Raw genomic sequence first — 127,022 nt, forward strand, 5'->3', positions numbered from 1 at the left:
TAAGAAGCTTAGAGGATTAAAAACCAAGGCAAGGCCTTTCACTTCTGGAACTGGTGAGGGTAGGTATTAAAACCTACCTGGGCTCACTGGTGCCATGAGTCCTGGTCCGGAGTTTCCCTACAATGGCCTAACCACCCTCACACTAGTCCCCTCAGAAATACTGTGCTAACAGAATCCTGCTTAATCCCCCCCCCCCAAGCCCTGCACCATGTGTTTGCTTTAGGGTTCCTTCTCCCTCCCCCTAATCAAGGCACCTGTGCCTTTAACAATAACATGAAGGGATCTGTTCAGCAGGTAGAGATTTCTCTAGTTACATTTGACTATAGATTGATTTCTATTGCCCTAGTCGGGCATTATGTAGTACGTGCGTACAGCGGTCTGCACACATGGACATGTTTTGTGTCAATGGCTGCATGTGCATTCATGTTACACATGAACCTGGATGCCAGCCCCCTCAAATTCAGAATTTGGACAAGAAGTGTTTTACTATACATACATTGAACATAATGTGTGAATAACTGTATGCGCATACAGATATGTACATGTGTACACTGTATACAAATTGAACGTGTAAACAGGAATCCTGCTAGGAAACAGGAGATATTTATTTGTTTATTTGTTTGTTTGTTTATTTATTTAATTTTTATACCGCCCCTCCCAATCTGGCTCAGGGCGGTTAGGGTTAGGGTCACCTTGACCTTGACCTTCACCTTGTTTATATGCTATGTTCAATGCACATACAAGCTGTGTACAGTGGACATACCTATGCATGGTGTGGAACCAGTATTAGCCACAGTCAGTATTTCCTGGTGACTTCCTCATAACTGGAGCAACATTTAAACTGACCCTCAGTGACTACAGGAGAGGACTTACAGAGGATTTGATGGAAATAACCGTTTGTGCAAAATGTTAGACTTGAATCAGAACCTCTCACCTCTTTTCAAAGCTATGGTGGTGGTTTGCAAAGAAAAGAAAAGGCTTTTGTCTGTTTGTTTAATGTGCAGGGCTGCCTGGCATTGAAATCATTTGATGTCCGCCCATAATTGTGTCATTAAGAAGTGTCTGTGTGGGGTACAACCTGCTGTCTTGGCCATGGCTTTGTGGACTTTATTTACTGCATATCAGTGGCATGACTACAGCATACAACACCTGCTAACTGAGCAAGGACTGGAGGCAACTTTGGCAGTGGTGACTTTCTTATATTCAGCTGCAGAGGGAGAACACCTGTCCCTCTCCAGCCTCAGCAGAGCATCCTTCCAGTGGCTGTTGCTGTTGTCTCCCTTTGGGGACAGGGAATCAACTTATTTCTTTGTCTATTTAGCCCACTTTGTGAACTTGTTTTGCTAAGAAGTGCTATGAAAATATCCATTATCATCATCATACACCAGTGGATGATATCACAGGATGTTTGATGTACCATCCTGAATGAGGATTTGAACTCGGGTCTCCCCGGTCCTAGTCCAGCACTCTCACCACTACACTACACTGGCTCTCATCAAGGCCGTGACCTGTTCTGATGAGCCTAATGTCCCCATCGTCTCCTCCCCAAACCCTGAAGAAAAGCACCAAGAAGAGAGAAGCAGGAGGCCTGAAGGATCCTTGGGCCCTCTGCTGCTCGCATGGGAGAAAAAGGATTACAGGGGGATTCTGGCCCAGGCATGCAAGTTCCTTCTCATTGGCTGGGAAAGCCTCTTAAAAGTGAAGTGGTTTCTGCTAGATCAGCGACCTATGATTCTTTAGCGACTTTAAAACATAAGCAGCTGCTGACCCACATCCACACGGTGAACACCTTGGTACTCAGACTACCGGCTTTGCTGTGCGGAGGGACTCCTGAGGGGATCCTGAGGCAGCTGGAGATCAGCGTATGAGGCTTTCAGGACCTTTGCCTAAGTTGAAGGGAGACATTTGCTGGCTAAGAAAAAAGAATGCAAGGGACCGGAAAGCTTCTTCTAGGGGTTCCTTTGGGATGTCTGCCATGGATTGAGCTCTGAAAGATCACCCCCTCCTCACTCAAACTGACCTACTCAGAGAAGCACTGCTTGGATCTGTCTCCTTGGAAGGGGAAGTCACAGTCTCATCCCAGGTCTGTATCGTTTATTCAGAGCATACTTTTCTGTTTGTTTGGCTAGATGTTAGTAAGACATTGCAGCGTAGTGAGCTTTCGAACATGTCCAACTGGTTTCAGTTCAGGATACGTACTAGTGTCATAGCCTATTAATCTGGCCGAGGTGTGCCAGGAAAGTCTGCGTTTATTTGTCCGGAATGCTTCCCTCTATGTTGCCTGTCTCTGTGTTCTGCTGTTTTTTAGGTGAGGGAATGCCAGGGACCAGAGGTCTCCATGGTTTTGCATCTCACGTGGCATTCAGAGTTTGAGAGTGTGGTGGTGTGTGAGTCTTATGTCCTGAATATTCATATGTTGACTGGCTCCAGAAAGGACATGTGCCATGTTGATAAGCTGACCTAAAGGGAAATCACTATATTCCCAGAATTTCCTTTTTTTCATGGGAACCTTTGCGCATATATTTGTTTGTAGATATATGGACATGCAGGCATGTAGTTAAGAGGGGAGAGAGCTGCTCTTGTGGTAGCGAGCATGAAATGCCCCCTTTGCTAAGTAGGGTCTGCCCTGATTTGCATTTGGATGGGTGACTACATGTGAGTGCTGTCTTCTGTCAGACACCCCCTTAGGAGATGGGCTGTAGGTCAATGGAAGAGCATCTGCTTTGCATACCGAAGACTCCAGATTCATTTCCTGACATTTTCAGGTAGGAATGGGAGAGACTCCTACCTGAAACCTTGGCAAGCCGTTGCCTATCAGTGTAGATCATGCGGAGCTAGATGGACCAAAGGTCTGACTGGGTATAAGACAGTTTTCTATGCTCCTAAGAAAGGACTTGGGAGGTACATTGTCCTCTTTTTAAAATAATCCAACAGAGAATCAGGTATCTTTAAGCCCATTGAAATCAATGGGTTTATACATGCTTCATTTGGTACTGCCCTGTGGCCATGACTTTTCTCACACATCCGAAGATCGCAGTCTGAATTTTTCTTAGATGAGAGAGAATTTGGACTTCAGAATCAAAACTGTAGACACCTCAAATGCTAGTATCTGAACTTAATCATTGGAGAGAAGCAGAAGGCTTTGATATAGAGAGATAGACAAGAAAAAATGCATTTCTCTTGAGCAGCAGTTAGGGTATGCGCTTCTTAGAAAAATATCTAAGGGCCAACTGGCCATCAGTACGCATACACAAATGATCAAGACGATTGAAAGTTCTACACAGGTAGCCAAAAAGGAAGCACTAAATGAAGCCGCTTCTCTTGTTATATTTTGTATTGGGTTTATTCCCGGGCTCAGCACATATATTAAAAAATGGCTGATTTTCCTTTTAAAATACATGAAAATACCCAAGTACAGAGTGCAGTATTACAGTAAACCGACAGTTGTGAAAGGGACATATAGTTCTTTAGATTGGAAGTTGTGTGGTGAATTGCCATGGAGACCAGATATCATTCAGTGTTGGTCTGCGCTATGGGTGATAAAACCTGTGAAAGGTAACATCAGACCTGAGGGTCTTATATTTGGGAGTTCTGTGAATTGATGTGGTTAATGAGTCTTGCAGGACCAATTCTCAGGGTCCATGCAAAGTTCTTGAGAATGTGTGTCTGTCGTAGTGGGGATGGTCATGCCAGGGTAGATTTCATTCTGATAAATGCATCAGAAAGGTTATCTTTCCGTTGATCCTGGTATATATTATCACAGGAAAAACATTTCTGCAGGGATTCCTGCCTTGCATGACAGTCTCGCACTTCCTTCAAATTTGTGCAATACAGGGACTGCAATGTAAGAAGATTCATGCTGCTACATATTTAAGAGACTGCTTCTTCCACTGCTTTTGTAAGATGGCACAAACATCCCCTTAACAATATAGTCCACTAGTATTTTTAAGCCCGTTTCAATAACGGGCTCTAGTGGGGGGGGGTGCTGCTCTCAGCCTCACCTTGGGCTGCCAGCGGGCCCAGTCCCCCGGACTTGGGGTGGTTTTGTTTCGGCATGGGGGTGGTGGGTTCTATTTAGGGCGGGGGGGCTTTACTTACCCCTCCCGCGCTTGAAGCCCCCTGCAGCTGCCGCCCCCTTAAGTCTCGGGCCGGACTGACCGGGCGCTCTACAAACGGGTGGGCAGCGCGGCAGCAGGATGTACTCCCACCCGCCCCCTTCCCTGCCGTGTCTCTGCTCTGCAAAAGTGTTTTGGAAGGAAGCCTTCTGCGCGCGCACGCGCAGAAGGCTTCCTTCCAAAACGCTTTTGCAGAGCAGAGACATGGCAGGGAAGGGGGCGGGCGTACATCCCGCTGCTGTGCTGCCCGCCCGTTTGTAGAGCGCCCGGTCGGTCCGGGGCGCTGGATCAGGCCCCCCCTTCTTCCTCCTCTCGGCCGCCAGCCAGGGGCCATTTTTCTCGGCGGCCACCGCCAGCAGGGCCATTTTTCTCGGCGGCCACCACCGCCGCCAGTGGGGCCAGTTTTCTCGGCGGCCGCCACCACCGCCAGCAAGGCCAGTCTTCTCGGCGGCCGCCGCTGCCGTGAGCGGGGCCAGGCTTCTCCGGCAGCAGGGCCAGTCCTTCCTGCCACCGCCGCCTTTCCCTGCTTAGAGCCAACATGGCCACCCGTCTCTGGGCGGCCATATCTCTTTGGCCCGATCTGGGCATGCGCTCCGCTCCGCGCATGCCCAGAATGGGCCAAAAAGACACGGGCAGCACGGCCGCACGCCGAAGGCTTTTATGGTATAGGATGCGCCAAGTCAGTACATTAAGGGCATGGAGAACAAATATTTCTGAAAGAAGCTGGATGGCTGCCCCACAGCTATGGAATCCACCCCACTGGAGATTTGCCAAACTTTTAGGAATGTTGTAAGGCTTTATTCTTTAAACCAGGGATGGGGAACCTTGGCCCTCCAGCTGTTGTTGAACTACAACTCCCACTGGCTGGGGATGATGGGAGTTGTAGTTCAACAACAGCTGGAGGGCCAAGGTTCCCCACCCCTGCTTTAAACTGTCTCTCTCATACTCACACACATGCACCATACACAGGTTCAGCAGTGTTATGTTTTAGCAGTTTTACTTATGTTATTTTATACTGATTTCTTATTGTTACATGCTCAGAACCTTTGCACTAATGCAACCTATGTACTGAATAAAGCAAATGTTGGCATAATGTTTCTGGAGCAATGAGGGCTAGCAACGTGCAATGAAAGAAAAATCCCCGAGATTCTAAGATTGACTTGAATGTTACAACTGCCGCCTGGAGGCAGTTTGAAAGGGTGGCTCTTATGCATTTTTGTGGAACAGCTTATCACATGGTTGAGATGCTTTTTATCATGCCACTACAAATCACCCAGACTGGAGTTACCCAGACTGTGGGTAGTGGGGGACTTCAGTCTTCACTTTGGGACCGGGTGGGTCTGACCAGCTCAGGAGTTCATAGCAACCATGACAACTATGGGCCTATCCAAAGTGGTCTCAGGACTGATGCATGATGCTGGTCACATGCTCAATTTGGTCTTTTGCGCTGATCAGGGTAGTGTTTCGTGGGTGGGGACTCCCGTTGTCATGGACGGACCACCATCTGGCTGATGTAGGACTTGCAATCACAATCCACCTCCCCAGGTGGTGAAGGACCTATTAGACTGGTCTGCCCAAGTAGGTTATTGGATCCAATAGGATTCTAAGAAGCCTTGGAAGGGTTTCGAGTTGATTCTGCCAATGATTTTGTTGATGCGCTGGTGCAAACATGGAATAACGAACTCACTAGAGTAATTGACACAATTGCTCCTAAGTGTCCTCTCTGACCTGCTTCAAAATTAGTACCGTGGTATTTGGAAGAATTACAGGAGCTGAAGTGGCAAGGTAGATGACTAGAGTGCAAGTGGAGGAAGACTCAACGTGAATCTGATAGTTTATAACACAGAGCACATTTGAAGATCTATGCTCTGGCAAGGCAGGTGGCAAAGAAGTGGTTCTTTTCTGCCCACATTGCTTCCACAAGTTCATGTCCAGCGGAGTTGTCTAGGGAGGGTTGTGAGGTGGCTAGTATGTGCCCCCTCCACCTTGAACTCAAATTTGGAACCTTCTATTACCCGCTGTGACATTTTAAATGACTTGTTTTGCTGATAAAATCTCTCATATTCAGGCCGAAGAGGATTCCACATTTATTGCAGTCTACTAGGGAGGTGTCCAGCAACTCCTGTTATGGGATCAGATTGGATCACTTTCAGTTTGTGACTCTTGAGGATGTGGATACGCTGCTTTGGACTGTACATCCTACCACCTGTTCTCTTGACCCTTGCCCAACTTGGCTAATTTCATCTGCCAATAGTACTATCAGAGAGGGTCTGGTACACATTATAAATGCTTCTCTGAAGGAGGGCAGAATACCTCCTTGACTTAAGGAGACTATTATTAGACCTTACTAGAAGAAACCTGCACTGGAGCCCTCAGAGTTAGCCAATTATAGACCTATCTCCAATCTTACAAGGTTGGGCAAGGTGATTGAGAGGGTGGTGGCCTCTCAGCTCCAGGCAGTCTTGCAGATTATCTAGACCCATTTCATACTGGCTTTTGGGCAGGCTATGGGGTTGAGACTGCCTTGGTTGGCCTGATGGATGATCTCCAATTGGGTATTGACAGAGGGAATGTGACTCTGTTGATCCTTTTGGATTTCTTGGAGGCTTTTGATACCATCATCCATGTTATCCTTCTGGGTCACCTGAGGGAGATGGGATTGGGTGGCACTGTTTTACAGTGGTTCTGTTCCTACCTCTCTGGCAGATTCCAGATGGTGTCACTTGGAGGCCGTTTCTGTGCAAAGCAGGAATTAATGTATGGAGTTCCAAAAGGCTCCATACTGTCTCCACTGCTTTTTAACATCTACATGAAACTGCTGGGAGAGATCACAAGGAGATTTGGTGCAGGGTTGTGGTGAATTGGTGTGGAAATTTCCTTTCCTGACTCTGGTCAGTTAATGAATAAACTGGCTGAACCAGTTTTAACCAGCTCTTAGCAGCCTTCTCAGTCACCTAGCTCAGGAATGACTCCTATCAGCAATGAGTCATTTCCTCAGCATGATCAGAGAAGCTGCCTATGAACATCCTTAACTTTCAAAACCCAGAAAGCTAAGAAAAAAATTCTGATAAACCCAGACGTTCTGGTAGGTTACTGCTGCCACCAGATATCTCCTACAGTCTACTCTGAATGGGCATTGGAGCAATCAAAGATCCCTGTTTGCCTTTTCCTCCTTGCTAACAAGCAAGTGTATAAATCCAATTGTTCTCCTAGGAATCTGCCTGCATGTGGAGTTAATTGTTAATTTGGCCAATCTCCCATTGAGATGTGTTTTGCACCAGAGAAATCCCTCTTCTGCCCCCTCTTTCTCCTGCTGTGTTAATAACCAGCCCTTGGAAACTTGTAAAAAATAAAAAGCAAATAACAGAGGGGAAATATTTTTTTATTAAAATTACTACAGACTATTTCCACCCAAGGCATTTAGCTTTTTAGATGCACTTAAAAATACTCAGTTGCTTACAGGAATACTTCAAAAGCACCCAGATTATTCTGGGGTGGCACACTTTGGAATCTTAGTTACTCAGTTGCAAAGAACAGATATTTAGGACAATGCAAAGCACACACAGAAATAAATATAAATTCCTGACGCCAAGTCTGACTAAACACTCTTTTCCTATGCTAAATTCCCAAAGCCAAAGCCCTGGCATCATGTCCTTGAACTCACCAAACCCCTGATGAGAATCAAGCCTCATGCAATCCTGTCTTACAATGATCTACAGTCATCCTGCTGCAGCAAACTCCATTAATGCATGTTCTCCATGCTCCCAGCACAGACTTCATCCTCTTCCCAGAAATCCCAGCAACAGCTCTCTGGGTCCCACTCAACTGGTGGACTGATTGGTTGCCCTGGAGTTCACCAGCCTGTTAGTCAAGGCAAGAGTTCACTTCCTGTTAACTCTTTAAAGTGTGGGGAGACCGGTCACTACAAGGGTATTATCCATATGCGGATGACCACCCAAATCTATTTCTCAATATCAACATCATCAGGCATTGGCATAACTTAACTAAATGCCTTCCTGGAGATGGTAATTAGCTGGATGAAGGATACCAAACTGAAGTTGAATCCAAATAAGATGGAGGTACTGACTCTGAGAGGTCAGAACTCAAGAGATAGTTTAGGTCTCAGGCTGTTTTTAAAAAGACCCTTAAGATGTATCTGGTTTTTTTCCAGGCTTTTAATTAATTTTAATTGGTTTCACCTCATAAAATTGTTTGCATAATTTTATCCTGTTTTTTTAATATTTGTTGTATTTTAACTTATGTACACTGCCTAAGGATGAACATGTCAGGTGGTATAGAAATATAAAATAAATAAATCCTTGGTGTCTGAGACATGCTATCTCCTTCTAACAAGATCCACGGAGAAAATCAACATGCTTTTGGCCTGCTGCATTATTTGTGTTCAGGCAAAGGGACACCCATGCCCATTCGTATCTAATGCAGAAATGAATAGCCTCATCAGAGGCAGACATTCTAACCGACTGAGAAATGAGAACAAGAGTCCTGACCAGTGTTCCTTCTAACAGGGATCCCCAGGTGTTGTTGACTGCAACTCCCAGAATCCCCTGCTGCAATGGCTTTTGCTTAGGGGTTATGGGAGTTGTAGTCAACAACCTCTGGGCATCCCTGTTGGAGGGAACACTGGTCCTGACATGGTATGACACAACACCAGTATGGTATGGACAAGGTCTGCCTCAATAGTAATGCAACAGCCCAGGGAGCTGCATTCATCCTCTGGTTACGGCACAGGAGTGCTTCTTAAGAGCACTTGCCATGCCGGGGCAGGGCTGCAATATTCTTTGGTGTTGGTCTCACAAGTGCTAGTGCATCCCAGTGTATCGATGTGTGTGGAACTTAGTAGGAGAGGTGGGCAGCAACAGGAACAAAAACTCAGTAACACGGGGGGGGGGAGGCACAGGAAGTGGAGCCCTTCAAATTCCTGGAGGCTCTTCAGTGGCGGAATGAGGACGCCGGTGGCCCCTGTCCATCCCGCTGCAGGTCCCCGCCACCCAAGCCAGACACCCCGCGACTGACATCAGATGGTGTCTGGTGTCATGCGTCCAACATCAGATGAACCTGCATCTGGTGCCACGCTAGCAAACAAGGCCACACACACACACACACACACACACACACACACACACACACACACACCGTTTGTAAGTAAACTTTGGCCGGCACTACATTGGCAGCACAGCCAGTAGTGCCTCTCCCTGCTTGCGAAAGGGAAGGAAGGGTGGTATAGAAATTGAATAAACGAACGAGCCAGTGTGGTGTAGTGGTTAGAGTGCTGGACTAGGACCGGGGAGACCCGAGTTCAAATCCCCATTCAGCCATGAATACTTGCTGAGTGACTCTGGGCCAGTCACTTCTCTCTCAGCCTAACCTACTTCACAGGGTTGTTGTGAGGAGGAACTCAAGTATGTAGTACTCTGGGCTCCTTGGAGGAAGAGCGGGATATAAAATGTAATAATAATAATAATAGTAATAATAATAATAATAGTAATAATAATAACAACAAACAACAAACAAACAAAAGCAGAGTGATGCATTCCCCGCTGTGCAGCTCCAGTTTTGAAAGGCTTCCGCCAGCGCTGAGTTCCCAGCCTGCCCAGGAAGAGGTCTCTCTGCTTTTGCAAGCAGGGAGAGTCACTACCATCTGCACTGCATATGCGGCACTGGCCAAAGTTTACTTGCAAATGGGGAGTGTGGCTCCACTAGCTAACAGGGCCACACCCCCTGTATCTGCTGTTAGATGCAGGGGGCGTGGCAGAAGTGCCAGGCACGGCCCCTGAGCATGGCAGCCCGGGTTCTTTGAACCCCCGGCCCCCTGCAATGGTGGCTCTGCCCCTGGGGCCCTTCAAATTCATGGAGTGCACTAAATTCATGGAGGACAGGTTTATCAATGGGTACTCGTCTGGTGGCTATAGGCCACCTCCAGCCTCAGAGGCACGATGCCTCCAGTTGCCAGGAGCAAAAGCAAGAGAGAGGACATGCCTTCACCTCTTCCCTGTAAGCTTCTTGGAGGCATCTGGTGGGCCACTGTGTGAAACAGAATGCTCAGCTGGATTGGATAGGAATGGGCGTGATCCAGCAGGGCTTGATATTGCAGCATGGAGCAGGAGCAGGAGGGACTCAGGAGGATGTTGAGGTTGTCTTCTCTAATAGAGAATAGAGGACTTTTGTTATTGACTGAGTCCTGCTTGATTTTTAAATGAGAACAAACCTCACTTGGAAACACCCAGTGTCTGGCCTAGTGCCTGGGCTGGTGGCAGAAGGCCAAATGGCACACTATCTTAAATGCATCATTTGGCCATGTATTCTTATTTCCCCCCTAAGGCAAATGGTGGTGCTGGGTGTGTGGGTGTGATGGTGATGATGATGAGATGATGATGATGATTGGGATAGTGCTTTGAGGAGGCTTTAGCCCTTTGCCTCCACCATGGTCCCAATCTAGATTAGTTACCCTGGTTGTTCCCGAGAGGGAAGCTTCCTTTGGCACCGATAGGAGCTCCCCTTCCCACAGAAATAGGACTTGGGGGGTTCAGATCAGGAGCAAAGTAGGGGGAAGGGTTAAAGCCACTCCCCACCATGCCACAGTCCCAGTCCTGTGTCATTTCACAGTTGCTATTTACTTTAGAAAAAGGAAGCAGACAGGCACCAACTGTGCATGTATTATAGTGTGTAGTTTTGCTCACAGTTTCATTGGCACAGCCATGTTCAGTCCCCAACCAGGTGAATTATCAGCCCTCTGGGCTTGGGACAGGTGAAGCGAGAGAGAGAGAGAGAGAGAGAGAGAGAGAGAGAGAGAGAGAGAGGAAGCCAGAATGGGGCAGAAAGGGAGAATCACACATCACACCTCTGGCTTATTTTCTACCCCACTCCTAGTTGTTTGTATTGGCCGCCACTGCCAAAAATAGTCTACCATAGTATACGACAGTCACACATGCTAATTGCTGGCATTGCCACAGCCAGAGAGCAGGTCTTGTGGTAGCAAGCATGAATTGTCCCCTTTGCTGCGCAAGATCCACCCTGGTTTGCATGTGAATGGGAGACTACATGTGAACACTATAATATATTCCCCTTAGGGGATGAGGGCCACTCTGGGAATAGCATCTGCATGCTTGCACGCAGAAGGTTCCAAGTTCCCTCCCTGGCATCTCCAAGAGAGGGCTGAGAGAGACTCCCATCTGCAGCCTTGGAGAAACCACTGCCTGTCTGTGTAGACAATACTGAGCTAGATGGACCAATGGTCTGACTCAGTATATGGCAGCTTCCTATGTTCCACTGCACTGAAGTCCCATGGAATTGGGCTGCAGGGGTTCCTGTCACTAATACTATAATAATTTCCCAGTAGCTGATGTGCTCAGTATCACAAAGGTCATGACTGGCACCCTAATTCATGTTGGAAAATGGGAAAAACAAGTGCTAAGTTGGCTACTGTGAATGACATTCTTGACCAGCTTAAGGCTTTGAGACACTCTCACTGCTTTCTCTCAATCCCTTATTTACACCCGTACGGTTGTACATGGCCATGGCACTAACATGCAGACAAATAATCTGTCTGGCATGCACCAATGCAAGCTTTTCTTCCTTTAGAATGTCTCCTCAGTGTTTGGGGCAATAGGCCATGTGTGTGTTTAGCCCTTTCAGAAGAATAAGCCATTATTTTCTGAATTATACTCCCTTGCCGAGCCTCCAGCAAAGATTGTATTCCTATTTTAAACCCAAATAGCAAAGCGAGAGGCTTGTCCAAGCGTACTTCACAGTTTAAGGACTAAATACGGACAAAGAGTAGAAAGGGGAAACAAAATAAATAACCGGAGCCTGTGTGGGTTTTTGCTTGTGCAAATAGCAAATGCAAGGGCCATGATCTGTATCTGGACCACAACAAAGAGCAGAGTTAGAGCCCTACTCTGCCATGCTTCTGATTAGGATCATGCTTTATGGTGAGATGCATTGGGAATACTGTGAACAATTCTGGTTGTCCCCTTCAAAAAGGATAACATAGAGCTAGAAAAGTTTCAGGAAAGGGCAATCCAAACGATCAAAGGGTTGAATATGTTTCCTAGTAAGAAAAACTGAACTGTTTTTAGAGGGAAAAGACTGGTGGGGTAAAGTTTTATAAAATTATGCATGGTGTGGAGAAAGTGAATAGACAGATAATATTCTCCGTGTCATAATACGAGAACTCAGGGCCATCTAGTGAAATTGATTGGCAGTAGATTCATGCCATTCAAAACAAAACAAAATCTTCTCACATAGTGTTGCCATATTCTGGCTTTCCAAACACGGGTGCCTAATTTGCATATTATATAAATTGGCTTGAAAATAATTTTGCGTATGCTAGAGCCTAGCTTTAAAAAAAGAAAGAAAGCAAACTGGAATCTGGGTGAATCCAGGTGGGCTAAGCAATTTTTTTTTAATTGTTACTGATTTTAATGGTTTTATTTTAATTGCAAATCGCCCTGACCACTTTGAGAAAGGGTGGTATAAAAACTGAATCAATCAATCCAGGTGAGATGCTTAAAATCTGGGAAAAACCCAGAATCCCAGAGCGGGGGCAAGGCAACTCTATTCACACAACACATATTTGCCTTGTTCTATATGATCCCCATCACACATTGAGGTCATCTGGAGAGGGCCATCTCCAGTTACCACCAGTGTGGTGTAGTGGTTAGAGTGCTGGACTAGGACCAGGGAGACCCGAGTTCAAATCCCCATTCAGCCATGACACTTGCTGGGTGACTCTGAGCCAGTCACTTCTCTCTCAGCCTAACCTACTTCACAGGGTTGTTGTGAGGAGACACTTAAGCATGTAGTACACCACTCTGGGCTCCCTGGAGGAAGAGCAGGATAAAGAAATGTAGGGGGAAATGTAGCTAGGTAACTAGGTGCACCTCTGGTTTTAAGCCGTTTGTTTTAAATTGTGTTTGTGTTTGTTTTTTACTTGTTGTGTACTACCCAGAGCCTTTGGATGGGGCGGTATAGAAATGTAATAAATAAATAATCAGCGTGGACTTTTATTTTATTTATTACATTTCTTATCGCCTAATCCAAATGGCTCTATAACATCAATCTAAGAACAAGCAAACACAATTAAAACAAATAGCCAATTAAAACAATTAAAAGAGTTAAAGCAATTTAAAAGCCACTAAAGGCCAGACTAAACAAATGTGTTTTTAGGTCTCTTTTGAAGGCCATTACAGAAGTTAGGCTTCGGATGTCTGTAGGGAGTACATTCCACAGCTCAGGAGTGGCTGAGATAAAGTCGGACCCTGGCGGCAGCAAGAAGTGGCAAAGGTAGCTTAGATGTCTTTAAAAGGGGATTAAGCTAATTAATGAAGGAGAGATCTATCAGCAGCTATTAGCCATGCTAGCTAAATGAAATCTTCAGGTTCAGAGGCACAAAGCTTCTGAAAGCTGCTGCAGGGGAGGCACAGTTGTTACTTTCATGCCCTGCTTATGGCCTCCCTTGGAAGAGTGAAAAGGCCTTTTCAGAGGCCTTCTGCTTCCAGGTTCTGACTCCAAGATGCTGCGAAGGAGAATGCCACCATCATGCCTTATTTGTGAACGTCTCCAAAGCATCTGCTTTGCCATTGTCATGCGACAGAATGCCGAACTAGGTGGGAGTTCGGCATTCGGAACTTGACCTTGGGAGTGCATTTTTTAAAAATGCTGTTTAATTATGTTCTGTGGGCAGTTCTATAATTTCTCAAGGGATGTTAATTCAAACCAATCTACTTCTGATGGTCTAGAGTTCTTGGGAAAGTTGCTAGAGGAAACTACGCCGGTTTGTTCTGCAGGTTGCCTGGATCTTGCCCTGGATTGCTTGGAGTGAAGCTTCTAGGGTGCTTCTATCATGAGGTGAACTGAGGCAACAGCCTCAAGTGGTGAGTGGTGCACTTGCCACCGGAGGCTGTTGCCTTGGTTTGCCTTGGTCCGCCTCAGAAGCACCCTAGAAGCTTCACTCCAAGCAAACCAGATGCAAGCACAGGTGATAGACTCAGGTGGTGAGACTCAGGTGGTGCGTCTCAGGTGGTGAGTGAGGGCACCCAACCTTGCCTCCCCCATCTCTCAAGCCCCATCCTCTGGGCCAGAGCCTGCTGCCACAGCTCCTCTCCCTCTCCACTGTTGCACCACCCTTCCTGCTTCCGCTTGACCCTCTCCTCCTCTTCCTGGGCACTCTGTGTCCTCTCTGCCCCCTGGGACAGATCCCAACAGTGTTGTCTGTAAGAGGGATTCCCAGATGTTGCTGACTACAGCTCCCATAATCCCCAGCTGCAGTGGCCTTTGGCTGGGGGATATGGGAGTTGAAGTCAACAACATCTGCGAATCCCTCTTACAGGGAACACTGGAGCCCACTGCCGTCATCCATTTTCCCCTCCTGCCTCAGCCTCCCCCTCCTGGGAAGCTCTCTGGTGGCCACTGCTGTTCCAGTTCCGAAGCAGTGTCTGGCTTTGCCTGTCCATGACCCCTGGGCTCACTCACTCACTCACTCACTCACTTGCTGGCCCATCCATCACTGCTGCTGCTGCTTGGGTGGTCCTGGTTGATGACAGCAGCAATGGATGGGCCAGCAAGTGAGCTGATTGCTGCCGTTTGAGGCTACACCTCACCACCACCAACGGGTGAAAGAATGGCCTTGGATGGGCAAAGCTAGACATTGCTTTGGACCCAGAACAGCAGCGGCCAACAGAGCAGACCGTGAGGGGGAGGCAGGAAGGGAAACCAAGTGGCAGCAGCGGGCTCTGGCTCAATGGGCAGAGCAGGCAGAGCATGCCGAGGTGGCCTCAGAGAGGGCAAAGCAGAGGCGGGGAGGGCAATGTGACAGCATAGAGGAGGTGGGCTGGCACCAGGAGGGTGGCCGTGGAGGAGCAAAACAGCAAATTGCTCTTAGCATCAGGCATCTTGTTTGGGCTACCACTGGAAGCTTCTAAAATCTAATAAGATGCATTCCAGGCCAGCCAGTGAATCATCTCCTCTGTCACCACTACATTTCCCTCAGAGTGGCTGCATTCATCTTAAATGTTCCCGACTTGTCCTTGCAGTTAGCATGTTGGTAAACATTCTGTGACATCACAGAACGTAACGGCAGGGTCTGAGTTCAGTATCCGTGCCAGGTTCAAAGGGACCTTCAAACAAATGCCTTTCCAGGCCCTGTTTGTAGTGGAGATGGGCAGTCATGTTGGTGGCTGTCATGGTTTTTTAACCTATAATGCAATGCTCTATAATGCCATTGGTTGCACAATCAGATGCAACAGCAAGATGGAGACATTGCATCCTCTATAATAAGATGCCTGTATCCGTCCGTGGACACCCAGGCATGTGTCCGTGCCTCCCTCGGCCATTCTGGGCATGCGCGGAGTGCATGCCCAGAACGCGCTGAGGGAGACACGGCCGCCAGTACCAGGCGGCCATGTTGGATGGCCAGAAGCGGCCGCCGCGAAGAAGCCGGGGAAGCTCCACAAAGCCAGGGAAGAGGCGGCGAGGGAAGCCGGCCGAGGCCTGGCGGCGCCGCCGAAGCCGGGCAGGAGGGAAACTTTGGGGCCCTTGCCTGGCCGTGCAGACCAGCCGCGGCATGGAGGCGGGCGACAGCGGCGGGAGGGGGAATGGTGGCGGAGGCCCGGAGCTCACAACTGCACTAGTGCCCGTTATTTAACGGGCCGAAAATCACTAGTTATTCATAAAAGAAGATGGTGGTCACCAATATGGCTACCAAAGAGCACTCCAAATCACCCTCACTGAGGTAAGCTCCCCATATGTTTGGGAAGGCTTATTTTGGTGATAGAGTGCTTCTTGGTGGCTGCCATTTGTTCTCACCGAGGGCTTTTTGATGGCCCCACACCCTCTAAATACCAGTTGCGGGGGAGCAACAGCAAGAGAAAGGGCATGCCCTCACCTCTTCCCTGTGGCTTTCTCAGAGGTATCTGGTGGACCACTGTGTGAAGAGGATGCTGGACTAGATAAGCCTTGGGCCTGATCCAGCAGGGCTGTTCTTATGTTCTTACATTGATGCCAGCCCTGTAACAATTCCACAAGGCTGATCAATTTTTGCATCTGCCTCCAAAGAGTTATTGCTCTTTGGAGGCAGTTATTAAGAGTTAACGGTTTGGGCCCGGGGTATCTGAGGGACCGCCTGCTCCCAAGGGTTGCTGCCTGCTTGACAAGGTCATCTGAGGGGGCTCTGCTCCTGGTGCCTACAATGAAGGAGGATCGTCTGTCGTGCACTCAGGACAGGGCCTTCTCTGTTGCTGCCTCCAGACTTTGGAATGCTCTCCCAGTGACCATTCGCTCCTTGGACTCCATCACAGTTTTTAGAAAGCTTCTTAAATCTTGGCTTTTTACCCAGGCTTTTATATGACTGTTTCTACTGCTGCTTCTATGTGTTTTTACTCATTTATAGTTTTTATGCTTGTATTTTATAGTTTTTAAATTAGATTTGTTTTATATTTTTAGCTTAATATTTTAATTGTCATTTTTATTGTATGTTTTTAACTTTTGTAAACCGCCTTGGGGTTGTTTTTAATGAAAGGCGGTATATAAATTCAAAAATAAAATAAAATAAAATAAAATAAAATAAAATAAAATAAAATAAAATAGCTCTGCCACAAGTTTAAGATGGGAGGGAAGTGGGTGGGTGGTGCAGGAACAGAAAAGAAGCAGCAAAGCCAGAAGTCGAGATGGTAGCTGCTTATTTATATCTGTGTCCTCTGTGTTCTTCTTTTCCTGCAGGCCTTATTGTCCTGCCTCTGCTGCATACACACCTCACGTGCATTTGGGTTCCTCCCCCAGGCTAGAAAATGGGGAGGGGAGATGCAGAGGAGGGCCAGATGCCTGAAAGAGTAAATCCCCCAGATGGCGGCTGGGGCTGGGTTGTGCTGCTGGGTTGCTTTGTCATCACTGGCTTTTCCTATGCCTTCCCAAAAGCTGTGAGTATCTATTTCAAGGAACTGATGTATGACTTCCATGTGGGCTACAGTGATACAGCCTGGATCTCATCGATCATGCTGGCTATGCTGTATGGAACAGGTAAGGATTCTATAACTCCACCCAAAGTAGTAATTTTATCTTTAATAATGATTCCTACCAATTTACCTGGAACAGTTGCTAATTTTGTGGAACCCCTTTAAAAAAACAAAACAAAAAACCTCCCAAAAAACCAGAGGTACTTTTGCGACTTTCCAGGCCTCTAGTTTAGAAGCTGGTTTGAGGAGTAAGTTACATACAGTGGTCAAGAGTTTTCAGTCATCCAACATTTGGGTGGGTATTCCTTATTTCCAAGCAAATAAACCCTTTTTGGAATTCCAGAGAAAACAGGCACTGTTGTTTTCCAGAAATCTGCATAACAGAATGCACTATTTGCAGCTCTTTAATATCTCCCATTTTTCAAAATCTGAACTTCTGATCTTAGGCTCAGCCACTGCTAACCCACGAAAACAAGAATCCACATCAAATCTCCCGCTCGGTAACACATATCTCCAGGGGCATACTGTAGCTAGGGAGAGGGGGCCCATGTTCGCCCGTCTCTCTGGTGGCCCCTCAGAGTGAGGGAGACAAAGAAAACAGGGAGGGGTGGAGCTGGGCGCCCCTCAGAAGCTGGTGGGCCCGGGTTCTGTATACCCATCTGCTCAATTATAGCTACACCCCTGCATATCCCTCATTGTTGGGATCAGTTTTCTTCAGAAATGGCATATTCTGTGTTTTCCTGTCCTTTAAATGGCTTCCTGTCCTCCAGATAAACATGTAGTGGATGGCCAAGATGTCTTCTGCTGCTCACAATAATCCAACCAACTCAAGTTGCCAAATGGTATCAGGCAGGGCTGGAGGCCCCACAGCATGACACACACAAAATTATTCCAACAAAAATTACAATGAAATTAGAAATAATAAAGCTTTATTTTTACTTGGCAAAGATGCAATGAAAAACGTATAATCTAACAAGAACAGCTATCTTGCAATATAAGCCTTTTTGCATTAGAAATATCTTTAAATGAAAAAATATATATTGAGGCTATTCCCACGATCAAAATTGCTGGTGGCTAGGGAGGACTGCGGGGCAGGCAGGCAGGCAGCTTTCCTGCCTCCTCTACATGAGCAGACGGGTGCTAGAGCTCTGCTGCACTGTGTGTCTACTCGACTGGCCTGGCAGAGCTGAATAGATAGGGGATCTGGAGGCGGAAGTCCTCCAGTAACCCACAATGCATTGCAACTGAGAGGCTTCCCACAACAATGCTGCAGCTCCCAGCTGGTCTGCTGGGAGCTGCAGATCACAGCCCCACTCGCACATACGATCGGGGCTTGCAAAGTTAGATGGAGCTTTGGTCCTTTGACCTTAGTTAAAAGGTAGGCTAAAAAACAAGGTAGCCCTACTCTCAAGCAGTGGGGTGGGATCGGGTTCCGAGGCTCCACATGAGCCTCACAACCCAGGTTTTCCCGCTCCTGCCCTGCTGCAGCTGGTTGTGAGAAGGACCTTAATATGCAAAATTCAAAATTTAGTCATTTGTTTGTATTCAGAGGCCCCTCATAATGTGAGGCCCTAAACTGCAGCTTACTTGGCTTGTGCCTAAATCCAGCACTGGTATCAGGAAATAACTGCTTCAGTTGTCCATTCCTTTTATCTCATTCTGGTCACCTCTGCTTTCTGATTTCTTGGCTTCTCTGCAGGACCTGTGAGCAGTATTATGGTGAACCAGTTTGGGTGCCGGCCTGTGATGCTTGTTGGGGGTCTCCTGGCTTCCTCTGGAATGATTCTTGCCTCCTTCACCACCAACATTATTGAGCTGTACCTGACAGCTGGTGTGCTGACAGGTTAGTGTTTGTGAAGTGCAGAAGAAAAGCTACATCATTCAGGCATGCACCTAGAAGCCACAGGTAGCACGGGAAACCACCAGAAATTGAGTAGACAACACAAGGAGAAGGACAGCACATAATCCATTGTGCATTTTTGTACACATGTCACTAGAAGTGCCTTTGAGCCTCTCTCATCCTATTTGCACACATGTGCATATTGTTATATTATTTAAATATTTATATACCACTTTTCAACAATGGGAAGAAAGTGGAAGATATATAGGCTCAAAAGTGGAAGTAAGACACCAGAAGTGCCTTTGAGCCTCTCTCATACTATTTGTACACATGTGTGCATGTTATTTTTGTTATGATTTTATTAAAAATATTATATACTACTTTTCAACAATGGGAAGAAAGTGGAAGAGACCCATTTTGAAATCAAATACAGGCACTCCCCTACTTACAAATGACCCTTACTTACAAACAAATCTCCATAACATATTAAATGAAGTCCTCAACTTACAAATGCCAGTCCGCACTAACAAACAGGTCATCCCTTATAGGAACTGTGTGTGTTTTGAGTTATGAACATCCAACTTACAAATGAACTTTTGGAACACAACCCGTTTGTAAGTTGGGGACTCCCTGTTCTAACCAATGTAGGTTGTGGTTTTGTTTTGCACCGCAGACAAGCACATGAATAAAGCAAATATTTTGAAAGAAAAAAGCATTATTCTTTGCTTTTAAGTGATTCACTGTGTAGGGCTCAAGTGACAAAAAGCTATCCATAAATATAAAAAATAAATGTTACAGTGGGCATTATCTTAAAAGAGAAATTTCTTCCTGGGTAGGAAAGAAGAAAGAATGCTTCTTTTAAGATGATGTTATCATCCATGCCTTTTATAAATACTTATGCAATGTCAGCCTACTAACATTGAATGCATGCAAGTTGTACAAATGGTATTGCACAAGAATAAGCCCATTATTTTCAACGGGCTTACTCATATGTAATGTCATTTGTGCAATTTTTGCATCTGCACAGCTTGCAAGTATGCACCGTAACTAGACTGATGTACAGTTGCACAATAAGTCATCCATTAACTTTTATAAAAAATATTGCTGTCCAATTAATCAGGGACACCTTATTAATTAAACGTTTTAATCAAATGATCTAAGCCATCAATCCTCTAAATCAGACCTGCTCAACTTTGCCCCCCCAGCTGTTTTTGGATGACAACTCCCATAATTCCTAGCCAGAGTGGCCAATAGCCAGGGATTGTGGGAGTTGTAGGCCAACATCTGCAGGAAGGCCGAAGTTGAGCAGGCCTGCTCTAAATGTTGCAGCAATAGTTTCAGTGGTTGACATGATGAGGAAAAATTACTGAAAATAAAAGGACACATTAGGCATTGTCTAATACATTGGTTCTCAGACCTGAGTCCCGACTCCAAGATGTTGCTGGACTACAGCTCCCATGCCATGCTGTAGGCCTAAGGTCATTTTGGCTGGGGATGATGGGACCTGTAGTCCAACATCATCTGGGGACACAAGTTTGAGAACTCCTGGCCCAATGGATCCTTTAAATTTCAATAAGACTACTTTCAGTAATTGTCCTCATCATGTCAGCCAGTGACAAAATAATTTAAAATTAACTGCCATAAATAACTGTGAAGTGCTAAAGGTAAAATTGCATGGATGAGTTTTTGGATTTAGAATGCAGAAAATGCCCTGGTGGGAGACTTAAGGAAAGCTGCATTCACAGGAATCTTGGTACACTTTAATGTTAAGGCCACCATCATTTTCTCTCTCTCTACCATTACTCTCAATTCTTTGTACCCTCCAGGTTTAGGTATGGCTCTGAACTTCCAGCCTTCTCTGATCATGTTAGGCTCCTACTTTGACAAGCGTAGACCTCTGGCGAATGGGCTCGCTGCAGCTGGAAGCCCGGTCTTCCTTTCCGCCCTCTCTCCACTGGGCCAAGTCTTGCTAGAGAAGTTTGGCTGGCGAGGGGGATTCCTGATCATGGGAGGCCTCCTACTCAACTGCTGCACCTGTGGAGCCATCATGAGACCTCTCACCATGAAGAAGACGACGACGGAGAAAGCACAGGACAAATATGAAGCCAAAGAAATGCTGCCAATGGGAGGACAGGCAGAAGAGGTGATCAGCACCACGGACAGCACCAAGAAGTCAAAAAAAGCCAAGAAGAAAAAAAAGCCCAAGAAAGGGAGAAAGCTATTAGATTTTTCTATCTTCAGAAACCGAGGCTTTGTCATTTACGCCATTGCCAAGTTCATCATGGTCTTGGGCCTCTTTGTGCCCACCATACTGCTGGTCAACTATGCCAAAGACTCAGGAGTGCCGGACACAGAGGCTGCTTTTCTGCTATCCATCATTGGTTTCATAGATATCTTTGCCCGCCCATCCTGTGGGATGCTTGCTGGACTGAAATGGGTGCGGCCCCATGTAGCTTATTTGTTCAGCTTTGCTATGCTATTCAACGGCTTGACAGATATCTTCAGTGCCAGAGCCAGCAACTATACGTCCCTCGTCATCTTCTGTGTCTTCTTTGGCATCTCCTATGGGATGGTGGGCGCACTGCAATTCGAAGTGCTCATGGCCATCATTGGCTCACAGAAGTTCTCCAGCGCCATTGGGCTTGTGCTGCTGATTGAGGCCTTCGCTGTGCTCATTGGACCACCCTCTGCAGGTAAGTCCCCTGATACTTGTCAGCTGGAAACCTCCCTCGAGCCAGGGCTCATCAGGGCTTAACCCAAGAGCCAGTTTCCCATGCCATGGCTCAGTCCTAACAAATCCTTGGAAATAAAGGCTGACATGCTGTGCAACATTCTGTAGGCCTTTTAATTAAATGTGTGTGCAGTTATGCAAGGGCGCACTTGCGCAAACACAGGGAATTGTGCAAGTAGAGTTGTGAGAATAACAGCCATTGGAAATAATGTTCTTCTATCATGTCTGTGTTTGTGCAATTTTTGCATTTGCACAAGAGAGCTCTTAATGCAACTGTGCACACATTTTGTTGAAAGACACTTAAAACATTGTACAGTATGTCAACCAATGATAAGTATGTATGCCATACAAAACATATAACAATATAATATAAGTAATAATAACAATAAGCAGTATGTCAGCCAATAATCTGAGAGTGTCTGAGCAGGCACAGAATGCCCATACTATTGAGAAATCACAGGAAGCCTCAATGTCGCTGGAGTTGGGACTTTCAGGCTTTAAAAACATATTACTTTTTATCCTACCCTTTCTCCTCTAGGGAGCTTGAGACAGGATACATGTTTTGCTTCCTGTTTCATCACCACAACAACCCTCTGAGGTAGGTTAGGCTGGGAGATATTGACCCCAGATCAGTCACTGAATTTCATGGCTGAGTGTGGTTGAAACCATATCTTCCCACTGCTAGTGTGACTACTACACCACTGGCTCTTTGGTCTGGCATGTGTAGAGAGACTTGGTGACATTTTGATATTTCACTAAGCCCTTCAATGTAGATTGACTGACTGATTGATTAAGTGCTGTCAAGTCGGTGTCAACTCTTAGCAACCACATAGATAGATTTTCTCCAGGATGATCTGTCTTCAACTTGACCTTTAAGGTCTCTCAGAGGTTCATTCATTGCTTTCATAATCGAGTCCACCCACCTTGCTGCTGGTCATCCTCTTCTTCTCTTTCCTTCAACTTCCCCCAGCATTATGGACTTCTCAAGAAAGCTGGATCTTTGCAAGTATGATAGTTTGAGCCTGGTCATTTGTGCCTCGAGTGAAAATTCTGGATTGACTTATTCTGTGATCCATGTGTTTGTTTTCCTGGCTGTCCATAGTATCCTCAAAAGTCTTCTCCAGCAGCACCAAAGTTCAAAAGCGTCAGTACTTTTTTTATCTTGCTTCTTCAAAGCCCAGTTTCGCATCCATAGAGTGTCACAGGAAAAACCATGACTTGGCAACATTTTGATATTCCACTAAGCCCTTCAATGTACGTGTTTTGAAAATGTCTGTTTCTGCGAGCACTGTAAGATATTACTCTTTGGGGATGGGGCCATAGCTCAGTGGAAGAGCAGCTGCATGCTTGCATGCAGAAGGTCCCAGGTTCAATCCCTGGCATCTCCAGACCCCTGCCTAAAACTCTGAAGAGCAGCTGCCAGGCCGGGTAGACAATAGTGTTAGATGGACCAATGGTCCAACTCTATATAAGTCAGCTTCCTGTGTTCCCAAGTGTGAACAAGTCGAAAAATGGACTGATACAATCTCATAGTTAAAAAAAAAAAATTAAAATGTTATTCCTTTTTCTCAAGGACTCAAGACAGCTTACAAAATACAAATTTTATCTTTCAATGATGCACAATGCAACTCTGGCATTCCCCATCAGCTGGCGTTGCTGTGCACATGACCGGCAGCCCCAGCAGTGTTGCAAAGATGGGCAATTGACAACTCCTTAAAACTGCATGGTTTCCAATGGAATTAGTGCTGTGCAACTGCAGATGTGCAGTTCAAAGCCATTGCGCAACTGCCTGTTTGCACAACACTGCTGGGGTTGCCTGTCACATGTGCAGCAGCACCAGCTGATGGGTAATGCCACATGGAAGGATGGAATACTATAATACAGATATGCTATGCTGAGCTGGTCTTGTGGCAGCAAACATGAATGGTCCCCTTTACTAAGCAGGGTCTGCCCTGGTTTGCATTTGGATGGGTGACTGCATGTGTGCACTGCTGTAAGATGGGGCTATAGCTCAGTGAAAGAGCATCTGCATGCAGAAGGCCCTGGCATCTCCAGGCAGGACGGAGTCTCCTGCCTGAAACCTTGGAGAGGTGCTGCCAGTCAGTGTAGACAATACTGAGCTAGATGAACCAATGGTCTGACTCTGATTAATGAGCCAGCTTGAATAATCATAGGCTTCCTATAATACGGATATGCTATCCTTTTGTTTTTAAAACCTTAGGTCGCTTGGTGGATGCACTCAAGAGATACGACGTTATCTTCTACGTGGCTGGCTCAGAGGTTTTGCTGTCTTCTCTCTTCCTGGCCATTGCTTCCTACTGCTGCCTGGGCAGGGAGAAAAAGAAGACCCCTCCGCCAGAGAATCCTTCTACAGGAGGAGGTGGCAGTGAGACCGAGGAAGCAGAGTCAGATGCACAGGAAGCAGAGGATCACCCCAGCAACAATCACCGCTTGTCCCACAGCATGAACAACACTGGGGGCGACGCAGCCAATCACCTTGCCGAAAACAGGAATGCGGAGGGAGTTGGGCGGCCTGAGGGGGAAGGGGCCGCTTTGGTACCAGGTGGTTGCAATGTTGACCAGCCAACAGAAAGAGACAGTTTTTAGCTATGGGAAAGTTCATTTTGATGTATAGGCAATGCTAGTGCATGGGGCCTGTCCTGGCTTAACGAGAAATGTGTAGGGAAAGCAGATATGTTCGGATGGTGGAAAGCGAGGAGTCCCCAGAATAGCCATTTTTCTATGTATAAAAGCATAACGGTACATGAACAGAATTATCTAAGGAATACAAGCCATCGCATTCTCCAAAACAGCCTCCAGAATTCTCCATAATTCTTTCCAGTGCTGCAGTGGGAACCTGGTATTCCTCCTGGGCACAACCGAACACTTAAATTAGGGGCTCTTAATGACTGGGCTGTTGATTCTACACTTTTTCTAAGCAACTTCTTCAGGCCCAAAGCCCAGCAATAGAGGCCACTACGTAATAATCATAACCTCTGAACAGAATGTTGCTTGTTATGGCAAAGGTGTAGGGGTGTGATGATTTCAGTACCTACAACAGCAGCAAGTATACCATACAAGGTGACAATCTATGCAGTCCATGTTGGAAGAGTGACCAAGTGCCAAAGCTTCAGTTTGAGTCTGTATGTAAGGAAAGACATGTCCATTATTGGACACATTTGTGCTGGGAAAAGATAACAGTGTTTAATCTTCCTAGGCTACTAACCAGGTCATTGCAGTGTTGTACAGACAAGAGTAAAAAAGAGACAGGTTGTCAGTTTGTCTAAAATGTGTGTGTGTGGGGGGGTGGAGAATAGCATAATGAACTCCCAGAAGCCTGATTTTGAGACATGCCAAATAAATTACCAGTGCAAATATTTCAGGCAAGTCATGCTTTTAAGCACAGCATGAAGCAGCATCTACATGTTGCAAATCAAAAGTGCAGCCTATTTTATCTAGAAATTAATTTTGATGGAGGAGATTATTTTTTATTTATCCTCAGATTTATATCCTGACTTTCAGCCTTAACAAGGACCTTCAAGGCAGCTTGCAACTATATAAAATACCACAAATCAAATATATAATAATATATTTAAATAATATAACAAATCAAATAATAATAAATACAATATAAAACAATTACCACCACAGCAGACACCTCCAAGAAAAAGGGCTTCCTTATAGGGTAGCCACATTCTATCCAGGACAGTGTTTTGGTCCCCTTAAATAAGGAGTTCTGTGCCAGGCAAAAGTTCCAACGTACTGTGAGGGGAGAAACTGCACCTGTTGGGGGATATGCTCTTTCAGAGTTCTTAAAGGGACAGAAGCCTCATCCCTTTTGCATTCAGTCTAGTTGATTAGCTGAGGACTGTCACAGGCCAGCTGTAGTTCTGTCTGCCCCAAACCACATCATGACCCCATTCTGCTGTCTTGGGTAAGACTGGCTCCTAGAAGTCGTCACAGCTAAGCAGCAACCATCAGCAATGCCCTGCCTTCTTTGCAAGGCATGAGGGTGTCATGAGAGCGTAAAGGTAAAGTGTGCCATCGAGTCGGTGTCGACTCCTGGCAGCCACAGAGCCCGGTGGTTTTTCTATGCTAGAAGAAAGGTAGAGGAAGGGTTTATCATTGCCATCTCCTGCGCAGTATGAGAGGATGCCTTTCAGCATCTTCCTATATCGCTACTGCCCGATACAGGTGTTTCCCATAGTCTGGGAAACATACCAGCGGGGATTCGAACCGGCAATCTCTTGGTCCCTAGGCAAGTCATTCCCACTGTGCCATTAGGTGGCTAACATTTACCATAAGAGCTTGGGCTGTGTTAAAAGTGGATACATTTTTGAGGCTGCCTGTGACATATACATCTATTGGCAAAGGATTTGCCCAGAAGGGGATCTTTTAGAGGTTGTACAGCCAATACCATATTTACCCAGATCCAATATAAGGTTTTTAAAACCAGCTATTTCCTAGTAAATATTGGGGGGGGGGGCATCTTGAATTCAGAATCCTCTTTCTTTTGGGTAAATATAGGTATAACCTGTATTTAACCTCTATCTTTTAAGGCATCATCTTAAATGTAGTCACCTTCTATTCAGGCAAATACGGTATCTTTTAGTACTGCCAAGCATTCATAAGTAACACACTATCTAGAGAACAGGAACATATTTGTGCTGTTAACATACCCTCTTGTGTATGCCAGTTCAGAATTCACTTTAGTTTCCATTTTGTTGGAAGTATTCACCTTTGAAATGTGAAAGTGTACGCACACATGAACCAGACTAACAATTGCCTTACCTTATCACTGTGTTGTGCACATATTGTCCTAGAGAATTTCAATTGATACCCAAAATTAAGCCACAGGTTTATACTTCTCACATTCAATATACTAGGGCAAAACATGGGGCAGCCCCATACTAGTGACTTCTGCATCTAACTCTTCATTAGATTTCTGGAGAACTTGGAATCTTGCTTAACAGTTTATGTCATTTTGTTTGGTCCTAAAAATGTATTACTAGATGTAGTGTTTGGGTTTTTCTAATGGATCGTCTTGGCTACGCACAATGTTTGTATACTGATCTCCTGTAACTTCAACAATGCAAAACGTGGCAGAGAGGACACCAGGCCCAGATCAGCTTGGCCACCTGAGACAAACCCATAAAAACTGCCATCAACGTTAACTCAGGTGTGTTCTTCATTGTATTTATTTATGGGGGCAACGGACTTCTTTAAATTCAGTAGGAATCCTTTCTTTAAAGCAGTGCAAACTTGACATGTGCAAACACTTCGTCTAGTGGCACTTGATGTTTTAAATGCAGATGCTGATGTAATTCTATTTGTTAACTTGCAGTAATCTTGCCACACAGATAAGCCCTCACAAGGGGCTGTGGCAGTCCCCAAGCAAGACACCCTCTGTCCTGGAGGATAATCCACGTGGCACAAGATGTATTCTATCCCCTTTACATAAAGGAATCAATGTTTGTGCTGAAGACCAAGCAGCAGCCAGAGGCTGCAGTGAAAGAGTGCACTTATTAGGCTAAGGACCTCTCTGGCTTTTCCAAATGGATTTCTGGATGAAAACTACCTCCTTGGGCATGCCTAAATCACCCTTAATCTGCTTTACTAGCTGGTTTCTTGTAAACACCCTCTGCCAAAGCCCTTCCTTCCGATTGCCTCAGTGACCTGACCTAAAATGCCCTAGAGCAGCACCTTAAAGGAACTGTGTTACATCAGAGGGCTCAGACACTAAATGCAAGGTCTGACAGAGGCTCCAAAAGAATGGGTACTTTGACTGTTGGCCCAGGGCTCGATTGGCAGTCATGGAAAGTCATGTTTGTTTATTCACAAAATAAACATGACTTTTAACTCAATAGTCATACATAAATAAAATAGATGTTGAAGCACCCCCCTCCCCCATAATGCATTTTGAAAAGAGGGAAGAGCGTTAATAACTTGGAGATGGGTCTGTAGCTCAGTGGTAAAGCTTCTGCTTTGCATGCGGGTCTCCGGTGCATTCCCTGGCATTTCGAGATAGGGCTCAGAGAGACTCTTGCCTGAAACCTTGGAGAGCCACTGCCAGTCAGTGCAGACAATACTGAGCTAGATGGACCAAAGTTCTGGCTTGGTATAAGGCAGTCTCCTCGGTTTCTAAGCCCTGAAGTACGGCAACTTGCATTACGGGGCTCAGAAGTCCACGTTATTCATAGGATGACAGGAATGTGGCACATGGTAGTCCAGATGGTTCACGCTCTCATCAGATGGTGACTTATTTCAAGATGGGTTTTTGGAAGAGAGCTGGTCTTGTGGTAGCAAGCATGACTTGTCCCCTTAGCTAAGCAGAGTCTGCCCTGGTTGCATATGAAAGGGAGACTAGAAGCATGAGCACTGTAAGATATTCCCCTCAGGGGATGGAGCCGCTCTGGGAGGAGCAGAAGGTTCCAAGTTCCCTCCCTGGCAGCATCTCCAAGATAGGGCTGAGAGAGATTCTTGCCTGCAACCTTGGAGAAGCTGCTGCCAGTCTGTGTAGACAATGCTGAGCTAGCAGGACCAATGGTCTGACTCAGTATATGGCAGCTTCCTATATTCCTAGATGGACCAATGGTCTGACTCGGTAGACGGCAGCTTCCTATGTTCCTACGAATAGCAGTAAAAGGGGAGAATGCTCCCATGAGGTGGGTTTGTAACCATAGGTTATCTGCATCTACCCACAAATACAGCTAAAGGGTACATCCAAAGGCAGTTCTTGTATCCAAAGCAGAACAATGGGCACGTCCATGAGTCTGCTCTGGTGCTCTTGTACATAGGTGTGAGCCTATATCTCTTGAGAAGGCCTTCACCTTTTCCTATTGGACAAGCAAATAGGCCATCCTGAGGGTGTCGAACTGCACTGGTTCTGCCAACATCCCTGTCAGCCATGCAGCCATGGTGACCAGTACAGGTTGAAAGCACTGGGTTATGTGGACTGAAAGGACAGAATGAGCTTCATAAACACATCTCATTTCCTTCTGAGAAACATCTCCATAGCTGCTCAGAGCCCTATTCACCACTGCAAAAATACAATGCATTCTACTGGAAGATATAATTTTAACTTCAGGACAGGTCACCTCTGCAGAACCTTGCATAAGAAACCCAAAAGCTTTAAAACATGTTTGTGCAAGAGTAACAAGGTAGTTACTACCTGGAACTAGGAATGGCAACTAGTGCCTCCCAGGCAAAATCCACACATGCATTTTCCCTACTCCCCATTCCCTCCCTGTCCTCTAACGCCAAGAGGTCGTCTCCTACTATGCCAGCCACAATGAAAATGGGGGCTGAGGACAGAGCCATTTCTCTCTGTGTGCACATATGAATACGAATACACATACATTTTGAGGAGGTTAGAGCTAAGCACCGTATGCACAAAGATCACTTTCATGTAGCCCAATAGCAAAGAACATTCTTGACTGGTAACCACAAGATAGCAGTCGCAGCAACTGGGAATGGGACCAAAGTTCAGTGGAAAAGCCTGCACACTTGGCATTACAGAAGGTCCCAAGTTCAATTCCGACCATGTCCAGGCAGGGCTGTGAATTGAAAGACCCCTGTCTGAAACCTGGGAGATCTATTGCTAGTCAGTGTGGACATATTGATCTAGATGGCCCAATGGTCTGACAGACCATTTTCAATTCTGTGCAAAACCTTCAGCTGGCTATAAGAAGCTATGCTTACTACCTCACTCAAGTTCCTGCTTACTGAAATCCCTACCCCAGTCTTTTATCAGCCATTGTCCAAACACTTCTGAGCATTTCTTCCCCCAGATGCTAAGATTCTCTAGGTGCCAGACTCTTGTGCAGAAGATATATGGGTGTCTATGGTGCACACTGCTCCATACTTCGCTTACTTGTGATTTAGAGACCCTCTCTTAAGATCTCCTGCTGGGGTTGGCAGCCTTTCAGAAATAGTCTGTGAAGTTTTCATTTATTCACCCTTTTGCAGGCCACTAAGGACCTCAGAGCTACAGGGGTGGGGTGGGGCGGAGTTTCACTCCATTGCTCCTCCTGCTGGAAATCTCTCCAGAGGACCCAGACGTCCCATCCCTGGCCTCCGCCAGGTCAAATAAAGCAGAGCAATCCCCACACCTCTACGGGAGACTTTACAGACAGGGCTCCTACCCCGAATCTCCTTCAGAAGAGAGTGTGTGCGTTCACACACCAGACAAACCTACCCCGAAGTCCCTTTGAGATCCTTGGACCCACTCCACACACAAATCGGGCTTTGTCTTGCAAATTCTAGCTTATCTTGAGGTATTTCTGGGTTTTTAAAATGCTGGTTTTAAGCTACTTTTTCTGAAGACACCAGAGCAAATAGGGAGAGGCACTGAGTAGAATCATTAGCACGATAAGAAGGATACTCTCTTTAGAAATGCAGATGTAGCTCTTTAATAATCACTCCCTCCCCCGCCCCCATTGGCTAGAACAGGCCTGCTCAACTTCGGCCCTCCTGCAGATGTTGGCCTACAACTCCCATAATCCCTGGCTATTGGCTACAGTGCCTGTTCCTGCTTTCCCTGCCCCTTGCATGCCTGTGCTGAGCACGGACTGACCATCTGCCTCTGGGACTCCAGTCCTTCCCCTTCACTTCTGGCTGCAAACAAGGCTGCCACCGCAGGGGCACAGCTCCAAGAGTGATGCCATGCTGCCCAGCATCCTCCAACACTTCAGACGGTGGGCGTGGTGTGGCTGGCCACAAGCGCCACTCAAAATCATTTTGCATGCCACTTCTGGCATGCATGCCACATAGGTGGCTGACCTACTGAATCTACTGTATAGATGCCACTCCCACTCATTCCGGAAGGCACACTGTCCCTCTTGTAAGGGCCTCAGCACCTTCTACATTCAAAAGACATTTAGGGTAGCTGTTCATGGCTTATGTAGCATTTATGAACTCCTGCTAGGCTTGTGCATTGAGGTAGTGAGAACTGGTAACTGCTGTCCCCTGCTGAGCAAAGAGGCATCTTTTTAAATTGGTGATTCTCTTTATCTAGCAGGGGGAGAGGAACTGGCCCTTTATGTCCCCATTACAGCATCCCTCCAGTGGCTGTTGCTGGTGTCTATCTTTTTCTTTTTTTAGATTGTGAGCCCTTTGGGAACAGGGAGCCATTTTATTTTATTTTATTATATAAAGAGAGAGTCCTGCCTACAACCTTGGAGAAGCCGCTGCCAGTCTGTGTAGACAATACTGAGCTAGCTGGACCAATGGTCTGACCTGATACATGGCAGCTTCCTTTGTTCCTACGAACTCTAAGCCATGGAATGGCCCCATAGGCCAGTAAGCACATGCACACTTGGCCATGCCAGGCTTCTGTTACAAAATTGTTGCAAAAGCAACTTAACATCCCTGTTTTGGAAGTGAATGACTCCCTGGCATGGAAGGAACATGATTTATCAGCAGTGCTTGCCCTTCATGCCTCTGTCTGCAACCAAAACGAAAGGATTAAGGAGAGAAAAACCAAATGGCTAAAAGCCTTGAGGAAAAACAGAAGGCAGAAAAGTTCACATTTGTCTTTATTAGTCACACCACTTGACATGTAAAAGCCACTGAAGAGCACCCTGGACCCACATGGACTTGTTGTGACCATTCACAACAAGAAAGAGGCAATGGATATCAAAAACAAAACCCCAAAGGGAATCTTATATGCCATAAATTAATGCCATAAATTAATGCTTATATGCCATAAGTGTATAGCTTCTCTCCTTGCCAGTTAGCACAAACTGTATAGAGAGGAGGAGAAGTCAATGCCCCTTCCCCCCCAAAAAACTCTCTTACTAATCAGGACAAATGCTAACCTATTCCATTAGAAAACTCAGAGGATCATCAGAATTCCCTAGAGAACAAAGAAGCCCACCCCCACCCCAACCCGCTGCTTCCTTTGGTGTTGGGAAGCTTTGTATACGTGAGTGAGGGGGGCTGGGGCACTGGTTTGCTGCTCACAGAATAGGCTCCCTGTTCCCAGAAGTAGCATTTCATAAAGAATAAAGGTAACTGTGTAGGTGTAAAGAAAGTCCAAGGTCAGAATTGAGAGCTTTAATGCTTAAAGTAGTGGTTTCATCTTTAACCTCAGCCATTCGAAGACCACCTTCCACACACACCACTTCCCCCCTCCAGATATAAAGCTTTCAAATATAACAGCTTGTTAAATACTGTATAAGGCTTAAGTTTTAGAAAAGATTATGCAGCTGAGCACCTATGCAGAAGGGTCTACAAGGCAGGCTGTGTGATCCTTAAGGACTGTATTTGGTTAAGGCCAACCATGGGTCATTGCAAATGGACTCCAGCAGGGAACACAGGCCAGGGTAATTCAACCCAGTGTCAAGTTCCATTTTACCTATCCATACTGACTTGATCTTGTTGGGGATAATGATAGACCAAGACTGATTCTTCTGGATGTCCTTCTAATGGTTGGACTCTCCAAGGTGTCACCCAGCTTACATTAACCTAGCTTCCTTTCTTGTCTGATATGAATAGGAAAGGGACATATTCTCAGTCTTAAACCTAGCTACTGACAGAAACCTAGTTAAGGATTAAAAGTGGAAGGAGCAGGAAGAAATCAAAATCTTTTGGCCTGTTTCCCACCCCCTAGATGCCAGAATGGAGGACAAATGGCCTTGACTTATTAACACTCACACACAAGAAGGTAGGGTTGATCACAATAACCATTCCCCTGAAATTTAAGTTAATGGAAATGTGTGTGTCCCTTGCACACACAATACAGCACCTCTGCCCAGGAAGCCATGCTGAGATGAGGGCCGAGGGGTGTTCCCAGGTAGTCAAGTCCTTCCTGTCACTTTCAATGGGCAATGGGATTCCAGGAAAAGCCAGGGAGTCAAACAAGGAATGAGGAAACTGTTTTTGGAAGAGGGATTGTGCATGAGCACTTCGGGCACAAGCCATCCCCAACTGCCCACATCCAAAGCAGAGCCTTGAGTCCCTGGCTGGACTTATACAGACAGAAAAGTCACCATGGACAAGCTGCCTAGAGAAATAGAATTTATCAGTCTCTGCAGGGACTTTCCACCTGGTCAAGTCTATGAGCTCAAGCATCATCGATGAGTTTCTCACCATTCTCTTCTTCCTTCCTGGTACCTTCGCCATTTCCACCACCTTCCTCTTCCTCCTCATCCTCTGCCCCATCTGTGAAGACATCCTTCTGGCCATAACTCAATGTGGTACGTGCCAGATCCACTTCTATGGGGAAGACATCCGCATCCCGCAGCACAGCGTAGCAGTCGTCATAGTACTTGGAGAGGGTGGAAACAAAGCGCTGCAGCTGGAACACAATGTCTTGCACTGAGAAAGAGAGAAAAGCATTAGGAGAGCCGAGATTATGGGGAGCCCCTCCCTGAGGTGGATACTTGTTTATGAGACACTGCCATCATTCAGACATTTCAGTACCAGCGGAATCCTTGCATTCAGCTGCCTGACTTATATCTCAAACGCTGCTTTTTCTAAACCTGTAGAACAAAAGACCTAAATGCCAAGGACTGTAAACCAGAGCACACATCCTTCGAAATATGTTCTGTTCTTAAATCAAGTTGCTATTTCCATGCAAACTTATTTAGGGTTGCTGTGAGAGGTATCCAGAGTGGATGGCTGTAGCCATGTAGAGTTCTCATAGGGGGCTTAGACAAATTATTGTAGGAGAAGGCTATCAGTGGCTACTAGTCTTGATGGCTATAGTCTACCTCCAGATTCAGAGGCAGGAGGCCTCTGAATATGAATTGCAGAAGAGCAATGGCAGGAGAGGAAGGCTTGCCCCCTCACCTGAGAGGGGAGGATGCCTGAGAGGGGAGGATGCCCCTCTCCTGAGAGGGGGCATGCCTTCCTCTCCTGGTTGTCATGCCTTCCTCTCCTGGAGGAGAGGGGAGGATGTCTGAGAGGGGAGGATGCCCCTCTCCTGAGAGGGGGCATGCCTTCCTCTCCTGGTTGTTGAGCTTCCCAGAGGCATTTGGTGGGACACTGTGGGGGAACAGCATACTAGACTTGGTGGGCCTTGGGCCTAATCCAACACGGCTATTCTTATGTTCTTAGAATAAGGTCAGCTGCCCTATGTAGAAAAACACTCCAAGTATCTCAGCTGGAGGTGGCTCCAAGACAAGGAGGCGGGTCTCATGATCAGTGAGACTCGCTGGAAGGGGGTTTGTGGGGAGAGCGGGCTTAGCCCACTCTCCCTGCAGACGATCAAGCCTGCAGCCCTAGGTGGCCGGATCGGCCACCCACACGACTGCCGGCTCTGTCATGCAGCCGGCGGGCCACACAGCCCCCGGATGCCTGGAGAGACCCCTGAGCCCAGGAGGCTGCTTGCAGCCTCCCGGTCAGGGGTCTACTCGTGTGTCGCCATGCATCGCGGCAACACACGAGCAAAAAGAGGAGGTTAACAGAGCGCTCGCACCGTTAACCTCGGCTAAGGGGAGGGGTATTTGGGGGCTAGCTGCCGGGAGCCGCGTGGCTCCCGTTGCAACACACGATCGCCCCAAAGCGGGCTAGGCTCCCTTAGCCTGCTTTTGGGCGATCGTGAGAATCGCCTCGAAATGTTTTATTCACTTCAATTTATACCTGGCTAATCTATCATGTCAGTTTAGGATGGGTTAGGGAGACATTTTTAAAGGGAGACATTTTGAAAGGATGACTCCCTGGTGTAGATCTTCCCTCATCCTGTCCAATAATACAAAGAAGTTCTATTTCATGTTCTTTGATCATCCTGAATCTTTTTTTTTTTTTTTAAGGGTTTTAGTTTTTAAAAATCATAATAATTCCACAGCACAGTCTTACTGCTGGTCCTTTAGCTCCACCTAGGGGAGCTCCCCCAACTATAAACATTTTCTAAAGGCAAAACAAACATGATGCTGGAGATGCATGGATGTGTCTCCTGACATCTTGCGGGGAGGCTAAAAAGCAGCTGTGGTTTGGATTGTATTTACTGATGGCCAAACTCCTCCCAGTCAGGCTTGGAACTGAGTTCATTAAAATGAACTTGTTTCCCAAACATGGGTGTGGGTGTTTGCATGTCTATGCTCATTTCAGAACATTTTTTGGACCCCGTCATGCATCTCCAGTGTCCACCTTCTCAAGGTGTTCTCCCAATTCTGATCATTCATTCTCCAGGAGGCCTCAGCTTTTCCAGTTCCACTGACATTAACCGAACATTTCAATCCCACTATAGCAGAAGCAGGCAAGTTTCACAAACGGCTGATGTATCACAACAGCACTGTTGGTATGGTACAGAACCCAGCAGTCTTCCTGTAGCACAGGCACCCGTCTGCGCATCATGGCTCAACTGGCAATCGCTAAAACATCTTGGCCTTGGTTTGCCACTTGTCTGTTTCTGCACTGCACTACTGGTATTCACAAAGCCAAGCAATTAGTACCTATATGTGCTGTTTTTCGGAAACTGCTGATGTACTTTGAGGAGGGAAGGGTAGAAAGTACTAGCATGCTTTAATAACAGGGGACATGTTCAGCCTTCTTTTTCCTCTCCAGGCTCAACTGTAGCTCCAGCATGTTCAAGGGCAGGCAAATCTGTGTTACAGTGGAGTTTACAAACTAACCTTTGCACTTAGGAGGAAAGTAACCACACTCACCATGTTTTTGGTCTAGCAGCTCCATCTTCTCTAATACATCTTTCCTCATCTTGGCAAAGCGCGTACGTGCCTCCTGGCGACAGCGCAGGATTAAGCGGTATTCATAATTCCCAGTGCTGACCCGGTAGAGAGGCTCTCCTAGCGCCTGCCCAAAACACCATATCACTGTAGCAACAACCAACCACAAACTCTGCAACAGCTTCACATGTGGCTAAGTGCCCCTCTGATGTTCACCAGCAAACCTCAGCTTCTCACATGATCATACTGTGGAACTGGCTGGCTGGCAGCCAAACATTTAAAGCTACACACTCAGAGGTGGCTTTTCCTGAGGAATGAGAAGCCTAGAACCCCGAGGGCAGAGCAGCAAGCATTTCAGTCAAAAGACCCACATCACAAGGCTGATCACATGGTAAAGAGGATCATGAAATGACATTTGATTACTATCTTCCAAACTTTTGTTTTTCTTTCCTAAAGAAGAAAGCAAGCAAGCAAGCAAGCAAATAAATAAATAAATCAACAAGAAAACAAGGGGGAAAGGACAAGGTAGGTTTGTTAGAATTAGTCTTTTCTAGAGTTTGATTTCTTGCTGGCTAGGGGTTTGTTTTTGCAGGGCAGTTTCAGTTGTGCCTAGAGAGACAGTGGGTGAGGTGAGTCTTGTAGGAGAGGCCACATTCCTGAAGTGGCTCAGTTTGGAAGTAGTTCTTGAGAAGACAAGGCTCGGACCAGGGGAACTTTGCTACCTGGAGCTTTGTGAAGAGGAGCTTGCTAACAGATATCAAAGGGGTTTTGTGTGGAGTTTAGCAGGGAAGTGTGTGGGGAGATACACGAGTGGTCCCCCTTTATTACAAAAGAGACACCCAGCTCAAGGAGAAGGCGAGGTAATTTTCTTGGAAGACATAGATTAAAACCTTTAATTATTTGACAACTGCAGCTGAGACCTAGCTTTCAAGTAAACAAGTTATATATATTCTAAATTATGAAGGTAGAATGCCAGCAGGGGAGGGGGTGCTCCCAGCACAGAGTGTTGCATGTATGACTATCTGCCTGAGGGGGAGAAGTCATTAGTGGTGTGCACGAACCAGACCGCAGGCCATGTTAGAGGCCCGCGAGCTGGTTCGCAAGTGGCCCGGTCCGGAGGTCCGATGCCAGGGGTGTATGTGTGTCTCGCTTTAAGGGCGGGGGGGGTTGTACTTACCCCTCCCGCCGCTTTTCCCCCTCCAGCGCTCCATTTTTAAGAGACATTTTTGGGGTGGCAATGTTCCTCCCTGCCGCCCCTGCCCCTTTGTTGACCAGTAAAAGCAAAAGTAACTTCCGTGAATGTACCTGCCACTGACACGCGCGTGGGACGTGCGTCAGTGGTGGGCGCATGTGCGGAAGTTACTTCTGCTTTTATCGGTCAACAAGGGGGCAGGGGCGGCAGGGAGGAACACTGCCGCCCCGAAAATTTCTCTAAAAAATCGAGCGCTGGAGGGGGGAAAGCGGCGGGAGGGGTAAGTACAACCCCCCCGCCCTTAAAGCAAGACACCCCCCACCCCGGCATCGGACCGTGCCTCTGCGGTCCGTGCACATCCCTAGAAGTCATGGATGTGCAGTCAGTTCAAAGAGCTCCTGGCTCTCAAGCATCAAGTTTGTTCTCTCGAAGCCAAGGTGGCTGACCTGGAGAAGTTCAGGGAGGCTATATGGATGAGATCCTCAGGAGGCATCCCACTCTTAGGCTGGCCGCTCCTCCGCTGTCATGGAGAATGAAGGTCTCAGGGAAGGAGGACAGCAGTCTGAGGAAAGGGGGAATGCTCCCTTAGAAGGGACCCCTTCCTTGGGTGATGTGCCCATATCCTTTCGCACAAAGGATACTCCTCTAGGGGTTGGCGGCCCCCTTGTAGTGGGCAATTTGATCATTAGGGGCATAAAAAGATGGCTTTGTGATCTGGGTGTAGAGTATATGGTGACTTGCTTGCCTGGTGTGAAGTTTGTGGACATTACATGGTGTCTAGATAGGCTGTTGGGCAGTGCTAGGGAGGAGTCAGCTGTCATGGTGCACATCAGCACCAAAGATGTTGGGAAATGCAGTTGGGAGGTCCTAAAATTTAGGCTGCTAAGTAGCATATTGAAGTCCAAGGCCTCTACGATAGCATTCTCTGAAGTGCTTGAGGGGCAGAAGTCATGGCTGTGCACTCAATAAAAAGAGCTGCTGGGGGAAACAGTGAAGTGGCCAAATCTGCAGATGACACTAAACTATTTAAGGTAGTGAAATCCACTACCTGTGAGGAGCTCCAGAAGGCTCTCTCCAAACTGGTAACACAATGGCAAATGAGGTTTATTGTAAGCAAGTGTAATATGATGCATACTGGGACAAAAAACCTTCAACTTCACATATACACTGATGGGGTCTGAGCTGTCAACGACTGACCAGGAGAGAGATCTTGGGGTTGTGTGGACAGCTAGTTGGAAGTGTTGACTCACTGCATGGCACCTGTGAAAAAGGCAAACTCCATTCTAAGGATCACTAGAAATGCTAATATTATAATGCCGTTATGCAAATCTATGGTACAGCCACATTTGGAGTACTGTGTACAGTTTTGGACACCGTATCTTAAGAAGAACTTTGTAGAACTAGCAACGTACAGAAGAGGGCAACCAAGATGATCAGGGGCCTGGAGCACCTTTCTTATGAGGCAAGGCTACAGCATTTGGGGCTTTTTAGTTTGGGAAAGAGGCGACTACAGGGAGTCATTGTTATATCATCATCATTATTATTATTATTATTATTATTATTATTATTATTATTAATTGAATTTATATACCGCCTAGTATAAAAATCTCTAGGTGGTGTCCAGAAGTAAAAACATAATATAATACATTTAAAATTCATAAAAAGATAAAATCATAACAGAAAAAACACATTAATAACACTTTTAAAAAATTAAATAAATAAATAAATAAATAAATAAAGTGATAGATGTGTATAAAATTATACATGGAGTAGACAGAGTGGATGGAGAGAAATCCCGCCCCACCCCCATACCTACAAGCACACAACACTAGAACCAGGGGTCATCCCATGAAACTGAAGGCCAGGAAAATTAGGACCAAGAAAAGGAAGTATTTTTTCACACAGCGCATAATTAACCTATGGAATTCACTGCTACAGGATGTGGTGATGGCCACTAGCTTGGATGGCTTTAAAAGGGGCTTAGACAAATTCATAGAGGACAGGTCCATCAATGACTATTAGTCTGGTGGCTATAGGCTACCTCCAGCCTCAAAAGACAAGATGCCTCTAAATACCTGTTGCAGGACAGCAACAGCAAGAGAGGGGGCATGTCCTCACCACTTGCCTGTGGGCTTCTCAGAGGCATCTGGTGGGCCACTGTGTTAAATGGATGCTGGACTAGATAGGCTTGGGCCTGATCCAGCAGGGCTGTTCTTATATTCTTATAAACTAGGAATGGATGGGAACCATGTGTTATCCCACAATTTTAAAAGCATGCATGCAAACAGTTACTGCCAGGGATTTCCACCATAACATGCATAGAGCACTACCAGACAAACTTCTGTGCTTAATAACTTTGCCGTTATTAACTTTGCCTTTTCTTGCCGTTTTGCATATTTTGAAGGAAGAAGACAGGTAATGCTTACTATGAACCTATTGAAACCCCTTAACTTAGGAAATTTCTGCTTTCCCCAGAGGAAGGGATACAAGAGTGATGCTCCAGATGCTTACAACCATGCAAGCCTTTCTGTGGTAGCCATGCCATACAGCTTCCTGCTCAGTTCTAAGACAGCACCAGGCACTGGTGAGTCTGGCCACTATTGGCGTGAATGAAGAGCCACATAAAGTATCTCTGCATTTTATCATTGGATATTTTGTACCCAGGGCCTATATGGTGACCATCAAATGACTGTCAAGACTTCCCTTTGACTATACTAAATGAAACCTGAGTGGTTCATGTCTGGGGGACTCTATACTGAGTCAAGGTACTGGAAGTCAGAACTTTTGATTGCCCTCTATAAAAGACTGACATCTGTCCACTGCAGAGCATACAAGACAGAACAGGTTGAAATTAGAGACTTTCAATCCTGTTCCAGGGAGATGGGTCTGTAGATGCATGCAGATTACTTAAGTGATCTAGATTATTCAGATCTGGTTTTATAATGGTTTTAATTGCCATTTTGTATGATGATGTTAGCTGCTCTAATGGCCTTGTGGAGCCCTGTTGGCCAAGGTACAGATTTTAGAATAAATAAATATACATGCTATCAGTCCACAGAATACACATTATCAAAACAAATGACCACCGGGCTTGAAGAGATCAGAATGTGAGGAGTTCACATTCCTCTGAAGCACCTTTTAGAGTCAGGGAAAATTGAGGCACAGAGAAGGCACTTTATAACATGTCATAAATGGTAATTTGTACAACAATGTAGGATTCAAAAGATGATGTTGAATGCTTTGGTGAGCCTCAGTACTTACAATGCAGCTGTATTCCTCATCATCCATCTCCTTCACCTTGAGGCAGTAAGACTAAAAAAGAACAACAAAATACCCAGGGTTACAATGTCCAGAGGTGTAGAACCATTTCTTGTTTTGGCTAAAACAGAGAGTTGTGTGGCATCTTGAAGCCCCACAAATCTATTGTAGCAGAAACTTTGATGGACTACCATCCACTTCATCAGATGAAGTCCTATCGCCCATTAGCCAGCATTATAACACACACAGAGACAGGACACCTACCATCTAAGGATAATACTTGATGTATTGATAGTAGATTGTACTCTATTAAAACTATGCTGCAATAAATGTGTTAAGTTTCTTAGGTGCCACAAAAATCTGTATTGTTTTCCCAGTGTTACAAGCTACTTTTGCCAGACAGTGTGGGACATGTCCACAAGTAACAAGAGGTATATGCATAGCTCCTTTTAAGAGCCGTTATTCTGGTTCATGAGTTTCCTCAGCACCTTTATTGCTTGCTTTATCTATCTTGTTTGCTGGCTTGCTTTATATAACTAGTGGGTCAAACACAAAGGTTGTTAGCCACCGGTAAGAACCTTGCATGAAACTCAAGTCTCCCTGACTTGCATCATAATTCTATGCATGTTTATTCAAAAGTAAGTTCCACTGAGTTCAATGGGACTTACTCCTAGGTATAGGATTTCAGCCTCAACCATTTTTAGAAGCTAGAGGAGAATTAATTGATTGATTGATTGATTGATTGTTAAATTTCAATCCCACCTTTCATTAAAACAATCTCAAGGTGGTTCACACAAAACTTAACACAAAACTACAAAAATTACACAATTAAAATATTAGCTAGAATATAAAAATACAGACCTGACTAAAAGATCAAGCACAATATAACCTTTGTATCTTATAAAAGATACAAAGCATTAGAAACAATCATATAAAAGCCTGGATAAAAAGCCAAGATTTCACACGCTTTCTAAATACTATTAATTGGAGATGGAGGAGTGAATGGGAGAGCATTCCAAAGTCTGGGGGCTATAACTGAGAAGGCACTGTCCCACGTGTATGATAGCCGAGCCTCCCTCATGGTTGCCACCCGGAGCAGATCCACCCCAGAAGACCTCATCAAGTGGGCAGCAACCTTTGGGAGAAGGCGGTTCCTCAGATATCCAGGGCCCAAACCATTAAGGGCTTTAAAGGTCAAAACCAGAACAAAGAACAGATCACTCTTATAATTGATCCTGATTTCCTGTTCACTTTCCTTGAATACTCGGTACTAGTCATTATTAGAATTTCAGGCTGGAGAGACCACAGTTTTGAGCTTTCAAAACATGACTCTTAAATTGCTTTCTGTAGGCAGTAAACTTATAGCAAAGATACTTGAGCTGTTTAAGAAAATCATGGAAGGAGACAACATCTAAAATCATCTTACTAGGCTTCAGGATGTTCAAAGAGAATATCTTTGTGGAACGTTTTTGTAGTTATCCAATAGAAAAATAAAGAAAGTTTTTCCTGGGATTCCACTCTGAGCCCAGGGAGGTTCAAGCTCTGTTGATAAGAGGAATGGTGGTGGCAGCATTTTAATTCTACAGGAAATATACATTAGTTTTAGGAGAAGCCTAGCCAGACAGATCACCAGAGATGACTCGGCATTCCCCCCGTCCTCACATGAGCTGCTCTGAGACAAAGGCTGTAATCTGCTACAATCCTTTCCTTCTTATAATTAGTAACAAAAAAGAGCAGCTCAATACTAAATGCTCAATACTCACCAAATACTCAAACTTGACATCCAAATACTTCTTGATAGTTAGCCTTGTATCAGGAATGGCTTTGTTCAGGTAGGTGTTCAGGTCAGTCAGCATCTGTAAGGAAAAAGGTGGTCATGCAAAATAAAGATACTATCCTGCAAGCAACAAGTAATAATATGCTTTTCTTCCTGCAGTTTGTTTCTTTACTGGTTTGATAGTTTTCAGAAGGCGGATTCCAAACTTCTCAATGCTGCGATGGGCATCTGCAAATTTCACAAACGCTTCACTGGCAGCTGGCTGAGGCTCCCGCACACCAATGACCGAGAAGACATCACCAAATGCTGAGGGGGGGAAATGGGACAAAATGAGGACTGTGACTGAAAGGACAAGTGAATTATCATTTAGGAATCTTTCCCTCCTTCAGCGAACGGGCATTCCCATAGTACACACGGACATGATGCACAGTCTCCCACTCTTGGGAAGGGCCCACGGGGGCTGCTGCACAACTTCAAAGGCAGCCCCCGTGGTGCAGGAATGGGGCTGCCATAGAATGACTCTAAACTGCTTCTGGGCAGCAGCACAGCACTCCTTCCCCTGGAAACAATAGGAAGAGTGCTGTGCTGCTGCCTGGAAGCAACTGAAAGTCATTCCAAGGCAGCCCCATCCCTACACCACTGGGGCTGCCTTTGAAGTTGTGCAGCAGCCTCAGGAGGCCCTTGCTGTTATCAGGAGACTGCGCATCAGGTCTGCCACCATTTGCCCCCTGCTTTAAATGTCAAGACATTCTTCTACTGCCTGCTCGAGATGCTATCCCATATTGCCCCATGACTAGACACAGAGGTATGTGAGGAGAGCTGGTCTTGTAGTAGCAAGCATGGATTGCTCTCTATGCTAAGTGGGGTCTACCCTGGTTTGCATTTGAATGGGAGACTACATGTCAGCACTGTAAGATATTCCCTTTAGGGGATGGGGCCGCTCCGGGAAAAGCATGCAGAAGGTTCCAAGTTCCTTCCCTGGCATCTCCAAGATGGGGCTGAGAGAGACTCGTGCCTGCAACCTTGGAGAAGCCGCTGCCAATCTGTTTAGACAATGCGGAACTAGATGGACCAATGGTCTGACTCAGTAGAAGGCAGCTTCCTATGTTCCTTCCTATGTACCGTAGTCTCACACATATCCTTGTGACCCACCACTCCGCAGCCATTTCCTTCAATGCATTCTGCTCTCCTCTTCAGTGAAACTGACAAAGTCAGGGGCAAGCCAAGTCAGTTTCAGAAAATTAAAGTACTGTTGTGCATACATGTCCTTCTGAAGGGAAAAAAGAACATACATTCCTCCTCCAATAAGGCTTTGCCTTGACCTTGTTGGTTTAACTGGAGAGTAGAGGAGGCAGTGGTGATAGGAATTTGCACTAGTAAAACTGACAATACTTCCCTTCCCACCTCTATTCCATTTCTGTAAAAGAAGAAGAGGTTAAAATGTAGAAAATGTAAAAAGGTCATTGCCAAATATGTATAGCTCTAGGGGGAAAGTAGTGAGTGGTGAATGAAGAGCTAAAAAGGCACTTCAGACAGAATACAACTGTTCACAGGGGACAAAACAACACAGCGTATTTGAAATGAGATTGTAAATCCAACCTCTTACATGGTTATCAAGTGAGTTAATGACATGATACAAGCAAATTTAATGTGGTATTTTTTTCTTTCACACATGCATACCATCAGTGGAAGAAAGGTCCAAATCATGTTAGGTGGAATGTGTGAAGTCTAACTGGGTGTGCACTGGAGACAAGCAATCCCAACAAGTTCCTTTGGCAGCATATGGTGTCTATCACAGTGGCAACGACTGAAGCAAGTAAATATGCTGGTGGAAGGAACTAAATCATAGAACTACCAGTGTCACTTCCTGTAGTCCCTGTGATTGCCTTGGAGGACATTCTAGCATTTTCAAGATCTAAGGCAATCAAAGATACCAATCCCACAGTAGTATGGCCCATAATGTGGTTTATAAGCTGAAAAGTCTGCTGCTCCATTTACCTCTATGCGTCTGAGACAGTTCAAAGAAAGCTCTGAGGAGGCTCTTTGTGTGTTCCGTCATGCCTAGACAGAAGTGGAGAAAAAGCACAAGTGACATTGATTAAGGACTCATCCATATAGGATCTCCTCCTGCTTCCAAGTTCAACACCTTAGCATCAAACCAAGCATTTGGGAGAGAAAAATACACAAAGACAAATGCAGCTGGGAACTTCATCACACTAATATCACATTTGTATGGTGTGCAAACAATAACCTCTGCTGCTTCTTACTGCTAAGGTTGCCTGAAAGAACTGGGTGGTGGGAGCAGCTCTGACCACCTTGTCTTGAAGTTGCTATCTGCTCCACTTCAAGACTGGTCTGCAGTTGCAGGTGTTTTAAGGGAGAGCTTGCTTTCTGACCTGTTGCAGGGTTGGCAGGTGACACTAGAGGCAACTGGCCCATTGGCATGGCCCTGAAGCTGTTGTTGGACTACAGCTCCCAACATTCTCAGCCACCGTGGTCAATAGTCAGGGATAATAGGAGTCACAGTCCAACAATGCTGGAGGGCCAAAGTTGTGTAAGCTCTGTTGTAGGATGAAAGATCTCTATGTGGAAGCCAACATCCACTGAGACTGAAAAACAGTTTCATGGTGGAAAGGTGGGCTATGAATCTTCTAAATACGGAAATAAATATTGTCCCGAACCACCGGCAGCTGAAGGCCTGCAACAGTGTTCCCTCTAACAGGAATTCCCAGATGTTGTTGACTACAACTCCCAGAACCCCCAACCAAAGGCCACTGCAGCTGGGAATGCTGGGAGTTGTAGTGAACAACATCTGGGAATCCCTGTTAGAGGGAACACTGGCCTGCAAGTTTATATACTATGGAGATCAAATGTGCTCATGCAGTATTGTCCATTCCCCTGAAGCAATCCTCATGGATACAATTCGAGAGATGTAAAATCCCTTCCTGATAGCAGAGCAATGAGAGAGAGAGGGTTTACCTTTGTATAGCTCTGCAGTCCTCTCCAGCTCTTCTAATCTCTTCACCAACCCATCTATGGAAAGAGGATAACGGAGAGGGGCTGGTTATTATGATGAGTTGTGACCAGGAGCACAGAAAACACTAAATGATGATGGTCAAAAGTCACTAGGTAGGGTTTTCAGTTGTCATCTGACAAATGTACATTATTGCAAAGGAGCTCTGAAGATTTGGCAACCAAGGGTTTCAAGGCAAACATGAAAGTGCAAACACGTATGACACACAGAGAGGGACAACCCATCTCATTATATAGAAAAGAGATAGGAAAATGACAAAGCAGAAGTATCCACAGAGAGAGACACTGGGAGTCTGAACAGAGATAAGGCAAGTGAGAAAAGAGAAAGTTGTTACACAGAGACCTTGGTGTTCAGATAATGCTACTTGGGCTTAACCATCTTCTTACTAGTTCTCAAGACAAGATATTTTGGATCTTCAAGTGTTGGTCAGTTTTTTTGCCACGAGTCAGGCCGCTGGCAGGACTATACTCACAAGCAAGTGCTGTTTGTTTTGAACTCGCATACTGCTACACTTATTATTTGAACTAGCATACTTACTACTACTTATTTTAAACAAAAATTCTCAAAGCAGTTTACACAGAAAAATAATAACTAAAGATGTTCCCCTGTCCCCCAAAAGGGCCCACACTCTTAAAAAAACATAAGGTAGACACCAGCATCAGTCACTGGAGGGATGCTGTGCTGGGGATGGATAGGGCCAGTTGCTCTCCGCCTGTTTAATATAAGAGATTAAGAGATCCACCACTTTAAAAGGTGCCTCTTTGCTCAGTTAATATCTCTGTATGGGTGCTGTACATGCAGTTGCTATGGCTTCCACAATAGTGTTAACTTCAAAAAGTGTGTGGGAGCCATTGCCTTGTGCCAGCATGCCCTTTGAGAGCCCTGTTCTCATCTGTAGCTCACAGGTACTTCACTACAGCACAAAGCAATACATTTTTACAGCATATGGGTACAAGGAGGAGTGCAACAGAGCTAAATTAATTGTTGCCAATTCTGTCCTAGAAGGTTCTCATCCTTCCAGTACTGTTCTAGAAGGCCCTCATTCCTCAGTTAAGAGAGCCTCAGAATTTCTAACACTCGTGGGATATGAGACTCTTGAGTTTTTATATGGAATGACATAGGCATGTGCCCGAAACGTTTCGGCGCCGGCAGGGGTAGTACTTTAAGGCCGGGAAAGGTGTACTCACCGCTCCCACCGCATTTCACCCGCCGGCGTGCGCTCGCTACTTCTGGCCACTTCCGGCGAACGGGGGAAACAGGGTGACAGGGAGGAATGCTGCCGCCCCAAAGGGCTTAACGATAACAGAGCGCCAGCAGGGGAAATGCGGAGGGAGGGGTGAGTACACCCTCCCCCGCCCTTAAAGTACTACCCCTGCCGGCGCCGAAGTTTATTCGTGCACATCCCTAGAATGACTAGTAACCCTGAACAATGAAATGCTGTTAATGTTAGCATGTGAGGATCAGCACCAAAACACTGAAACATGATCATCATGATACTGACTCACATCATAAAACCAAAAATGTGAAGGCTCTTCCACACATCAGGAACCCACAAATTAACCCCAGCACTCCAAGACTACACTTTGCCAGCAGCTATCAAGGGGCACTACACCATGGTGCCTGAGAAGCAGACAGGACCGGGTGACTCAAGCATTTAAGCCCATCTACGGGGCTATGTCAGCTTGCCAGCATAGCAACAATAGTGGTATTTATGCAGCGCTTCTGAGCAAACACTTCATAAATGTTATCTCAGTAATTTTTAAAATGTTGCTGTAAAGTAGGTCAAGTATTACTGTTCCAAAATTGCAAGTGAGAGGCTAGTAGCTTGTCTATGGGCCTCGCAGAAGAGTTGCAGGGACTTCTTGGTTCACAGACTTTGTAATTTGTTACTCGACTTTAGCTCTCAGTCCCACATTATGGAGGAAGCGTAAACATCTTCAACAATACTGAAGGCCAATTTCCAAACAAACACTTTGTAATTGTGAGAAATGTTGACCCAGTCCTTGACATCATCTGGCACAGTAGATGCAAATAACATCCAAATGGGAAGCGGCTTCTCGCGTGCTGCTTACCATTGCAGAGGATGGCTCGGCTTAGTCCAAGGGCATCTGCTGTCCCTGAGCTCATGTTCTCCACCAGGCGATGCTTCACTTTCTTCAGCACTGTATTCCAGAAAAGGCAAAAACATAACTCAAGGGCAGAATCATTCCTGCATGCATCATGCTGCGGCTAGTCAGACTGAGCCTAACTGAGAACTAGATTTTACATCAAGCCCTTCATTAGTGCTGAATGGCTGAATGTTTGATTCAAAAATGGAAGCTGGATTCCCCACCTCATGCAGATCAGTACTAAAGTGACGGGGTGATGGTAGAGGACATCCTGTCATTTTATTTATTGATTTTATTTCTATACCACCCTTCCAAATATGGCTCTGGGTGATTGCCCTGATCTGGAAGCCATTGCCCTGATCTGGAAACCAGCCTCCCAGGCCTCAGCACATTTTGTTTTTTTTAATTTGGAAAATCCAAAAATTTAGAAGCCAGACAATGGGCACTTGGCAAAATGGTCAGACTTAGTGACAGGCATTGTGAGAGCAGAGAAGAAAGTAAATGGGCTTCTCTTTACCCCATAGGAATACAGCAAACTGCCTTATACCAAACCAAACCAAACCATTGGTCCATCTATCTCAGCACTATCTACACTGACTGGCAATGGCTCTCCAAGGTTTCAGGCTGGACTCTTTCCCAACCCAACTGGGAAACGCCACGGATTGAACCTGGGACCTTCTGCATACGAAGCAGTGCTCTACCACTGAGCTACAGCCCCATCCCCTTTACAAGTTATATGCTTTACTAGAAACAGGGTTGCCTGGGACAAATAAATATTTTGTTAAGTAACTCTACCTCTGAATATTCTAGTCTAGGCACTACAGTTAAGTCTCTAGGTGCCATGACTCCCTAGCACCCAGGATTTGTCAAGACCTGCGCACACACCATGGCTGTTGCTTTTTCACAAGGTAAACAGCTCCGAATGTTGCCAATGGAAGTCATTTCCCTTGGGAAACAGCAGGCACAGGGGGCCCAACCCAGATTAGGACAGTGGCAGGGGATAGGGTTTAAGCCACTTCCCTAGCCCCTCGCCATGATCCTGATCCAGCTGCCATTTTTTGAAACAAGAGCTTACCATCAGCACATTAAGTCCAATGATGGACTTAATGTAATGTCTAGTTTGGCTTGAGAAGGAAGCCATAACTAGGTTAAGTGGGGGAGTGCCAGGGAAAAGTCAATCCTACAGGGCAAGTGAGGAACTGGCATGACTTACCAATATCCAAGGTCTTTCCCTGCTTGGGATCAGCCTGGAGTTTGTTATAGTGTATTGTCACTTCTCCCTGGAACAGCAAAACACAGAGTTGGTTTTCTGGAAGCGAGAGGAAGAGACTGCTTCCACGGAAGAGCAGCAGCTGATACTTTGCATTTCAGGAACCCCTTTCCATCTCTCACCTTCACCACCTGTATCATCTTGGCCACTTCCACTTTGGTTTTTCCTTTGACTGACTTCCCATTCACGCCTGTGATTTCATCACCAGCTGCCAAAGTTCCATCTAGAGCTGCAGGAGTGTTATCAAATACCTAAGGAAGAAGACACAGAATACAAGGTGGAAATGTGAAAAAGCAAAAGAAGGGAAACATACCATTTTCTTCATGACACTTTGCTCATCTTATTCTTATAAATAAGAATGCTCAGATTCCACTCACACTACTTTAACTGGGTGGCAAACAGGTTGCACACATACACACATGGACAAATCTGTTGGTACCCTTACAGCTCATTGAAAAAGTGTTTTATGCCTCCTGAAAAGCGATTAAATGAAAAGCAATTGTCCCATGTATACCTGCAAGCCTTTGATATGTCATCGAGCAAAGCAAGTGTGAAAAGAGATAAAGTATTGCTTATTCTACAAAGATATTCTAAAGTGGCCTGGACATATTTGTTGGTACCCTTAGAAAAGATCATAAATAATTGGATTAGAGTGATTTTTCAAATGAGCTGTTTTCTTTAATTAGTATCACACATGTCTCCAATCGTGCTATCAGTCATTCAGCCTAGTTAAATGGAGAAAAGTAGTCACTCTGATGTTTGGTATCATCATGTGTCCCACAATGAACATCGACCAGAGAAAGCAAAGGAGAGAGTTGTCTGAGGAGATCAGAAAGAAAATGATAGACAAGCATGTTAAAGGCAAAGGTAATAAGACCATCTCCAAGCAGTCTGATGTTCCTGTGACAACAGTTGCAAATATGATTAAGAAGTTCAAGGTCCATGGGACTGTAGCCAACCTCCCTGGACGTGGCCGCAAGAGGAAAATCAACCCCAGAATGGGCAGAAGGATAGTGAGAATGGTAGACAAAAATCCAAGGACAACTTCCAAAGAGATACAAGCTGAACTCCAAGGTCAAGGTCCATCAGTGTATGATCGCACCATCCGTCACTTTTTGGAGTGACAGTTGGCAATGGAAGAAGACCCAGGAGGACTCCACTGTTGAAAGAAAAACGTAAAAAAGCCAGACTGGAATTTGCTAAAATGTATATTGACAAGCCACAATGCTTCTGGGTGGGAGAATGTCCTTCAGACAGATGAGACAAAACTCGAGCTTTTTGGCAAGTCACATCAGCTCTATGTCCACAGACGAAAAAATGAAGCTTTCAAAGAAAAGAACACCATACCTACTGTGAAACATGGAGGAGTCTCGGTTATGTTTTGGGGCTGCTTTGCTGCATCTGGCACAGGGTGCCTTGAGTCTGTGCAGGAAACAATGAAATCTCAAGACTATCAAGACATTCTGGAGCTAAACGTACTGCCCAGTGTCAGAAAGCTCTGTCTCTGTCGCAACTCATGGATCCTCCAACAGGATAATGACCCAAAACACACAGCTAAAAGCACCCAAGAATGGCTAAGAACAAAACATTGGACTGTTCTGAAGTGGCCTTCTATGAGCCTTGTTTTGAATCTTATCGAACATCTATGGAGAGAACTGAAACATGCAGTCAGGAGAAGACACCCTTCAAACCTGACACAGCTGGCACAGTTTGCTCAGGAAGAGTGGGCCAAACTACCTGTTGACAGGTGCAGGTGTCTCCTTGAGAGCTACAGGAATCGCTTGTTTGCAGTGATTGCCTCTAAAGGTTGTGCAACAAAATATTAGGTTAAGGGTCCCATCATTTTTGTCCATGCCATTTTCATTTGTGTTATTATTTGAAATATTCTGTTGCATCAAAACTCTAAAGCAAAGTCTGATTTTTGTTAAATGCAGAATAAACAATGATTGGTGCCAATTACTTTTGTCAGTTTCAAGTTATTTCAGAGACAATTGTGGGTTCTTCTTTTTTCGTGGAGGGGTACCAACACATTTGTCCTCGTGTGTATGCAAGGATATCACACCAACCTACATTATTTAAGTTCAAACATTATTATTTCTGTATTTAATATCTGTACTGCTTTTTCCTAAAAAAGCTCAAAACGGTGTACAAAAATTAAAAAATATCCGATAAAACATAAGTAACACCAAATAAAAATACAACAGCTAACAAACAAGCAAAAACACCAGCATAACCACCTAAGCGTATAGGTGCATACAAGCAAGTAACAACCAAAAGCTAACCTCACCAGGGAACACATGCCAGAACAAGTGTTTTTACATGGCAGCAAAAGCTATCCAGTAAGGAGACTGAATGAATCTCTTGTGGGAAGGCATTCCACAGCTTAGAAGCCACAATAGAAAAGGCCCTGTGCCAAACTACTGCCAAGTGTGTGTCTCTGAAAGAGGAAGGACCTGGAGCAGTAACCCACATGATGATGATTTATTTATTATTATTGTTTTACATATTTTTATACCGCCCAAAAATTGCTTCTCTGGGCAGTTTACAACATGATGATCTCAAAGTTCAGGCAATTCAGATCAGAGATGACAGAACATTTTTTCACTGATAAAAATAGTTTCTCCAGGAGGAGTACTTCTGATGCATTTATCTATAGTTTTTTTTTTTTAAGGTGCATATTCCATGGCACATTAACTGTTTGTGAAGGTTCAAAAATGCCATCAAACAATTTAGGATTAGAATACCTACAATACCAGCCTCTACCCATATGAATCTGCCTGTCCACTGAGATTAGGTGACAAGGCCCTTTTTTTGTATCCTGCCATCTTCTGGGGTGTGGTTGCAGGGAATGCATGAAACATCTTTTTCTGCTGCAGCTTCCAGAATATAAAATTTCCTGCTTAGGAAGTCTGGTTGGTCTCCTTCTCTACCGCTATTTCACTATGGGCTAAAGACCTGCTATTTCAGCAAGCATTTGGTTGTCTTGCTGCTTGAATTTGCTTATTGACGCTCTGTTGTTTTAATATCTTATTTGCTCCTTTTAGGTTTTGTCATAATGTTTCACAGCTTAATAGTTTAGATCGTGTTTATTGTTTATCACTGATGTGATCGTGTTTATTGTTTATCAATGATGTTAGGAGAGGAGAGCTGGTCTTGTGGTAGCAAGCATGACTTGTCCCCATAGCTAAGCAGGGTCTGCCCTGGTTGCATCTGAATGGGAGACTTGATGTGTGAGCACTGCAAGATATTCCCCTCAGGGGATGAAGCCGCTCTGGGAAGAGCAGAAGGTTCCAAGTTCCCTCCCTGATAGCATCTCCAAGATAGGCCTGAGAGAGATTCCTGCCTGCAACCTTGGAGAAGCCGCTGCCAGGCTGTGAAGACAATACTGAGCTAGATAGACCAATGGTCTGACTCAGTATATGGCAGTTTCCTATGTTCCTATGAGCCGCCTCAGTGTTTTCTTGGAAGTGGAAAGGCGGGACAGAAATTAGCTGCCTCTAATTAATTAATTAAAAATCCTAGCCCAATGAAAAAGTGCACAGTGTAACTTGTGGGAGCACCCACAATCTATTCCCCTGTAGCCAAAGAACGCTGACTTAGAAGCCATCTCTGAATCCTGCCATTTTTCCTTTGTGTGATGTCCATGGCAAGATTTCTTTAGATTTCAGGATCACACACATCAAGCTCAGGAAGCTTAATTTTTATCCTCCTCTACCACTCCATGAAATACTTGCTGCTTTGGGGACAAAAGAGAAATAACTGCTGTTCTGACCAGAGCTAGCATCAGTCATGTGCTGTTCTCTTCCCTTACCTGCCACTCAAGCTGCCCTATGACAGGCAAGGGCATGCAGATAGGCACTGAGGCCTTTCTCACGATCCGTGAGGAAGGGCTTGAAGGGGCAGGGGAGGAAGTCTCAAAAAGTTCACTTCCTCCACTTTGTGATCTCCATCACTTTGCTGGGTGGGCAGATCACCCACCCAGACAACGGCCGGCTATTGCTGGACGCAGGGAGGTTTGGGGGTCAGGAGGCCCCCAGAACTCCCATAATGCACCGCACAAGTGCATGGGGATTCCCCCAACGCTGGACAGGAGCCCCACAGTTTCCCAGCCCTGGCTGCAAATGGCTGGGGCTCGCAGACAATTAAAAAAATGAGGCTAAGGGAGCGCTTGCTCCCTTAACCTCATTTTAAAGGTGGGCTCCGGAGGCGCTTGCCGCTGGGAGCCACACGGCTCCCACTGGTTCTGACGATCAGCTTGGATTTCTTAGCCCGGTTTTGGCTGATCATCAGAACAGCCTCAATGTTTTTGCTGTTACCTTGCAGAGTTCCAATGAAACCAAGAGCGGTAGTCTGTGCTCAAAGCTGTATAGTTTGATCTTACCCTATTTATTATTTCTTCTTCTTTGTAAACAGCTTGGAGAACTTTGATGAAAAGTGGTATATAAAGATTTGTAGAAGCAGAACCCTACATGTGATTGTTACTGCCCTTTGCTTCCCAAGGATAAAATGTTCTTCTCTCACAACCACCAACCTGAACAATGTAGAGGCAGGGACAGTACTGAGCTCCTCCACCTATGCTGATCCCAATCAGATTCTGAGAGTCCTTCTTCAAAGTCACCGTCCCAGGCACGGTGGGAATCCCCCTACAACAAAAGAGAGGAACACAGACATATATAAAAACTGCCCCAGATAATTAGTTGTCCCTTAAAAAAAATTTTTTTTAGTGTCCTCTTTCTACCCCCGCTCCAGGGACAGTTGCTGTGGTGTCTGAAAAGCTGGCAGCTCAGTTAAGGGATCTGTACAGCCCACCCACCCCCTTTAAACTATTAGCAGGAAAAAAAAGTGGGAGAGAGAAGTGAAGCACTTACAGCTTGTCCTCCTCAATGTCATAGTCCAAATCTGCAAACATTGCTCCAAATGACTGATGGTTTCTTGTGGGAGATTCTGATTGTCCCAAACTGCCTAGAAAGAAGAAAAGCCCATCATCACAACTGGTAAGTGCATTTCTACATGAGCACCATCCTCTTTACTTCTGCACACTAGAATCCTAAGCTCTAGCTTTCATAAAGGAAGCTGCTTCAACTCTTCTCCATTCTCTGCACAAGGTAACAGCGGAAGAGAAAGATATTTCTTCCTTCTCCAACACATTAAACCTTTCCATTTTTAAACTATTTATTGAAGCTTGGAATACAATATTAAACACTTGACAAGTCAGTGTTTCTACCTCTGAGCATGATAAATGCTCCAGAGCAAACAAATCTCCCTATAAGTAAATACTGTGCCACACTACAACAGAATCTGTGCTTCTCAATTCCAGCATTCAATGTAACATCTGAACCAGCTCTGATTGACTTACAGTCCCACATCATGCATGGATGCAACATGGTTATGGCCAGTGTGCTCTTGTAAGTAGAAACAGGGATTTGAATTCAAGCTCCTGCATTATATTTTTAGACACAGAGACCCACTTTCACATATCAACCTACATGCATTTTTATACCATGCTCAAGTCAGTGGTTTTTTTTCTGGCCTGTACACGCATCTGCAAAGCCACCTAATGGCGCAGCAGGGAAGTGACTTGCCTAGGAAGCAAGAAGTTGTTAGTTCGAATCCCCACTGGTATGTTTCCCAAAGTTTGGGAAACATACTATATCGGGCAGCAGCAATAAGAGGAAGGTGCTGAAAGGCATCATCTCATACTGCATGGGGAAGGCAATGGTAAACCCCTCCTGTATTCTACCACGAAAACCACATGACTCTGTGGTTGCCAGGAGTCAACACTGACTTGACAGCACAAGCTTTCCTTTATACACATCTGCAAAGAACAGTCAAAGCCACTTTCATGATCATACATTTTTATTTGCATTGCTCACGTGTTCAAATAAAAAGCCTAGAATGCATATTTGATTTTTAAATTATTTGCTTCCATTTTTATATGAAGTTAACCAAACAACATTCTTAAGAACACATCAGAGGCTCAAGGGAGCTAAGGTAAAGGTAAAGTGTGCCGTTGAGTTGGTGTCAACTCCTGGCGACCACAGATCCCTGTGGTTGTCTTTGGTAGAATACAGGAGGGATTTACCATTGCCATCTCCTATGCAGTATGAGATGATGTCTTTCAGCATCTTCCTATTTTGCCGCTGCCCCGATATAGGTGTAGCATACCCGCGGGGATTTGAGCTGGCAACCTCTGGCTTGCTAATCAAGTCATTTCCCCGCTGTGCCGTTAGGTGGCTTCATCCTAAATCAGGTCACTAATCCATCTGGCTGAGTACCAGCAACGCTGATGAATAAAAGTGCCCTGGGTTTCAAGCAGAGGGTTTTCCAGACCTGATACCTGAGATCTATTAACTGAATATTCCATAGATCAAATCTGGACCTTCAACATGCAATGTGCTCTCTACCACTATGGCCACCCCTCCTAGTATCATTTGTGAAATATCCTGACACATATATAGAGAGATCAGATCTACCCTAAACACAGACACATTATACATGTTGTTGCTGCTGTTCCCATGTTGCTAAATATGCATATCTTCAAATCTGAATACAAATCTGTACATGCAAAAATGTAATATGGGAAAATGCCACATTGGTTCAAGTTTTATTTCTGCCATTTGCCATGCACAACACGCTGTCTGGCTCAAGTTCCCCATCTATAGCAGAGAACTGTCTCATGGGTTTGTGCCATGAATGGCTTGCATGCTGAGAGTGCTGCATTCATTCAAATACACCAACAGAGGGGGAGAGAGAAGAGGGTGGCCCGGTAAGGATAAAGCTGCCAACTTTATTTTTACCAGCCTCTTCTCCTTTCACACCAGCTTTGTCTACAGATCTCGGCAGGTGATAATTTTATGTCTTGCTGTGAAAAGCTTCACCTGCTGATTTCTAATTCCAAAGGAAGTAGCAAATTACCACAAGAAAACAACAACAAAACCCAAAGTCTTGTGGCACATTATAGGTGATTAGCTTCATTGTAGCATAAGCTTTTGTGTACTAGAGTCCACGAGATTGGCAACATCGGGTAATCTAGTCTATTAAAGTTTATGCCAGAATAAGTCTATTGAGTTTATTAAGGTGCCACAAGACACTTTCCTCTTTTTAAAATTGCTGATTTTAAAATTACTTTTATTTGTTGCTGTTGAGCAGGCCAGGCTGGCTTGTTCTCTGGCAGTTGGCAACCTTAAGCAAGGAATGCCCAGGGGCCACCTCTCAGGGAGGTCTGAATTTGGGGCTAAATCACTAGCAGCAGCAGGGTCTCTGTGTGGCCAAGGTGTCGGTCCCCAGGCCCCTCTTTCTGTAAGCAGCAAGACGTGGAGAGATTCATACCGGGGTGGGGGATAAATAACGAGGCCTCCCTCCCTCCAAGTTTGCCCTGAAAACTCCTCTTTTTCCCTTCCTCCTTCTGCCCCCAGAGGAGAGAGAGCAGCTCTCTCCTCTCTACCTCCCCCTGCAGGAGAGTGAGGGGTGTCTGCCCTTTCCCTCACCGGAAGCGTCTGACTCGAGCTCAGCATCCGTCTCCACCTGCCCGTTTTCGCCTCTTCTCGCCCTGTCAAGTCAAGACACCCCCCACTTGGTTCTCCTTCTCCACGTCAGTGCCAAACCTGGCCGGAAGTCACCGCCCAACCATTTCTGCATAGCCCCGCCTCTTTCGAGGTTCTTGCCGGCCTCCCAACCAGGGAGGTTAGGGAGATGGGGACACACCAGCCGGTCTCACGTCTCGCGATACTACAGCCGGACGGCGTGAACCAGCGTGTGCGCGGAGAAACAGGTGAGATAAGGGAAAGAGGGAACGCTGCAAGTTTCCAGGGTAACCGAGATCGAACCGGTTTGCGTCACAACGACCGGGGGGGGGGCGTGGGGAGTAGGTGGGTCCTATAGCTTGTTCCCGGTAGATAGGTGGGGAGATGCAGAGAGAGGGAGGAGTGGCGGGGTGTCACGTGGTCAACCGTTTGTGGCCCCGCGCCACCAGAAGAAGGAGCAACAGCAAACCTTTTGTGGTGGAGACATGTGGGGCAAAGCTTCTCTCTCCAGTGCAGAGCGCAGTTTTGCCCCACAGATTAGATTTCTGAAAGCGGAATAAGGGTATTATTCACAATAACGCGCTCATCCTTAGCATATTTTATTTCAAACAAGTCTTAAATCCCCTGCATTGTTTTAACACCATCATCCTTTCATTTTGATGGAGTTGATAGTTCCCTTCAACTCTCCAGGTGTGGTGGCTATTGAAAGTGATCCTGGAGATCTAAGGGCATGATATTGTGAAAAATGTGTGTGTGTCGGGGTGGGGGGGACTCCACAAATCGTTTATTCAGTCAGTATTGGCAACCCTATGACAGATGGAAGTGAGCCCATCGGGAACAGCTGTTTGTATATATTGACTGATAAAAATAAAGAAAAGTATTCTAAGTAGGTGGAAAGTGCCTTTCCTTCAGGTAACCACAGGGGTCCAACAATGGGGATAGCAGGGTAGGTGAAGGAGTGAGCTATTCTGGCACTACTGTGCCGCCTATGCAAACAATCCAACGTTTACAACAAAACTCTGTAAAAACAGCAGGAAAGGACCATTCATATCATAAAAATCACAGCCCTGAAAATACCAAAAAGAGCCTTGGGGCTAAAGACTAACACTTTTATTGTGTGGCCTGAGCTTTTGTTGGACCAAGACTTCCTCATCTGATGCAGGAAGTGTTTTCCTCTGTGGGCAAATATATACTGTATACGCCTTGAGTTTGACCACAAAAGGAACATGGAATATAAATGTCATAAATAAATCAATAAAATAATGACTGAGGTTGTGCATCTCTTCCTTTCTGTCAGCACAGTTCTTTCCAAAGAATGTGCCCAACCCTTTCTAGGAAACTAGGTGCATAATTCACTGAAGCCACATAGCAATTTGGGAGTAATGTAGAACATATCTTTTCCATGGGGTAGATGGAGTCTTTAAAATTACATTTCAATGCCACTTTAACAAATGATTTATATTGTTAAATGTACTACCTTTAATAAGAGAGTGCTTTTCCAAAGAGGGTGGTGGTGAATGCAGAATGCATTGTGGATTCTTCTGATAATGCAGATGCAATTACTCTCAGTCTGTGAAACTTGCTGATTCTGCCCATGAAAAATAGAAAGCAGCATAATATTTTGAACTTCAGTTCAAATGTATGCAGAACCACTGGAGTTTTAATTTACTGGGCAATATAATGCAGCACTTATACCATGTCCTTATCCAGGATGAGGAAAAGTTTGACAGCCAAATGTTTTAAAGTATTTGTACCTCTGCAGAAGGGTTCAAGAACTGAAAGAGGGCTTTGATTTTGCAAATCCAGAAAGAAGCCTGTTGCATTATGTGTCGGTTTTTCCAGCCACTGTTGAATGTCTGAACGACCAAGAGTCTTCTGACCTGACTTCTTGACACAGAGAAAAGAGCCACTCTTTTATCTGGAAGTTTGTCTGTGTGGAACATGGCTTGTTAACAATTGCTTCTCTTTCCCTTAAGGCATAACATTTTGTGTGCAGAACTATCTGTCACAAATGGCCATGTTGATCAAAGCATTTGAAGGTGAAGCCACCCATACTGAGTGTCCGGCATGACGTACAGAGGAAAGAGATCCACATATTTTGTATGTAAGACAAGTAGTTTATTCTTCAAAGGGTCAAACTAGATGCGTCTTTTTTTTTTTTAAAGCAGCCATGAGAGGACCTTGATCCAACTCAGGGCTGTAGTGCAGGGGAGGACATTCTTCCCTTCATGCCGTATCCCAACAGGGAAGCTATTATTTGCGCGCATAGCTCCTTCCTTTATTATTTATTTATTTATTTATTTATTTATTTATTCGATTTCTATACCACCCTTCCAAAAATGGCTCAGGGCAGTTTACATAGAGAAATAACAAACAAATAAGATGGATTTCCTTCTTTCCTTCCCAGGGCAACTAGCATCTTCAGAGGGTAATTTTGACTGGAATTGCAGCATGGGATGGGAGGAAAGGATCAAGCCCCCTTCCCTGCTCCATAATTCTGATCTAGGGCCCCCATAGGTACTCTTGAAAAAATATTAAAAAGGATTGATGTGAAGGTTGCCAGTTCAAATCCCCACTGGCACTATACCAGCAGCAATAGAGGAAGATGCTGAAAGGCATCATCTCAGACTGCGTGGGAGGAGGCAATGGTAAACCCCTCCTGTAGTCTACCAAAGAAAACCACAGGGCTCTGTGATCACCAGGAGTCGAAATCGACTTGAAGGCACACTTTACCTTTAACTTAATAGGGTTATGGCAAAGAGTCTGTTAAAGGCTAAAGCAGTAGTATTCAAGTTTTCTTTCTTCAGAGGACACTTTCCACATTGACTTGTCTGCTGAGGTATACCTATACATATGGCAGTTGTAATCAACAACACCTGGGAATCCCTGTTAGAGGGAACATTGTTCCAGATGTTGCTGAACTACAACTTCCATCATCCTCAGCGACAATTTATTGTACAAATTGTACAATTTATTGTTCAGCAACATCTGGAGCACCACAGGTTGGGAGCCCCTGTGGCTGCATGTTAGAGAGGAAGATTGGTAGTGTTGGACAGGCTGCTTTTCAGAGAAACCTGTCCGCCATTACTCATCTTCCCACTGAGGAAACTCTGATAAGCTTCTATAGAAGCTCAGGACTCCCCAGAACATAGTCAGAAAACTGCAGTCTAAGGACCATCTAAAAAGGGCTGTCTGTCGATCCAAAGAGCTTACATTGTAAATAAAGAAGAGATTAAAAGACTGTCAGACTCCTAGGGGACAATGTGGGTTCCTATACCTTTTTAAACTCCAGAATGACTGGAGCAACCCCCAAAAAGGTCGGCCTCAGGAACAGCCAGGGGACGAGGTTAGCTTGTCACCTGAGTCGTCCTCCTGGCTTGCTACATCCAGCCAGTTCCCTCCCCTGGAGAACTCCTGGCTCCCATACTCAGAAGCAGCCCCTCATCATCTGCTGCCTTGTCTTTGAATACCCCAGTGCAGAGCTGACAGGGCTTAAAGCCGACTTCCAGCCCCGCCCCCTTCCTGACCTGGCTTCCTGTTTCCTGCCACACCCAACCTAGCTGTCTCCCTGGAGCTGTTTCCTGCTGCTCTCTCTGCCTTGCCCTCTCAGCCCCACTGGGATCCAGCCAGCCTGGGCCCTTCTCATCCCCACTGCCCCCTGAAGGGAACGAAAGCCCCACAGGAGGGATGCCACACCCTTCTCCAGACTCCACAGGGCCACCCAAGTGAACATGTAACTTGGCATCCTGACAAAGACATTTCAAAATTCTAAAAAATGTTTCACAGTATTATCAGGCATTCCTTAGGGATACAAATGCTTTAAATCAGGGGTTCTCAGCCTTGGGGCCTCAGATGCTGTTGACTACAACTTCCATCAACCCAACAGCCACAATGGCCTCATCTGGGGACTCAAGGTTGGGAACTTCTGTGCTTCTTCTCCACTGTGTGGAGAAAGTGAATAGAGAGAAATTCTTCTCCCTCTCCCATAACACTAGAACCAGGGGTCATCCCATGAGATTGAGTGCCAGGAAATTTAGGACCAACAAGCAGAAGTACTTTTTCACACAATGCATAATCAACTTGTGGAATTCTTTGCCATGAGATGTGATGACAGCCAACAACCTGGATGGTTTTAAGAGGGTTTTGGATAACCTCATGGAGGAGAGGTCTATCAACAGCTGCTAATCTGCATCTCCAGCCTCAGAGGCAGCATGCCTCTGAATACCAGTTGCAGGGGAGTAACAGCAGGAGAGAGAGCATGCCCTCAGCTCCTGCCTGTGGGCTTCCCAGCGGCATCTGGTAGGCCACTGTGTTAAACAGGATGATGGACTAGATGGGCCTTGGGCCTGATCCATCAGGGCTATTCTTATGTACAAACTTGGCCTGTGCATTTTGATTTGGAGAGAATATTGTTTCAGATTTAGCACATGCTGTGCATACACGTTATCTCTTCACTATTGCCCTCAGGGCCCCGGCCCTCTTCCATAAAGCCGTACCCATTTATTGAGAAAATGTGACAGTCATCCCTAGTTTAATTCCAGTTGGTGCTTTTGAATTTCATTTCTAGCATAATAGCGCCACCTGGTGTATCCATCTGAAGTCACTAGTTCACATCAAATACTTCATTTTGGTATACATATTTTATTACAATAAAAATGCACCTTGTAAACCACACTGATACAGCATCACGTTGTGATTCATTCTGTTATGTATAAAATAACAGAATTTATGATGATTTGGGGGTCTCAGTGGGCAAGATCCTGACTAAGTTAATCATGATTAAGTCCCATTGAAATATATACTTCAAGTTAGTCATTACTAACTTGTCTCATTGATGCTTAGTTATGACTAACTTAGTCTGGAACTTGCCCAGTGTAATAGTGAAGAAAATGTCAGGAATCTGGCTCACCTACACACAGGTTTTGGTGCTGAAGACAAGGGTAGAAGGATGTATAGATTAATTATTTCCTTATCTAGTCCTGCTATCAAGGCTAGTATAAAACTGTTCTTTTGTACAATAGTAGTCTGCAGATACTTCGGCATAACTCTACACCAAAATACAGACCTCATTAGGAATTGAGTCTTACTCTCTGTTAATAGGTCACACATTTTATTATTTATTTATTTATTTATTTATTTATTTATTTATTCTATTTCTATACCGCCCTTCCAAAAATGGCTCAGGGCAGTTTACATAGATAAATAATAAACAAATAAGATGGATCCCTGTCCCCAAGGGGCTCACAATCTAAAAGAAATATAAGAGAGACCCCAGCAACAGCCACTGGAGGTACTGTGCTGGGGGTGGATTGGGCCAGTTACTCTCCCCCTGCTAAATAAAGAGAATCACCACATTTAAAAGGTGCCTCTTTGTCAAGTTAGTTCAGAAGAGCCTGAACTTCACACATGAAGTTCAGGCTCTGTCTCACTTAACTGATGTGTTTCCAATTGCGTACAAGACTTGGTTAGCTTGTTTCCACTTCTTTCTGATGCTAGTCCAATTGCTACCCATATCTTCTGTCCACACAAAGGTTATTCCAGGTTACCTATGCTATAGGAACATAGGAAGCTGCCTTATACCAAGTCAGCCTATGAACCCATCTGGCTGAGTATTGTCTACACTGACTGTCAATGGCTCTTCAAGGTTTCAGGTAGGAGTCTTTCCCAGCCCTACCTGGAGATGCCAGGAACTGAACCTAGGACCTTCTGCATGCAAAGCAGATGGCCCCATCTCCTATGCTATATGTAGGGATGCATAGGTGTGCTTTTATTTCCATCTTTCTCCTTGGTTCTCTGTTCCAGAATAGCCTTTATATTAAATGAACTAAATCACTCCCACACACCTTTTTGCAACATGACATGGTGACGCTGGGAAATGTTCCATTTCCACCCAGTACAATCTTCAGCTATAATAACCAATGCACTTCACCACCCACATTCATTCCTACATGTTCAGCTTTCTAAATGAAGCTTTCTATTTTCTGAGCCTCCGCTCCCCCTTTGCAATTTGAGCTACTCATGTCTGGAGACAAGTGAAGGGAAGGCACAAGAGATATCACATCTGGTTGATGCAGCAACCTGATGTCTGGTGTCCACTTTGTATTTACTGGCATGCTTCTCCCCTTTATCCTTTACGGAAAGTATCACAGTTCACATGGCAGAAACATCTGCTGTGTATCCTCAGTAAACTTCCTTCTTAAACAATGCAGGGGCGTAGCAAGGTTGGAGTGGGCCCAGAGACAAGATTTTAAAATGGGCCCCCCACTCACTGAAGGCCAGTTCATGAAGTAAAGAAATTGTGGACGATTCAAGTCATTTAATGGTACTAGAGAAAGACATGCTGTTCTGGTAGTTCCAGGTCTTAACACTTTTATCAGTTTTGGAGGATGAATACAACTGAAGGAAGCCCGGGCGGGTGCACAGCTGGTGGAGTCAGTCATGTGACTTGCCTCGGGGGGGGCAAGACAGTGGGCCCCCAGACAACTGTCTCCCCTTGCCCTATTATAGTTACGCCTCTGAAACAATGGTCTTCAGAGGAGTGAACAAAATATTCCGAACAAGGCCCTGCCATGCCTAAGAGAACTGGGTCTTGGAAGGGACACCACTGTTGATGCAACTTCATACAATATCCACAGGTCAACACTAGCACTATTCACATAGTATATGGTCAACATTTGTACAATGAGTGCACAGTGTGCACTGGGACAGATCTGTACATGGGTACAGTTCAGCCCTATTAAGACATTATGTTGCACAAGTGTACATGTGTTTGTGCAAATGACTGTACCTGTGTTCATTTTAACAGGAAACCTGGACTTCAGGTCCCTCAAATGCATGGTACTGATAGGAAAGATACTACTGTACCTGTGTTCAACATAATGTGTGAATAACTTGTGCACACTGAAGCTATTCCCACAATCAGTAGAAAGTGGGCTAAGGGCCTAGCCCACTTTTTTCTGATCATGGGAAGCACCGGGCTCACAGGCAAGGCCAGTGGTTCCAAAGCGGCTAGCCCGCCTAATTCCCCCTCCCCTTAAGTGAGGCTGACGGAGCGAGTGCTCCGTTAACCTCATTTATTTATTTTTTGCTTGTATGCCACCACAGCACATGGCGACACATGAGTAGACCCCATGACCGGGAGGCTGCAGCCAGCCTCCCAGCCTCGGGGGTCTCTCCAGAATGCCCCCTGCGCTTGTGCAGGGCATCGTGGAACTTCCAGGGGCGGCGGGGCCCTGATCCCAACAGCCCCCACCAGCTCCGTGACAGAGCTGGGAGTCGTGTGAGCAGCCAATCTGGCCACCCAGGGCTGCAGGCAAGATGGTCTGCAGGGAGAGCAGGCTAAGCCCGCTCGCCCTGCAGACCGGCCAGAAGCTCTTCTCACTGATTGTGAGAAGAGCTTCACTGTGTGCTTGTTGTACAAGTGTTGAATCATAATTCTTACAATCAGTAAAGTTAGTCCAAAGAGTGACCAGCTAAGATGCAGAGCCGTGTGTGCTCCTGAAAAGTGATGATGTGCGAGGGGGAAATCCTGGCTGGCGGCCTGGGAAGTGATGATCTTGCCAGATGTGATTGTAGTGGAGCACCATGCTGAGCCAGCATCAGCAATCTTAGATCTGATGTACGGTGCCTCAGCGTGACATCCAGCTTCAATCGCGCCTCACAGACTATCACTTCCCGGTCTTCCGACCAGGAAGATTGCACACCATCACTTTTTGGGAGGACACGTGGTGCCTGTATCTTAGCTGACCACTCCTTGGGCTAACTTGTGATGGTAAGAAAACGGCCAGAGCTGTTTGCGCTCCTGTAAACATTGTGTGTGAATGGCAGCAGAAATCCCAGCCAGAGGATTTCTGAGGTGCTTTCATACTTGGGTGCCACGCCAACATTAGCCATCTCAGATCTGAAATACAGTGGCTTGGCACAACGACCAACTATGATTGCTCCTCACACACGATCACTTCACAGTTCTCCGACCAGGATTTCCACCACCATACATGGTGGCTTTCGAGAGTGTGCATGGCTCTGAATTGTAGCTGGCTGCTCCTCGGACTAACTTTATTGATCGTAAGAACATGGCTAATGTGTGAAAAGGGGTGTATTCACACTTTATGTGGAAGGCAGGTACATCAGTGCACTTCCTATCTTTGTACCATGGATTGGGGGGGCCTGTATCTAAGTTCACTTTTCGTATGAACTCAGATACCATCTTTCACACAAAAACATTCACAAATGTACAGACGTCTGTACACTCGCACAATATATTGTATGAGTTATACTATTGTTGACCCAGATTCAGTTTCTTAGCCACTACAATTGCTATATGAACTGTACCGAGTTCAATTTAAGGTCCTGGTTTTGACCTTCAAAGCCTTGCAGGGTTTGGCGCCTGTCTACCTTCAGACCTGCCTCTCCTATCCAGTTACATCCCGCCGGTCAGATCTTCTCAAATGGCCCTTTTGTCGGTCCCTGATTTGCGAGAGGTTCAGGGTACTAGGACCCGTGAAAGGGCCTTTTCAGTTGCTGCCCCACTTCTCTGGAACTCCCTTCCCCTTCAGATTCATTTAGCTCCTTCCTTATTGATTTTTAAATCTCTATTGAAGACTTTTCTTTTTCGCCAGGCTTGTACCCTGTAGTTTACCTATTTGGTTTTTTTCTTTTTGTTAGTTACTTTAGTTTTTAATTTAGAATGTAATTTTAATGCTGTCTTGCTCTGTAAGTTTTTGTACACCACCCAGAGTCTTTGGAGTGGGCGGTATATTAAATGTTTCAAATAAATAAATAAATAAATAAATATCATTAGAAGCGCTCCATCCTTGATGGTTATCCCACATATAAATTGTTAATTTTTTAACAATTTAACATTTTTAAATTGTATATGTTTTTGTATATGTTTTTAACTGGTTTTATGCTATTGTTAACCACCCAGAGATGAAAGTTTGGGGCGGTGTACAAATTTGATAAAGTAAATAAAATAAATAAATAAATATAGTTGCGCATTTGTTTATCTTTCCTATATGTTGTTTGTCCTTGTTGGATCTCATCTTGTTGGTATTGATGACCCAGCTTTTCAATTTGAGATCATTTTTAATTTTTTCATTAACATGGAATGAATTTTCAATTCTATCCTCTAGAACTGTTACAGTGCTTCCTTTTTTATGGATAATTTGAGATGTGTGCAGTTCACTCTTTTATTCAAGCCACTGATTCAATGTGGAACATACTTGTCAAGTATCTGATCTGATACATATCAGCACTGACGGGCAACGGCAGGACAAAGCAGAGACAGAAGAACAAACTGCGAGTGAGGATTGACAAGACCCTGAGGGACTTGTCGGGGTGCTGTGGGTCAAAGCACCCCCTGACAAGATTTGTGGACTGGCAAAGCTGACGGGTGAGAAGCAAGGCCAGTGCTTGCTCTCATTACTCATGGGTCTAGCCTATCCCCTCAATGCATCACATTTCCACTTTCAGAATGTAAAAGATGCTTGTTAAGAGCAGTTGTAATTCACAATGACACCCTCTTTTTATTAAAGGGGGGAAAATGTGTCTGACGAAAAACGAATGAAGTGATTTAGTCAAAGGTTCCCCTCAAGAAGTAGAGACCCCTGCACTAGCCTACCCCTTCCCACTTCCCGACTCTATTTCTGGATGAAAATTTGGAGTTTAAGTGGGATGACCTTGTGACCTGGCTGCCCCGGGGTCACTGATGAAAGCAGATGAAGCTTCACAGTCAGGTCCCTTGTGTGTGAGCCTTTTGTTCAGGAGGCTCGGGTGTGCAGTGCTTGGGGACAGTGCTCAGTTGTTCAGAGGCATTGCTCTACCCATCACAGATTTCCCTTGGTGGCCCCACACCCACTTGGTCGTGCGTAGGAAGGAGGCAACTTTTCTACCCTTGCTAAGAAGGAAACTGTGGGTGCGTGTGTGTGTCTGTGTGCACGCACACACACACACACACACACACACACACACACACACACACACACCTCAGTATAGTTTCAAACCATCTGCCAAACTATAGGGGAAGCTAGCTAGTCTCATAAGAAAGTGCCCAGAAACCAAGTTTTCTCCAACTCCATATTCAAGATGGCTGCCACGTAATCACCGTATTGAACTTCATAATGAGAACATCTCAAATCCTCTCCTGTCGTAGAAGGAGATGAATTAAAATAGGCAACCTCATTTTTTGCAGTATAAGGTTTTTCTTCCTTCTCTAGCCCTATCCAGATATTATGTTGTATGAGTGTCTTTACACTGTACATGTTTTTGTGTGAATGACTGTACCTGAGTTCACTTTAAAAGTGAATCTGAGTACAGGCCCCTCAAATGCATGGTACAAACAGGAAGTGTCCTGTACCTGTGATCAACATAGCATATTAATAACTGTGGCTGTGTACAAAACTGTACCTGTATACACTCCACACTTATTGTAAGAGTGTGCATGATGTGTGAATAGAGCTTCACAGAGTTTCAAATGGGGAAAGTGCGAAGCAGGATTATAACCCTGCTAACTTGGCTAAGAGGCACCTTTTAACATGGTGATTCTCTTTATTTAGCAAGGGGAGAGTAACTGGCCCTACCCAACTCCAGCACAGTACCTCCAGTGACTGTTGCTGGTGTGTGTATCATGTTTCTTTTTAGATTGTGAACCCTATGGAGACAGGTATCCATCTTATTTATTTGTTATTTCTCTGTGTAAACTGCCCTGAGCCATTTTTGGAAGGGCGGTATAGAAATCGAATTAATAATAATAAATAAATAAATAATAGACAGTTTTTAGGTGAGGGGGACCTAAAATACTTCCAAAGAGTACATCTGAGGGTTCGATGGATGGAGAAACACCAAGGGGAATGCAGGAAGACATATATGTTTATAATAATTTAATTTAATTGATTATTAATAAAAAATTAATCTGATTTTTTAAAGTGTCAGTTGTTGTTGTTACATTTATATCCCGCTCTTCCTCCAAGGAGCCCAGAGCGGTGTACTACATACTTGAGATTCTCTTTCACAACAACCCTGTGAAGTAGGTTAGGCTGAGAGAGAAGTAACTGGCCCAGAGTCACCCAGTTAGTTTTATGGCTGAATGGGGATTTGAACTCGGATCTCCCTAGTCCTAGTCATCTCAAAGCCTTTGCATTCATTGGCTGGAATACTGAAAGGCAAGAGCAAATTTACTTCTTAACAAGCATTTACGAAGAATATTGCCTACCTATTCTAGCCCTATTCACACGTTATGTTCAATGTACATACAATCTATGTACAAGTATGCATCTACAGACATGTACAGTTATTTACACATTATATTCAATGCATGTACAGTAGTACACTAATTTTATTTATTTTATTTATTGTTCAATTTTTATATTGCCTTTCATAATGCATCTCAAGGTGGTTTATAAAAGTTAAAATACAATTAAATTCCATAGAAGTTACATATAAAACCTTAAAATCAATTAAACATTAAAACCATAACACACCAACAACAGTTAAAAAGAAACAAATGCAAGAAAGCTGAGAAACATGGAGCCTCTGGGAGATAAAAGCCTGAGTAAATAAATAAGTATTTAGTTGTCCTTTAAAAGCAGCCACAGCAGTCACAGAGCGAACGCTTACTGGGAGAGCATTCCAGAATCTGGGGGCAACAACAAAAAAGGCCCTGTCCCGGGTGCATAAGAATCTAGCCTCTTTCAACATGGACACACGGAAGAAAGCCCCCCCCCCCCAAATGATCTTGTTGAGTGGGCAAAAACCCTTGGAAGCAGGTGGTCCTTCAGGTATCCAGGGCCCAAGCTGTTAAGGGCTTTAAAGGTAAAAACCAGCACCTTGAATTGGATCCAGAAACACATTGGCAACCAGTGCAGCTCATTCAGAATAAGTGTAATATGCTCTGAGCAAGCAGTTCCGGAGAGAACCGTGGCAGCTGCATTCGGCACCAACTGAAGTTTCCAAATATCCTTCAAAGGCAGCCCCACGTAGAATGCATTGCAGTAATCCAGCCTCAGCATGACTAAGGCATGGGTAACTGTCGCCAGATCTGCCTTCTCAAAAAGGACCGCAGCTAGTGCCCTAGCCAAAGCTGTGCAAAGGCACCCATGGCCACCTTCTCCACCTGCACATCCAAAAGCAGAGCCGGGTCCAGCAACACCCCCAAGCTGCACACTTGCTCTTTCAAGGGGAGTACAATCCCATCCAGAGCTGGTTGAATCACCCTATCCCAATTGGCTTTCCTGCTGACCAACAGCACCTCAGTCTTTTCTGGATTCAACCTCAGTTTGATAGCCCACATCCAGCCCATCACCGCCTCTAGCCCCCAGTTCAGGATATCCACTGCTTCTCTGGGATCTGATGTCAGGCAAAGGTAGAGTTGAGTGTCATCTGCACATTGATGACACCTCAACCCGAACCTCCTGATGACCTCTCCCAGCAGTTTCATGTAGATGTTAAATAGCATGGGGGACAATATGGAAGCTTGCAGGACCCCATAGGCCAGAGGGCAAGCAGAAGTCCCCCAGCACCACCTTCTGGAACTTCGCCCCAAGAAAGGACCAGAACCACTCCAATCCACTACCCCTGATCCCTATACCTGAGATCGAAGGCTGCTGAGAGGTCCAGCAGAACCAACAGGGATGCAACTGGGGGATTATTAGTAGTCTAGTTCCCAACATAACACTTCCTATGCATATCATTCATTTGAAGGACTTGTATGCAGATTCACTTTAAAAGTGAAAGCTTGTACAGTCATTCACACAAAAACATGTATTTTACAAAACTCCAACGCCGGCGGAGGAAAAGCAGGGAGAGGGTTAAGTGCTCCTCCCCCGCCCTTAAAGTTCTACCCCTCACCCCCGCCTAACGTTCGAACCGGCCAGTGTGCGAACCTGTTCGGAGGCCTGTAAAAGGGCCTCCGAACAGGTTTGTGCACATCCCTGCCACTAGGGCTCCATTTAGACATGCAGCAGAATGAGGTGGTAGAAGGCTGCAGGTGGAAGATACCACTCTGGGAGGCTGTTCTCACATGCAGGCAAAAACAGGCTAACGAAGCCAAGCCCGGTCTTACCCACACGTTGAGAACTGCCAGGATTGCACCTGATCACGGCAGCACCTCGGCAGCAAACCCGCCAAGACAGCCACCCTCTTCAACGGGGTTAAGGGAGCTAGCACTCCCTTAGCTCTGTTTTTTTTCATAGTCTGCAGCCCCGTCTGCTTGCAGCCGGGCCTGGGAGACTACAGGGCTCCCGGCTGGCACTGGGGGATTCCCCATAACACACCATGGACTTCCGGTGTTATGGGAGTTCCGGGGGCTGGGGTGAGCCATGCCGGCCCACGACCCTCTGCGCTGCCCAAGCAGGCAGTTACATGTCTGAGCGCATGATCTCTGCGCCCAGACCAACAGCGGGGGTCACCTGAGGGGGAGGTAAGCTTTTTGAGGCTTCCTCCGCTGCCCCTTCAAGCCCTTTCTCAAGGATCGTGAGAAAGGGCTCTGAATGTTCATCTCCAAGACAGGGCTGAGAGAGATTCCTGCCTGCAACCTTGGAGAAGCTGATGCTAGTCTGTGAAGGCAATACTGAGCTAGAGAGACGAATGGTCTGACTGGGTATATGGCAGCTTCCTATGTTCCGTCATACAAAAATCTCCTTGCCAATAGAAACTTAATATATAAGGAATCAAGGCCCAGCCCTTTGCTTTCTGTGTTGGTTTTCTACTTTTGGAGGTGGTGGTGGTGGTGGTGGGGCTTTAATGTAGAGGACTATTCAGAAATGTGGTCTCCCGCCTGCAGCATGTAAGTTGCGCAGTCCATTGATTGCACCATCTCAGCATCCTGCCACCTCAGTCCGCAGTATTTAGAGACCAAGCCTCAGACCCTGTGACAGGCATACCTCGGAACCAGGATAGCCATGGTCAGAGAGTTGGTGTGCTTCATGGATGGTTGTGTAGGAGGCCTATAGTCTTTGCCTCATTGTTCTCCTAGGAGCCTTTCACTTCCTCCAGGGTTTTTACAGCTCTTCCTCCCTTCCTGAGCTCTCCATTTTAATTAAATAGAGACAGTTGAAAGTAAGCCTCACTCCCCCACCCTCTTCTGTAAAGGGAGGGGGAGGCGGTTACTGCATTGAGGATGTGGATATAAAGAGCAAAGGGTCATACTTTAATTGCTCTTTTGTGCTCTGAATTGAATGATAGGAGGAGAACATTGTCAGAAGGTCGCCTAATTGTTGCTGCACCATGGGAGAAAAAGCTGCAGAGAAATGAATTCCCTTAATGGATCCTGTTTGGAGAGAATGGAAAAGAATAGAGATGTCAGCGAGTACAGAAGTTAGTTCTTGATGTGGATAATCCCTGGCCCATCCCAGGTTGTGCTCAGAGGGGTTCACAGAGTCTATTTATATCCAAGGCTTTATCAATATTAGACTATTATCTCCTGTGTTGGACTAAGTAATGAGGCATAAGAATAGGGCAACCAGAACATTCCTCTGGTTTGGTTTTCAACCCCAGCCTCAGCATGGTAGAGTTCTCCTGAGTGCTAGAGTCTTGGTAGAATGGTAGAATCCTGAGGAGCTAGAATAGACTGTACAATTCAACTGGGGAAATACATTTTTAAATGCCCCTCTATGTTTTGTTTTGTTTTTTTAATCCTTCCTGCAAGTTAAAAAAAATAACCCTAGAAGAGCAGGAAGTGAGTTTGGCTAGAATAATTCCCCTTGAAGTACTCCTTCCTTCCTTTTTTTAAAGGCAGGATTTCTTTGTTTTTTTTAATGTGGGAGTATTCAAAAATGGATCCCACCTGCAGCCTGAAGTGTAGAGTCCACTATTCTGCTGCATATGTGTATGTAGCAGAATGCACATTGGAATTGCCAGAATGACATTTACTACCTTCCAACCTGGACACTAGACATAGACATGTGAACTTCTCATTCAGGGGCAAAACTAGTGTAACAAACTCTGAAGACCTGTGTGCAAGAATTCAACATGGGTCCCATCAGATAATTTCCCGATAGGGATCAATGGGAAAGTAAAAAAGATTAATAACTTCTGACTGGCTGGGCAGAAAGCTATGAAATTTCACATGGTGTCAAATTAAATTAGACACTCAATGCTGTCACATTATGATAGCATTAAGTGTGTGGACTTTTAAGGATATTGGTTCATTTGCTGATTTTTAATGAATTGTAAAAAAAAGTTTCTAAAACTGTTTAACTGTTTAAAATAATTGCTTTGTTTCATGGCAGAAAGTTACAAAAGGTTATGGAATTGTATCTTCCGCTCTGTCTATTGTTCAAGCCTCATTTGGAGGAAACTGATCAACCTTCATATAAAAAAGAGTTGTGCTCCCATTTTTTTCATCTCATGTTATAACTCCAGAATGGCTAGACACAAAGTTCTCAAAATCCATATGGGAGTAGCACATGATGGTAGCGTTAAATGTGTGGAAATATGGAGATCAGTCCACGCATTGATTTTTAATGATTTTTTAAAAAAATCTAATTTTCTTCTAAAAATTCATTAAAAATCAATGGGTGTACTGGTCTCCTTGAATGTAACAACAGGTTGGGAACAGAGAATAGCGAACAGGGATAGCAAACAGGACATAGGAGTTTTGCAGGAGTTTAGCGGGAAGTGTGCGGGGGAGCCTGGATCAAGCCCCTGCGATCACAAGGATCACAAGGAGCCTGGTGGAGAAGAGAACGTAAGTACATATCCCTCCCTCGTATCCCTCATATTCTTGGGAAAGGCTGTTTGGACAGTTAAATAGCTGACCATTACAGCTGAGACCTATCCTTCTATCTAATAAACGGACAATAAACTCTCTAAATACTGTAAACAGCCAACAAAAACAGTATGAAGATAGAAGGTCCGCAGGGGAAGGGGCAATTCCCAGTGTATTGCACAGAGTGCCACATGTATGACTATTTGCCCCATGGGCAGAAGTCATGGGTGTGTGCTCGGTGCAAGGAGCTTCTGGCTCTCAGGCAACAAATCCATTCCCTTGAGACCAAGGTGGCGGATCTGGAGAAGCTCAGAGAGACAGAGAGGCATGTGGACGAGACCTTCAGGGGTGTGATAGAGGCATCCCACTCCAGGGCTGGTAGCTCCTCTGCTGTCAGGGAGAATGAAGGTCTTGGGCAAGGAGGACATCGGTCTGAGGAAGAGGGAAATGCTCCTTTAGAAGGGACTCCTTCCGTGGATGATGAGCCCATATCCGTGGATTATGAGCGCACAGGCGATACTCCTCTGGTGGGTGGGGGCCTCCTTGTAGTGGGAGATTCGATCATTAGAGGGATAGAGAGATGGGTTTGTGACCCATGTGTTGACTGCACAGTGACTTGCCTGCCTGGTGCGAAGGTTGCGGACATCATGCAGCGTCTAGACAGGCTCCTAGGCAGTGCTGGGGAGGAGACAGCTGTCATGGTGCACGTCGGCACCAACGATGTGGGGAAATGCAGTCAGGAGATCCTGGAAGCCAAATTTAGGCTGATAGGTAGCATTTTGAAGTCCAGGACCCCCAAGGTAGCATTCTCAGAAATGCTACCTGTTCCACGCGCAAGTACAGTGCGACAGGCAGAGCTGAGGAGTCTCAATGCGTGGATGAGACGTTGGTGCCGGGAGGAGAGGTTTAGATTTGTTAGGCACTGGGACACATTTTGGGGCAAGCACAGCCTGTACAAAAGGGACGGGCTGCACTTGAACCAAGATGGAACCAGACTGCTGGCGCTTAAAATAAAAAAGGTTGCAGAGCAGCTTTTAAAATGACACCTGGGGAACAGCCGATGGGAGCTGGGCAGTATCCCGTTTGGCAAAAGCCATCCTTTAAAGGGTGAGGCTGCAAAGAATTCAGGTAAAACAGAAGGGGACAGAGCAGAACCGCATAAAGAGCAGACGGGAGCCTGTGCCAGCAGGTCAAAGAGTCAAAAGAATAGCATACATCAGGGGAGAGATTCAGCATATAGGTGCTTATATGCCAATGCCAGAAGCCTCCGAGCCAAGATGGGTGAGCTGGAGTGCTTGGTTGCTAACGCAGAAATAGATATAGTGGGCATAACAGAAACATGGTGGAACAGTGAGAACCAGTGGGACATTGTTATCCCTGGGTATAAACTCTATAGAAAGGACAGGGAGGGGCGCCTTGGAGGAGGGGTAGCACTGTATGTTAAAGAAGGGATAGAATCTAACAAGCTAGAAAACCTAGGTGGACTGGAGTCCACAGAAACCCTGTGGGTGACCATACAAGGCCGGAAAGGGAACGTGCTACTGGGGATGTGCTATTGCCATCCGGATCAAAATGCCGACAGTGACTGGGAATTGCAGGAGGAAATCAGGGAGGGCAAGCCCTCAACTCCTGCCTGTGGCTTCCAGCGGCATCTGGTGGGCCATTGTGCGAAACAGGATGCTGGACTAGATGGGCCTTGGGCCTGATCCAGCAGGGCTGTTCTTATGTTCTTATGCTTACCTGTAACTTTGGTTCTTCTAGTGATCATCTGTCCTTTTACACCAATGGGCTTCACGCATGTGCGGAGACCATGTCAGGAACCTTCCAAGCTTCTTTTCTTTTGATTTGGCTGGAACTCCACCCCAAACCTCTATATGTGGCTGCGCCTCCCTTTATCCCCTCAGTCTCATTCTCCACCTTCAGGAGACTTCTTTGGGAAGATGAGAAGGCATGTAAAAGGACAAATAACCACTAGAAGAACTAAAGTTACAGGTAAGCAACCTGTCCTTCAACGTGGTCTCTGTCTTTTACACCTCTGGGTGCATAGCAAGCTGTCGTACTTGGAGGTGGGTCTAGTCAAAAATGGAATGAATAACAGTTCTGCCAAATGCTATGTCTCTGTGTGTCCCAGGCATCAATGGCATAGTGCTGGATAAAGTAATGTGGTGATGACCAAGTTGCTACTAGGCAGATGGTTTTGAGCAGCACTGCCCTGTTGAAGGCAACTGAAGAAGCCATGGTAGAATGTACCTTGATGGTCAGTTGGAGCTGCTTATGTGCTGACTTATAGCAGAGCTCAGTTGTGGAGACTATCCATCTAGATAGAGACTGTGTGAAGCAATGACTCTCCCACTTGGGTGAAGGGCACCTGCCTAGCCCTATTTTTACTGGCTTGGGACAATATGCTAACCCCTGCTAACTTGGCAAAGAGGCACCTTTTAATGTGGTGATTCTCTTCATTTAGCAGGGGAAGAGCAACTGACCCTACCCATCCCCAGTATAGCATCCTTCCAGTGGCTGTTGCTGATGTCTATCATATTTCTTTTTTAGATTGTGAGCCCTTTGGGGACAGGGAGCCATTTTATTTATTTATATCTATGTAAACCACTTTGGGAACTTTTGTTGAAAAGCAGTATATAATTATTCCCCATATTAGTTCTGGGAGAAACACCTGGCCATTCAAAGTGTTGGAGATGAGGTCTATGAACTGGATGTGCCTCGTGGGACAATTTGGGATTTTTTTGTAGTTTATCTGCAGTCCCATAGTTTCCAAAAGCGCAATGTTCCTTTCTATGGCTGTTGTTGTGTCCCTTGGTGAGTCTGCAGCTATGAGCCCATCATCGAGAAATGAAAATATCTGGACACCTTCCTCCTGGGGCCATGCACTTTGTGAACACTCTGGGGGCGGACACCAAGCTGAATGGATACATTTTGAATTGATACATTTGTGTGCCGACTTTGAAACCCAAGAATCTTTGATGTTGTGGCCTTGTGGAGATGTGGCAATATACGTCCTTTTAAGTCCAGCTACATCCTTCACTCAAGCAGGGATAGAATGGTTGGGACTGAGAGCATTTGTACATAACGTATTTGTCAAGCTCCCTCAGATCTAAGATGGGCCGAAGGACTCCATCGTGCTTTGGGATTGCAAAGTGGCAGGAATAGAGCCCCAGTGCTGCAGTGGTTGGTATTTTCTCTATCGTATCCTTGAGCAGAAGGGCGTTGACTTCGTCTCTGAGGACTTTCGTGGGACGTGTGGTGATCATACGGGTGAAATTCGGCTTGTACATGAACTCCAGAGCATAACCAACACGAATGATAATTAAAACCCTGATGTTATTATTATCATTATTATTTATTCAATTTCTATACTGCCCTTCCAAAAATGGCTCAGGGTGGTTCACACAGAGAAATAATAAATATATAAGATGGATCCCTGTCCCCAAAGGGCTCACATTCTAAAAAGAAACACAAGATAGACACCAGCAACAGTCACTGGAGGTACTGTGCTGGGGGTGAATAGGGCCAGTTAGTAATCCCCTGCTAAATGAAAAGAATCACCACATTAAAAGGTGCCTCTTTGCCAAGTTAGCAGGGGTTAGCATATTGTCCCAAGCCAGTAAAAATAGGGCTAGGCAGGTGCCCTTCACCCAAGTGGGAGAGTCATTGCTTCTTGGGGTACACAGAGGCCCTCTCTTTCTGAGAAGCTGCTTTGTTTGAGGTGAAGGAAGGCCTTGATCTGGGGAGATATCACTGAGGGCAAAAGGAATGGTCCGATGAGGTTTGTTGCAAGGATGATTGTGAAGACTGATAGTGTGGCCATTTATTCTGCTTTGGCAGCCGAGATGTAGCAGACTGGTAGGTCATAGAGTGTGCTGTGCTCTTCATTTTTTGAACATTTTGGAGAATCTCATCCATTCTGTCAAAAAAAGAGGGCCTGCCCTTCAAAGGGAAGGTTCTCAATTCTTGATTGTAGCTCAGTCCTTGATTGTGAGCTGCGATAACCGTAGCCACGCTTGACTGCAAATTGCCACAGAGGTTGCCATTATTTTGGCTGCACATTCAACCGAATACCTAGTGGGGTATAACTCTTGCTTGGCCACTTGTGCAGTTTCTTTCAGGAATACCTTTGCTGGGTCTCTCTTGTCTAGAGGCAGCTGATCGATGCAGGGTGACACTTTTTCACAAGGGAAGTGATTGTACCTCACATTATACGCTGGGTAATTAGCAATCCTGAGGTGCAAAGCCACTGCTAAATATAAATGTCTACCAAATATGTCTGATTTCTTGCCCTCTCTGTCTCCTGGGTTTGAGGTTGATCCTCCTCTTGTTTTTGTCAATGCCACTGCCACAACTATTAAATTTGTGGGTGGGAGCGAGACTACCATACCTAAGACCATTATAGGAGCAACTACGGCCCGAAGGAACCCTATGACTTGTGCCAACAGAATTATTGCACAGCGCAACACCAAGGGGAGTATCGGTACCGAGAGGACCCTTACATCGATATGGCTTACATTGATATGGAACATCATTCCTACAGCCGGAACTGAAAGAGCCATTTTGAGGGACTGTGTCAGACCCGCTCTCAGTCCCAATCCCACTCTTTGGAAAGCTTGACCAACCTGCACAGCAGCAGACACCCAGGGCTGACACATCCAACATGCCCCAGCGAGGAACTACCACAGAAACCAACACAGTTCACTGGGAAGACAGCTCCCCCGAGACCAAGAAATGAGAAAACACCATCAGATTCCTTCAGTACCAATACAGCCCCACAAAGGAGTTGGAACCCATCGAATCTGAACACTCAGATTTGAACCAAGAAGAAGGGTCTGAGCAGGAGGAAGTCCAATCCTCGCTCTCTGAATGGGCCTCCACAGGATTGTCACCACAGGACCTGTTAACTGACCCAAAACCAGTTTCCCTCTCGGAAGACCTAAAGTTATACTCCAACTATATATCCAGGATGGCTGCTGCATTGGGGGTAAACTTGGAACAACAGCAAAAGAATGACTTGGATCTCTTATTTGGGCTGATAGGTGCAGATGCCCAAATTCCAGCCTCCTTGCTGATGAATGCCGCTTTACTTGAAATAGTGAAGGGGTACTGGAAGAAGCCATCATCATTGCCCAAACTTAATAAGCATTTTGAAAATGTCTATCAGGTTCAAATGGAGGAAGAATCACCATCCACTGCTCAGTTGTAGATAGTCCCCGGAAGAGTTGATCCTCCAATTTAATTTCCCTACCTCACAGTTTGTCTGCCACACACATTTCCCCCCTTCCAACAATCAGCTCTGGCCTGACTAGGACCCATGAAGGACGGACTCTGGAATCAAACTAAAACTGATATTGTATTATCTCAAGAGATTGCTAAGCAAGCATGACAGCTAAGAAGGATGGTGACATATTTAAATTCATGTGTAGTGCGGCCTTTAGTTCGTATTTCATTTCTCTTATTTAAATAAATGCTGGCGCTTAGGGACCCACGCCACATCTATTGAGGAAGTGAAATTGCTCTCTTTGCCACAATTGACACATTTCAAAGTTGTGAGTGTGACACACAATAGACCTACATTGGTTTGTTGTTCCCTCTCCCCATAGAACCTCGGGAACTGTAGTTCAATGAAGGATGGGCTAGGGGATGAGTTCCCATTTTGCATCCCCAGATGTTGGGCTACAGTTGTTGTTGGACCCAGTTGCTGTTGGATGTTTTTTTGCCACAATGGACTAATACAGCTGTGGAGAAAGGCTAAAGCGGGGGGTTTCCCAGTCTTGAGTCTCCAGATGTTGTTGGGCTACAACTCCCATCATCCCCAGGCACAATGGCCTTTTGGTCGTGACTGTGGATGATGAAGTCCAACATCATCTGGGGCTCATGTTTGGGAACCCTGGGCTTGGGGATCTGACAATTACCAGTACTCTCTCCAAATTAGAACTGCTTGGATAGGACTGGTATAAAATATGTATATGTTTGTAGTATAGATAAGTTCCCACCAGCGTTGCTGAAGGATGACACTTTGCCCCCACCTCTGCAGGGACATTTACACACAGCAGGCTTTACTGCAGGTTTACTGGGAGGCTTTAATGCAAACTTGAAGTTGTCCCCTAACACCAACGCAAATAGGGGATTTTTTTTACCCCGGATATAAATCAGGCTATACTGAGTGTTAGTGAAAAACCTGAATTGTGTGTGAACTGCTCCCCGATAACTCGCAGGGACTTGGGGGTAAATCTGGCCAATATGTGAACACAGCCTCTCCATTCTGGAGAAGATGCAAGTTAAAGGGCTTTAAAAGCCCTGTGTGAAAAACTTCCTGATGGCAATTATGACATCACCTGTGGTTTCTCTATTATGATGCACTCATCACCTCCTAGGTGATATCTAAAACTCACTGGTGTGGACTCAGGAGTGTGGAGGATGCAGGAGAAGCAGCAGCATCTCAGAGGGACAGCTTGGTTCTCCTCCTCCTATCCCAAGAATAGATGGGATAATCATGGCAAAGCAGTTGTGCTCCTTTTAAATATACAAATGAGTGGAAAGGCTGCCAGGTAAGAAGTATATTTCTGTTCCAGAACAGGAATTTGTAATGGCTGGTCTTGGTTTGAAACCAAGTGATCCAGTAGATGAGGCAAGTTATTTAGCATCTCTAAATGCCAATTTCTTTCGCTTCCTTTCTTTGTGTGGCTCTGTAAATAACCTTTGTCAAGGCTTCATTCTAGAGATAGGGAAAATATACTATGTTGCCTGGAGAAGTATCTTCACTCTGGAAATAGTAGGCCTACTTAAGCAGGAAATTACAGACAAATGGACAACCATAAGACAACCTTCATTTTGGGAATCATCTGAAAAAGCTAAATTAAAAGAACACAAACACAGATTCCACCAAGTTTAAGAAAATAAAAACATTACAAAAATTGTGATGCAAGGTAAGGAACATAATTTGTCACACTGTTTCAGAAAAAGGGAAGTGAAAAACTTCAGATATTACATCTCCAACACAGAGGTAAGTGCTTTATTGCTAAAAATGAAACAGCCGTTTGGTTTCTTTCTTACCGGTCTGCTTCTGGGCTAGATTCAAAGTGCTGGTCTCGACCTTTAAAGCTCAATACAGCTTGGGGCCAGGTACCTGTCGGACCACATTCGCCCATATGAATCTGCCAGGGCCCTCCGTTCATCATCTCAGGCCCTGCTCATGGCCCCGCCAGTAACAGAGATCCGGTTGGTGGGGACTAGAGACAGGGCCTTTTCAGTTATGGCCCCTTGGCTTTGGAACGCCCTCCCTGAAGAGCTTCGCCATGCTCCCTTAGTATGTTTAAAAAACTCACCTTTTAAAGGATACTTTTTAATGCTCCATCCATCTTTGGTTATATCTGGTAGGTTCTTTAGTTTTTATAATTCTCACTTTTTAGCTTTTAAAATAACTTTTAATTTGAACTTAATACAGATGGTGGTTTTTAACCTAACTTTTAATTTGTTTACTCAATTTGTTTAATTTTATTACTTTTATTGTATACTGTATCTATTTTATTGTTGTGAGCTGCCCCGAGCAGTAGTGTACTGGAGGGGTGGGATATAAATATTTTTAATAATACTAATACTAATAAATAAATAAATAATAAGAGGCAACACCATCTATTAGCAAGAAATGGTGTGGCTTGAAATGCATGGTTTTCTAAGAAAGCAACAAACACATTAAAAAAGTCTTATATGCATCATTGCATTGTGAATTTGTCTAATCCTTTTAAAAACAATAATAATTAACTTTTTCTTTTTGGACTGACTCAGGGTTGTTGTGAGGATAAACTAGCTGGGTGACTGGGCCAGTCACTTCTCTCTCAGCCTAACCTACTTCACAGGGTTGTTGTGAAAGAGAAACCAAGTATGTAGTACACCGCTCTGGGCTCCTTGGAGGAAGAGCGGGTTATAAATGTAAATAATAATAATAAAATAAAATAAAATAAAATAAAATAAAATAAAATAATAATAATAATAATAATAGACAAACATCTGCCACACAATACACCAGATATCACTGTAGTCGAGAAGAAAGAAATACAAGTCAAAATAATCGACATAGCAATACCAGGGGATAGCAGAATAGAAGAAAAAGAAATAGAAAAAAATCACCAAATACAAAGATCTACAAATTGAAATTGAAAGGCTGTGGCAGAAGAAGACGAAAATAATCCCAGTGGTAATTGGAGCCCTGGGTGCAGTTCCAAAAGACCTTGAAGAGCACCTCAACACCATAGGGGCCACAGAAATCACCATCAGCCAATTACAAAAAGCAGCTTTATTGGGAACAGCCTATATTCTGCGACGATATCTATAACCATTGACAATAAAATTCTGGCATCCCAGGTCCTTGGGAAGGACTCGATGTCTGGATAAAACAAACCAGTCAATAACACCTGTCTGACTGTGTAAACAAGAAATAATAATAATAATAATAATTAATAAAGATAACCATGCACGTTGCTCTGGGCTCCTTGGAGGAAGGTAAAAGATAAAGTGTGCTGTCGAGTTGATTTTGACTCCTGGCACCCACAGAGTTCTGTGGTTTTCTTTGGTAGAATACGGAAGGGGTTTACCACTGCCTCCTCCCACGTAGTATGAGATGATGCCTTTCAGCATCTTCCTATATCGCTGCTGCCCGATATAGTACCAGCGGGGATTTGAACGAGCAACCTTCTGCTTGTTAGTCAAGCATTTCCCCGCTGCGCCACTTAAGGAGGAAGGACATAAATGTAAAAATAAATTAATACATTTTGTACTTGGCTCCACCTTCCACCCACAACTGATGCCTGGGACACCATGCCTAGGCAAATCTTTAATGGAGTTATAACAGATCATGGATATGACACATAAGAAAAGCCCACAAGGCTGCACAAAGACAGGCAACCAATTAATGCTCCTATTTTACAGGTGACAAACACTGAGGCTGAGAGACAAGCATTTAGCCCAAGGTTAGCCATGGCAAAAAATTGTGGGGGTTTTTCTAGGGATGTGCATGAACCAGCAGTAGCTGGCTTGACGGTTTGTGGGGGGGGGGGCTTAAGGAGCAGGGAGCAGGGGCGTAGCAAGGTTGGAGTGGGCCCAGAAACAAGATTTTAAAATGGGACCCCCCCCTCACTGAAGCTCCAATTATTTTTTAAAAGGTTTTGTAAATTGTGGATGATGCAAGTCATTTAATGGTAATAAAGACATGCTGTTCTGGTAGCCTTTGCTCCCCTCTTTGCAAGCCCTTGGGAAGGAGAGCTAGTCTTGTGGTAGTGAGCGTGAATTGTCCCCTGTGCTAAGCAGGGTCTGCCTTGGTTTGAATTTGGTTGGGAAACTACATGTGAGTGCTACAAGATATTCCTCTTAGAGGATGGGGCCATAACTCAGTAGTAGAGCATCTGCTTTGTATGCCAGTCCCAGCTTAACTCTCTGGCAGCATCTCCAGGTAGAACTAGGAGAGACTCCTGCCTGGAACCTGGGAGAGTCACTGCGGGTCAGTGACAGTGTTGACAAAACGGAGCTAGATGAGCCAATGTCCAGAGTTGGTATAAGGCAACTTCCTATGTTCCAGTTGGGGTGTAGTGGAGGGGGGATGTGCAGGGATGGAGTGCTGGTACTTCTCAGTTTCTCTGGCTGTTGGAACGGGTATGGCCATGGGGACTGTCATGGAGAGGGCCTGTACTTCTGAATTTGCAATTGGATAATGCCAGGTCTGGCCCTAAGATAAAGGAGTGACTTTGGCGCCCTCTCCCAGTGGTTAGTTTATCAGCTTAGTTTATTCGCTTAGTGTTGCCTGCAGCTAGGTGCCCTGGCTAAGCGCCCATCTTGCCTGTCCCTAAGGCTGGGCCGGGATTACAATTCCCATCATCCCTGTGGCTGGGGGGGTGAGGGGAATTATAATCCAAGAACACCTGGAGGTTCAAGACTGGGATGGGAATCCCTGTTCTAGAGGAATGGCTGTGTTATAAACCTTCTTTCTTGTCTTATCTCAGCCTTCCCATTTGTCATCACAATTGAATTCCCTCTTTTTACTTCTCCTTGTGCTCTACTCCTCTCTGTGTTCTACCTCCTCCTATCCTCCTCCTCCTCCTACGGATATTTATATAACGCTCTTCAACAAAATTCTCAAAGTGGTTTACAAAGAAAAATAAATAATATACAAATAAGATGGATCTTATTTGTTCTCTTAGCCAGCTTGACGGTGGTGGTGGTGGTGGTGGTGATGATGGTGATTACCTTTAAGGAGCAGGGAGGATGCTCTTACCCTTCCACCACCACCCGGCATTTCCCCCGCCAGCACTGTTTTAAAAGATGGTCCCACAGGGCAGCAACGTACCTCCTTGACACCCTGGTGCACATCAGACCGGAAGTGCCCAGTACATGTGCGTGTGTGTGATGTGTGTGACATGCACTCTGGGGCGGCAAGGAGGTACGCTCTACGCTGCTGTCCCGAGGGACCATTTTTTAAGTCAGCGCCAGCAGGGGAAACGTGGCCAGAGGAGGCAATTAAGAGCACCCTCCATGCTCCTTAAAGGTAAAACCACAATTTTTTTTGCCATGGCTAACCTTGGGCTAAATGCTTGTCTCTCACCCCCGTGTTTCTCACCTGCAAAAGAGGAGCATTAATTGGTTGCCTGTCTTTGTTTCTGGTTACCTGACATAGTTTCTGCCCCATCTCCTTCCCATCCATGCACCTGTCCCTTTACTTGCATTCCCTACCCCCTCTTCCCCCTTTTGCCCTTCCCCAACACACACACACACACACACACACACACACACACACACACACACACACACACCCGTCATCTCATCTCAATCCATTTCTTGGGTGTTGTTTGCATGAGTCAGTTCTGGAATCATGAGATCATTGTGTTTTTCTGCCTCTCTCTGTCGGTGGGAACATCACATTAAGGAGCGTGGAGAAGTGACCGGGGGCCATTGGGGTGACAGTGACACCCCCTTTCCTCTGCCCTCCCTACCCCTTTCCTGCTGAATATCAATGGAGGCCTTGTTATCCAAAAGGAGAATGAGAAAAGCAGATAAAAAGGCGGAACATGTGATCTCATTGGCTTTATTTAGTCCCCCCATGCCCCGCCTTCCATGATTCATGTACAGTAATCTAAATAGGAATCCATAATCTGCCCTCCTTTTGCTCTAAACATGAAAGGCTGACCCTTTTAAAAACAACCCTTTAAATTGAAATATTCAATCAGTAAGGGAACAAAAAGGAGAATTCAGAAATTATTTTATGTCCAAGGAATTAAAAATTACATCACCCACTGAAATGTAATTTTCTTTACAGTTCCTCATTTAACTTGATCTTGTGCCATTCAGCCCAATATTTCAGACCACTGTGTTGGGCCTTCAGATTCCTGAACAGAACTGATCATTTTGGCAAAATAATTCAAACTAGCTGGACTGGGTACAGAGCATCTGCGCCTCTAGTTTCCCCCACCTGCCCGCCGCTGCCGTTTTCTCCCCGCAACTGCTGCTGTTGTCGTTTTGTCCCCCTGCCCCACTGCCGTTTTGTTTCCCGTCACACCTCCGGCACCCCTGTTTTCCTCTTCCCCTGCTGGCAGCTTGCTCGTGAGCTCTCGCGAGAGCTGCCACGCATGGAATTAGCGATGGGTATGCCTAAGAGAAATATATAGATACAGGTGAAACTCGGAAAATTAGAATATCGTGCAAAAGTCCATTAATTTCAGTAATGCAAATTAAAAGGTGAAACTGATATATGAGACAGACGCATTACATGCAAAGCGAGATAAGTCAAGCCTTAATTTGTTATAATTGTGATGATCATGGCGTACAGCTCATGAAAACCCCAAATCCACAATCCCAGAAAATTAGAATATTACATGGAACCAAGAAGACAAAGATTGTAGAATAGAACAATATCAGACCTCTGAAAAGTATAAGCATGCATATGTATTCAGTACTTGGTTTGGGCCCCTTTTGCAGCAATTACTGCCTCAATGCGGCATGGCATGGATGCTATCAGCCTGTGGCACTGATGAGGTGTTATGGAAGACCAGGATGCTTCATTAGCGGCCTTCAGCTCTTCTGCATTGTTTGGTCTCATGTCTCTCATCCTTCTCTTGGCAATGCCCCATAGATTCTCTATGGGGTCAGGTCAGGCGAGTTTGCTGGCCAATCAAGCACAGTACACTGTATACTTTTCAGAGGTCCGATATTGTTCTATTCTACAATCCTTGTCTTCTTGGTTCCATGTAATATTCTAATTTTCTGGGATTGTGGATTTGGGGTTTTCATGAGCTGTACGCCATGATCATCACAATTATAACAAATTAAGGCTTGACTTATCTCGCTTTGCATATAATGTGTCTGTCTCATATATCAGTTTCACCTTTTAATTTGCATTACTGAAATTAATGGACTTTTGCACGATATTCTAATTTTCCGAGTTTCACCTGTAGATAGTTCTAGTTCATTGCCTCTGTTGTGAAGAGGAAGCAACATCTTAAACCAGAAATTCCCACCTTGGGTCTCCAGATGTTGTTGGACTACAACTCCCATAACCCACATCCATAATGGAGTATAATGGCATTGTAGCTGGAGATGATGGGATTTGTAGTCCAACAATGTTTTATTTATTTATTACATTTTATATCCCGCTCTTCCTCCAAAGAGCCCAGAACGGGGTACTACATACTTAGGTTTCTCCTCATAACAACCCTGTGAAGTAGGCTAGGCTGAGAGAGAAGTGACAGGCCCAGAGTCACCCAGCAAGTATCATGGCTGAATGGGGATTTGAACTTGGGTCTCCCTGGTCCTAGTCCAGCACTCTAACCACTACACCACACTGGCTCTCTACAACATCTATTACAATGACAATGGATATTTATATACCACTTTCCAATAAAAGTTCTCAAGCAGTTTAGGAAGAAAAATAATAAATAAAGATGGCTCCCTCTGCCTCTCTTATTAGTTTAAATAGGAATATAAGGTAGACACCAACAACAATCACTAGACAGATGCTGTGCTGGGTTGGATAGCAGTTGCTCCTTCACTGCTAAATATAAAAGAATCACCACTTTAAAATATACTCACTTAGCAGGGGTCAACACCTGGGGGCATAAGCATTCCTTTGTGATATTGGCATATCTTCATTATCAGACTTAGTCCTTGTCTCATATGGTCAAATATAATCTCTTTGGTTCAGCAAATTTACATCTGGCTAATACTGGGGTAATTATGAAATGAATCAGAGGTGGCAATAAGGGCAACTGCTCCATTGGGCTATTGGAGACATTTATTTCATTCTGTGACAAAACAGCACTAGATTCATTGTCTACTCATGCCATCTACTGAGTTATAAAGTAAATGTTCAGATTTTTAAAATGTTGATTTTAATATCATTATGGTTTCCTACTTCTGACACAAAATATTTGAATAACATTCCATAATACATTCTGGCAGAATGTGTATTGGAATGTGTGTTAGAATGCTCAGTCCTTGCATTGGAATGTATGATTCCGCTAACAGTGTACCACCACCTAGTGCTGTGTGGAGGTGGGCACTCCCAGCATGACTATTTCTACCCAGGAACTGCTATTTCTGGCACCAGGAGAGCCTCTTCTGTGGAACCAGAGCCCACAGGAACAGTTGGAAAGGTGCAAGAGGGGGCATTGCTTTCCACACGGAGAAAGCTCTGGGAAGAATTACACTTCCCAGATGTCCCCATGCACCTTCCTAGCATCCCTAGTTGTCCCCTTGGGCTTTGATTCCATAGCAAAGACTCCCCCAGTGCAGGAAATGGTAAGTAGTGCATGGAGGTGGTTGCTCTGGGAGCGCTCACCTCCTTGTGGCACCCAAGGAGCGGTAGAATTGGATATGCCGACACGCAAGCCTACTACGTTCCTCAAGGATCACAAAAGAGAGACTGGAAGTAGCAATCTGCTTGTTTGTAATGCTGGATTGTATCAGAAAACCTATACAGGCAAACATTTTCCTCTTGGTTATCATGGGCTTAAAAAACAAACCCAAGGGAACATACATAATGATCTATATATTTAATTCTCCTGGGTGTGCCTTAGAATGTGCGTTCTGGCACCCAGCTGATTGGCTGGGCAGCGGAGGCGCTTGATAGGCTGAGGTGCACCCAGGAGGATGATGACCAGTGATGGCCAGGCCGTCCCAGGTAAGGGGGAAGAGGAGGCGGTGGCAGTGGTGGCGGCAAAGCCCAGCCTGGCCTGGCCTGGCCACCAGAGGCAGGAAAGGGGGTTAGTGGGAAACGAGCAGTGGGGCGCAGCCCCGGCACCCGTTGGAGGCTGGGGCGGGAGGGAAATGGGCGGCGAGACTTCCCTGATCGCCACCTGGGAGGCGGAATGGCAGCGGCGGCGGCATGGCCCTTTTTGGTTGCCCACCACCCGGTAGGGAGGGCCTGTGGTGGTGGTGAGGTCTGGCCAAAAATGGCCGCCCACCACTGGATAAGGTAAAATGCTCAGTGAGGAGAGGAAGGGCAGGTGGGCAGGAGTGAGGGAGGGGGAAGGAGGGCAAGAGAGTGGGGCAGGGGGGAGGGGCAGGAGGGAGAGGAGAGGTTAGGAGGGAGGGGCAGGAGGGAAGGGGCAGGAGAAAGTGGGGCAGGAAGGAGGGGGCAGGAGAGAGTGTGGCAGGAGGGAGGGAGAGGGGGCAGGAGGGAGTGTGGCAGGAGGGAGGGAGAGGGGGCAGGAGAGAGGGGGCAGAAGGGAGGGTGAGAAAGAGTGGGTCAGGAGGGAGGGAGAGGGGGGCAGGAGGGAGTGTGGCAGGAGGGAGGGAGAGGGGGGCAGGAGAAAGTGGAGGGTAGGAGGGAGGGTGAGAAAGAGTGCAGCAGGAGGGAGGGAGAGGGGGCAGGAGAGAGGGGGTGGGAGGGAGGGAGAGGGAGGGCAAGAGAGAGTTGGGTGGGAGGGGGAGGGAGGGCAAGAGAGAGTGGGGTGGGAGGGAGGGGAGAGTGGGGCAGGAGAGAGTGAGGCAGGAGGGGGCAGGAGGGTGAGAGTGGGGTGGGAAGGGGAGGGAGGGCAAGAAAGAGTTGGGTGGGAGGGGAGGGAGGGCAAGAGAGTGGGGCAGGAGAGAGGGGGATGGGCAAGAGAGAGTGGGGCAGGAGGGAGGGGGAGGGGGCAAGAGAGTGGGGCATGAGGGAGGGGGGAACAGCCGACCCAAAGAGCACACAGATGCTCTGTGCGGGTCGGCTAGTTTTCTTTATAACACAGACGTACTCCTGAATGTAATTTTTGAAAGCACCTTTGTATTTTCCCTATACCTAGGGCTACCTGCACTTGAAATAAAAAAATTCTGGTGTGTGGGTATAGTCTGGAGGCAGAGCTTAGAGCAGGTCTGGTGTTGGAGCCTGGTGCCAAATTGCTTTCTATTCATCTTACCTGTGCTGCTTTAAGAACAACCACAACTACAACCCAAAACCTAAGATGGTGAAAGAATGGCCTTGCTTTTCAACCTGAGATGGCTGAAAAAAATGGCAACTAGCCCAGAAGCAAGCAAGCCACAACAAGAAGAAGAAGAGCCAGATTTTATTTTTCTAGTCATCTGGAAACCCTAATATGAACACTAAACCCAATAAGGAGTTCCCATTGCTGGAACCAAGGAAACAGTTTAGAGATGTTGGGAGGTCTTGCACTTTAGGCAACAGAGATTCTACTGATCTAAGCTATATTGCTGAGTTTTGCTTGTTTTGTGACTCTAGATAGTAGTCGCATTCACATGTAATGTGGAACAAGGATCCAAGGGTTCCATGGTTCCTCTCCAGTCCCCACCCCACCCCGCTCTCCTGTCTGAATTCAGACATAATGGACAACAGGCTCTTTGAAGTCATGGAGACTGTAGAGGGAAGGGGGAACTGTGAAGGCTTCCTTCTTGTATGAAGGATAGCCGGCAGAGCCAATCATGGCCAGGGAGAGGGAGGAGCTTCCTCCCTCAACTCTGGTTACAGCAAATGCAGCCTCCAGTTCTGCATTCACATGTCGTGCTGGGGAACTGAAACCTCGGGTTGGAGTGAGAAAACTCTACAACCCGAGGGTTCAAACTGGAGCTTGGAGAACGAAACTTTGGGTTTCTCCCTGTGTGGAACCGGAGTTTCCTGCACTCAGATGTGCAGGCTGGCAACCTCTGGCTCCTTAAACTCCGGTTTCGCATTACGTGCAGATGGGGCGCATGAGTCACATAAGATATGGTTCAGCTCTATAAAAATATATAGAGCCATTGCCAGTTACTTCCATTGGATTAAAACTATTTCATGAAGAAAAAGGAAATCTTCCAGTATGAGTAAATTGGGTTCCCAGGTAGTCATCTGTACAGACATTGACTAGACCCTTGCTTAGCTTCCTCATATGGTAGGTAACTGCCTCATATGCTCTCTGAGCATGTCCTGAGATCTACTGAGCTGATTCTTCTACTGCTGAGGGAGAGAGAAGATATCTCTATGTTTTGGGAAATTACAGAGACTTTTTGCTATACAAATGTAGCAGATTAAAGCCTTTGTCTCAGAGCTAGCTCATGTGAGGGAAAGAAAATGCCAAGTCATCCCTGCTGAGCTGCCTGGCTGGGCTTCTCATAAAACCTTTCTATATTTCCGGTAGATTTAAAATGCTGCCACCAAACACCCTAAAGATTGTGGAGAACTGGACTAGTGGATTGGGTCTTTAATCCAAGGTCCCTCTGTAACTGGGTATTGGGCAAATCTATCTATCTATCTATATCTATATCTATATCTATATCTATATCTATATCTATATCTATATCTATATCTTCCATGTGTAGGCCTACATGAGATGAGAGAAAATTGATAGCTGCTGAGCACTTGAGGACCCTTTTTCTTGAGTTAAAAACCAACTCTGAGAGTCTTGTAAAAAGAAAAAAAAACAGTTTTATTCAATTACTACAGACTGCTTCCATCTGAGGCTTCTAGGTTTTAAATACACTCAAAAATACTTACTAGGTTACAAAAATAGGTTGTCTTAGGCTGCAGTTTCAGGTTGCATTTAGGCACACTTAAAAGTTTACAGAATCTTTTGCAATGCCCTAGGTGGGTTGAGCATAGAACAGTGTATCTTATTTAAATTATGTTGCAGGTAAACAATAATAGAACAGTATCAGGAATATACCAAGCACACACACAAAGAAATATAAGTTTCTAACGCAAAATCTGACTAACTGTTCCCTAGGCTGAATCCCTTTTTCCTTGAAAACTCACCCAACATCTGATGAGAATCAAACTTCCTGCAGACCTGTCTCTCAATAATTTGCAATTATTCCATGAGAGAAACCTCCATGCTGGCTTTGACCATGAGGAAGCAAAAACTCCATGCCCCTCACTAAGCCTTTCTGCATGTGCTTCTCCCCAACAAAGACTGCCCTTCTTGTTCCAAGAATTCCCTGCAACCGCTCTTTAGGTCCCACCCACCTGGTGTACTGATTAGCTACCCTGGAGTTCACCAGCCTGTCAGTCAAGGGTTCACTCCCTGTTAACTCTTTAGATGGAGAGGAGGCTGATCACTACAACAAAGTGGAAGAATCTCTCAGATATTTCTGAGGAATAGCCTTGCAGAACATGACCCACAGAGCTGAATGCAGCTCAGGGGCGATTCTTTCATGAGGCAAGGAGAAGCAGTCACCTCAAGTAGCAGATTTGGGGGGCACCAGTTAGGTGGCAAGATGTTTCCTGTTATTTCACCTCCCTCCCTCTGCCAACCACCATTGGAACAGCTCTTGAAAGATGGCCCTCCACCAGGAAATGAGGAACGGGGAGTAGAGTACAGGAGATGCTTATAGAACCATTCATCACTCCCTCTTCACCTCCCTTTCCCTTTTAATTATTAGCCCAGCAGTGTGTAAAGGAAGTAGGAGGATGCGCACTGGACCAAGAGGAGGAGGAAGCGTCCAATGTGGTGGATGTAGGTTCATCTGAATGTGTTTCTAGCGAAGCGGTGGCTGCCACCACCACCACAAACAAAAGAGGTACATGAGCACTGAGGTTCTGAGCCACCACTTGATGCACTCAGCAGCCACATACTGTTGCCAGCCTGCCAGCCATTTCCAAGTTCCCCCTTGCTTTTGCAATCACAGAAATGTAGCATGTGCAAGAAGCTTAACAAGCTCCTAGTGGGTCATCAGTGGGTTGATGGCTGCATGGATTTTGGCAGGTCACCAATACCACCTCTCTCCTCCCTTTGGCTCCTTCTTTAAATAAACCAATATGAAATCATAAAGAGATGTACCTCTGAAAGCAGGTAGAAATGGCAATCTGTTACCCTACACTTCAAGTCAAAGCGTAGGGCTTCTTTCTTGGACAAGTGTCAGGGTTTCCTTACAGACTTCAGACTCGGTACCTGGGATGAGGCAACCCTCTTCACCTGGTGAGGGTGTACTCCTGCATGTATTTAAAAAGGCTAGCTGGCCAGGAGTCGGGGGGGAAGAGAGACTTCAAGAGTAAGCACTGCCAACAGGTACTCCTGTCTAGGAGTCTTTTTCAAGAGCTCCTCTACTCCAGCTACTTGGAGGTTTACAAAGACTGGATGTACATTTTCATCACCTAGAATAAAAGGACCATGTGAAAGCCCAACTGGGTTGGGATCAGTATTCCCTCTAAGGCATGCATGTGTGTGCATGCTCACACATTCCTGGATGTCCGCTCAGTTAATTTTAGATCCCGCTCAGGTTGAATCAGGAAGGCCCCACTCTGAATGCATGTGTGCACACACCGCCTTGATACTGTCACCCAGAACAAAACTCATTCTGCACACAGATGAAAAAAAATAGAACACTGGTTGGGATCCCACTTCCACAATCACCAGAGAAAAACTAAGAGGATACAAGATAAGCCCCCCTGGATCAGACTAAAGGTCCATCAAGTCCACCATTTTGTTTCCCACAGTGGCCAATCAGATGGCTCTAAGAAGCTAGCAAACAGGGCACAAGACAATAGCCTTCCTCTGTTTTCCCCCACCCCCACAACTGGTATTCAGAAGTATCCTGCCTCTGAAACATGGACATTACACATAGTCATCATGCACAACAAACAGTCAGGGATACACCTCTCCTCCAATACCTTAGAAAAAACAACAGCACTGCCCCACCTTCTTGGCAGCATTTTGAGAACCCAGTAAGCCTAATACCCATAGTCCATCCCCGAGACTGTACCTGCTCACTTCCATCACTGGTGCTGGATAAAGGCTAGGATGAATATAATGCTATGAATATGATGCATTATTTAGGTCACTTCCCCCCCCCCCATTGTCTGGAAGATCTTGAGAGACCATGACTTACCCAAGGGTTCCCAGTGATCTGCATGGCCTTGAAGGGACTTGAGCTCTTCAATGTCCATGTCCAATATTCTCTGTATTATATACCAGGGGTTCTCAAGCTTGTGAAAGCTGGACTTTGAAGAAGAAAGATAGAAAAAGCATTGATGCTTTTGAACTTTGGTGCTGGAGAAGACTTTTGAGGATACCATGGACAGCCAGGAAAATAAACAAATGGATCATAGAACAAATCAATCCAGAATTTTCACTCGAGGCACAAATGACCAGGCTCAATCTATCATACGTTGGACACATTATGCGTAGACCTAGCTCCCTTGAGAAGTCCATAATGCTGGGGAAAGTTGAAAGAAAGAGAAGAAGAGGACGACCACAAGCAAGGTGAATGGACTCGATTATGACAGCAATGAATGCACCACTGCGAGACCTTAAAGGCCAAGTTGAAGACAGATCATCCTGGAGAGAATCTATCTATGTGGTCGCTAAGAGTTGACACCAACTTGATGACACTTAATCAATCAGTCTCAAACTTGGGTCCCCAGATGTTATTGGACTATAATCCCCATCATCCTCAGACACTGGCCTCGGCCATTGTGACTGAGGGTGATGGGAGCAAGCATGAATTGCCCCTCTGCTAAGCAGGGTCTGCCCTGGTTTGCATTTGGAGGGGTGACTACACGCGAGCACTGGATGTTCCTCTTAAGGGATGGGGCCATAGCTCAGTGGTAGAGCATCTGCTTGCATGCAGAAGGTCTTGGGCATGGCTTTAAGTAGGGTTTGGATAACTTCATGGAGGAGAAGTCTATCAACGGCTACTAGTCGGAGGGCTGTGGGCCACCTCCAGCCTCAAAGGCAGGATGCCTCTAAATACCAGTTGCGGGGGAGTAACAGCAGGAGATAGGGCATGCCCGTAATTCCTGCCTTTGGCTTCCAGCATCTGGTGGGCCACTGTGCGAAACAGGATGGTGGACTAGATAGGCCTTGGCCCTGATCCAGCAGGGCTGTTCTTATGTTCTTATTTCCAGGCTGGGTTGGGAAAGACTCCTGCCTGAAACCTTAGAGAACTGTCACCAGTCAGTGTAGACAATACTGAACTAGATGGACCAATGGTCTGAGTTGGTATAAGGCAACTTCCTATGTTCCTATGAATTGTAGTCCAACAATATTTGGGTACACAAGTTTGAGGACCCCTGCTATATATCACACTGGTTATTACATTTCCTACCAATTTTAAAGTGCCCTTCACTTGATTTCTCTAGAAAACATGCCATGACATACAAATAGTATGAGATACATCCATATGCACACTAGAATGACTCAACCTGTCTCCAGCTTCACTGTGTCCACTAATGGGAGACTTCATCACAGAAACCTTCAGTCCCACTCAGACAATAACCAGAGAAATATTCGCCACGACTATGCTATGGTCATTTTTTTGCCATTCTGTAGTTAGTTGGCAGTCAACGAGGGGAAGAGGCGGGAGCAGGAGGGGGGGAGTAAAGGAGTCTGGGAGGAAGGAACAAAAGATTTCTTTGTGGTACAGTGAGAGAGAAAAAAAGGGAAAGCATCACCAAATGCCCAGAAGCCATGTTTGTAACAAGAGACCTATTCTCTCCAATCCTTAAAAAACAACTTGGAGCAAAAAGAGCCTGGCTGAATTAACCCTTCATGGAGGCAATGCTTTGAGGCGTAGGAGGAAGGCGCCGTAGTCCTAGACTTTCCACATTTTTATTATTGAGAATGTTTATTTCAGAATGAGAAGAAACAGTGTTGGTTGGTCTCTCCAGCACTGACTTCAAAACTGGACAAGGAAGGCCTATTACGGAAAGTCTCAATGGCAATTCACACCACTCTGAAGACATGGGGTACTAAGCTTTTAAACCCAGGTGTTTCTAGCAAATGGCTTATCTGAGGTTTTCCCCACAGGCCCAATTGTGGTTGATCATGCTAGTACAAGCCTTCCATCAGTGAACTGAGTGGTGGTTGGCCAAATATGAACTGAACCAGTGATGGAATCATCACAAAATGTGCTTGCTGTGAGTAATCTCAGTCAGATATCAAAAAGCACACCATCATAATCTTTCTCCCCTCTGCTACAACATGTCCTTATGTCCTTGTCTAGTTGGACCCTATGCCTAACTAGACCTCTGTTCAGAGACTGGAGAGCCATCTGTCATAGACCTTGTGGCAGCAAGGAGAGCTGGTCTTGTGGTAGCAAACATGAATTGCTAAGCAGGGTCCACCCTGATTTGCATTTGAATGGGAGACTACATATGTGAGCATTGTAAGAAATTCCCCTTAGGCTTCATGGATGGGGCCACTCCAGGAAGAGTATCTGCATGCTTGCATGCAGAAGGTTCCAAGTTCCCTCCCTGGCATCTCCAAGATAGGGCTGAGAAAGACTCCTGCCTGCAACTTTGGAGAAGCCACTGCCAGTCTGTGCAGACAATACTGCACTAGATGGACCAATGGTCTGACTCAGTATAAGGCAGCTTCCTATGTTCCTATGACATCAGTTCGTTTTGTAAAGGATGGTCTTTTCTTCCATGTACAGCAACAGCACTCCTGCACAGGGGAAAGTGCAAGATTGTATAGACATTAGCACAGTGGGAAATGGCGCTCACATTGAAGGGTTGTTGCTTTTTTGCCCAAGTGGCCCCTGCTTGGAAAATAGTGAAAATCACTTATCTACCCTGGCTATTGCATGCCTAAACTACTCTTTGGGTCAGTATGGATGATACCATTCTGGCTCACGTGATTAAAGAAAGCATCACTCTGAGCATGCCCATTGTGATGTTGGTGGAGGATGATCCAACATGCTCTTGGTGCATCCATTTATCCCTTGGTGAACATGGGAGGGGTTCTTTTGAATGGCCCCTCTACACACACACTTTTGAAGGCATGTAGAGGGACAATTCAGATGAAGAGCCTCCCCATGTGATAAAGGGACATTCTGAGAATGCATTGGGATGTCCTCAATGCATGTCCTCAAGTGTCACAGTGGGTGTGCTCTCAGAGTGACCCCTTTCCTAATCATGTGTGCTGGAGAGGTTTCATCCATATTGCCCTTTGTCCCCAGCTAAATGAGCAGAGGCATCTTTTAAAGTGGTGTTTCTCTTATACAGGAGAACCTCCGTATTCACGGGGGTTCCATTCTCCACTACTACTGCTGATATGGAAACTGTGAAAATGGAGGCACTGGGCCAATGCAAAAGCAGGGATTTGATTTCTCAGAGGTCGGGAAAATGGCAAAAAGAGAGAGGGTAAAGTGGTCCTTAAAATGCAGGGGGTGGGGGATGGCCCACCGTGCTTCACGGGTCCCCAGTAGTCCAACAGTGCCCCCAAATAGAAAAAATTGGGCATAAATCACTGATTCCCCCTATTTTGAGGGGGAAAGGAGCCATTTTGAGGCTCCCAATCTAAAAATGGTAGCCAGAAATGGCCTCTGAGGTCATTTCCAGCCACCCCGACCCATGGATACATGAGGTTAACCCCTTTTTAGCCCTCCCCTCCATGTATACTGAAGTCATGGTGTCAATTACCTGACCCCAGATATGCTAAACTGCAGATACTGAGTCTGCAATTAATGAGGCTCTCCTGCATTCAGCAGGGAAAGGGTAACTATCTCTATTTGGTCCAGCCAGGGGCATAGCAAGGTTGGAGTGGGCCCAGAGACAAGATTTTAAAATCCCCCCCCACTTAAGCTCAGCTCATGAAGTAAATAAATTTTAAATGAGCCTGAATAGTGGTAACAAAAAGCATAGTTATCTATCTATCTATCACCTATGAGCAACAATAGACCATCATCCTAAATTATTTTTAAATTGTGGACGATGCAAGCCATTTAATGGTACTAGAGAAAGACATGGAGGCAGGTCTCACGATCCAAGAGACCCGCCTGTGGAGGGTGAGCGGGGAGAGCAGGCTTAGCCCGCACTCCCTGCACACAAGCAGGGCGGCAGCCCTGGGCGGCCGGATCGGCCACCCACATGACTGGCCAGCTCCATGACGGAGCCAGCAGGGGCTGAGAGGATCGGGGGCCGCGTGGCCCCTTGAAGCTCCAGTATGCCCTGCACCAGCGTGCAGGGCAAGCTGGAGAGACCTCTGAGCCAGGAGGCTGCTTTTAAGCCTCCCGGCCTGGGGTCTACTCGTGTGTAGCCATGGTGTGGAGCTACTCGCGATTTTAAAAACCGGGTTTGTGGAGCGCTCGCTCCGCAAACCCAGTTTAAGGGGAGGGCTTAAATCCAGTTTAAGGAGAAGGCTAGTTTGGCGGGTTAGCCTCCAGGAAGCCACCGGGCTCACCTGTGAGCCCGGTGGCTCCCACGATCAGGCGAAATCAGACTAGGCTCCCCTAGCCCGATTTCGCCTGATCGTGGGAATAGCCCCATGCTGTTCTGGTAGCTCCGGGTCTTAACACTCACATCAATTTCAGAGGATGAATACAACTGAAGGAAGCCTGGGCAGGTGTGTGGCTGGGGAAGTCAGTCATGTGACTTGCCTCAGTGGGGGGCAAGACAGTGGGCCCCTAGACAACTGTCTCCCCTTGCCCTATTATAGTTAGGCCCCTGGGTCCAGCACAGCACCTTTCCAGTGGCTGTTGCTGGTGTCTACCTTGTTTTCTTTTTAGATTGAGAGCCCTCCTTTAGGGACAGGCAACCATCTTATGATTCCTTTTGCTATATAAAACCACTATGAGATTCATTTTCTCTTCTTTCCTTTAAAAAAAAAGAAAAGAAAAGAAAAGTGGTATATAAATATCCTTAATAATAATAACTGCCTTGGGATGCCTTATGAAAGGTGGTATAAAAATTGAATAAATAAATAATAAGCAATAACAATACTCTAGTATCACAATATGACAAACATTCATCTGGGACAGGGGCAAAATTCTGGAGGGAGGAAGTCCAGGGGAACTCCCCTCCTACAAATCACCACTTCAAACCATTTCCCTCCACTTCACTACTTCATATCATGATATATCTCAGCTGTTTTAGAACTGTTAGGTGGACACCCAGGTTTTTGATTCAAGCCTCCATGAACATTAGTTCTGCCCATGATGATGTTCTGGTTCTTCGCTCCTATACTACCAGCTCAATCCTTGCCATGTTTACTTGGGGATGGGACCATAGCTCAGTGGCAGAGCATCTGCTTTGTGAGCAGAAGGTCCCTGGTTCTCCAATCCCTGGCATCTCCCAAGTAGGGCTGGGAAAGACTCCTCCCTGAAATCTTGGGCAGCCTCAGCCCATAAGTGCAGACAAAACAGAGCTAGATGGACCAATAGTCTCATTCGGTATGAGGTTGCTGCCTACTTGGAGTAAGGCTCACTGTATTCGATGGGTTTTATCCCCAAGTAAGTGTGGGTAGAATAGCAGCCTAGCTTGCTAGTGTACCTGATGGGTGATGTATATTATTGTTGCTACTTCAGTCCTGAACCTCTGTTTATCAGAAAGGGCCATTTACCACCAACGTTGGGAGATTCAAATATATGCCAAGTGGAGCTAATCTGAAGTACCTTCTGGTTTGTGGCCTATGGAGAAGATCCAGATCTCCAGAATGGGATTAAGATCTAGTGCACCACAAGTCACATCTCCAATAAAATATTCTTGCTCTTTAAGAATTCTTTGGATTTTTCTTGTGGGGAAAACCTTGTCGTACCAAAGATAAAACAGAATCAGCCAAACTTCCCACTGGACTTCATGGCTCGATTAAAAAGCAGAGCAGGAAGAGTCTGGAAATCACATGTGACAATGCCAAACATTCTGACGGCTAACTCCGAGGAGGGAAGCAAGCCAAGCCGCACTCCTTCCCACCCCTTGAGTGTTTACCGGAAGTTAAGCCACCAAGACAAGATAGCCCAGGTAGCAATGCTCCCTTTGGATTTACCCTCAGTCCCTGCAAGGTCTAGAGGAGCGTGAGGACAGGGAGTCACTCAAATCCCCTGAAGAGCTGTGGGGCACTCCAAGGTCAGCTGTCTCCATGTCTCTGGTGCCTTTTGTGTAAGAATGCCTATGGATGTTCCCGGGGACATGTGGATTGGGTGGGGTGACAGGCAGATGCTGGCTGCGCACTGATTACGCCTTTGCTTTCGTAAATGAGAGATCACATGGAATGTGCTTGTGTGTGTGTGTGTGTTTCAGCAGCACTTTGAAAACAACTGAGGAAATCACGTGGAAGCATGAATCCTTAGGACCCCCCCCACCTCGCCTCTTTGCCATCCTCTTGATCTGCTGCTCCTCCTCTCTTGTCTATAACGGTAAGTGCTGAAAATAACTCTGCTTGATGATGGTCTACAGGACCCCAGGAGATTTGCACTGGCATGCCTCAATGGGCATCAGCCCTTCCCCTGCCTAAGCCAGTCAGATCACCTGTGTGGCTTTTAACTGCCTTATCGCTGAGCTCAGCTTTCTCATTCACCACCTATTCTGGAATCTCAGGGCCAAACTAAGCATGACCTGGGAAAGCTGTGATTGAATCTCCTAATATCTTTTGCTTTGCTTGAAAGCAGAGGCTGGGGAGGGGCATTTGGATCAAGGTCCTGGGACTGGGGGAAGGGGTTAACTCTTCCCTCTTTTGAGCTGCTTGCTCGACTCAAATCTAAACCCAATGCTGTCATTTGTGGTGGAGGGGGGAGAAGGTAAAGGTAAAGTGTGCCAATTTCGACTCCTGGTGCCCACAGAGCCCTATGGTAAAATACAGAAGGGGTTTACCATTGCCTCCTCCCATGCAGTATGAGATGATGCCTTTCAGCATCTTCCTATATTGCTGCTGCCCATTATAGTACCAGCAGGGATTCAAACCGGCAACCTTCTGCTTGTTAGTCAAGCATTTCCCCACTGCACCACTTAAGGTGACTGGGGGGAGAAGACAGCTACCTATATAGTACCTGTCTCCTCCCGCTCTATGGCTAACTGCAGCTTTGGAGGGGGATTTAAATTGGAAAACTGACACAGGGCAAAGACCCACCTTCCTGCAATGCAGCAAATGATCTAAATCCCCCCTGCCCACAGTTGCTTTTAACCAAAGAAAAATGCATTGAGTGATCAGGGTCCAGTTCCAGGGATCGGCCAGGTCAGCTCTATCCCAGGGATCCAGGTAGTGCTGGCTCATGTCATTTTGCTGCCTAAAGCAGAACACCAAATGCATGGGCAGATCTACTACTGGGTGACTGTGTGCAGTGAACATGAGCCACCCAATGGGACCAGAACTGGGGGAGTGGTGTGCTACCTTAATCTGCCTGCCTGCCTCTCTCCCACCTGCCTACCTCTTGCCTGGTCACCGCCAGTGGCAAAGAGCCCATGAGCCCCTAATGCGGAGAGAGACAGGTAGGCGGTGGCTGTGCAGGGAGGGAGGTGGGTGGATGGGCAGAGGCTGGCGGCAGCAGTGGTGGCGGCAGCAGCAGCAGCAGGGGGAGCTGCCAAAAAAAGTCTAGCTGCAGGCTACCACTCACATCACTACACAAGTGACCAGAGACCACCACTCCTCCCATTTGGGGAGACCCAGTCACGTCTGCATTTCTCAGTGTGTGCAGCAGGGGCGTAGCAAGGTTGGAGTGGGCCCAGAGACAAGATTTTAAAATGGGCCCCCCCACCAAAGTCCAGGGCCTCCGCACACCCCAGGCCCCCAAGGATTTAAGTCTGATATTCCAAAATAAGTATGCTGCCTGCAAATACATTTCACTGAATACACACACACACGTCACAATATATAGTGATATACATTGAGTACTATACATTTGTATTACTTTTAATGCCTAGAACACACTAGAAAGATGAATGATTAAAATGGGCCCCTCGCTGCAGATTAGCAAAGGAGACTTTCAACCATGCAGGGTGAGCCTATGTTTGTTTTCTCAGAATTCTGAACAAATTCAGTCAAGTTTGATTGCAGGAGGTTTTTCACAGGAGGCTTTTAAAGCCCTTTAAGACACATCTCCTCTGGAATGGAGATGCTGCATTCACATGTTGGCCAGATTTACCCTGAAGTCCCTGCAAGTTATTGGGGAGCAGTTCACACACAAGAAAAATAAAATAAAATAAAAGCACCACACATGCTTCACAGTTCTCACTCAGACCTTCTGGGTTGCAAAACAACTTGAACGTAAGTGCATTTATAAATAAATGAATGAATGAATAAAATTAATAAAATACTGTTCCAGAAGTTTTTGCAATTTTCTGCTATGAAACAAGCCACTTATAGGACTTTTTAGATAGTTTTTTTTAAGTCAGCAAATTTTCCAAGCTGTTTCAAAATAAATATTCAGAGACTTCTCAGTCCCTCCCCCGCCATATCCAAGCCCTATGGCAAGCAGATCCCTATATATGGGGGGGGGGCGGGGGGCGGGAAAGGTAACCACAAAAAGGAGTTCACACTCTACCTGGCAAATGCTGGTCTGGGTTAAGCAGTGCAGCAAGTGGTCTTCTGCTGCAGAGAACACTCTGGCTGCCTCCTCCTTCCTGGCTTGCTTGGGCCCTACTCGAGTTCAGGCTTCACTGCGGCCTACACGGAGGCCTCCGTGGAAGCCCCGCCCACCCGCCGATCAGCTGAGAGGCGGGAGAAAAGGAGCTCTTTGCAGCTTGCCTGCTGCTTCGATTGAGGCCAGCAGAACAAGCAGGAGAGACAGCGAAGAGGGCAAGTGGCTGAGAGGCTATGGGGCTGGGCAGGGGGCAATGAGGAGTCACATGAGGTGCCTCTGGGGTGCCCCTCCAGGCAGTGGGGCCCCCAGACAACTGTCTCCCCTTGCCCTATCATTGTTACGCGCCTGGTGTGCAGTACTGCCAAACTGGAAGAGTGGGCACCTGCTAGGTGGGAGTGTACTTTTCTTCACCAATCTAGTCAAATAAAATTTGAAGAAATTTTGCAATGCAGTGGACCTTTCTTATATGCCTTAACATACAAAGTGAGTATTTTTAGCTCTCAGGGCTGCAGAAAAATGTTTTAAGCTGTGAGTGGAATGCAGTGTACAGTCTCAGAAATCAGAGGTAACCAAAATACACCAAGAATTAGTAGTATCCTACTTTTTATGTGGCTAGCTCAAAGGTATTACAGAAACACTAATAGGCTACAAAACATGGTAGGGATAATGCTGAATTATATTAATTCCTTAACTGTGCAACTAGATATCCACAAGTAGACAGTCCTCTATATAAAGGGTGGCCAAGCTAGTAAAATGGACAAGTTTAGGTTAATGCAAGATTAGAGATTCCAGTGTTAGAACTGGAAGACACTTATAAATACCTTGGAATGCAGCACTTTCTACAGATTAGTGAGGTCCAAGTGCAAAGAACAGTTACAGAAAAAACATTTCAAAGGCTTATAAGTAGATCCTTACTAATGTCTAAGAGGCCAAATTTGGATGTGACATGAAACCGGAGGTTGGCAAACCCGCGGTTTCAATTTTATATTGCAAATCGTACCGCGGACATTCTTCCAACCACAGTCCACCAACCTCTGGTTCCAGGAGAGGGGAGCCCCTCTCTGCTCCTTGGCCACCGAGGCCAATCCCAGCAAGCTCCATGGTGAGACTGTGGGCTGTCAGAACGTCAGTGGAGTGGCTGTGATTGGCCACGATCTTGAAAGGGATGTGCCAAGTGTGATCGTGCATTTTCTGACCCATCCACCTGCCCTTGCATGGAAAGGGCATTTTAATCCCTTTGAATGTCATGCCATGCCGGTACTTCTTCAGGCAATGATGGCACCGCTGCCCTCCAAAGAGCCCTGCACCTAAATAGTCCCGCACAAGAACATTTTCAGGGTGAGTGGGTGGGATATTGGAGGGCACTATTTCCCTGTTGCTCAGCATATGGAAGAGAACATGAAGACTTCCTAGGAGATTATATGTATATGAGGGAGGGCAAAATCCTGCCCTCCTGTGACCCAGGATGGTGTTGTGAGGGATCACCCCATCAGAGCAGTCCATGCAGATCATTCTTCCTCCACTGGCAGCTTGCTGCTGGTGAGCTATCCCCCTCATAAGAGGGCCAGTCTACTGAGGATGACCATGAGGCAGTAAGCCCTAGGTCTCCCATTGGACTGCACGCTCATGAGTTGAGCTAACCCAACAATGGGGGTCCCACTTGTGTGGGGCCCCTAACTCTCCATGATAAAAGATAGAACAGAAGTGCTGCAAGCCCCCCTTCCCTGTGAAGACTTTCATGCACCCAAATGAGATTTTGACATCCCATGCGTCAGAGCCTGGCCACATGCGTGGACAGGGGGCACACCAGGTGCATGGATGGATCTTTAAACCCATTCAGAATTCCGAGGTTCGGTCTGACATTGTGCCATAAGCAGATCTGCCAGTGTAGGGAATCATGGAAGAAGGGAGTTCTGATCTCCGGGGACCCCAGGAGAGCAGGGTTGCAGTTCTGAGACATAAGCAATGGTACACATGCCCACATGGGTGGACTGGTTAGCAAGGGGTAAGCATTAACAGCTACTTGGCAGCAGTCGCCAAAATAGTGAGAGCAGTCACCGGAGTACCCGTCCCTGCAGCTTCCCACCATACAGCAATGTGGCTCAATATAGAGCCCCAGTGGCCTGGCACTCTTGTGAGAGAGAGGTCCATGGGCGAAGGGGTTGTTTTGTTGCCACACATTATTATAGATCTTGCTTGGCAATTCTCTCTCCTCCCCTCTGATGGGTCTTCTAATGAGTGTGAGGGGCTGTCCCCATGACCTGGCACTTTCTTGAATCAGTGTGGTCCACCCCGGGTCATCGTCAGTCATAATCACATATGTCGAATTGCTCTTTTGACTGGAGCATTGTTGACCCTGATGACTGGCCTGCTCATTTGTAAGCCTAGAGACCGCAAACCCCCACGGGAAAGGGCTGCAACTTAAATGTACATAAACATAAATCAACACAACACAAATAATGTAAAGGATCTGAAATTAGGAATCCAAAACACAAAACTGTGTAGATCATAATGATGGCACTTATTTGATTGATATGGGTGAATGTATGCATATTTTATAGAATATGTCGCGACATAGCAGACCTGCAGTCCCCTATGATGAAGATTTTACAACATTGAAGTTCTTGAAGTTCTAATGAAGATCTTAGGGACATTTATGGGAGAATATATGAACTCTTATGAACACTTGAAAAAGGAGTTTGAAACAGCGTTATCACTGGGCTGCTGTTGTTTTTACATCTAGTTCTATGCTTACATCCAGTTTTTACATCTATTACTGACTACACAATTCTCCTGTTGGATTCATTGTTGTATTGTGCATTTCATGTTCTGTTAGTAATTTTTTCTCACATTATTTATGTACATTACTATGTTCAGATGATTTCATCACTTTCAGTATAGTTTACATTTATATTTATTCTTTGTTCCTCTTTTCTGTTATATTATTGGATCTGTCAGTTTGTGTTTTGGATTCAAAAACTTAAATCATACATAGACATTGGTACCATGCAGGAATGGGTGGCCTGGATTTTATTCCCGGCTGAATTCAGACGTAACATGAAACCGGAGTTAAACGTGGCCAAAGTTGGAACTATATGGAAATAATGTGCTGCTCTTGCTATTCCAACTCTTTATTATCATTCTTCCTGTCTTAGGAACATAGGAAGCCTTTTTAAGAGATGTTGCCAGGGACTGAACCTGGGACTGTCAGCATGCAAGTCCTAAGGTGGATTAGTGTCAAGTCATCCTAAAATGAATGTTAGGGAATGCCCACTGAAATGCACTGGTTTCTTCCAGATGGCCATCAAATGCATTGAATTGCTGAATGGCCATTTGGAAGGAACCAGTACTTTTCGGTGGGCATTCCCTGTCATTCATTCTAGTACATTCCCTAGAGTCTACATGATCCTTGACTTCTTGTAAGGAACCCCCAAATTACTGCATCTTTCTAAGTGAGGGGCGTGACAATTGGGATGGGGAAGGCCATGGGGTGTGGCTGTCAAGGTGGATGTGGCCATGGGAGCTGTCATGGAGAGCACCTACACTTCTGAATTTGGAACTACATCACTGGGCATAACAGACATTATAGCAATTTTTATAGAATATTTAGAGGCTTTTTCCCTTAGACTCTAAATTCAACAGAGTATTGTCTTGGAAGGTACATCAAAATACTCAAAGACTAAGTAGTTAACAGTCATTCCTTTGACTACTTCCTACTGCACGGTTTAAGCTTAAGGGAATTTGCTCTCAAATTCTCCTCAAGATTCTCTTCTGAAAATGTTGGTATCAGATAGAATATTTGCTGACTGTGCCAAATATTTGATATCTGTATATGAAGTATTTGATATTTGACAGATTTTGCTTGGCCTTAATTCATAACTGATATACAAAAGTATGAAGTATTTATAGTGGTATGCAATGGCATTGGTATCTGGCAGGCTTTCAATAGATAACCGGCAGACATATTAGTATTTAGAGTGGAAAGCTTATATGTTAATATATTAATATTACTATTAAAAAGAACAGAATGATAGACATTTCAGATTTTAAAAAAGCAAGATATAGTGAGGCTATTTCTCACGATAGGGGGAAAACGGGCTAAAGGAGTCCAGCCTTTAGCTCTCTAGCAGCTAGCCCGCCAAAGTAGCCCTCCCTTTAAATGAGGTTAGTGGAGTGAGTGCTCCACTAACTCCATTTTTGTGATTATGAGTCTCCACGGCGCAGCTCTGCACCACGGCGACTCATGAGGAGACCCTTGCCAGGAGACTAAAACAAGCCTCCTGGTCTCAGAGGTCTCCCCAGGGGCATCCTGGAGACTTGAGCGGGGAATCCTGGGACTTCTGGGGGCCAGGTAGCCCCTGATCCCTGCAGCCCCTACCAGCTCTGTGATGGAGCCAGTAGTTGTGTGGGCGGCCAATCCAGGCTCCCAGGGCTCCACAGGTAACCTCTGCAGGGAGAGTGGGCTAAGCCTGCTCTCCTCACCTAACCCTCCCCGGCTCTACACACCGCTCATGTGTAGAGCCTCAGTATTTCATTTATTTATTTAATACATTATACTGCCCCATACACAAGTCCCTGTGTGATTCACAATTCTATTAAAATAACACAATCAAAACAGTTTGAAATACAGATAAAAACTCTAAAACTTAAAACTCTATGTATTTGTTATTACATTTATGTACATCCTCAAACAGCTGGTCTGTAGATTATCTATGTCCATAGATCTAAAACAGCGAACTTTTAAAGGCCAAAGTAGGACTTGACACTAAAAGTGTGAAAATGTTGTGTTTGGCATTTGAATAGTGCAACTGGAAATTTTGATAAATATTTTGACATTTGCAAATATTCATTTCAGTCCCAGTTTTTAGCATGTTTATTATGTTTTTAAATTATTGATTCAACTTCTGTGCCATCCTCCAATATAAACAGTCTCAAAGCAATTTCATAATAATAAAAATATAATAATATGAAACAAATATTAAAACAACAATAGAAAAGTTAAAGGAGTGGATGAAACTGGTGAAGTAAAATCACATTATGGATAGTTTAAAGCCTGGGAGGCCTTTTCCTGGCACTGGAAATACAGCAGAGTAAGTTAGTGCCTAGTGAGCCTTCTGGGAAGTGGAAATGCAAACTCTGGCCATTTCCAGACAGCAATACAGGGGCGGAGCCATCATAGAGCGAACGGGTTCAAAGAACCTGAGCCGCCACGATCAGGGGCCACACCTCGTACCCCAGCCACACCCCCGGTGTCTGATGTCATACACAGGAAGTGTGGCTTTGCTCGCAAATGAGGCCTTGTGCTCCACTTGCAAGCAAAATCTGGTCAATGCTGCATTCTCAGTATGGCCGGGAGTGGCTCTCCCTGCCTTTAAAAGGCAGAGAGAGCCGCTCTGCACTCTGCCCTCCCAGCCGGGCTGTGAACTTGGCGCTGGCTGGATTTTGCTTGCAAAAGCAGCACCCAGCCCTGTTTGCAAGAAAAACCATGCCCCTTATGTCTGATGTCAGATGCTGACGTCTGATGCAGGGGGCGTGGCTAAGGGGCTGCTGGAAGCAGGCCGAACCAGGGCTGCCACTGGCCTCCCTAAACTACTGCAGCAATAAACCGTGTGTTCTGAAGAGCTTGCACTCCAGTTCTAAGCGAGAGCTTACTCACCTTCCATATATTCCTGCAGGCTTCCGTCTTCTTTCCCAGAGGGATCTGACATGATTTCCCAGTAGGATCTCACGGTGCCCAGCAGGAACCTCCATGATTTCCACAGTGCAACCTGCTGGCCAGTTCTTGCTTTCTGAGAAGAACCCACCTTTCCCTCCATTTGCTAGAAAAGTCGTAATGAAAAGTGTTGGGCTATTATTGGGAAGCTAGAGCTGGCTGGCAGATGGCATTATGAAAATTGTGCAAGGTCCCTGCTCAGCATCTGAACACAGTGTGAGACTCTGCTGAGGAAGTGGACAGAAGCCTACAGGAGTGTGTGGAGGGTGAGTAAGATCTCAGAATGTCAGCACAAGCTTCTAACAATATCACAATATCAAACCATTATTATTTCCTGGATTACTTCCAGTAGTCACCTGGAGATTGATGCCAATTCCTAGAGACTCAAATCCTGAGGAGTTGACAACCCTGCAGTTCAATATATTAAATTCATTGTAAGGCACCACAGCTGAGAAAATTCTTCCCTCTTAAATTTAAAATAATTTATAACTTCTGTCGTACTGCCACTATCTCTTTTGTAACAGTAAAATATGTCCCTGACCTTTACAAGTATTTGGACCTTAAATGTCTGTCTCAAGATACTCTTAATGGGCTTGGTTCTTCTCACACACACTTGCTCTGCTTTAATTGGGGTCATTGAAATCCCTTTCCTATAACAGGATTACAGTCCATACCACCCACTCACTATTACACATGGGGTTCTACCTGCTATATGCTGTGCACTGCACACATAGGTCACATTCACACATAAAATGGAACCACAGGTCCAATGGACCCATGGTTCCGCTCTCCAGCCCCACCCCACTCTCCTGTCCGAATTTGGACATAACGGAGAGCGCTCTCTCTACAGTCAGACTGCATAGAGGAGGAGGAGGAGGAAGGAACTGGCTGTGTAGACTGGCTGTCCTTCTTGTATGAAGGACAGCCCACACAGCCAATCACAGCAAGAGAGAGGGAGGACTTTCCTCCCTCAACTCCAGTTGAAGGGAATGCAGCCTGCGGTTTTGAATTTGGACGCATCACAGGCTGCATCGAACCTTGGGTTGGGGTGACAGAACTCACTACAACCAGAGGTTCAAATTGGAGTTCCAGAGAGGAAACCTTGGGTCGCTTGCATAGTGGAACCGGAGTTGTATGCTTTCAAATGTAACTGTAGGACAACCTCTGGCCCCTTTAACTCCGGTTCCCTGTTACATGTGAATGCAGCCACTGTTTTGCATTAGTGCTGTGCATCCATTTATATTCAGGTGCACTAGGCATGATGTAGCCACCCACCAGTGTACCCTCTAACAGGGACTCTCAGATATTGTTGACTACAATGCTTAATCCCCAAGCAAAGGCTGTTGCAGCTGGGGATGCTGGGAGTTGTAGTCAGCAACATCTGGGAATCCCTGTTAGAGGGAACACTGCCACCCACCCATTTGGAGATTTAATTTCTAGAGACTTTGGGGAGGGGGCTGAATCCTGAAGAATGACAACTCTAGCAACTCACACGAAAGAAAACAAAACTGAACAAAAGCATTCCCAAGAGGCAAAATACCAACAATGATTGACCAGGGACAGATTCCAGAACACAGGGACTATCCTGCTTACAGGGACAGCTGAAGCCTAAAAAGCCTATCAGTTACCACCACCACCTGTAGCATTTTCCTCGGGAATAAAACATTTACATAGTTTGCAGTCCCGTTTCTTTTTACATTATTGTGCATATGATCTGACAGGACCACAAGGCTCTTAAAGCATGGCTTGTGCTGAAAGGAAATGACAGCGCTTTCCCCTTCCAGTCTTGTGCTATCAGTACAAATGAAAAAGCTTGAATGTGCTTAACCTTTACTGAACGATGCCCATAATGTTTAACTGGTGATGCAAGTACATACTCTCACACAGTTCAAATCCCATACCTAGTGCAGGATCACTGTTTCCCCTAAAATCTCGCCACCCCACACATATTTAATTGGTGCTGGAAGTGAGGCAAAAGGCAAGGGGTGTCCCGTGAAATGAAAGATGTCTTTTTAAATAAAGGAGCTCGCTTAAGATACAAAGGCGCTAAAGGTAGGGTGATGTTGCCGCTGCATCTCTGCTCATCCCCACCTGCTCCATCTGCCTTCCCAAACAAGAATAAGCACATTGGAGGGGGTTGGAGATGGCGTGGTCTTTTGGTGGCACTGGTAAAAGCAGAGGGCCATCTCTTTACAAAGCTCGCAGAGAATGGAGCAGGAGAGCGGAGGGTAGCACTGCTCTGTACAGCTGCAGGGCTGCTCACAACAGGGCAGAGTGCTGGGAGAATGCACTCTTTGTTCCCTTCCTTTAAAGGGTAGGAGAAACACTTATGCATGGCAAATTAGCCCAAAAATGTATTTCTCTAAAACACCCGATTGTCTAGCCGGCTCTGCAGCTGCAGGGAAGTTCCAGAGAGAGATTGGTTTGGAGGTTGGGGGGCGGGGGGGTGGGTGAGAAAGGGAGGGAGAGATTTTGCTTGGTGCGTGAAGAGGAGGAGGAGGAGGGAAGGCGGGTTGTGTGGAACCAGGAGACAGGACATTTTGTGTGTTAATTCAGAAGTTGTAGATGTGAGGAAAAGAGAGAAAAAGCGATAGGATTTCATGCCACTGAGCCAATCCGTGGTGACATTATGCTCATTAATATAATGCGACAAGACAAAATGGAGCATTTAGACACCCTTGGGGTACACTGAATAGGAAGATAGTTCAACAGCAGATGTTCAGGATAGGCCCAATCACTCTGTTGATGATTCCTGAGGTCTACTTCTTTTAACGTTTTAGCTGTATCTACTGAACCAGACAGCATCAACGTCTTTGTAATAATTCCATCTGTTCTTCTGGCAACTTTTAATATGTATATGATGCTGACATCTTTCCATCTGTGACAAATCGACATTCCTACCACTACCAAAGTGGTGGTGGTTTGGGTGGAAGAATTTGCCACATTCTACTGTTGATGCTGTCCTTTGTGCTGTTCATATTTAACTCAGGGGTTCACAAACCTAGGTCTCCAGATATTGTTGGACAAGAATTCCTATCATAGGGTTGCCATGTCCCCCAGAATTTAGGGCAGCCTCTGGATTTTGGCTCTTCCACCCGGCTGCTAAATTCCAACCAGATTTACACGGATTTCAAATGCGCTGCCCGGATTGCCTGGATTTTACTCTGGATCCGAATACATGGGTGGGCAGAGGAGGAGGGGAAAGTATACAAATCTGTCAAATAAATAAATAAATTGCAAATTAGTTGCTGCATAAGTTGCATAATATGCAAATTAGGCCACCCAGATTTGGGAAGATGAATATGGCAACCATATCTTATCATTCCCAGTCACAATGGCCAAAGGCCATAGTGACAGGGGGGTGATGGGAACTGTAGCCCAACAACATATGGGGGCCCCAGTTTGAGAACCCTTGACTTAACTGAAGACCAGTAAGCAATGTTCCCTGTAACAGGGATCCCCTAATGTTGTTGACTACAACTCCTAGAATCCTCGGCCAACGGCCATTGCAGCTGGTAATTCTGGGAGCTGTAGTCAACAACATCTGGAAATCCCTGTTACAGGGGACACTGCCTTTAAGGCTGGCTTTAAAAAAAATCCAGAATGTTGTTTTCACTCCGTCTTTTCAGCATGATTTGGCCTCAGGGTTAAAGACAAGAAAGGTTCCCTAGTTGTTGGTGTGAAGAAGATAGCACCTTCTGCTAATTGCTTGACATGATAAATACTCAAAATGGAGATGTTAAACGTAAGAAGTTGCAACTTTTCTTTCTGCTAGGAATGACCAAACTCTCCAGCTTGATTTGGAACTAGTCTTTATAAGCATTTAAAAAAGAAAGAAAGAAAATAGATCACCCCCACCCAGCTCATTTCTGAAATTTTGAACCCAATACACTCAGCAACATTCCAGGAGCCCTGGAATGCTTTATTTCCCAAGCTCCTGATGTCCATATGAAGAATGCAGGCACTCTGGGAAAACTATATTACCCAGGGTCCCTGAAACATACAAGGTGCACAGTCAGGCTCAGATTACAATCTAATCTGAAGTTAACATTTTAGAGCAATGGATCTTGTTTCATTATGGAGGCAAGGACTACAAACCAAATAAATGCTTATTCCAAACCAGGTATTATTACAGTTTGGCAACATCACTGCTTTCTGCATGACCAGACAAAGATGGGCCAGCCTCATTTAAGCCTCTGCGGGAGATTCCTGAAAGCCCCTTTTCAATGGCAATAGCAGGATCTTATCCTGACAAAAAGAAGAATGGAATAGTTTTGCTGCTATTTGCTTCCCTTTAAAATGAAATGACACTCCACAACAGAAGAGAGAAACAAAAGGTTGACAAAATGGTGAATTTTTCTTGTAGGGCTGAGCACTGATTTTGTTTGTTGCTTTCATAGCAATTGCCAGATGAGCACTATAGTGCTGTCGTCATAGAGTGGAGGAGCACAATGACTCTTTCCAGGGGGGGGGGAGTTAGTCAAATTTAACAAAACACAACAACGTGGTGTGAGTGTGCATGGGGGCCATTTGTTTCACTTATGCTTGTGACATCTGTTACCTAAGTACAATCACACCCCACAGCAATTGCGTTGATGCAGTGAATGTCCTACATGGATCATATTTTCCAAAGTGCAAAATATTAAAACATAAAAACATAAGAAGAGGCCTGCTGGGTCAGAACAAGCATCAGCCTAGTCCCACATCCTGTTTCCAAGTGTGGTAAGCCTCTGGGAAGCTTCATCAGGACATGAGGACAATAGACCCCTTGTTTGTTCCCAACGTTGGTATAGAGTGGCATACTGCTTCTGGATGTGGAGGCTTAATCTAGCTATTTTACACTGCCTTTGTAAGGCCTCAGGATGAGAAAGGTCATGTAAAGGAAGAGGGGAAACTGTTTCAGTTTTGCAGCAGAAACCGATGTGAGTGGTTAGGCCTGCATGATCTCCTCAAGGAGATCCTGAACTGTCCTGGGACAAGAAAGGCTCAAATTAGAGACAATTGTCAGATAAGCTGTGCTTGTTTGTATGTTTGTTTTAAAAAATTTCTCAATGTGTTTATTTATTTTTGAGAATATATATCCTGTCTCTCTAGTCGATGACATCTCAAGGTGCTCACAGAAGAATGAAAAAATAGTCACACCAAAATAAAACAAAACAAAATAAAATGACAGTGTAAAATAAAACTACAAAATGCAGCAACTAAAAAAGCAGTCCACAGGAATAAAAAAGCCAGCCGTGATACAGTACAGTACTATCATTATGCTCTGGGTTTCTTTTGCCAGTGAGTTGTAAGCAATAAACAGTTGAGTAAATAGAAGAAGTCTGGTGCGTGTGATGCTGTTCTCACATATCCAGTAGTAATCATGAATAATAGCTGTTGATAACCTATCCTCCATGAAATTGACTTTTTAAAAAGCGATCTGAACTAGTGCCCAATTGTGGCGTTTTTGGTTAATCCGTTCCTTGATCCAGGCCAGCTTTTGAATGGTGCTTTGGTTACTTTTATTCCAGTAAGTATTTATTATACTTTTTATTTCAGTCCTAGAGTAGAGTGTGGCTAACAAACAGCCAACAGCAAGAGCATGGAAAAGCAGTCTTCACTTGCCTCTCTGTAAATAATATCTATCTCATTAAACCGTTACTATTCCTGATTCAGCTCCACTGTCTTGTCCTTGCATACCTTGCACAACTAAGATGTGCATGGAACCAGCGCCTGCTGGTCTGAAGGCAGGGGGATAACTTTAAGGGCAGGGGAGGGTGCTCTTACCCCTCCCACCACATTTCCCCTGCCGGCACTGCGTATTCAAACCATCCAGCGGGGGCGGCAGCATACCTCCCTGCTGCACTGTTGCTTCCTCGAACTGGAAATGACCAGAAGTTCCCAGTGCACATGCGCACGTCATGTATCCGTGTGCGTGCATATGGCATGCATGCATACGGCGTGCATGCATGTATGTGCACGTGCGCACCAGGAACTTGCGACCACTTCTGGCTAGAGGAAGCAACGGGGTAGCAGGGAGCAGGGGCATAGCAAGGTTGGAGTGGGCCCAAAGACAAGATTTTAAAATGCCCCCCCCCCTCACAGAAGCTCAGCTCATGAAGTAAAGAAAACTTAAATGAGGCTGAAGAGTGGTAACAGTTTTGTAAACTGTGGACGATGCAAGTCATTTAATGGTACTAGAGAAAGACATGCTGTTCCGGTAGCTCCAGGTCTTAACACTCACATCAGTTTTGGAGGATGAATACAACTGAAGGCAGCCCGGGCAGGTGCGTGGCTGGGGGAGTCAGTCATGTGACTTGCCTCTGGAGGCCCCCCAAGGCAGTAGGCCCCCAGACAACTGTCTCCCCTTGCTCTATTATAGTTACACCCCTGGCAGGGAGGTACAGTGCCGCCTCACCAGACCATTTGAATACACAGTGCTGGTGGGGGAAATGCAGTGGGAGGGGCAAGAACACCCTACCCTACCCTTAAAGTTATCCACCACCACCTTCAAACCAGCTCAAACACCAGTCCATGGAACTGGTTTGGGGCTCCTAGAATGGAGCACCGAACGGTTCTGTGTACATCTCTAACCACAACTCTGGCCTCTAGATTCTACACCCATCACCACACATAACCTCCAACATTTCACCAGTGAAAATAGGGATATGCCTGTGATGAATGTGTAGGGAATGTGGCCAAGCAGCTTAGGAGGTGTGGCAAAAGGTTTCGACTACAAACAAATGGAGAGCGGGGTCATAAAGTACATGCAGAGCATATTATTCCAGATTCCCAAAGCAGAGGAGCCAAATCTGTATCCAACAACATTTTGCAGAAGAAAATAGTAATACACTTTTAGCAACCAATTCTGATTCAAGGGTTACTGCCCTGCCCCAGCTACAGTCTCAAGCTCAGGGGTGTAGCTACAATTGAACAAGGGAGGACAACTGTCCCTGGGCTCTTGAGGGAGAGGGGCCCACCGGCTGGGTAGCAGCTTGCTCTTTGCTCTTCCTCACACAGCTCTCTGAAGACAGTGAGGGGACAGGGGCCCATCTTCACTTTCTGCCCCAGGACCCACTTCAACTTTGCTCCACCCCTGCACAAGCTCCAAGGGGACTGGACCATAGCTCAGTGGCAGAGAGTCTGCTTTGCATGCAGAAGGTCCCAGGTTCTTCCATCCCTGGCAGCATATCCAGGTAGGGCTCAGTGTTCCCTCTAAGAGGGATTTCCAGAAGCTGTTCACTACAACTCCCAGAATCCCCAGCTGCAATGGCTTTTGCTTGGGGATTCTGGGAGTTGTGGTCAACAACATCTGGAAATTCCTCTTAGAGAGAACACCGGTAGGGCTAGGAAAGACTTCTGCCTGAAGCCTTGGGCAAGCTGCTGCCACTCTGTGGGGACAATACTGAGCTAGATGGACCCATGGTCTGACTCAGTATAAGGCAGTTTACTATGTTCCTGTTCCACTATTAAGCCCGAAAAATGAGGCTATAGCTCAGTGGTAGTGCATCTACTTTGCAGGCAGAGGTCCCAAGTTCATTCTCTGGCATCTCCAGGTAGGGTTGGGAGAGACTCCTGCCTAAAACCATGGAGAGCAGGGGTGGAGCAAGGTTGGAGTGGGTCCTGGGGCAGAAAGTGAAGATGGGCCCCTGTCCCCTCACTGTCTTCAGAGAGCTGTGTGAGGAAGAGCAAAGAGCAAGCTGCTACCCAGCCGGTGGGCCCCTCTCCCTCAAGAGCCCAGGGACAGTTGTCCTCCCTTGTTCAATTGTAGCTACACCTCTGAGCTTGAGACTGTAGCTGGGGCAGGGCAGTAGACAATACTGATCTAGAGGGGTGAATTGTCTGACTCACACAAGGCAGCTTCCTGTGTTCCTATGTAAGCCCCCACCCACTATTACACATTGCTGAAGACTGGATTCCACTTGCTAGGTGCTGTGCAGTCCATTGTGCCTCAGTGTTGTGCACCCATTTACATGCAGGTGCACTAGAGGCACAATGCAGCCACCCACCCACCTAGAGATTTAATTTCTAGAGACTCTGAGAAGGGAGCTGAATCCTGAAGAACAACAATTCTAGTGACACACATGAAAAAAAACAGACAACGAGTAAGACATGTACTGTACAAGAGGCATGCCACCCATCATTTTGCTGACCTCTATCATTAGACTCCTATTGCACTTGATTACCCAGAAAATGCAATATTCCTGCCACAAGAGCACTATCATGAGAAAAGATACGCAGACTTCCTGCAACAATGGAATAAGATACAAATACCCAGCAGTATAGCAACTACTTAGGAACATAGGAAGCTGCCATATACTGTGTCAGACCATTGGTCTATCTAGCTCAGTATTGTTTTCACAGACTGGCAGCGGCTTCTCCAAGGTTGCAGTCAGGAATCTCTCTCAGCCCTATCTTGAAGAAGCCAGAGAGGGAACTTGAAACCTTCTGATCTTCCCAGAGCAGCTCCATCCCCTGAGGGGAATATCTTACAGTGCTACTCACACTTCTAGTCTCCCATTCACATGCAACCAGGGCAGACCCTGCTTAGCTAAGGGGACAAAAGTCATGCTTGCTACCACAAGACCAACTCTCCTCTTCTTCTTTGTTAATGGAATGATTTTGTAAAACAATGAGGCTGTTCACACAACCGAAAACTGGGTAGGAAAAATGTCCTCCTCAGGTTTGGGAACTGTGTGTGCTCTCAGTTTTCGAGCAAACAATTAGAGAAGAAGAGGGAGAAGTGATTGTGTGGAAGGCAAGTGCTGGTAAGGACAGCACCATCCTATCCAGCTTTCATACCCAGCATTTTACCAAGGTAGGAGGAAATGCTGTCTACCCAGCTCATGTCTCCCACACAGGCACTTCTCCCTCTTCCTATCTAGTCATTTGCTCCCACACAAATGGAAATTGGTAGCACACAAAGTTCTCAAACTGGGGAGGACACTTGTCCTACCCAATTTTCAATTCTGCAAGAAGCCTCATCGTGCTACTTAGATTAGGCTCTGGAATTGTAGTGCTTTGTAGGTAGTGGGAAATCCCTTTCCTGACTCAGGCCAGGTTACTGGATAATCTCCCTGAGTGGTCTAAACCAGTTCTGCAGCACGAGGGAAGACTCTAGCGCTGAGTCATCCTTTCCTTCTACTTGAGAAGCAGACTGGCTGGCTTAAAAATCTTTAATTTTCCAAAACCCAGAAAGAAAAAATAAAATATTCTGGTAGGGTAAATCTCGCTGCCACCAAGCCACCTCTATAGAAAGTCTTTCCCAATGGGGTTTGGAGTGACTAGCAATCCCCATTTCATTTTGCTTCCCCTTGCCAGTAGTCAAGAATAAAACTTCTCTCTCCCATCCATCTGCCTGCACGTGGTGTTAATTCTTAATGGTTAATTTGGCCAAGCTGTCTTTGAGACGTGTTCTACACCAGAGAAATCTCCCTTATTCCCCCGCCTGCCGGGTTAATAACCAACCCCCTGAGGCTTGTAAAAAGAACAGAGCAGGGGAAAACCTTTATTCAATTACTGCAGACTGGTTCTGTCTGAGGCTTTTGGCTTTTTAGAAACACTTCAAAAATAATTAGTTGGTTACAAGAATACTTCAAAAGCGCCTCGGTGATGCTGGGGCAGCACACTTTAAAATTTAGTTACTTAGTTGCAAATAACAGATATTTAGGAAATGCAAAGCACACATACCAAAGAAACAGAAATTCTAATGCAAATTCTTACTAAAACACTTTTTCCTGCCCTAAACTTCCGAAGCCTCTTGCTTTGGCTTCCTGTTCTCTTGAACTCACCAAGCTCCTGATGAGAATCAAGTCTCCTGCAGACCTCTCACCCTGAGAGATTATTCTGCAGCCTCCAGCCATGAGGCATCCAACCTTATGCTAGTCCGCACTCTCTGCCAGGACTTCCTTGTTCCCAGAATCCCCACCGCCGCTCTCATGTTCCACTTACCTGTTGGACTGATTGGTCGAACCCTGGAGGTCAGATGCAAATGAAGAGACAAAAGTCCTACGGTGCTGTAAACAGGTTTATTTGAGCCCAACGCGTGTTGGCCAAAGCCTTCTTCAGGGGCAAAATATTATCCAATGTAATCCTGTTACAAAAACACTTCTTCAAAAAACAGGTAACAATATCTTAGAGTAGCCAAAGCTAATGAAACACATTTGTTGATATCTTCCTGCTCTAAGCTCCATTTACCTGCAAATTTATACCTTTAGATAATGTCCCAGGACCCTGGAGGTCACCAGCCTGTCAGTCAAGACAGGGGTTCACTTCCTCTTAACTCTTTAGAAGGAGAGGGGAGACTGGTCACTACAGGAGTATATGCAATTTCACTTGCTTTTGACATTATAGTTTTTGTGTGTGCTTGTTTTAATCTTAACATTCAGTAAAAATTTGAAAGAATATGAAAAAGAAGCAAGTTCACATTTATTGTAGAAAAATGTTGTTATGTGTAAAGACCTTCTATTTCTCAAGTCTGTGAAAAATAGTCCAGAGGCCAAAACTAAATATCAGCAAAATTAGGCAAGTCAAAGGGTCAGCTTTGGGTTTGGTAGTGTCTTCCCAATGATCCTTCTTACTTTTGCACAGTTGTAGCTGTGTGTTCGCCAGGCTTGTAATCTTGGATCTTTTACCTGTAACTTTTAGTTTGTGACTTCTTTTTTTAAAAAAAGTAACTTTTAAATGTGGCTTTAGCTTGATCTTTTAATCTTATTCAGTTAATTTTTTTTAATTTTATATTTTGTATCTATTGCATTAATTTTGTGAGCTGCCCCGAGCAATCATGTACTGGAGGAATGGGGTATAAATATTCTGAACAAATAAATAGACATTTCATCCAAAAATGCACTAGTTCAGGGGTTCTCAAACCTGGGTCCCCAGATTATGTTGAACTACAACTCCCATCATCCACAGCCACAATGGCCTTTGATCACTGAGGCTGGGGATGATGGAAGTTGCCATCCATCATCATCTGGGGACCCAAGTCTGAGAACCCCTGCACTAACTTAACTGACCCTGACCCTGCAGTGAAGCTTTCAGATGACCTCTTCAGCTCCTCTATGGGCAAAGTAACGTCACAGGCCAAACCAAACCAACTTCTAATATGTCAAAAGGACTGTGTGACGCAACTAGCCTAAAACCCAACCTTCACTCTGAGTCCTTTCTCCATCCCCCATTACTATCCCACGCTACAGTTGTAAAAATCACAAATTATTTTAAAAATCGAATGTTCTAAGCTGAACAGAGCATGGAAATGTAGGCATTATGGCATTATGAGCTTGGATAATAAGAAGGAGAACAAGCCGAAAGTCTGTTCTCTTCACTGCTTCTAACTGAGCAGAAGAGCATTCCATGAAAAACAGGATCAGGGGGTGGGACGAAAGCAGTGGCAGAGAACATGTTTTGCATGCAATTCATGATATCTCCATGTAGGACTGGGAAAGACCCTTTCTGAAACCCTTGAGAGCTGCTGCCAGTCAGTGTAGACAATACTGAGGTGTGTGTGTGTGTGTGTGTTAGAGTTACATTCTGTTCATACAGCATAAAAAAAATTAACAACCATGTCTCTAAGAGGATCTCAATTTAAAAACAAACAAATACCAAAAACCCTATAAAAATTAAAAATTGGAGGGGGGGACAGAATGAGTTGTCAGAGGAGAGGGTCCAGAAAGTACTTCGTCCTTCTCAGACCAATGGAGGGGTCTTGCTGCTTTGCTTTGTCCTCTACTGCAGCCTGAAAGTAATGGCTGTAGAGGAGCGTTCTTCACAGAGTTAGTTAGACCACTAGTCTGATGCAGTACAAGGCAACTTCCTTATGTTCTTACTGCCGTAGGCTGGCCTAGCCTGTCACAGATCCCACTCACAGTAGTGACTGAGTCAGACACTGAGAACATAGGAACATAGGAAGCTGCCATATACTGAGTCAGACCATTGGTCCATCTAGCTCAGTATTGTCTGCACAAAATGGCAGCGGCTTCTTCAAGGTTGCAGGTAGGACTCTCTCTCAGCCCTATCTTGTAGATGCAGGGGAGAGAACTCGAGAAGGCAGGACCAGCCCCAGCCCCAACCATGGATCATTACACCAAACCTGAAAGAGCACCAGACTGGGGCTGTCCAAGGAAGCTTCCACAGGGGGTTGGGCTCCCTGGGACAGAACCCCTAGAATCCAAGTCCACTGCAGAGCTGGCATCTCCTACACCATCACACCCCTTGATGTCTGCACACCAGCACCAACAACAAGCTCAACCAGAGCGGGTAGAATGAAGGAGTTCCAGACTCCAGATGGCTGTGTCTTTAAGGTTTCCCCTCTCCAGGCAGAGAGGCAGACAGCGGGAGGGGTAGTCGGTGCCCAGAAGTATCTAAGGCAGGGCTGCTCAACTTCAGCGCTCCTACAGATGTTGGCCTACAACTCCCATAATCCCTGCCTATTGGCCACTGTGGCTGGGGATTATGGGAGTTGTAGTCCAAAAACAGCAAATTTGAGCAGGCCTTAGCTAAGTGCTCAGTCTGCCTCTGAACTGTGTTGTTGAGTCCATTTCTTCCCTCCAACCTTGTAGAATCCAAGGGAAAGCGTTGTGGTATGCAAGGATAAGGCAGTGGAGTGGAATCAGGAATATTAATTGTTTAATGAAATAGGTATTATGAACAGAGAGGCAAGTGCAGACTGCGTTTCCGGGTTCTTATTGCTGGCTGTTTTTTAATCCTGCCTCTAGTCCAGGACGGGATTAAAAGTAACTAAAGCCCCATTCAAAAGCTGGCCTGGATCAAGGAATAGAATTAACCAAAAACACCACAGACCTCTCCAAGGTCCTGAGTGTAGATGGTCTCCAGCTCACCTTGCCTTTTGATTAACTAAGACAGGACAAAATAATGACTCCCAACTCCAGAAAGGTCCTCCTGCTCATGTAAGCTCTTTTGCAAGAAGGGAGGGTGATAGCTCAGTGGAAGAACGTCTGCTTTGCTTGCAGAAGGTCCCAAGTTCAATCCCCGGCATCTCAGAAAGCCTAGGGGTTATATTAGGGATGTGCACAAAACCGGTTTGCCCAGTTCGGTTTGGATCCGAACCGGGTCCGAACCAGGAGAGGGTGGTTCGGTTTTGGTTTTGTTTGAACCACCCCCTGGTTTGGTTCGGATCCGAACCGGTTCTGACCGGTTCGGACCTGTTCGGACCGGTTCAGACACCCAAAAATTGGTAAGATGGTAGCTGGCACCCGGGGTACCTGTCACCCAAACCCCAAAGCAATAGGACACTTGTACGATTTTTTTATTTTTGGGTGTCCGAACCGATCCGAACCGGTCCGAATCGAACCACCCCCGGTTCGGTTTGAATTCGAACCTGCAGCCCGAACCTGATGACTGGTTCGGTTCGGATCCGAACCACCGAACTGCCCCAGTTCGGATCCGAACCGGTTCGCACATCCCTAGGTTGTATGCCTGAAACCCTGAAGATCCAGAGCTCACAATACTGGCCTAGGTTGACCAGTAGTTTGACTCTGGATAAACCAGCTTCTTATGTTCCAAAGATGTTGTACAAGCTTTTTCTCAAGACCTTTTTATGGCCCATTGTACATATTGAGATGCAACCCATGGTGCATTGTGGATCTGCATTATGAGAAATCTTCCACTAGCAAAGAGATCAATAGCACTAATGCATTTTCTCCTTCCACTCATGGTTCATAGAATTTATTCTGTGCAGATAATCTGGATTCCCAGTTAAAGAAGGCTGAAGATGTACAATAGTTTTAAAGAGCATTAAAAGTGGTTTGAGAAAGGTTTCATTTCTTATCGTGTATATGCATGTGTATATTGCCTTATATTTGGTTTTACAAGCCAAATAGATTTTAAAGCTTTTGAAACAATACAAACCCTGGAACACTTGCTCCTCCTCAGAAGCAAAAACAGAACACAGAAAGCAGCCTCTCGTTTAGTATTGTCTACTCTTATGGGCAACAGCTTTCCCCAGGTTTCAGGTAGAAGTCTTTCCTAGCCCTACCTGGAGATGTTGTCAGGGATTAAACCTGGGACCTTCTTTCTGCATAGCAAATGCTTTACCACTGAGCTATGGGCCCGTCCCCAATAGGATGTGTGTACACACCACCAGCAGTGATCACTTCTTTAAACCCACCTTCAACACTCTGAGAAAACCACTGAAATCATTCACACAACCTTCAAATCAGACAGGGCAGGGGGGGAGACAGAATAGCACCTATGTTCCCTCCAAATGATCTCCAGTCTTCTTTAGGCCTTGGCTTGTGCGCGCCCACACGAACAGCTCCGCTGGTAGCTGCGCAGCCATCTGGAGGCCAGGACAACACAGCCCAACTTCCAGAAATCCCTATATGCACCACACAAGGAGCATGATTCATTGAGGGATTCTCCCTCAGCCAGGTGCTCTAGACACCCAGCCACCCCCTAGCCCTGCCCCCTGCATCTGGCGTCAGATGCTAAGCCACGCCCCTGCATCTGACATCAGGTGCAGGGGCGGGCTTGCTTGCAAATGGGGCCGTGTGGACCCATTTGAAAGAAAAATCCCCCGGCCAGCGCTGTGTTCGCAGCGCAGCCGGGAGCAACTCTCCCTGCAGGGAAGCCGCTCCGACCATGTTGTGAAAGCGGTGCTGGCCGGGGATTTTGTGCCTCATTCACCACACTAGTAGGGGATTTTGCAGCGCTGGCTAGGGATTTTGCCATGCAGCCACGTTTGCAAGCAAAGCTACGCCCCCTGCGTCTGACGTCAGATGCAGGGGCTCGTGGCTGGGGCACAAGGGGAGGCCCGGGTTCTTGGAACCCATGCGCCTAATGGTGGCTCCATCCCTGCACCCAGCTCTGTGTCTGCTTGGGCTGCAGGCAGCCTGAGAAGAAACAACCAGGGACCAAGGGGAAGGGGCAAACTTGCACCCTTCTACCCAGGTAAAAGCCAGGATAAAAACCCTGGCTACCCAGATAGGCAGAGCCAGGATTGGCCATGATCAGCCACAATCCCGGCGCTTCGTGTGAACAGCCTCAATCTCTAGTCAAATATTTCCGCACATAGCTCTGATTAAAGCTGAAACACACACACAAGGTCATTCAAAGATTTTGAATGTTGCCACATTCATTTAGTCTCTCTGATACACACACACACACACGTATTTTTAAGCCCGTTTAAATAATGGGCTCTAGTGGGGGGGTGCTGCTTTTGCTCCGAAGGCCAATCCTCTTCTTGGGGCGCCAGCAGGCCCAGTCCCCCGTTGTGGCCGCCGCCACCAACGGGCTCAGTTCCCGCGCTGTGGCCACCACCAGCAGGGCCAGTCTTCTCGCTGCGGCCGCCACCGCCAGCAGGGCCAGTCCTTCCTGGCGCCACCGCACTGAGAGTCAACATGGGCGCCATTATGTTTCCGCCGTGGTGGACGGGCTGGTCTCTTCTCCCCGCTCTCATCTCCCTGCCACTGCAGTTTAGTATTCCCGCCGTTGCCGTCTCTGCCCTCCCGGTCCCCCCGCGGGCCCGTTTCCCCCCCTTCTCTTTTCTTCCCGGCTTTTTTTTATTTCTCCCCCACTGCCGCCTCAGCCCTCCCGGTTCCCCCGCTACCGCCTCTGTCCTCCCGGTCCCCCTGCTTCTGCTTTTGCCCTCTTCGTAGGCAACATGTTCTCAACATGGCCGCCCGTGCCTGGGTGGCTGTATCTTTCTCGGCCGTTCTGGGCATGCGCTCCGCGCATGCCCAGAATGGCCGAGAAAGACACGGGCCGGAAAAGGACACGGGATCACGCTCAAGGCTTTTATTATAGAGGAGATATATATAACAAAGGGGGTTCCGCTTTAACTGAACAAAGGATCTGTATTCTGATTCTGGGATTTGGCTGTATGCAAGTGGGGGTGTTCAATGGTTTCCATTAACTCTGTTAACAAAAACAAAACAAAAGATGACAATATTATGGCCAGAGAAGACAATAGAGTTGAAAATAGTTTGGAAGAGATTTGCTTCCCCTCATTGATTTTGCCTGTCACTACGTGGTCACACAGGTGTTTCACTACAAAACAGGACTACAGAAACCTCTTTGACCAGAGGAAGAAAACACAAGATAAATGTTTACACACCCTTCAAACAGTGTTCAATATGATGCACAATACAATACCAGCATAAAAATGGCTGCCTGCAGCTGTGCAGAGCTACTTCCGCTGTTTCTAATGGAAGCAGCACTGAGCAACTGCAGCAAGCAGTTGTAAGTAGTTGTACAACACTGTCAGGGCCGCCTGGCATGTGCGCAGCATTTCCAGCTGATGGACAACTACGGCATTGCATTGCACTGCATCATGGCAGCCTGTGATTCTTCTTCACCAACTTTCTGAAACAAGTCTCTTCTGTATCTGCCAAAGCCCATTTTATCTCCTTTAGCAAACTTCAAAATAGGTCACTTGAAAGTACACCATGCTATTATGTCTTTCAGCTCTTTCAGAGGTCTTAGCTGGTTCCTTTGCCAGATGTGTGCATGACAGACAGGAGGGGTGAGGGCAGATTCTTTAAGATCTGATTCCAAAGGCAGCAAAAAGACATAAAGTTTCCATTGCCTCCTGAACACTTTTGGACCTCCCTGCTGGTGCCAAGATGATGCGGAGCAAATTGGCAGGAGAAGGCATAAACAGGAAAACAGAAACAGCAGCCAATGCCACAATCAGGGCTACAGGGAGGGAGGGAGGGGCAAGGGGGGCATTGTGACTAGAGCCAGGGCATTTGGGGTGGGACCCACAACTCAATTAGTCAGCAGTTCGAGGAAGAAAATACTTTTGTTGCTGGGGTGGGGGAGCATGGGGTTTGTTTGTTTGATTGATTTCTATACCACCCTTCCAAAAATGGCTCAGGGTTGTGACTCATGTTTGCTTGGGGACTCATAATTCCTTTCAGCAGCCCTGGTCCCAGTTCAAATGCAGAAAAACAATGCAGAAAAACAGATCACACGCTCTAAATATTAAGCAGTCCTGCCGCCGCCACCATTTCAAATATCATTAATGCAGGCCTTTTCACATTCACAATTTTGACCTTTCCCTTATTATTTTGTTTAAAAGAGCCATTTCTTGATGGTTTCCCTCCAGGACTTGAGGCTTTTGTTCTCCTATGATTCTTGAGGTTCCATTTACACATGTCAATCCACCACAGAAGGCAACAGAACATGATGTAACGCATTAACTTGTGGAAGTGTGTCTAGGCTAGAAAATGTACAGTGAGAAAAAAGATACCAATAATAGGCAATAATTGTAGGTAGCCATGTTGAACCATTGACAAAATGTACAAAAGCCAAGTGGGGTGAGCAGCAATAGGACCTGTATTAGGATCAACTATAAGATGTTACAAAGCTGTGAACAAGCTTTTGAGTTCTCCAGGAATTCTTTTCAGGCTGAATGTTGAGCAAAACAAGAGTGGGGGGGGGGCGTGGAGGCAGGGGAGAAAGAAAAACTGGGCATAATTGAAAAGTCTCAAAGTGTTCATTCTCTCTCTCTCTCTCTCTCTCTCTCTCTCTCTCTCTCAGGTGCTTTGAGCCTATGGAAAAGAGCAGGATATCAATCAATCAATCTACAATCAATGTCTTGGAGATTTTTTTAAATGAAAGCTATGTGCTTAAGCACATGTGCCTCTGGAATGTGGCACAGTTCTCATGCAGGGACAGTACCGTCTCAAGTTTTATATACATACATACAGGGGTTTTCGTTTGAAACATCTGCATTTGAAATTGATCCCCACATCAACAATTTCCCACATCAGAAAGGTTTCAGTCTAACATTCTGTCTGTTTTATGGTATATTATTGAAATGGAGGTTGTTTTCAAGAGCACCTTCCCATGGGAAATTTAGGGTGTTAGAATCCCCACACAAGGACTGTACCTCCCTGCAGAAACACATAATTAACTGGCCCTGAGATTGCCATTTAATCAACAGAAAGTGGGGCTCTGTGGAACATATTAGCTTCTATAAGCCTTACAACGAAATTCTAAGAGTAGTCCATGTCTCTTATGGCACGTTTCGCAATAATATCCTGCTATCTCCATGTGATGAAGATATCAAGGCACAGCAGGCTTTTTCTAGAGGGAGGTGAGGTTAGAGAACACCCTCGACATGCAAAATGAGCCGCATTGGCACCTGTGGATCCCAGTGCTTGTCACTAGGCTGGCAGCTCAGACGCCAAAGGGCTGGAATAAAGGGGCACGGCAGCCCTGTCACGCCTCTGTCCTGGGCCATCCTCCCAGCTGCAGCAGCATCCGCTTCAGGCCCAGACAACAATTCCTACCAAGTCCTTTGCACAGATTTTGTTCTCTTTTTTTTTTTTGCGGGGGGAAAAAATCCCTTTTTTCAAACATATCATTACAGCAGAAACAAAAATGGTGGGACAATGGCGCCATTGATACAGCCTTCTCATCCCCCCCTCCCTCTTTGGTGCGTGCCAGCACTCTTTCCACCCGCCCAGGGCTGGAACCAGTGCCAAACAACCTCTGCTAATAAACAAGAGGAACCAGATAAACCGGGAAGACAATAGAGGGATTTGTTGCATTTAGAGATGGTGGGAACAATGTCAACGTCGCGCGCAGCTGCATAGAGCCCCCACACACTTGCGACCAAGCCAGTATGATTTATGAAAGGTCAAGGTTTGCCATGTCTTAAATGGTCTCTTCTTTGCATCATTTATTAACCCTTCCTCTACAATGGTCCTTTATCTTGTAGGGTGATGGGTTTGTATATACAGTATTTCCTTTGAGGAAGAAGAGCACAGAGATTAAACTGTAGGCGTTTTTCCATCTTTGTGCTCCTGTTGATGGTTGATGTCAAGCGGTGACCAATTTTACTTGATTCCGATGATGGTTAAGGGCAATCAGATTAATAACAGAACACAGAACAAAAGGCACAGTCTCTGCCCCAAAGACAGTACATTATAAACCTACAAGAGGCACCAAATGATTACTATAGATGGATGCAATAGCTAAAAGAAGCAATGGGATGATTAAACTGGTCAACAAACCAGGCAACTGATTTCACACATTAGATATGACTAGTGTCAGTTTTTCAGTAGGAATCATGGTACATGACAAAGTTTAGAGAAAGAGTCCACTTGAAATTGCCACCACAATAATGCTATATCAGTCTAGGCTTAAAAGAACTGATTGCTTAATATTAGGGCTGTGCACAAAATGGATTTTGCATTTTGTTTCGAGCTCGAAACAAAACACAGATGGCTGAAGCATTTCATCGAAACAGCAGTTGAGCTGGTTGTTTTGACAGAACAAACCTCAAAAATGTTTCAAGTATTTCAGCCATTGGGAACAATGGGAAAACTAGAAACACTCCATTGTTCCTCATGAGTAGCTCCTAAGGACACCAAAGTGGGTTGGGCAGTAGGGCATGATGGGTGCTACCTACCACCCAATTCACAAAAGTAATAGGCAAGCAGGCAATTTAAAACAATTTTTTAACCTTTCCTCAAAACTCCCATAGGTTCCTATGGGGGGTTGGAGGAAAGGTTAAAAAATTGATTGAAATAACCTGCTTGCCCATTGCTTTTGTGGATTGGGTGGTAGGTAGCACTCGTTGTGCCTTACCAGCCAACCCACTTTGCTGCCCCTAGGAGCTACCCCTGGGGAACATGAGTTTCCCCATTGTTCCTTATGGCTGGAGCAAGCTATACTCACAGAGTGCATGCACACAAGTTTTGCATTGCAATTTGCAAAGCATTTTGCAACCCGGCTTTGAAAAACATTGCAGAAGCACACAGCAAAAGGAAATCTGTCCCTCCCAACACAGAACACACATTTCAAACACAGTCCAAAAATGGCCAAAAAAAATCACTGACCCAAAATCCACTGCCAGCCACGGTCCCTGTGCTGCAGTTGTTGTTGTTGTTATACATTTATATCCCACTCTTCCTCCAAGGAGCCCAGAGCGGTGCACTACATACTTAAGTTTCTCTTTCACAACAACCCAGTGAAGTAGGTTAGGCTGAAAAAGAAGTTACTGGCCCAGAGTCACCCAGCTAGTATCTGGCTGAATGGGGATTTGAACTCAGGTCTCCTCAGTCCTAGTCCAACATTCTAACCAAGTTGTTCTCTCACACAAATTATGACTCCTTACTTTCTAGCATTGCAACAGCTATCACAGTAGCACTCTTAGCACAGGGCTGCTCAACTTTGGCCCTCCTGCAGATTGGCCTGCAATTCTCATAATCCCTGGCTATTGGCCACTGTAACTGGGGATTATGGGAGTTGTAGTTCAAAAACAGATGTGGGGGGCTAGGTTGAGCAGACCTGCCTTTAGCAGCAAGCATAGCCATTAGCTCAACAAGAACTTCCTCCTTTGGGCTCCCTGCTCCTCCCTCCCTCCCCGCAGCCAATGGGGGCACAGTTGCCCATGACAACACTTGATCTATATGATAACAAGCCAACCAAGAAGCAAGGAGATCATAAGCCAATCAGAAGCCAGTGTTAGAAAACCAATCAGCAAGGGAAAAACGGCACTCAAAATGTTAAAACGTTTTGACTCAAAATGGGGTTGTTTTGTTCCAAGCTCAAAACAGACCCTTTATTTAAAGGGCATTTTGTTTCGAGCTTGAGACACTCGAAATGGCCTGTTTTGAGTGGAAACATTTCAACATCGAAACATTCTGCACATCCCTAGTTAATATCACCCTGGTTTTAGTTATTCATTTGTTAGCTCATTCGTTCATCTGCCTCAGTAGCAGACAATTTTTAATTTGCAAACATTTATATACATCTGCACATGCAAATTAGCAATGGCTACTCCATATTCCCCATATTCACCTTGTAATCCAAAACAATAAGAACTCTATTGATGGGTGGCCCCAGGCTACTGAAAGTGGCTGATATCCTCAGTAACAAAGTACCAGTGCAACAGAAGAAACACCATTGTAGCACCAGAACTTTTGAAGAGATCCAGACTAATGCTGCATTAGTGCATGTGTGTGTGTGAATTTCAACAACCTCTCTTTTGCCTGCAAGCCCTCTGTGTCACTTGGAAATATGTCCCTGAGAGCAATGCAACCACCAAGGACATATTTTCGAGTGACACAGAGAGTTTCCTTGGGAAGGAAAGGCCACTGAAATCCACCAGCACCACTGAGCCAGAAGTGGAGCTGAGTTAGCTAAACTTTTCAGAAGTTTTCTTCTCCTGTTGTACAGTTGAACTTTTCTTCTCCTGTTGTATTGATGCTTTGTTAGTCAGGAGGTCAGCCACTGAGTGATCTAGAGACAATGCAGCATACTGGGCTGAAAGAAATTTCATTTCAGTTGATTCAGATTGTGGGACCAACTAGTACTTCACAATCACAGAGTGGTGTTCATGGATTATGTTGGTTTAAGTTTGGGAGTTGTTACATAACATAACATAACATAACATAACATAACATAACATAACATAACATAACATAACATAACATAACATAACATAACATAACATGTAAGCTGAGAACAGTCTTTCTTTGAATATGCACTACTACTCCATTTTACATATTAACTGGAATTCATCATTAAGAATGGCCATGACAGTGAGTAACCCTAACTGCTGGAATCAAACAAGATTGTCACTTCATAAAGTTAGAACATATTATTACAACAAAAATATAACGTGGTGACTTGCTGACTTTCCTTTCTGGAAAAGTCACCAGAAAGGGCATAACTGCTAAATTTACCTGTTTGAATAAGAACATAAGAAAAGCCCTGCTGGATCAGGCCCAAGGCCCATATAGTCCAGCATCCTGTCTCACACAGTGGCCCACCAGATGCCGCTGAAAGCCTACAGGCAGGAGTTGAGGTCATGCCCTCTCTCCTGCTGTTACTCCCCTGCAACTGGTACTCAGAGGCATTCTGCCTTTGAGGCTGGAGGTGGCCTATAGCCCTCCGACTAGTAGCCGTTGATAGATCTCTCTTCCATGAAATGATCCAAACCCCTCTTAAAGCCATCCAAGTTGTTGGCTGTCACCATATTTGTGGCAGAGAATTCCACAAGTTGATTATGTGTTGTGTGAAAAAGTATTTCCCTTTTTTGGTCCTAAATGTCCTGGCAATCAGTTTCATGGGATGACCCCTGGTTCTAGTGTTATGTGAGAATAATTTCTCTCTATCCACTTTCTCCACACAATGCATGATTTTATAGACCCCTATCATGTCTCCGCACAGCCACCTTTTTTCTAAATAGCCCCAGGTGTTGTAGTCTTGCCTCATAAGAAAGGTGCTCTAGGCCCCTGATCATCTTGGTTGCCCACTTCTTCACCTTTTCCAGTTCCACCATGTCCTATTTTAGATGTGGTGACCAGAATTGTATGCAGTACTCCAGGTGTGGCCGCACCATAGTTTCATATAAGGGCATTATAATATTAGCTGTTATATTTTCAGTCCCCTTCCTAATGATCCCTAGCATAGAATTGGCCTTTTTCACAGCTGCCGCACATTGGGTCAACACTTTCAATGAGCTGTCCACCACTTTCAACGAGCTGTCCACCACAACCCCAGGATCCCTCTCCTGG

The 127,022-nt window shown here is 45.6% G+C and overlaps 2 protein-coding genes and 1 long non-coding RNA gene across 9 annotated transcripts; 2 read left to right on the forward strand and 1 right to left on the reverse strand.

The window, feature by feature from the left end:
* The first annotated feature begins 2,015 nt into the window (after nt 1-2,015).
* SLC16A8 (solute carrier family 16 member 8) lies at nt 2,016-25,371 on the forward strand. The gene is made up of 5 exons (XM_053251572.1): nt 2,016-2,083; nt 16,851-17,147; nt 18,783-18,926; nt 20,750-21,616; nt 23,876-25,371. Exons 2-5 carry the CDS (start codon nt 16,919-16,921, stop codon nt 24,259-24,261), a joined length of 1,626 nt encoding a protein of 541 aa, XP_053107547.1. The 5' UTR covers nt 2,016-2,083; nt 16,851-16,918; the 3' UTR covers nt 24,262-25,371.
* Nucleotides 25,372-31,173: 5,802 nt separating this feature from the next.
* PICK1 (protein interacting with PRKCA 1) lies at nt 31,174-98,838 on the reverse strand. 7 transcript variants are annotated; one of them, XM_053255932.1, is made up of 14 exons: nt 98,796-98,814; nt 56,922-57,032; nt 52,790-52,883; nt 52,453-52,564; nt 48,044-48,172; nt 47,865-47,931; nt 46,616-46,705; nt 44,489-44,542; nt 43,508-43,570; nt 41,682-41,815; nt 41,496-41,588; nt 39,736-39,786; nt 35,265-35,409; nt 31,174-32,973 (listed from the first exon to the last, which is right to left on the reverse strand). In XM_053255932.1, exons 3-14 carry the CDS (start codon nt 52,828-52,830, stop codon nt 32,720-32,722), a joined length of 1,233 nt encoding a protein of 410 aa, XP_053111907.1. In that variant the 5' UTR covers nt 52,831-52,883; nt 56,922-57,032; nt 98,796-98,814; the 3' UTR covers nt 31,174-32,719. The 7 variants fall into 7 exon arrangements, with proteins under 7 accessions (XP_053111907.1, XP_053111906.1, XP_053111908.1 ...); XM_053255931.1 differs by lacking the exon at nt 98,796-98,814 and adding an exon at nt 58,722-58,880; XM_053255933.1 differs by lacking the exon at nt 56,922-57,032 and having other exon boundaries at nt 98,796-98,838.
* Nucleotides 55,594-70,762, forward strand: LOC128327293 (uncharacterized). Its single transcript, XR_008308570.1, has 3 exons — nt 55,594-55,692; nt 57,421-57,544; nt 69,623-70,762. It is a non-coding gene; the product is annotated as an uncharacterized LOC128327293 (long non-coding RNA).
* Nucleotides 98,839-127,022: the final 28,184 nt, after the last annotated feature.

This window comes from Hemicordylus capensis, chromosome 5 (assembly GCF_027244095.1).
Source record: "Hemicordylus capensis ecotype Gifberg chromosome 5, rHemCap1.1.pri, whole genome shotgun sequence".
In the NCBI taxonomy this organism is placed as follows: domain Eukaryota; kingdom Metazoa; phylum Chordata; class Lepidosauria; order Squamata; family Cordylidae; genus Hemicordylus; species Hemicordylus capensis.

Coding starts and splice junctions, on each gene's coding strand:
- SLC16A8 (XM_053251572.1), top strand. CDS start 16,919: ATGGGGAGGGGAGATGCAGAGGAGGGCCAGATGCCTGAAAGAGTAAAT. Junction 18,927..20,749: donor GACAGCTGGTGTGCTGACAG/GTTAGTGTTTGT, acceptor TGTACCCTCCAG/GTTTAGGTATGGCTCTGAAC. Junction 21,617..23,875: donor CATTGGACCACCCTCTGCAG/GTAAGTCCCCTG, acceptor TTAAAACCTTAG/GTCGCTTGGTGGATGCACTC.
- PICK1 (XM_053255933.1), bottom strand. CDS start 52,830: ATGTTTGCAGATTTGGACTATGACATTGAGGAGGACAAGCT. Junction 48,173..52,452: donor CCTGCCTCTACATTGTTCAG/GTTGGTGGTTGT, acceptor CTTCTTCCTTAG/GTATTTGATAACACTCCTGC. Junction 47,932..48,043: donor AGATGATACAGGTGGTGAAG/GTGAGAGATGGA, acceptor TTGCTGTTCCAG/GGAGAAGTGACAATACACTA.